General features: G+C 36.8%; 1 protein-coding gene across 2 annotated transcripts; it reads left to right on the plus strand.

Moving 5' to 3' along the window:
* Positions 1 to 10,404: 10,404 nt before the first annotated feature.
* ADAM7 (ADAM metallopeptidase domain 7) lies at positions 10,405 to 72,776 on the plus strand. Of its 2 annotated transcripts, XM_054498892.2 has the most exons (23): positions 10,488 to 10,539; positions 11,851 to 11,954; positions 16,529 to 16,605; positions 27,090 to 27,168; positions 28,724 to 28,800; positions 30,110 to 30,299; positions 32,104 to 32,157; positions 39,783 to 39,854; positions 45,466 to 45,635; positions 48,549 to 48,633; positions 50,457 to 50,587; positions 52,427 to 52,601; positions 54,068 to 54,157; positions 55,175 to 55,370; positions 55,768 to 55,870; positions 56,316 to 56,502; positions 62,520 to 62,600; positions 63,437 to 63,515; positions 64,049 to 64,154; positions 64,733 to 64,829; positions 69,314 to 69,379; positions 70,688 to 70,743; positions 71,755 to 72,720. In XM_054498892.2, coding segments are annotated over exons 1-23 (2,328 nt in total). In that variant the 3' UTR covers positions 71,756 to 72,720. The 2 variants fall into 2 exon arrangements, with proteins under 2 accessions (XP_054354868.2, XP_054354867.2); XM_054498893.2 differs by lacking the exon at positions 69,314 to 69,379 and having other exon boundaries at positions 10,405 to 10,539; positions 71,755 to 72,776.
* Positions 72,777 to 144,179: the final 71,403 nt, after the last annotated feature.

Here is a 144,179-nt window from a genome sequence, read left to right on the forward strand (position 1 = left end):
ATGATTTTAAAACATTTTCCAAACAGTGACTGGGCATGATAACCTATGCCTCCTAATACTTGAGCATTCATAAGAGTAGGAAATTCTCTTCAGAAAGCCAGAAGAATCTGGAGTCTTGGTTATTTATTAATAACACTCAGTTCTTAGAAAGAAAATGTAAGCTATTGTAAGAAATGCAAGAAAATGTAATATAAGGACAATATACTTAAAATGGTCAATTCACACTAAAAGTATTTCTTGAGAGGCTACTATATGTGAGGGACTATTCTAGATGTTAAGGGTGTAGCACTGAACAACAGATGAAATTCTATGTTGCATTCTAGTACAGAGGGATAGATGAAGAAATACACAAATAAAGTCTTCACTGAGTAGGTGCTGAGAACTGCTATGATAAGACAGCAAGTGGGGAGGGGGATGCATGTTTAGACGCATGTGTGTTGGGGGAGTGAAATCTAAAATAGAGTGGAAAGTACTGGTATTTTCTGAAAAGTGGGAAGGTCTTACTGCACAGGCGACATTTAAAGAAAGGACTAAAAGAGGTGAGGGATAGAGCCAGGAGGAAGGAGCCCTGGGATGACAACATGCTGGCATTTTACAGCAAGAACACAGCATGTTACATACAGCAAGAAGGGCAGAGAAGGTGAGCAGGGGATGGGTAAGGGACAAGGTCCATGTACAACAAGGCCCCAGAGCAAGTGGGGACTTGGAGATCACTGCAAGGAATTTAGCTTCTACTCACCTACTCACAGTGGAGTGGGAAGCTATTGGAGGATTTTCAACAAAGAATGACATAGTATTGTGTCCATTTGAAAAGGAATTATGGGAGAGAAGCAAGGACGAAAGAGATGACACTGCCAATAAAGAGGCTGTTGCAGAAATCCCAGTGAGAGATGATTATGGATTAGCTGAGTGGTGGCAGTGCAGATGAGAAATGGTTAGATTCAGAGTGTATTCTGGAGGATGAGACAACAGGATTTCCTGACAGATTACATATGAGGTGTGAGAGGAAGCAAGGTGTCAATGGTGCCTTCAGCATCTTTGGCTTGAGTAGCTTTATTGACGGCATTGCCATTTACCTGAGGTGAGAAAGACATATGGAGAAAGAACTTGGGGGATGAAGATCACGACATTGGTTTTTGTATATATTAAAGTTGAAATGCCTACTAGAGACCAAAATGAAGATGATAAATAGATAAATGAAGTCAAGGAAATATTTCTGGGTTCTATGAATTTGACAACCACACAGCTATAGTTTGAAAGACATGCAATTTATTGAGATTCTCCAAAAGAATAAGTGTAGACAGAAAGGAGAATAAGCAAAAAGAGTGAGCTTTGGGGCTCTTCCCATGTTTAAGTCTCTGGAGAATGGGGAGAAAGTGAGCAGCTAACGAGAAAGAAAACCTGAGCTGAAAGTCACATAAAGAATGTATGTCCAAACAGCAGATGATCAATAACAAATCAAACATGAATGAGAGGTCAAATGAAGTCAGGACTGCTGAGAACAGACAACTGAATGTAAAATCTGGGGATTCCTGGTGACCTTGATGAGTAGTTTCAGCAGAGCAATGAGGGCAAAAACCTGTGGGGTGGCCTAAAAAGCGAATGATGAGAAGAACTAGTGACAATGATTATAGATAACTCTTGGAGGGGATTTTGTTATAAAGAGATCAGAAAACTGTAGGTAGATGGACGGAGATGTGAGATCAAGAGAGTTACTGTAAGTTTTTAAAGATGAAGGAAATTGCAACTTGTTTATATGCTCGTGGAAATGCTCCAGGACAGAGATGGAAAAGGATGCAAGAGGGGGTGAGTTGCGGCTGTCAATTGAGAAAAATGATGAGACAAGTCTCGATCATTTCAGGAGGTTTATTTGCCAAAGTTAAGGGCACACACCCATGACACAGCCTCAGGAGGTCCTGCAGACATGTGCCCAACGTGGTTGGGGCACAGCTTGGTTTTATACATTTTAGGGAGACGTGAGACATCAATAAATATACGTAAGAAGTACCTTGGTTCCATCCAGAAAGGCGAGGACAACTCGAAGCAGGGAGGGGACTTCCAGATCACAGGTAGGTAAGAGAAAAATGTTTGCATTCTTTGCATTTCTGATAAGGCTTTCCAAAGGAGGCAATCAGAATATGCATCTGTCTCAATGAGCAGAGGGATGACTTTGAACAGAATGGAAGGCAGGTTTGTCCTGAGCAGTTCCCAGTTTGACTTTTCCCTTAGCTTCATATTTTGGGGCTCCAAGATTTTCATTTCATACTGCCATGATGTCTTTTTATAGGGAAGAAGAGTGAGAGTCTAGTGCAGAAGTGGATGTATCAGCCTTTGATAGAAGCATGGCCCATTCATTCTCAGTAACTGTAAGACAGAGGATCTGAGCGCAGACAGGTTGATAGATGTGGTAGTGCGGGTTGGTAGAAATGATTTTCTGGTTGTCTCTTTTTTTCAGTAAATTAGAAGCAAGGTCATTAGCTATTAGAGATGAAGGAAGAGCCATTGGAGGATTGAGGAGTGAGGCGAAGCTGTGACTCAGTTTTGGAAGAAGATGAAACTTATGAATAGAAGCATGAATGTCATCACCTTGGGCCCAGTTATTCAACAGGGAAAAAAATCTAATTATACTGCCTTTTATACCCTGTCACCACTTGGCTTTAAGCCTGTGTTATTTAAACCATTTTGACCTTACTGAAGTTAGTGAAATTCTTAAAGCTGTTATGAAACAGTCAGATTGAAAGTAAGAAAAACATCAACCCTTTCATAAAATTGAGAGTTATACATGTGTTACGCACTATTCATTAATTATTTTGTTTAATGTACACAGTGATTCTGTATAGAATGCTAGGATCAGTATGTACACTAAACAAGATCATTAATGGAAATACCAAGGAGTTTGTTCAATGTCACTAGCTAAATAATATGATTACCATAATTAAGAGGTGAAATTGTTATACACTCCGTTTACTCTGGGCCTGCCACTCCCTAGGGATAACCTTGACCCTTTGGGCAGCAGAGTGAGTTAAATTTTTTGACTCTTGTTGCATTTATTATTTGACATTTACTATATATAAATTGATAAATTTGTGTTTGGAAATGGAAAATAAGATAGTGATAAAATGACCCCAATTTTTTATTATTATGGTAAGTTAAAATCTATACTTACAATGAAGAAGGTCTAAGAGAAGAAAAAGATCAGCAAAGAGATGGAAACATTTGAACAATATAGTGATAGAAACATAGCATTTTGTTGTTAAAACAATCTAGGGGATCAAACATAACTATTCCAATTTATAAATAAGGTGCAGGGGCCGCCAGAAATAAGTGACTTGCTGAAGTTCACTGAATTAGAGAAGAATACAGGGCTTCTGATTTAGAATTTGGTATTCTTTTCAGAATACTCAAACATAATTACTGAGCTGAAAAGAGCTTCTGAATCTATGAAGAAAATTACAAATTCTCCTGGAATAATGTGTCTTTGGAGTACTTTCTGAGGATATTTATTGTAAAGTCAGATAGAAAATGCTGATTTTTATTCCAGTAATGCTATATGAACCTTTTTTTGCCATTACAATTATAATTTAAATAAGATACTTTTATTCATTCTCTTCAGTCTCTCCACTCATTTGAATGTATTGCAGCTTTTCTTCATGTTTCTTTTTACAAAGGTGGCACAAGGGTAAGCATTTTGGGTCCACAAAGTGGGCACCTTTCCATTTCCAACTCAGAATATATTCTTTATCAACTGCCATTCTTCCCAGGCCTGCATTATTGTGAATTCACTCTTTTAAGTCATTAGGAAGGTTGATGAGATTGCTCTCCAAGTTGCTAGCTGGGAGTGGGAGTGGGAATGAGGGAACTAGAGAGAGAAGGAGACTTTGGAGGGCAAGCCTGAAGGAGTATGTGGGTTGTGAGAGCAATCAAAAGGAGAAAAAGGCAAGCTGTGTGCAAAGCTGTGAGGCCTCCAAGACAAGTACTCCTGGTTGACTGTTTTGTAAAGAGCTGATGCCAGTGGCAATAAGAAATGAATACAAGAATCTACGACCTCAAAACTCAAAGAAACCTAGATGGGACTCAATCGGAGTACCTGCTGTGAGAGGTTGCTTCACTAATTTGCAGCAGAGAAATAAGAAGAGAACAGCGCATTCTCATACTTGTTTAATCTTCTCTAAAATCTGCTTTTGTTTGGCATTTGGACTCCACAGAGTTCCTTTGATACTGAAATGCTTCAGGGTTCATTGTTTTTTTTAAAAAAGCTTTGTATACTTTAATAATATCATTAATTTAAATATAGAAAGCTGTGATCTGAGATAAGAATCCATTATGGGCTAGTAATAAAATCTTCATTTTTTTTTCCTATCCCATACCAATGACCTGGTATAGTTTAGAACTGAGGGATCATATTCCTCAAATTGGAAAAAATTGATCATAGAGTGATTGTGAGAAGGAATAAAGCTTCTCCTCTCCCACATAAAAAAAAGAGAGGCCTCAGTGTATAATAAAAATAACACAGAGCTAGGCAGAAATTTTCTTTTCATCTCTGCTTTCCACTTATTATGTTGTTTGAATAAATTACAAAAACTTTTCTATGAATTTCCCTAACGTTCTTGGTTGTTTCGCCTGGGGTAACCATACATAAGGTCATAAGTAATATTTCAGATTCACTAGAAAGTTGGCTTGACCGTAAGTTGCTGAAAGACATCAGACAAATGCCTTAAAGCCTTATCTTTTAATATGACACTATAAATAACTCAGATTCCATGACTGGTATTTTAAAAATTGGTTTATTTCATTTTCCACAATCTTGACTGTAATAGAGGCAAGTTCAACATATTTCCCATCACCCAACATAAAATGTTCTTTTCAGTTGTCACTGTGAATAAAGCTGACAATTTCCACTTGATGCGTGAATGAATGTTTGTTTGCTGAAGGGTCAGATACACTCAGTAGGCCAATTGGCCTTCAACTATCTCTTCTACTGACCCGAAAGAGTATTAGAAATTCTACCAGTAAAGATGATAATTTGGGTTAAAGCTGTTTCAAGGACAAGTTCAAAATTTCTGGAAAGAAAATATGTAAGGTTCTAATCTGAAAATAATTATTTTGCAAATCAATTTAGTAATTCATTTAACAAATTTATATTGAATGCAATGTCTATATGCAAGACCTTGTTAGGTTTGTGGTACCAGAGCAAGCAAAGCAACTGCACTTTTTACTTTATGGAGCTTTGGTTTTCTGGAGGAGACAAATATTCAAATATTTAGATTAATAAGTGTAGGACACACCAACATAAATTTTCAGAAGTAAAAGAATCTTGTTTCACAGAGAAATGTGGCCTAGACTTAGGCATTAGGGAAGACTTTCTTGAGATAGTGAACATTGAACTGAGAACTGAAAAAGGAGAAATTAATTTGGCCACAAGGAGGAGAGGACAGGACTACAGGTAAAGAGGTAAATATGTCTAGAAGCCCTTTAACGGGAGAATTAAAGTATATTGGAGTAAAGAGGGAAAGCCAGAGAACCTGGAGCTCAGAGAGCAAAAGAGAGAAAAAAATAGTAGCAGATACAATTGGATCAACAAAGGTAATAATACCAAAAATCAACATTTATATAGCGCTTAGAAAATCAACACTTATCTAGCTATTGGCATATGGGACGCATTGCTTTTCAGTGATTTACACAAATCACTTCACTGAACCCTCACAACAATTGCTACAAGTTAGATAACATTGCTATTCTCATTTTGGGAAATGAAAAAACTGAAGCACAGAGAGATCAGATATTGTCCAAGGTTTACAGTAGGAAGTGTAAGGGCTGGAAATTGAACCCAGGTGGTGTGGTCCTTAGTGTGTACTTTTATTGACTGTACTCTACAACCTCCTCATCATTAGAAGCTAAAATAATCATAGCTTACCTTCTTTTTTTTGAAGCAAAAGTTTAATAGGCAAGAGAAAGAGAAAGGAATACAGCTCTCTCTCTCTAGTGAGAGAGAGGGGACTTCCAAGAGGAAAAGGCCCATAGTTTGCTTTTATTGAGTGTTTGCCATGTACCAGGTATCTTTCCAAGTTTGCAAATGTATTATATTATACATTCAATAAAAATCTATTGCCAGTTTACTGTTCTAGCCAATAAAGATATGGTGGTAAACAAAACAGACATAATTTTTATCCTCACAGAGCTACATTTTAAGGAGAGGAGCCAGCTTATGAAAAATAAGTAAACAAACAAGTCAATGTATAGCATTTTAGATGGTGACTAATACAAGGCACAAAAGGGCTTAGAGGTGCCAGGGCGGGAGTGGGCAGGTCTATTTTGCATAGGGTGCTTAGAGAAGATTCACAGAACGATGTATTTTAATAGAGACCTGAAGAGAGAAAAGGATAGATGTGTGACTGAGAGGGTTACATTCCAGGAAGAAGGAACACCGAGCAAAGACCCTTGAAGCAGAATGTGCTTGGCATGCTCAATAGATGCCAAGGACACTTAGCAATAGGCTCAGGGTGGGGAGGGGGAGGGGGAGGGTAGTGAGATATGAAGCCAGAGAACATCAGGCTAGATCATGTAGATCCTGGAGGCTATCAGAACTTTGCCTAATACTATGAAAATGGAAGTTATTGAAAAGTTTGGACAGAAGGAATCACATAAAGTGATACATGTTAATAAGACCATTCTAGGTGATGGGTGGATAATACATTGTGAGGGACCAAGAGAAAAACAGTAAGACTAATTAAGAGTTTAGCTTCAATAAACTAAGCTACAGATGATAACGTCTAAATTATCTAAGAATCAGCAAAATAGCAGTAAATGTGGTGAGATATGGTCAGAGCCTTGATGCCTTTTCAGGACAGTGGCAACTGGATTTGCTAAAGGATGGGATGCAAAGTGTGAAGAAAAGAGACGAATCAAGTATGACTCCTGAATAACTGAAAGAATGGAGTTGCAATATCCTAAGATAGGAAAGACTATGGAAACACCAGGTTTGGAGGGGGAGAGCAAGAATCTGGCTTTGTACTTGTGCTTGAGAAATCCATTAGTCTTTCAAGCGAAGATGTTGAAAAGAGAGTTGCTTCTATGAGTCTGAAATCCAGAAAAGATCAGGTTAGATAAATAAATTTGGCAGCCATCATATTATAGATAATATTGAAGATCAAAAGATTGAATGGGAAACACCTCATGAGTATACAGAAAAGAGGAAATTCTCAAGAATGAAGCCATGGGAACCTATAGCGTTTACACACTGGGGAGAGAAAGAGGACCAACAAAGGAGACTAAGAAGATGCAGTGAATAAGCATGGAGGAAATCCATGGTGCACCAGGGACTCAATTCCTTTCAAAAAATGAAAATAATCCACTGTGTCCAACGCTGCTAAAGGATCAAGTGAGTGTGGATTGAAAATTGACCACTGAATTAAGCAAGGTACAGATCATTTGAACGTCGCCTTGCTGAGCAAAGGGTAAAAAGTCTAACAGTACTAATCTCAAGAATAAGGAGAAAGGAACTGGAAACAAACTGCAGACTTTTTATTTTTTATTTTTTTAGAAATTTTACTGTTAGAATCCAAGAATGGGTGGTAGCTGTTTGAAAGAAGAGTGATGTAAAATAAGAAATATTTTTCAAAGGATAGAAAAAAATGATCATATGTATATATATGTATATATATATACACATATATATATATACATATATATACATATAATGAGATGATAGTAGAGATGGGGAACAATTGCTGGAGTGATGACATTGACGGGACAGGAAGGAATAGATTCCTGCATATTAATGGGGAATAGACACTAGAAGCATGAACAGTGCATGCATAAAAACAGGAAAGAATGAGTCTATATGGGCACACATTGTAAGGTAAATGTGATAATGAGAGAAAGTGAGAGTTCCTATGATGGTTTATTTTTTGCTAGTGAAATAGAAAAGCAAGATGGTCAGATGAGAGTGATGAAGAGGAGATTTAGAGATTTAGGGAAAGAAGAAAGGGTATACAATAATTAAGAGAAGTGGGGAGTGAATTAACTAGGGAATAAAAGATGGCTTGTGAGTACGGATTCATTTAATCTTCACATCATCCCTATCAGATTTATATTATTATGCCCATTTTATAGATGAGAAAACAGAAGTATAGAAATGTTTCATACCTTAACCAAAGCCACAGAGTTAATAAGTGTCAGGCAATTTAAGTCAAGTGAGTCTTTTGTCTAACACCAGTGAAAAACTATTGAAGTATTTTTTTTAAGAGGCACATGTCATGGCCCGGTTTACATATTAAAAATATCACACCTGTGGCCATGCACAGTGACTCACACCTGTAATCCCAGCATTTTGGGAGGCTGAGGCAGGTGGGTCACTTGAGATCAGGAGTTTGAGACCAGCCTGGCCAACATGGTGAAACCCTATCTTTACTAAAAATACAAAAATTAGCTCAGCATGGTGGCACACACTTGTAGTCTCAGCTACTCAGAAAGCAGAGACAGGAGAATTGCTTAAACCCGGGAGGCAGAGGTTGCAGTGAGCCGAGATTGCACCACTGTACTCCAGCCTAGGCGACAGTGACACTGCATCTCAAAAATAAAAAATAAATAAATAATCACACTTGTTGCAATGTAACCAAAGAATGTCTTGGACTAGAATGGAAGCAAAAAAAAAAAAAACAAAAAAACAAAAACTTAGTGGTGGACTGATTATAAGGGATGTCAATGATGACGCTGACTTTCAGAATTGCAATGCTAAAGGGATCAGGCACTGCTGGCCAAGACAGAGGACAAATTGGGGGGAAATGTATTTTAAGTCTTGTACATATTGATTTTACAAGGACTTTGATCCTTCCCAAGGAACACATTAAGTAGAAACTTCACTGTAAAGATCTGTTGCCCAAATGGCTAGAAATACAAAATGTGAGGCATAGCATAGCAATAATTAAACCATAACTGAAGATGAGATGGCTTTGGAACAAGCATAATTGGAGGAATAGAGGGTATTGAATAAATACCTCAAGGAACTCAAATATTTAAATGCTACATCGAAGAGGATATGCCTACAAGTTGCCACTGAACCAGGAAGAAGTTAAGAAGGCTATTGTGTCAAGGGAGCTAAATAGTATATTTCAAGGGGAAGGATGTGGTCAACCGTGCTAAAAATTGTTAACAGGGCAAATGAGATGAGGAAACAAAATATCTCTTGGATATAGAAATGGTAAAATCACTGGAGATATTGGCCATTTCAGTAGAATAATAAAGGCAGATGCTAGAACTGGGATGTGGTAGGATAAGCTGGAGGTAAGAAAATTGCAAGAAGTCCAGACAATACTGACTAAGAAATTTAGCTGTAAAGGAAATGGGAAAAAAAGTGATAGTAAGGGTATATGAGATATAGAATAGAGAGAATTTTTCTAAAAGGAGATACTTTTGACTTGACTTAAAATGGTACCCCCATTTTAAGCCAAGGGACTCTGATTTCTTTGCCTCCTTTCCAAGTTTGCTTATATTTTCCCAATTTGTAAATATCAGTGTCAATTTCCCCACCTGCAAAGTGGAGATTATATTTTATAATGTTGCTATACATGGCTGCTAACTGGGAGCAAGTGAACTGTATGAGGACAATTCTGTTTTTCAATCACAATGGATGAATGTTAATGTCAGATGGATTTTTCTCCTTATGTTTCCTTGTAGAAAAGGTCATCCCTGGAGCAGAGGGTCTAAATATCAAAAGGAAGCTTCCAATTGACATAGATTGGTTCAGTTTGTGGAAATATTAGAGAGATACAGATGCGGGTGAGAAATAGAATCCCAAATGAAGATAAAAGGATTCTATTGGCCGTGGGATAACTCTACTAACATAACAAGAGAACTCAGACATACGGATAGAATTGTCCAGGCCCTTTGCACATTTGTTCATTAGTATTCTTTTTTGTATTCATTTGAAAGGGTTCTACATTATATGGACACTTACTCCCACCTTTTATTTATTTATTGCATACATTTCTGTAGTGTGGATATTTTAATTTTAATATGTGATTTATGCCATATAAAGTTTCAATATTTCTCATTTAACAAATGTTCCTTTTAGTTTTTATATGGCATACTCTGCATAGAAAGAATTTAACTGTCTTCAACCAAAGCATATATAAATATTTTTCAACATTTTTTTCCTAAGACATTCTTGATTCTTTTTCCACTTTTGAAGTTTTCAGATATCTGGAATCAAATTTATATTAGACATGAGGTAGGAATCTATGTCCAGCCAACCTTCACCACCACCACCTCGGTAGTTGTCTTTAATTAGAACATGATGTTCAACCTCCAGGTTTTAGCCTCAAGCACCTAGCAAGTTGTGTAACTCCCTCAAGGAACACTTCCTTGTTCTGGATCAAAACTGCCCATCTATCTGTGAGGTGCTTCATCACTGCAGTGGAAGCGAGGAGGAAGAAAGGTGAACTCCTTTTCTCAAGCACTTGTGCTCTCCTCTACCAGAATCACCCAGAATGCTTCCCGGGTGTATATTCTTGATGATTTTACTCATTCCTCAGGTTAAAGGTATGTCTTGCTCTTTTTATCAGGACTTTCTTATTATGCTATGAGGTTGTGTCTGTTTAGTCACAAACTTTAAATTGTAAGTGATAAGAACATTAAATATTGATGATTTTTCTGAGAGCTTTGACTAGATTATAGCTAATCATGACAGTCCATGCATCTGTGTAATGCCATATCACTCTTGAACACTCTGACCCACAGTGAGGAGGAGAAAGGAGTGGACAAGTACTGCATACCTGCAGCATGGCAGGCACTGTGCTGGCCATTAGCTGCTTCGTATGTTAAAGTGTTTAAAATTTGAAATTAATATCTCTACTTTACAGATAAGGAAAATGAAACTATTTACAGATCAGAGAAATTAAATATGCTACTGCTGGCCACACAATAAATTGGTAAAGCCTTGATTCAAATCAGAGCATATTCCAAAAAGCCCATGCCCTCTCCTTTTTATTGCTCTTTAAGTACCACACCTTAATTAAGCAGGGCTTACCTCACAGATGACTATCAAGGTGATAGGACATGAATAGAAGATTTTGGTTAGCACTGATTCAGGGCTACCCAAAATTCTGTATCAGGTAAAGGCCTTATACTTAACTACGAAAGGTAAGACTTTAAATGCAAACATTCCTAGAAGACCAAATTCAGTAATTTACATTCAAACAGGCCAACAGTGCAGGCTTTGACAGGAGACAAAATCCAGAGGTTGGCATGAGGATAATAAAATGACAACCGCAGGCCAGACATGGTGGCTCACACCTGTAATCTCAGCAGTTTGGGAGGCTGAGGCGGGTGGATCACCTGAGGTCAGGAGTTTGAGACTAGCCTGGCCAACATGGTGAAACCCCGTCTCTACTAAAAATACAAAAATTAGCCAGACATGGTGGTGTGCACTTGTAATCTCAGCTACTTGGGGGGCTGAGGTGGAAGAATCACTTGAACCGGGGAGGCGGAGGTTGCAGTGAGCCGAGATCACGCCACTGCACTCCAGCCTGGGTGACAGAGCGAGACTCTGTCTCAAAAAAATAAATAAATAAAATAAAAAATAAAATTACAGCTGCGGAACATGGCGAAAATATGGAGGAAATGGAGGGACACTGATTTCTTTGGCTCCTTTCCAAGTTTCTTTATATTCTCCCGATTTGTAAATATCAGTGTCAATTTCCTTGCCAATAAAGTGGGAATAACATTTCATAGTGTTGCTGTCCATGACTGCTAACTGGGGGCAAATGAACTGTATTAGAACAACTCTGTTTCTCAGCCGCTGTAGACGAATGTTAATGTCAGACGGATTTTTCCCCTTATATTTCCTTGTAGAAAAGTTCATCCTTGGAGTAGAGGGTCAACAACTGGTTCATCCTAAAAAGCTTCCTCTGATACAGAAGCGAGATACTGGACACACCCATGATGATGACATACCGGTACAGGTTTTGATTTAGTAAATAAGATTTGTTGCTTTCACAGGCATGTAGACAGTTGTCTCTAGCTCTAAACAGAAGCAAATAAGGAGAGAGGAGTTTCAATTTTTCTGAGGACTCCCATTTGGCATACAGCATGTGCTTGGGAATAAGCAACCCCTCAATGGGTTAGAAAACAGAAAAGAGTAAAGCCTGGGTTTAGGGGATACCATTCTAAATTTTCCAGTTTATGGAGTTCCACCAACAGCTTTTCAGGCTGACTGATAACAACCTCATTTGTTCTGAGCCGGTGCCCGGTGAATGTCATCTTGAGCATGTTGCTTTCCCAGAGGTCTGGTATGCAGGTTTTTGTTTAGTCTGCAGCAAAGACGTACAACTTTCAGAGGAACTCAAAGGCCTGCTTGGTCTGTGGCTCAGACGGGTATTTATTCAGATGTTAAAAATTAAATAAAAACGTGAAATATTACTTTCAAAAGTAACGAATGCTTATTATAGAAAATAGATAATATATGTAAGAGGGAACAGGCTTGAAAATTAAGATGTTTTCAATTTCCACTGTTATAAAAGACATTAGATGAATGTCCTTAGGTATTTATCATTAGGCACTTGATTTTTAAGCCTTAGGTTTTAACTGGGCTCATGGAGAATACTGACAGGCACTTTGCCCAATCGTACTATGGAAGCCCAAACCCTTCCCAATGAATTTCTTCTGTCCACCATTAGAGCAGCCAGTTTTTCAAGTTCTCACTTGTTAGGTTTCTCAGTCATAAATCAGACACATTTCAGTTTTCTAAGTCCCATTGAGATCTGTTTCCTATGACTTGAGATGATTAAAATAAAAAGCAACTCTCCATCTCCTCCCCTTTGGAAGTAATATGTAACTATTTTGTTCAATGATTCTCTTTAATATCCAATTCTTTTCTCACTTTCTCAGACTTTGTCTTGGCTGGAGATTGGTACTCAGCTAAGGGGCCTTTCACCAGCTTTCTACCACCCACTGTGCATACACTGGTGGGGTCTTCTCACAACTACTGTCTTAAGACTTAATCAAGACTGATGTTAAAAATCTCATTATGGCCAGGTGCAGTGGCTCATGCCTGTAACCCCAGCACTTTGGGAGGCCGAGGCGGGGAGATCACTTGAGGCCAGGAGTTCAAGACCAGCCTGGCCAACATAGTGAAACCCCATCTCTACTAAAAATACAAAAACTAGCCAGGCATGGTGGTGTGCACCTGTAAGCCCAGCCACTCCGGAGGCTGAGGTGAGAGAATCGCTTGAACCCAGGAGGCAGAGGTTGCAGTGAGCCGAGATCATGCCACTGTGCTCCAGCCTGGGCAACAGAGCAAGACCCTCTCAAAAAATAAAAATAAAATAAAATAAAATAAAAATATCATTATGAATATGCCAGATAAGCTTGGATAAGGGCAAGAAATATAAACAATGAAACTAAAGCTTCTTGTAGTACCAGAATATGCTCAAACAGACAAAACAAAATTCAAACCACATTGAAGGGGTCTTGTCAAAAGAATTCAGAAGCCAACAGAAAGAGCTCCCGATGGCTGAAGCTGGGATAACGTGAAGAACAAAATAAATAACAGTTTTGTATTATGACATGAAGTGTAAATAAATATCATGAGCCCATACTGATATAAACAAATGACTGAATAAATTATATACAGTAAATAAATAAATGGAAAAAATGGACAATTCTCCTGGGAGAGGAATCAAATAATTTATGTAGATGATGTCCTCTCCAGGAGGTGGAACCTAAATCCCCACCCATTAAGTGTGGGCTGTAGGTTGTGACTTCCTTCCAGAGAGTACAGTATTGAAGGGGGGAAAGAGTAATTTTACAGAGAAAGATGAAAACACCATCTCAGCCACGTGATCAGGTTTAACACTTGCTAAGTCCTGTGGCTAGTAGGGTGTAATAAAATGGCATTTTCTATTGTGGTTCTTACCTCAAAATCCATAACATCAGTCTAAGCATGAGAAAAACATCAGAACAAAAACAAATTGTAAGACATCCTACAAAATGCTTGACAGATACTCCCCATAAAGGTCCAGATCGTAAAAAAATAAAAAAATAAAAAACCTGAGAAACTGTGAGACTTGAGGAGGCTAAGGAGACATGACAACTAAATGTAGTGTGGGATCTGGGATCAGATCCTGAAAGAGTTAAAGTACATCACGGAAAAACTGAATAACTATGAACTTGAATTAATAACAGTTTATGAATCTGGGCTCATTCGTTGTGACAAATATACTATAGTAATGTCAGATGCTAATAAACAGCGAAACCTGAGTACAGAGTATGTGGAAACTCTGTACTATCTTTCCAACTTTTCTTTAAATCTAAAGTGATTCCAAAAATTAAAAACCAAATTCTCTTATTAAAAACAATATTGACACAATTTAAAATATCATATTAACAATATTGACAATATTAACAATAATCTTTTAATATTTGTTAATATGAAATCCATATTTGAATTTCCAAAAAAGTTCCACGGCCACCATTACACCCATACATGCATGTACACATACACGCAGACACACACACACATACACACCTCTACATATACAACTCATCATGTTGTAAAATGTGACCAAACCCTTTCTATCTGATTAAGTAAGTAGCCTAGTTTCTTGACCTCCCACATGGGGATTCTGTGTCTTTATGATAAAGCCGTAATTTTATTGTTCAACTTACAGTCAAAACAGCTTTAACTAATGCACACTTAACATTGAACAAATACAAAACTCTCCTTCCTGACCTCATAGCTGCCCCTTTTCAGATCCTCCTTGCTATAATAGCACAGCTCCACAAGTTAAACAAATCAGAAATCTGGACTTAGTCTTGACTACTCTCTCTTACTCCATCTAACTATCACTGAGCCTTGTAGATTCTAGCATGTAAATGTCTTTTAAAGTTATCTACTCCTTACTCCTCTGCTCAAATCATCTGCATTCATCAACAGCCTTAAATGGTTTTCCTGGCTATAGTACTGAGTTTTGCTAATCCATTATCTGTAATAAGTAAAGTACTAAAACACCATGCTTGCTATGGCATGTTTCTGCCTAGATATTTTGCTTCTCTTTGTTCTTAGGATAAAGCCCAAATCTTTGACTTACTAGATTGAACATGATTTATTCCTTCCCACTTTGTCATTTCATTTCTATTCAACTTACACCTGATTTTCCAGTAATATTGAACCTCTCTCTGTTCTTCAAATGTGTCATGTTCTTTCCTGACTCAGGGCCTTGGCATGTGCTGTTCCCTGCCCCTGACTTCTCCTTGTAATATCCCTGGCACGGTCCTTGCATTTCTCCTATTATGGTGCTCATTACACTCCACTATGTGTGCTTGGTTATCCAGTGTTTTTCTCTGCCAAGCAGGGGCTTCCATGAGGGCAGAGACCTCCACCGTCTACACCGTTGTATTTTCCATATTATCTCTGTGCCTGAAATAGTAGTCATTGAATAAATGAATGAACAGTCATCTCAAAGTAATGTGCAACATGTATGACCAACAACTGTGAATCTTAAATTATAGAGAATTTTTATGAAGCATGAAGAAATAAAATACCACAAAAGAAACTGGTGAAAGGACATGAATCAGAATCCATATGAAAACTACAAATAACTAAATAAATAAAGGAAAAACATTGATGTGAATGATCATCCAGGAAAACAATTTATCACTATAAGTTATCATTTCATTGTTTGAAATATATGTATTAATCATAGTATCTGTTATTGGTAAGAAGGCAAGGAAACAGAAACTGCTATAAATTGATGGTGAGGCTCTAAATATGTCCACTTCCTTTCTTCATGATAGTTTGGCAATATTTATCAAAAACTTTACATTTTTTTTCATGTCATTGAAAATGCAGCTCTGTACAACCAGAGGGAATACCCCAAACCAAATTTCTCATAGTAAATATAGATTAAATAAATGAAGTTTCACTCACATTGTGCTTAGCTGCCTAAAGACACATACCATAAAAATTTATTAAAATAGGAAATAGTCATGATTTATCAATGAGTGGAAAGTAGACGAAAAAACAGTACGTATAAAAATTGTTTTAAAAATGCATGAACAGGATATCTGTGTATAGGGCTGCTACATGGACATATGGTAAATGGTGTATCCTTGGATGAGGAGAGAATCTGCATTTTCCATTGTATTGTATAACTAGAAACTATATATAATATGCTATATTATATTAATTATATTAAACTATATTATAACATACTATGTTATAATATAAATAGCTATAATATAAATATAACTAATAATATAAACTATAATATAAAAGAATAACTATATTTATATTTTATTCTAATATAACTAGAAGAAATCTAGTTCTAAAATATAACTAGAATGAGGTTTGTAAAATCTTCCTTCTAATATTAGTTCTCTTTCAATTCATCTTTATCAGTATTTTGCATTTTGGCTGAAAGGACGGCTGGGTGGATTGGAGATAGGGAACGTTCACCCAAAGCACTACTTGCTCGAGCACACACTAAATGAGCCCATGTTGAAGTCACGTGATATGCCTCTTCTTTTTTAGAAAATGTATGAAGAAGAATTGTTGTATGAAATAAAACTAAATAGAAAAACCTTAGTCCTTCATCTTCTAAGATCCAGGTAAGTTCTATTGTGATTCCAGTACCTTATCGATTTTAGTAATTATGGTAAGCCAATTTTTGTAAAAACTGCCAGTGAAGTGGATTCCTCAAGTAATTGTTATTTGTATGTAATCTGAAATTTTCCTCTTCAAATAAAAGCTCTTCATGTGTAAGCCAATCCCATCTCAAAAGCTGAAAGACAATCATAGGTGCCACTGTTCTCCCATTCCTAAATAACTCCCTACTTTGAATACTTGGAGTTTTTTGAGCCCCATATAGTCACTCTAAGAACAGGGTTAATACATTACTGTGTTGGGAATCAGTGGAACAAAAGATATTTGAAAAACATGGTTTTTAAAATGACTTCTAAGTTGTGTAACCTAGATATCAAACCAAGTTCCATTGCAGAGTAAACTAAGAACTGTAGAGCATTTGCTTCGTCAAGACATCTTGCGTAACCAAATACTGTAATTGCAATGCCTATAACTTTCTTCATTGGCTTTCTTCAAAAGAATGTCTATTGTTGCTGCTGTTTAAGTTTCATTGTTTTTCCGTTGGGCCATTTCTACACATAATAGCTCTTTCTCAGAGCCCCAAATATTAAAAGGATGAGGAAATGTCAAATGCTAAGCAGAAAGAAAAAGTGACACTACTGGGGAATTGAAACTTTGGTCTATTAGCTAAAAGTAAATAACAAAACACATACACACACACACACACGCACACACACATACACAACCCCAAACCCTCCCTCTATTCTGAATCCGTTACCGGACAAATGTGCCGAATAATAAACATAATCCCATAACCATATTGATAATACATTTAGACTCTGCATATTTTCACCTTCTCAGCATGAAAGAAGCAAACATTTATTGAGAGATTTCTATCTCTTTCCATTATTTTTTAATTCCTGAAAAATGTATATGAGACAGATACTGTTTAATTTACACTTTGCTGAGGAAGCATTATAGGTGCACTGAAAAGATAACTTGTCCAGGGCCACAATACTCATAAGCACATGATGATGCAGATGGTCTGACTGAAGAGTTCCAAGTTACTTTCACAATTACCCCAGGCTGCCTAGGCCTCTGAGTCAATTTCATTGTATTAGCCATTGCTTAATTCTGCTAATCAGCCTGGAGTGGCATGTTATTGAATTGTACACACAGAGAGCAGTTTAATCTAATTTCAACATCTGTAATAGGCAACACTGCCTCATTCCCTCAGTTCTACAAAGTAAGTGAATTTAGTGCATACCACAGAGCCTCTAAATCTGTGAATATTATGTGATTGGATGTTTTCGTAATACAGTAACAAACAGAAACTGATCTTATTAATTTAGATTTCTATTTGTCTTTCTCTCCATGACCACACTTTTCAACATTTCCCCTCTAAGTTTCATTCAGCTTGGTTTTAATAATAATAAATACTTATTTTATAAACTCATGTTGAGAAATAGTTATGAATCTTTCTAGGACAACAATGTTAAATCAGATTGTATATTCATTCTGTGGAAACATTGATTGGGTCAATTTTCTGTTCACTATAATAAATCTATGAATAGATGAAGAGTTTTATTTGTATGTGCATATGAGTCACCAGAAATATTAATTTAGAATCTACTATACAACCAAGCAGTTTATTATACATTTTATATATGCTATTTCAAAACAAACACAAAATAATTATATTCTATTTACCTGTTGCATCTAGTTAACGTTCCCAAAAATTTACTATGATAAAATTCTAACACACAAAGCAGAATTGAAAAAATCCATATACCCACTAACATATACATATACCCACAGACCCATTAAGATACACATACATACACATATTCGCTAATATTTTACTATTTCTATTTTATATCATCTTTCTTATCTATCCATTCATCCATCAATCCATTCATCCTCCATGTTATTTTTATGCATTTTAAATTATATTACAGACATCAGTTTACTTTCCCCTCAACACATGAACAAGCTTAGCATTAGAGTTCAGTATTTGTTTTTGTTTGTTTTAAGACACAGCCTCACTCTGTCACCCAGGCTAGAGTGCAGTGGCACAATCATGGCTCACTGTAGCCTTCATCTCAACCTCCTGGGCTCAGGTGATCCTCCCACCTCGGCCTCTCAAGTAGCTGGAACTACAGGCACATGCCACCACACCCAGCTAATTGTATTGTTTGCAGAGATGGTGTTTCACCATGTTATCCAGGCTGGTCTGAAACTCTTAGGTTCAAGCAATCCTCCTGCCTTGGCCTCCCAAAGTGCTAGGATTACAGGCATGCACCGCTGCACCCAGCCTAATATATGTTTACAATTAATTTTTTCTTTGTGTAACATTTTCATGAAATGAAATGCACAAATTTTAAATGTGCATCTACATATTTGTTAAATTTTATGTATGTATGTATGTATGCATGCATGCATGTATTCACTTATTGTAATTTGACAAACTATGATTGTATGTATTTATGGGGACAAAGTGATGTTATGATTCATGAATACAATGTGAAATAATTAAATCAAGCTAATTAACATATCTATCACCTCAACTACTTATTTTTTTTTTGTGGTGCAAACACTTGAAATTCACTCTCTAAGAGTATTTACTCTCACTGTTATTAAGTAAATTCACCATGCTGTGCAATAGATCCCAATAAAACACAAACTAACTTACTCATCCCATGTAACTTGGGCTTTGTACCCTTTGACCATCATCTCCACATTTTTCCTACAGCTCCAGTCACTGGTAACCACCATTTTACTCTCTGCTTCTATGAGTTCAATTTTTCTAGATTCCACATATAAATGAGATTATGCAGTATCTGTCTTCCAGTGCCTGGCTTTTTTCATTTGGCATAATGTTCTCCAATTCCACACATGTTGTCATAAATGACAGAATTTTCCTCTATTTTAAGGCTGAACATTTTTCCATTGTATATCTTTACCATATTCTCTTTATCTATTCATCTGTTGATGGACGTCTAGGTTGATTCCATAATTTGGCTATTGTGAATAGTGTTGCAATGAACATGGGGGAGGAGACATCTTTCCCACATAGTGATTCCAAATCTTTTACGTAAACACCCACAAGTGGAATTGCTGGGTCCATCCATTGAGCTCTGGCAAATGCACATACCTATAAAACTCCTATAAAAATACAGAACTGACACTCAGAAAAGTTCTTCATGCTTCTCCTGAGTCACCTCCTCGCAAAATCTGTCCTGGGAAGTTTTTTTTTTTGTTTTTTTATTTTTATTTTTTTTGCCATAGATTACATTTGTCCATTCTGGAAATTTTTAACACAAGAATCACACTACATGTACTCTTTTGTGTAAGACTTTTAAAATTTAGCATACTGATATTGAGATTCATTCCTGCTGCTGCATTTATCGGAAGTTTGCTTTCTTTATTTTCTTGCTGTATACTGTTGAATAAATATACTGCAGTTCGTTCATCCATTCTCCTATTGATAGACATGTGGGCTGTTTTCAGTGTTTGGCTATCATTAGTAAAGCTTCTATGAGCATTCATGTACAGCCTTTTTATAAACATATGTTTTCATTTCTCTTTGGTGAACACCAAGGAGTGATATTCCTGAGTCACAGGATATGTATATGTTTACATTTATAGAAATCTGACAGATTCTTTTCCGAGGTGTTTGTCAAATTTTAGTAACTACCAGCAATGTATGAGAATACTAGCTGCTGTATGTATTCATCATTTTATATTGTCACTTTAAAAAATTTTAGCTATACTAGTTGTAATATTTAATTTTTATTAAATGTTATGTTTCCTGTTGAAAATTTTTTATGTGCTTATTTGATCATTTGTGTATCTTTTTAATCTTTAAATATTTACCCATTTTTATTGGGTTATTTGTCCTGTTATTATTGAGTTCGAGGAGTTTTTTTTTTTCCTCACTCTGTCATCTAGGCTGGAGTAGAGTGGTGCGATCTTGGCTCACTGCAACCTCTGCCTCCTGGGCTCAATTGATTCTCGTGCCTCAGCCTCCCCAGTAGCTGGGACTACAGGCATCCACCACCATGACTGGCAAATTTTTTGTATTTTAGTAGAGATGGGGTTTCACCATGTTGGCCAGGCTGGTCTTGAACTCCTGAGCTCAGGCAATCCACCCACCTTGGCCTCCCATAGTGATAGGATTACAGGCATGAGCCACTGTATAATTTGGAGACCAGCCCTTAGTCAAATATAGTTCTTGTTATGTTTGTTCCTGTCTGTGACCTTTTAATTCATTTTTTAAAATTGTGTCTTTTAACGTAAAAATTCATAATTTTAAATAAATTATAATTTATCAATTTCTTTCTTTATGGTCATCATTTTCTAGGACCTAAGAAAAATTGCCTAACTGCAAATCACAAATATATTGTATGTTTGCTTCTAAGCTCTTCATAGTTTTAGCTTTTAGTTTTGGTCTGTTATGACCTTAAATTTGTGTATGTGCATATGCGTGTGAGTGTGTGTGTGTTTGTGTGTGTGTGTGTGTGTGATTTGCTGGAGAAGTCAATATTCTTGCTTTTCCATATTTATAGGCAATTATTCCAGTCCATTTTGATGAATTGTCTTTCTGGTGCTATTGGATTACTTTGGCACCTTTGGCCAAAATCAAATGACTATTTCTTGGCTCTCTATTCTATCTTATTCATCTATTTACAGTCTGTAAGCCATGGCCAAACTGCCTCGATTACTGAAGCTTTTTAGTATACTTTAAAGGCACAATGTGTAACTCTTCTAATCAGAATTGTTTATTTATTCTAGGTCCTTTGCATTTCTATGTAAAACTTAGAATCACCCTGGCAATTTCTATTAAAAGGCCCGCTGGAATTTTATTGAATTTCCTTTTAACTTATTGACTCTATAGATAAGTTTGGAGAGAACTGACATCTCAATAGTGTTGAGCATTCACATTACAACTCATCTTCTTTAATGTTTATCAACATCTTTTAAAGTTTTCAATGTGGAGCTCTCACCTGTCTTGTTAAATTTATTTCTTTATATTTACTATTTGTGGTGGTTATATAAGCTGAATTGCTTTTATTATTTCACTTTTCTATGATTTGTGTCTACAATATAAAAGCAAAATGGATTATTTTATTTAGGCTTTGGATTTGAGAAGCATTAGTAAGTGAATTTATTGATTGTTTTGTAGAGTACTTAGAAATCTTCTAGGAAATTTACCATCTTGTCATCTGAAAATACTGATAGTTTTGTCTTCCTCTCTGATTATTATTTCTTTTATTTTTATACTTTATTTTATGACAATGGCTGGGAGCTTCATTACAATTTTACCAGAATGAGTGAGGGCAGCCTTACACTTTTCCTGATCTTAAAGGGAAAGTGTTCGGTATTAAATGATAAATGTGACAGTAGCTGTAGATTTGTCATTGATATACTTTATCAAATTAAAGTTCCTTGAAAAATTTGCTGCAAGTATTCTGTCTGAATCCATTGAAATGTCCATATAGCAGTGTACACTGATTTTTGTTCATTATACGTTATATATTATTTTATAATAAATTACTGTATTTAATTTGCCAGTATCTTATTAAGGGTTTTTGAAATTATGTTACTGATGGCTATTCTGTGGTTTTAGTTTTTGCAATAGATTTGTGAAATTTTGATGATAGATTACGTTGGGCTTCTGAGTTGGGAAATATTCTCTCCTATATTTTCTTAAAAAAGTTATTTTCAAAGTGTTTGACAGAATTTACAAATGAAACTGCATGTGCCTTGAGTATATTTGTGTGTATGTGTAGGAAAGAGGTTTTATAACCAATTCAAGTTTATTGATAAGGGGTTATTCAAAGTTTCTATTTTATCATGCATCAGTTTTAAATTATAGTTTTCAAGAAAAATATCTATTTCACTTAAGTTGCCCCCTTTTTTGGCATAAAGCGTTTCATATTATCTTATAATTTTTAAAAATGTAATAATTTATTTAGTGATAACTCTTTTTTAATTTCTATTATTGGTAATTTGGGTTCTGCTTATATGGTCAATCTAAAAGGGACTATCAATTGTCGACCTTTTATTTATTTAGTTATTTTTATTTTTTGTTTTAGTTTTTGAGGCAGAGTCCTACTGTGTTTCCCAGGCTGGAGTGCAGTAGTGCAATCATGGCTATTGCAGCCTCAACCTCCCAGTCTCTACGCATCCTCCCACCTCATCCTCCTGAGTGTCTGAGACTGAAGCCATGCGCCACCATGCCTGGCTAGTTTTTTAAAAACCTTTTTGTAAAGATGGGTTTTCACCTTGTTGCCCAGGCTGGCCTCGAACTCCAGGCCTCAAGCGATTCTCCTGCCTTGGCCTCCCAAAGTGTCAGGATTACAAGAGTGAACCATCATGCCTGGCCTGATCTTTTCTTTAGCTTTGTGAATAATTGTAATTGGTTGTCTATTTATTTCGCTGATCTCTTTCATCGTTTGTATTATTTTCTTTATTATTCTTATTGAGTGCTTTTCTCTGGTTATAGAAATATTTAATATTTTCTAAGTATTTAAAATATTGAAGTCATAGCATTTCTCTCAAGTCTTCATTTAGATACATCTCAAAAGTCTTGATTTTTTTTATTATCATTCATTTCAAAATATTTTATTTCTTCTGGGATTTCTTCTTTGAGTCATGAATTATTTTAGAGCATGTTATTTAATTACTAATGTTTGGATTTGTTTGATTTTTAAAAACGTATCTTTGGGCCAATCATTTGTGTATTTTGCAGTTTGTTATTTGATATTAACACAGCTATTCCGGCCTTCTTATGTTTATTATATAAATACTATTCTTTTATTCATTTCCTTTCAACATATCTGTGTCTTTACATTTAAAATGTGTCTTTTGTAAGATGGAAATTAGTTTGGTCCTGATTTTTAATGCCTTCTAATAATCTCTGATTTTTAATAGGAATGTTAACATTAACATTGAATGTTAATGTTATTTTTAATAGGTTAACATTTAATGTTAATGTTACCATTCCTATTAACATTACATTAAATGTTATGATCGGTATGGTTGGAATTATTTCATTTATGTTTATCTCCTGTGTTACTATCCTTTTTCCTTTGATCTTTGGCTTACTTTATTTTTCACTTTCCCCACTGGCTTCTTATTAATCTCTTATCTTTGTAACAATGACTGTCTACATTAGATTTAATTTTCATTTTAGAGATTGCAGCATATATTTACAATTAATCATTAAGTTATAGTTAATGTCATGTGATTTTATGTGAAATGTAAAAACACTGCAATAAGTTCATTTACAGATACTACTTATTTGTGCAAAGTTGCCATATACATACATATATATACACATATATGTGTGTGCGTATATGTATATGTATGTATGTGTGTATATACATATATATAAAACACATGATGCATGACTGTAATTTTGGCTTTAAGCATTTATATGTATCGTGTGTGAAAATATGTTTTAGTTTATTCATTTATCATTTCTTATCTCTCCCTTTTTGTTACAGGTTCAGTTTTTTTCATGTGTTACAATTTCATTCAGACTAAAGAACTTTTACCAATTTTTGTAGTATAGATCTGTGGCAAAAATTCACTTCAGTTTTATTTTATCTTCAAGTCTTTATTTTGTCTTCCTTCTTGAAGGCTATTTTTGTTGCATGTAAAATTCTGGGTTCACCAATTTTCTGTAAGCTCCACCTTCCGGGTTTATGCCATTCTCCTGCCTCAGCCTCCTGAGTAGCTGGGACCACAGGCACCCGCCACCACGCCCAGCTAATTTTTGGTATTTTTAGTGGAGACAGGGTTTCGCCGTGTTAGCCAGGATGGTCTCGATCTCCTGATCTCGTGATCCACCCGCCTCGGCCTCCCAAAGTGCTCGGATTACAGGCTGAGCCACCACGCCCAGCCGATTTTCTGTATTTTTTTTAAGAAAAGACGATGACTGATGATGTTCTCCTCTCTTCTGGCTCACATAGTCTCTAATGGAATGTTAATAGTTGTATAAATTTCTGTTCCCCAGTATGTGTCATGTTGTCTTTCTCTTGCTGGTTTCGAGATTTTATCTTTATTTCTGATACTCTGCAATCCGACAGTGATGTGCAAAGGTGTGACTTTCTTCATATAAATGCTGTGTGATGTTTGCTGAACGTCTTGAAATTATAATTCATGTCTTTCTCCAAATTGGGTTCACTTTTTGCTACTACTTTTCCATTTTTTTTTCTGATACCCTTTCTCCACTTTCCAGCACTCCACTTATCAGTATGTTAGTCTTTTGATGTAATCTACATAGCTCTGAAGCTCTTTTTTTTTCTGTCTTTTTCAGGTTAGATAATTTCTATTGATCTCTCATTGAGTTTGTCAAGTCTTTTATCAGTTTTGTTCTTATTTTAAGGATATCAAGTAAATCTTTTATCTAGGTAGTTTTTAGCTATAACATTTTCAATTTGTTTTTAAAAAATATAATTCCATTTATCTGCCACAGTTCTACATTTTTGCATGCATTGCAAATAACTTTCTTTTACTTTGCTAAGCATAGTTACAGTAGCTGCTTTAAAAGTCTTATCTGTAATTTCAACTTCTAGATTACCTTGAGATAAGCCTCTGCTGATCATCTTTTCTCTTGACAATAGTTCAATGTTTTATGTTTCTTCATTGTGTAAATTTGAATTATGAACTGAACAATCTGAATGTTGTGTGAAATGGACTCCAAATTCTGTTACTTTCTGCTGAAGAGTTCTCATATTTTCATTTTATTTGGAGATTAACTTTGTTGGACTTAAACTGCAAATTCTGTCTTTTGGGTGGCATCAAATTTTAGTTCAGTTGTTTTATTCTTAGCATGGCTACTTTTAATCTATCCTTCACATGTCATAGTTCAGGGAAAATTCTGAATTTGAGACTGAGTTTGTTTATAGAACTGAGGATTCTCCCCGCTCTCTCATTTTTTTCCATGATTACTGTGTACATTCCTGTTACTATGATTACTCCAAACTCTGTTATATGGCTTTTCAGATAAGAACAACTGTGGTTTTCTAGCAGAGTTTTATCCATCCTCTATAAGGCAGACTTCAGCCTGACCTCAGGCTAAATGCTGTAAAACTGGAAACTTCATCTTATGCTGTGCCTTCTTCCCTGTTTCTCATGCTGTGCCTTCTCCCCTGAGCCTCCTTCCCTTTCCCACAGGATGCTGACATCCCTTCAGAGTCTGCCTGCTTTTGCTTAGTACCTAGATCCTTTAGGTACTTTCTTTTTATATATTATCCAGAACTAAATATTTATACATGGAATGTCTGTCTGATAGTAGCTTATTCAGCCATAGCAGGAATGAAATGCTATATTTAGTTCATTTTAAACATTAGTTCACCATTTATTTTTTTGACCACTCCTAATGTTACAAATACTATCTTAAAAACCGGAAGACACAAATAAATAAAAATGAAAAGCCCCTTTCCTATGGTAGTTCACAGGTAACCTTTGAATATTGACATGAAGTACATCGGGGTGAACAAATGATAATTGGTACACCAAATTGGGCATGTTTTCTACTAATGTATACCCCTTAATCTAAGAGTAATGTTCAAAATTTGGAATATTTGGAGTAAAAACAGCAGCAACAGTAACAAAAAATGAAACAAAGAACATGTAATAGCAGCCACATATATGGCCCATCTAGCCTCGAATGCTTATTGTCTTCACCGGTACAGAAAAGGTTTGCTACATTTTTATTATGTAACAAACATGAAAATGAACATCTTTGGAAGTGTGAAATACACCTTAGGAAGGGATCTCAAAATCTGCTTGATGGAGTCAGGATGTGTGTTTTGCACTGAGTTTTGAAGAACTTCTAGAAGTTTCTTATGTTCAGGTTGGGATCAAGAAGTGGCCATGGGTAGTCCAAAAAGATGTTCAAGAAAAAATTATTCAGTGACAGTTGTTAAAGCACCGGAAGGCAGGCTTTATTCAGGCCCATCACTATAGATATAGAGACCACTGCAATGGTGGGTCTTGCCATGGGGGAGAGAGATTGGGCTCAATTCCAAATACAGCATGGGTAGTGTGAATTTATTATAATTAATACATATTGCTTTTATCTAAATATGTAGCTGTTTATTAAGACTATATATATTAAGACATATTTGCCACATATATCTTATGATGTGATGAATATAAGATATATTCATCACATATATTAATGCATGTTTTTTGCATTAATTTTGGTCTCCGATTTTTGCTTAGATAACATTTTCTCCAAGCTATTTTAAAAATACTGCTTTGTTAAAACCGCCAGAATCTATTTTCTAGCTTCTCTACAGTCTTTATGAACCATGATATTTAGGTAGAAAGGCTCTTCATATGAGTGGGCTTGATTCTGCTTTACTATTTCTAGCAGAAGAGGATCTTGCTGAGATTTGGAAGCAAACTGGACACTTCTCCATCACATTATAGGTTTTATCTGTCAGGTTTTTAGAATGAACAAATCTCACCACCTGTCTGCCCTCTTTTTCAGGGAATTCTTAGGCTCAAATTACAGTGAAACATTCTACTCCATGAAAGGAGAAGCGTTCACCAGACATCCTCAGATCATGGTATCTTATGGAACTTTACTGTGTCTCTTCTCTAAAAGTAGTATTTCCTGATGTGATTTTGAAACCCTGTTTTAGCTGTACAAGCTTCTCCAGAAAGTACTACATCAGAAATAAGTTCTGAATTGATTACTCTCACTGAAAAAGTATAATATAAAAATACGATTGTGTGGACCCTAACCTTGTACTGCCTAACAAGCAAATCAATGACTGCTAATGTATCTTTGCTTCTCCTAAACTGATTTCTATACACTCAGTATGGTGTTAAGTCTGGGAGAGGATAAAGCAGGACACCAAAAATATAAGGCATCTTATGAGGCTGTGGTCAAGCTAAACGGATAAAATCTGAAGCTATGAAACAACTTTAAAATCTCCAATAATTGATCCTTATATGATTCTCATCCCCTTGCCCAGTTTTTCTGATGCACCAATGTTGAAGGTCTTTTCTTCAATCCTCAAATGAATTTTTGTTCATTTATTATTATTATTCCATTAATTTTAATAAAATCTAGATACAGATTTTATTTTTATATCCCCATTGCTTTTTTCCAAAACATGTCCTCTGTAACCTTCTACCAAGAACATTACTTTTACCAAATCTATACATTTAAAAAAGTATTTCCTCCATTTAAAGCAATGGTCAACTTTTTTGTGTGTGTTTTGTTTTGAAACGGTTTTGCTCTGTTGCAAGGCTGGAGCGCAGTGGCGCAATCTCAGCTCACTGCAACCTCCGCCTCCCAGGTTCAAGCAATTCTCCTGCCTCAGCCATCCAAGTAGCTGTGACTACAGGTGCACGCCACCATGTCCGGCTACTTTTTGTATTTTTAGCAGAGGCGGGGTTTCACCATGTTGTCCAGGATGGTCTCGATCTCTTGACCTTGTGATCCACCCGCCTTGGCCTCCCAAAGTGCTGAGATGACAGGCGTAATCTACCGCACCCAGCAGCAAATGTCAACTTCTATGAGAGCTAAGTCTTTATGCAATCTTCAAAATAGGACAAGAGGAAGACTGGGTAACATTCTTTTATGCAGGGGGTGGGTTATTTGTGAGGGTGTGAGGTCACTGGAAGACCACAGAAAGTGTCATCCGTAGGGAGGATTTTAACACATGGCAATGATGGGAAAAATAATTACCTGATTGGACTACCATGGGCAGAGCATCAAGTAGGGAGTGATAAAGACATCAACTTGATTGAAACAGAGAGGCCGGAGAGAAAGGCTAGTTTCGTAAAAATTTTAGGGTGGATTAAAAAGTAATATTTCTAAGGAAAAGGTCACAATTCTAAAACTACTGTCATCATTAACAGACTATTAAATCTGTAGAGGAAGAATCTATACTTTGCTTTACACAAAATAATCACATAATTAAGGTAAAATGTCTCTGAAGCAGGCTCAAATATTTCCAAATGAAAGAATTTAATGAGTGAATGCAGAACAAATATCAATGCAATTTGTCAAAATAAAACATTGATATATTCTGAACAGAAAATATTTAGATATTAGTATCTATATAAAATCAATATTTATACGTATAGTAATAGAGTCTTCTTCTATTTTAGGATCACTGTTTTTACCAAGGATCCATAGTACATGAATATGATTCAGCTGCCAGTATCAGTACGTGTAATGGTCTAAGGTGACGCAGAATATCTTTCTTTTTCCTTTATGAGTTTTCCTATGGATTTTCAAAGAAATTAACTTTGTTGATTTTGTTTTATCACTCCTGGTATATAGAAAAATCAATGAGAAAAAAGCTGCTGTGCATTTTTAGCAGTCTCAGCTGTAGCCTATGATTTACTTTTTGACAAAGAGATGTCTAATGCATAGTCCTGAACAAGACAAGCTTTGCAGTATATGAATAAGGGATTCATATTTGGCAGATTACTGAAAATCATTTAGTCTGGCCTCTCATCTTATAGATCAGGATACTGACTGAAATTAGAAATTTTCTCCTGAATATTCCATTTGCTAGTGGTAAAATTGAGTCCAAAACCCAGGTCTTTTGAATGCTAGTTTTGTGAACTCCCATTATGCCATAAGGCTTGACTCATTAAGCTTTTTTTTTTTTTTTTTGAGTGTGTGTGTATATATATATATATATATATAATTATTATACTTAAAGTTTTAGGGTACATGTGCACAATGTGCACGTTAGTTACATATGTATACATGTGCCATGCTGGTGTGCTGCACCCATTAACTCGTCATTTAGCATTAGGTATATCTCTTAATGCTATCCCTCCCCCCTCCCCCCACCCCACAACAGTCCCCAGAGTGTGATGTCCCCCTTCCTATGTCCATGTGTTCTCATTGTTCAATTCTCATCTATGAGTGAGAACATGCGGTGTTTGAAATCGAGCTGTGTTTGCAGCCTCTTGAAAGTAAAAATTCAGAAGTAAAGCCTGTAGTTCTCTATAGATCATAGGCTCATGGACAAACAAAGATGATGTGGAGAGGTAAAGAGGAGAAGAACAAAGAAGTTCTGTCTTTAATTACAGGAAATTTACTTAACTAGTTCTTAGTATTTTCAAGAATAAGAATCCTTTAATGACACAGTTACCACATATTAGTATTTTTACTTTCATATATTTACTTTCATATATATTCCATGTCATGATAGACATAGAAACTCCCATAATTTTTGCAATAACTCTTAAGACTTGACAGCAGTCCACAACCACCAGTGGGACTTGCTACTCTACCTGTACTCAAAGCAGATATAGGACTATGAAACTTCTGAAAATCTAGTAAGCTGACTCGTAGAAAAAAGTATTGATTCAGTCAAAGGCCACATATCATCACATTTCCTTACCACTGAAAGCACCCTCCTACATGTTCATGAAGCACTGGCTTTGTGGTTTCTCTTTCTTGAAAAGACAAAGTCAGTACAATGAAATAGAGTAATTATAGACCTTGAATACACATTGTGTTCCCAATTTCTACAGGGGATTCTTCAGAATAAATGACCAAAGATACCTCATTGAACCAGTGAAATACTCAGATGAGGGAGAACATTTGGTGTTCAAATATAACCTGAGGGTGCCGTATGTTGCCAATTATTCCTGTACAGAGCTTAATTTTACCAGGAAAACCGTTCCAGGGGATAATGAATCTGAAGAAGACTCCAAAATGAAAGTGAGTACTTTATTATTAAGTTATCTTTACCCCAAATGAAACACCTTTTATTTTCTTGATGATGTCTAGGGAGAAAGTATGAGTCCAGCTAGCGAAATACATGTGCTACTTTGAGTCTGGCACTTCATCTGATATTTGAAATTGGAAAACTTTTGTTTTTCTTGTCTATGTAAAAAGTGTTTGTTTCATAGAGTAAATCTCAGTTTGTTTCATCAGTTTCAAGAAAGGATGATTCTACAATTCTATGTATAGATTGATAACATTGGGGCTATGAGTAGCTGGAAATAATGAAATTTTCAATATCCTAAAACCTAGTCTAGAGATAGTGTCTTTCCTTGTCTTCCCTGCCATTTTTTTTTTTTTTTTGCAGAGTTATTGATGACAAGCTATGTTCTCCCCTTTTTATCATTCAAATGTTTTAATGGTTAAGGACAATTAAAGATAAAACAAGTTCAGTTTTTGGTGGGATGGTTGTATAAAAGTAGTCCTTGGAGCTTTAGGCTTTTTTATACTACGAATCCATATCCCCTTAAATTCCCAGTGGATGTTAGCCTGTAAGCCACACGGTTGTTTTTCTTCTTCATATGTCCATGATTTGTATAGTGTCTGACACATACTGTATGCCTAATGGAAGTTTCCTGATTGAATAAATCAACAAATAAATGATTACTTAGTCCATAGAAAAAGATTTAGCCAAATCTTTGAACAATTTACCTCTGGTTTGTCCTCAGAGAATATGTACATACCTCAGCGCATGCACACTGAAAGCTGAATACTTAGAAGAATTTCCTGGTATTGGTATTTTATAGACATAAAAGATTGGCCAGGCGTGGTGGCTCATGCCTGTAATCCCAGCACTTTGGGAGGCTGAGGCGGGCCGATCATCTGAGGTCAGAATTCAAGACCAGCCTGACCAACATGGTGAAACCCCGTCTCTACTAAAAATACAAAAAAATTGGCCAGGCAGTAGTGGTGTGCGCCTGTAATCCCAGCTACTTTGGAGGCTGAGGCAGAAGAATACCTTGAACCCAGGAGGTGGAGGTTGCGGTGAGCCAAGATTGCACCACTGCACTCCACTCTGGGTGACAGAGTGAGACTCTGTCTCAAAAGAAAAATAAATAAAAATAAATAAAAAAATAAAAGATCTATGATTAGCAAAATTTATACATGTTTGTTTGGAATTGAGACTACTGAAAATTAGAAAGTTGGGAGGCAGGGGAAGGAGTATAAGAAATGCAGTCAGTCTTATTGGTCCATCTTATGTTTTAACTCTCAGTTACAGATGGATGTTTTTCGCGTGAGCTTACTAATGAAGCACTTACTCAGTAAATGAAAAAAAAAAAAAGAAAAAACCTGAATGTTAAAGTATGTGTTTATGATTATTTACAACACTTATTTGACCTGAAAGCCTAAACAAAGCATTAGGAAAAAGCTAATGCATGCTGGGCTTAATACCTAGGTGATGGGTTGATAGGTGCAGCAAACCACCATGGCACGTGCTCACCCATGTAACAAACCCACCAATCCTGCACATGTACCCTGGAAATTAAAAAATTAAATTAAATTTAAAAAAGAAAAGAAAAAAAGAACAAATAGAAAATACTAAAATCCAATGTATAGGACCCCATGTTTAATCATATAGATCTCATTTAGATAAATTTGTATAATTTTTATATATTCATATGCCTCCCCATTTTGTATCAACATTTCTTACCTTGATAATACTAGGATATTTTTTCCAACTTAAAGGGTTAAGATAAAAAGTGTTAACTATACTTCAACTGAATTTTCCCTACATTTACAGGAAATCCATGATGAAAAGTATATTGAATTGTTCATTGTTGCTGATGATACTGTGGTAAGTTTTCAATAGAACATTTCTCTCTTTATTCTTCCTTGTGGAACTTGTAGTTATCATTCTAGCACAGAGAAGAAGGTATTCTAATCAGAGTTCTACTCTAGGCTCAAAGTCCTATTTTTAGCTTCCCAAAACAGACATACATAAGAGATTATGGGGTCCTTGCCACAATAGCAGACTGACCCAAAATAGAACACCCCTCCCCATTAAGATCATATGGAAATGCTGAATGACATACAAAAAGTTGAAAATATTTTAGCAACCTACTGTTAAGCTCAAAGGAAAAAGTGGAAAATCTCCAAGTACTAAAAATGAAGAAGAAAATCTCTATCAGAACAGTGAGTAAAATTTAAAGGTTTGGTGACCCCGCTATATAGAATACAAAAAGAGGCAATTGTAATGTGATTGAATGTAAACCCCTGAGAAGCAAAATACTGAAATTTGGAAATGAGACCTCTGCATCATTCTCAGAGCCATAAAGGGCTGCCCATCTCAGAAAAGGAACTAGAAATTCTCCACAGAAACTGCAAGAGATAAGGGAAATTTTCTGTCTGCCTGTAGCCATGAGTAGGTAAAATGTTACACATGGGAAAACAAATCTCCTGTTTGTGTTATGCACAGATGTGGGACATGAAATTATATATTTCTTCAGATGCAGCATTGCCAAGCAAATTTTTTAATATAAAAACTTATTAGAGAACTGCTAAACTGCTGGAAGTCAAGTCAAAAATGCCCTAACGTGACTCTTCAATAATCCAAGATAAAATGAACCACATGAGGAAGAGTCAATCAACTGAAAAAAAAGGAAAATAAGCTCACCAGGAACTGTAAACCATCCAATGATATTTCAGACTATGCTGTGACATTAAATTATATGTTTAAAGTTATTAAAGACGTAAAGATGAATTAAAATGACACTGAAGTAACTAGAAAAGACTGGACAAAACAGCAGGCATACTTGAAAAACTACCTGTTTTAACATTTATGAAAGGAAAATGTATATACCCTTGAAAAACTTCAACAGAAGATTAGACACATGTGAAGAAAGAATTAGTGAACTGGAGAATGGAGGATATACAGAAACTACCATTTCTCCAGAGAAATAAAAAGTTGGAAACTGTAAAAGAGAACATAAGAGACATTAATTCAGAATATAAAGTTTATAAAGAGTGAATGGGAATGATTGGATGACAGATGACAAATGAGAGACAATTCTTGAGAATTTTCCAGAAGGAAAGGAATAAGCAAATCAGATAACACTGTAGAAAAATTTCTGAATATCAAAGGCAAAGAAAAGATCTTTTAAAATCAACTGTAAGAAAGAGACAGATTGCCTATACGTAAATCACAAACAGAGCATACGTTTTAAACAACAGAAGATACAGTTTCTAGGACAGTAAGTTCAAACAGCTAATGCAAAATGTTAAAAAATTTAAAATGAGTACTAAAATATCAGGCAAGGATAATATATTGGGAGAGAGAAATCATACTTAAAATGTTCTATGGAATTTTAGATTAGGAATGTAAAGGTAGTCACAATTTTACACTTGGTAAGTAAAGTATGAGTGTTAAAACTGTAATTGTAATCACTATGAACCTAGCAATTAGAATGTAAATATCCCAAAAGAGTAGAGGGAAATAGATGGATGTGAAAATTTTTACAAAAAGACCAATCCAACAGAAAGCCTCAAAGAAAATACACACATGCACACATACACCTACAGTCATGTACCACATAACAATCTTTTGGTCAACAATAGACCACATATATGAAAGTGGTCCCATTAGATGATAACAAAGCAGAAAAATTCCTATAGCCTAGTGACATCGTAGCCATCATAACATTACAGCACAATGCTTCACTCATGTGTCTGTGGTGATGCTGGTGTCAACACACTTACTGCATTGCCAGTTGTATGAAAGTATAGCACATACAATTATGTACAGAACACAATACTTGATAATAATAAAAAACAACCATGTTACTGGTTTATGTATTCACTATATTATACTTTTTATTGTTATTTTATAGTGCACTCTTATTGATATATTTAAAAAGTTAACTGTAAAATAGCTTAGGAGAGTCTTTCAGGACGTATTCCAGAAGAAGGCACTGCTATCATAGGAGACGGCAGCTGTATGTATGTAATTTCCCCTAAAGACCTTCAGTGGGACAAGATATGGAGGTGAAGACAATGATAGTGATGATCCTGATTTTGTGTAGGTTTAGGCTAATGTGTGTGGTTTGTGTCTTAGCTTTTAACAAAAAAAGTTTGAAAAGTAAAAATAAATAAAAAAGAAAAAAAGCTTGCAGAATATAGATATAAAGAAAAAATATTTTTGTACAGCTATATAATGTGTTTGATTTTAAACTGTTGTCTAAAAAAATCAAAAGTTTAAAAATTTTTAAAGTTTATAAAGTAAAAGTGTTACAGTATGCTAAGGTTAATTTATTATTAAATAAATAAAAATATACTTGCATAAATACAATGTAGCCAAATATAGAGTGTTTACAAAGTCCACCGTAGGGTAAAGTAAGGTCCTAGGCCTTTACATTCACTCGCCATTCATTCATTGATTGGTCCAGAGAAACCTCCAGGCCTACAAACTCCATTCATGGTAAGCTCCCTAAGGAAGTGTACCAGGTTTTTTTTTTTTTTTTTTTTTTTTTTGTCATTTATACCATTTTTTATTGTACTTTTTCTATGTTTACATACACAAAAAGCATTATGTTACAATTGCCTACAATATTCAGTATAGTAACATGCTCTACAGGTTTGCAGCCTAGGAACAATAGGCTATACCATATGGTTTAACTGTGTTATAGGTTATAACATTTAGGTTTGTGTACGTATGCTTTATGATGTTTGCACAAAGATGAAATCAACTAAGAATTCATTTCTCAGAATATATTCCTACTGTCAAGCAATGTACAACTATATTACATATATACATACACACAGAATAGTAAATACAAAAACAGAAAAAAAATGTGAAAGTAATTCCAAATGTGTCAGAAATTAGAGTAAATATAGCAATTACATCTGCCTGTTAGAAGTTAGAAAGTCTCAGATTGAATATAGAAAAAGGACTTATAAGAAATACACCTAAACTTCTGAAGAGACTTAAAAAATCTCAAAACTAGTTTCTTCTCTCCAAAAATATATCTTATGATTTTAATAGTATATAAAAGAGAATTTATGATTTAAAAAGTTATTTGAGATAAATTGGGGAATTAATCAGAAAAAGAGCACCAAAAGGATACAAAATATGAAAACACCTAACAACAAAGTATAAAAAGATAACAAGAAAATAACAGGGTTGCCAGAGAAAGTAGGGTATTTTTTAGCTCTTCTCCATCAGAAAATGTTAGGTCAAGAGGAAAAGCTTCAGCAAAAATTGCCAAGATTTGAACCACAGAAATGTAAGTTTGATCTAACCAACTGATACACTACCTTGCATTTTAAAAAAAGAATATGTGTTTTTTTCATGTACAAATAACATATTTGAAAAAATTAAGTGGGTATCTGGCCACAAAGACAATACACAGAAATAGCAAAGAGATATCATAAGATCACTGTTTCCTTTTTTACCACAACCCAATTAAAAGTTATAACAGAAATTGTTAAATTAAACCACTAAAAGACTATTGATTTGGAAACTGAAAGTACAATATATTTCCAAATATTAATTGTCTAAAAAATCAAATCTGAAATTATGGACTACTTATAACTGACCATAAAAAATAGTAAAGTAAAATTTATTAGATACAGGCAGCATACAAGTATTTAGAAAGACATTTGTCAATTTAAACAGTTTTATTAAGAAAAAAGAAAGAAAATAAATGGACTAAGAGTCCAACTAGAGAGATTAGAAAACAAAACAGTATAAATCCAAAGAAGGTATAAAGAAGAAAGTAATTTTAGCAATGAGAAAAACCAATAAAACCACCAAGCAAAACAAAAAATACCACAATGGAGTAGTTCAACAGAGCCAAGTACTCGTTCTTTGAAAACGTTAATGAAATATACAAGCTTCTGATAATGCTGATTAAAAAAATATAGAAATATATGTAAAATTAGAAGATAAAACATAAATAAAATTAAGGTTACACCTTATTAAAAATATATGAAGAACTATGTGCCAATAAATTTATAAACAGAAGAATGTAGTAAAATGTTATGAAGCTGACTCAACAATAGGAAACGCCAAAAAGATTTACAGCAGATTTGAAAAATTACATAAGTAGTCCACAACCTATCAACAAATGAAGACACCAGGAGCCTCAGATTCGTTTAGTAACAAATTTTACCAAAGTATGTTACAAACAAACAACCTTTGTTTAACAAAGATAAATAACCTTATCTTTTACAAACTGTTCCACAGAATAGGAAAAGAGGAAAAAATCCCACATTGTATAAGGTTATTATAACCTTTGTATTATTTATCTACCACTGTGTAATCAACTACTCAAAACCTGGTGGGTAATCAACGACTCATGCGGCTGAAGTAATCTATTGGCTCCCATGGCTGGCTAGTCTAAGATGGCCTCAGTCATTTGCCTGGTACGTGATATTGGGTTTCAGCTGGCCATGTATCTCCAATAGGCTAGCTAGTTGTGCTTTCTTGCATCATAGCTGGGAAACAAAACACCAAAAGAGAGGTGAGGCTCCAATGTGCAAGAGCTTTTCAAGCTTCTGTTTGTACATGTTTTCATGCCTCAACCAAAGTAAGTCATATGTCCAAGCCTAGAATCAACGTTGGAGGAAACTTATAAAAAGATATAGATACCTGTAAGAGTGATTCCTTGAGTCATTACAATAACAATCTATGACAACTGATAATATTGGTAACAGATCTAGACATGATCTTATGAGAAAGTAAAATTATAAGCTAATTTCACTTATAAATGCAACTTCAAATGTCCAAAAAATATTTGCAAACCCGAGCCAAGATATATCCATAAAAATTTACACAAGAGTGATGGTTTCCTCCAGTAATGTGAATATTGCTTTGCTTTGACATGAATAGATTTTTAAAAAGTGATAATTTCAAATATCTCAAATTTATACATATAGTATATATTTGTGTATGTATACACATACATATAATTCAACACTCATTCATAATAAAACTCTTAGGATATAAAAAGTGGAAGAAAATAAAGTATATTTACCAAACTCCTACTCAGTATAAACATTAAACTTATTAATAAAATGTTGGCAGTTTTCCTCCAAAATTGGGAATAAGGTACATTTGTTCATTGTCACCAGATTTCTTTCAACATTTTTACTGAAATTCCCAGCCAATGTAATAAAAAAGGTAAGACCCATCTTAATTGAAAAGATGTAATATTTTTTACACATTAAAGATACAAGAAACTGTAATTAACCTATGAACAAAATTTTAAATCAAAATTAGTAAGTTCTAAGCACTAAACAGATAGGCTTACACTGGCATGTTGCTGAGAAATTTTATAAAGAATGCTAAGAGACTCTTTGCTCTTAATAATAATATATGTGTTATTAAAGACTAAGAACAGGTTATTAAAATTTTTATTCATATACTAGGTGAAAGGTTGCTTGGTGTGATTTTAGTTGCATTAAACTGGGCTTTAGTGTATAGCTCTTGCACATGCTGCTTTAATAGTATCTTAAAATATTTAAGGGTTTCTTTATTTAGAGAAGTTCATATAGTAAATCATCCATTTTCATTAGACAAATAGTTAATGAGCATTCAATATGCTAGGTTCTGAGTATTGATGATATATATGATAGCCAAATAAAAAGAGCAGCAGAGGTCAGGTGCAGTGGCTCACACCTGTAATCCCAGCACTTTGAGAAGCCAAGGTGGGAGGACTGCTTGAGACCAGGAGTTTGAGACCAGCCTGGACAACACAGCAAGACCCCATCATGACAAAAAGAAAATAAAAAAAAATAGCTGGGTGTGGTGGTGTACACCTGTGATCCCAACTACATGGGAGGCTGAGACAAGAGGATCACTTGAGCCCAGGAGGTCGAGGCTGCAATGAGCCATGTTCACGCCACCGCACTCCAGCCTGGGTGACAGAGCAAGACCTTGTCTCAAGGAACAACAACAACAAAAAGAGCAAGAAAGCAAGAGAAGGATAGAAAATTTGAGCACTGCAGTCAGATAAAATAAGGAAACCAAAGACAGTCTTTGGAAACCTGTTGAGAAGTTTATATATCTCCACGACAGTGAGGAATTCTCAGCAGGGAAGTGAAGTGAGGATATGGATGAAACACTGACAGCTAGCAAGTTGAAAAAGAAGAGCAGAACACAAATGTCTGAATCCTGGGAAACACCCATCATTAAATAAAGATTTGACAATAAAAGTGCAAAGCTCCTACCTAACCATTCCTCCTCCCTCCCCTCTGATTGAAACTCACTGATTGATAAAGCATCTAATCTTTGTGATCCCTAAAATAGCTTCAGAATATTCTCCACAGTGAATTTTAGGCAGTGAATTTTGGGTAATTTTTATCAATCAATCAATGGAAACCCTGTTGTGAAACAGATTTGTCATCCAGCATTTAAGGGATAATGGGAATGCACAATAAACTAGTAGGAGTGTACGGGGTAATAGAAACCAAGAAGAAATTTCTTGAAACAGAAAATAGTCAACATTAAACGTGGAGAAGATGACCAGAAAGGAAAATATGTTCACAATGTATTTGATAATTAAGGGAATATTTGTGGGTTATTAAGAATAGTTTCAATGGAATAGTGAAAGTTATAATCAGAGTGTAGTAGGTTGAATACGTGGAAGATGAAAATTGAAGATATTCTAATGCTATATCTTAGCAGTATTTTGATATTTAAGGTAACAGGAGAGCAATGGGATGGTAACAAGCAGATACTTGTGGGATTCAAGAAAGGCAGGTTAATTTCTTATTTTTATTATGAAAGAAGTTTGACCATTTGCATTTATCCCCACAGGACACCTTATGTTATTATTAAGTATATTTGATCAGGTCTAAATTGATAATTGATACAAGATCCCGATAGTACAAAAAGGGAATGCAGTTATAAGGAGACAACAAAAGTCAGAGTAGACTGGACATGAAAGTCTGGTTTGCCCTCGTAGCTATTTCCTGGAGGGAAGGGGTAGCCACAGTTTCCTGTCCCTCTTCAGCACTTCTCCAGCTCCAGTGGGTTTTTTAATTACATATTCCTTATTTTGTGAGCACCAAGGACACAGAAGGACTAATCAAGTTGCTGTTCTTTGCCATATATTGATTGCTTTGTAGCTTTAATAGTTTTGTTTCATCAATGTGATAAAAATGGACTCTAAAGAACACTAATCAGTTGGTTTAATAAATTAATGTAATGTAGTACAATGTAATGTGAAAGGGAAACAGAATTAGAAAGAAAAGCTTGAATTAATACTACACCTAAGAATGTCTTTAGGAGGGCTGTATTTAGTTATTTTATATCAAAAATGTATTTAAGTTGTCTAGTTTTTAGCTGAATGAAAGGAGTTCTCTTTCTTCATTAGGCCAATGATTTTTTTTCTTTGTAATAGCTGATGAATGAAGTATTTTGTTGAGCTTTTATGCAACTCCTATTATTAATGAATATTAATATGATATTTCTATTTCCAGTATCGCAGAAATGGTCATCCTCACAATAAACTAAGGAACCGAATTTGGGGAATGGTCAATTTTGTCAACATGGTAAGATTTGATACAGTTTTTGAATCAAGCCAATAATACGAATGCAAAGAACCTTTCAGCGCAGATCTCTGCTGGACTATTGTAGTCACCTGATATTAAGGGAATACAAAGCACAAAGACTAATAAGCAAAAATCCCCTGGAAAAAATAATAACAACAAACCACAGCTCTGAATTTTCAATTTTCGATGTAAATGACATTTAATATTGAAATAAGTTTCAAAACTTGGCCTCTAATCACAAAATTTATGAACCAATGTACAAAGAATATGAAAATCAATCACTGTAAACCAAATCACACTACTTTAAATCACTGCTCTGTGATGTTGTATAACAAAAAGTCTTTTAAGTTATAATTTGTTGTCCATGGTTTGGCATAGAAAGTGGAGTAACTGTTTCAGTAAAATATATTAAAATGCTTAATTTGTCTAAATTAGAATGAGGTATATAACCCTTTAAAAAAACAAATTGTGAATTGCAACACATTTTTTTGCTGACTCATTCTAAGACACCTCAGCCCTATTACTAGGATAAAGAGACCCCGTAGGAAAAAGCTGTAAGGAAGGCCCCTCTAGGCCAATGGTTACTAATTCACCAGTTGAGGGACATTTAATCTGTTTGTAGTTTTTGGCTATTGTAAATACAATGCCTTTAAACATTTGTATATAGTTGTATGTGCAATTATAGAATTTCATTTATTTTTGTAAATAACGAAGAAGTAGGAATACTGGGGCATATGGAAAGTGTATGCTTCCTCACAATAATATATTCTTTGAAAGAAAGTTACTATGCACGGCTCACACTTAAGTGGAAATTATGCTCTTCCTCCTTGACAATGGAGCATCTACATAAACTAGTTGAAATTTTTCTATGCAAGAGATTTCTCTCTTTTCTTCCATTAATATGTATTTAAGAATTTATTTATATCAGTATGAACTCATGGATATTTATTTTGTACTTTGAGTTACAACCTAACACTATTTTGTTGCTCAAATTGTTTCAGTTTTGTCCATTGGGCAATATTTTAGCTGGTCTATGTGTCCCTTGGGCATACCCTCATCAGTGTGTGAGAGAGAGTGTGTGTGTGTGTGTGTGTGTGTGTGTGTGTGTGTGATATTTATAGTGTTGGATTCTCTGAACTTCTGGGATCTGTGATTTGCTGTTTTATACTATTTTAAAAATTATTGATCATTCAAATATTTCAAAGAAATTCAAATATTTCTTCTGCCTTGTTATTTCTCTCTCTTTCTCATATTTCAATTATATGCGTATTAGATCATGTGATTTTCCCACAGCTTTGGACCTTCCCTTATGTGGTTTTCACTCTTAACTCTTTGTGTTTCCATTTGGCTAATTTTTGTTGGGCCAACAATATTCTTTCTTCACCCATGTCTAGCCTACTGATGTACTCATCAATGGTATTCTTTGTCGCTACTACCATATATGTACTCAGCTATTTTCATTCACTCTCTCTTACAGTTTCCACCTCTCTGCTGAAAGTCCCTCATCTTTTCAAGCTTGTTTTTCACTATATTCATTTTTTTTATTACTGCATAACAAGTTACCACAAACCTAGCATCTTAGAACAATACTCATTAACTATCTCACAATTTTTATAGGCAGGAAGTCTGGGTACAACATAACTGGATTCTCTGCTCAGGATCTCAGAATGAGGAAATCAGGCCTGGGGATCTCAGCTTGTTGTTGTTGGCAGAATTTAGTTCATGCAGTTACAGGATTGAAGTCCTCAAATCCTTGCTGGCCGTCTGCTGGGGCCATCTCAGTTACTGGGGGCCCTGACAATTTCTTGCCACACAGTGCTCTCTTGGACCCTTTCACAACATAGCAGGTTCCTTCTTAGGGCCAGCAGGAGAAATTCTGCTGCTTCAAATTACTAGATTTGTTTTAAAAAATTAAGTTAGGTCTACCCACAGTAAGTTCACTGTTATTCAACTCAGAATCCTCTGATTTGGGTACCTTAATTACATCTGAAAAGCTGTAAGCTCCCTTTATCTTTGTTCTGTATCATAACCTAAATATACTAGTGAAATTCATCATAGTCACAGTCCTGCCCACGTTGAAAGGGAGGTCATTCCACAGTGTGTTAGTGTCCAGGAACAGGAATCCTTGGGGGCCATCTTAAAATTCTGCAAACCACATCCATCTTTTCCATTAGAGCCTTCAACATATTATGGATAACTAATTTAAATTTCCTGTTAGACAATTTCAACATGTGGGTCATCTACGAGTTTAGTTTTGTCAACTCTTTTCGCTCTAACAGTGGGTTGTCTTTTCTTGCTCTTTTGTATGTTCTTTAATGTTTTATTGGATAGTAGACAATATGTATAGGAGAGTCTAAGAAAATAGTATTTATGCCTGAAATGGTACACTTCCTCTTTTGCTAGGTCATTAACATGCAGAATTGGATTAATCTGGTCAGAAATTGAGCTGATTTTGTTGCTGCTGCTACCTGCAGTGCACTATCAACTGCATATTCATCTAGTGTTACTTTGTGCTTAGGGTGGATCCTGAATTGTTGGGGAGTTTTTCTCCATATTTCTGTTCCTTTCTCAACTTTAGGCTTTTATTGAGAGCCAGCACCTCCCCTCACATTGTCACTGCTTCTTCAGTAGTGGCCTGTTGTTTGTTCCTCAGTGCCTTCTAGCTTAGTTATTGGATCCAGAGCATTTTCTATCATCCTGATTTAACCTCAGTCTTAGGGAAGCCCTGTCCATGGGTTGTTGGGTGAGTATTTCTCAGTGTTCATTTTCCTCTCCATTGGTAGGAGATCTTGAATGGTCTGGATTCAGGACAGTTTCCCACCGCTCCTCCAGGAGTAGAAGGCTATTTTTGTTTTGTTTTCCTTTTCTTCAGCTGTAATACATTTTAATTTGGGTTCTGGGGGAAAAATTTACTATAGCTCCCTTGGCAGTTTAAGGCTTTTGTTCCTTGAGGGAAAGAGTTCGGTAGATATTATAATTTTTCGCAAAGCAGCAATTCTCCCCGTCTTCAGGCCCACCCCACTGAGGGAGCCATCTTGAGTCTCCCTCTCTGTCCCCCACTGTGGTTGTTGGCATCCACAGAGGCCCATGGAGATCAATCTGTGTATGGGTCTGAGATCCCTGTGTCTGGATCTCCATAGGGCTCTGCATTCTCCTTCTCTCCCACACTTGGCCTGAAGCAATTCATTAACGATATTTGGTCAGTTCTTTCTACCGATTAAAAAGGTGCTCAACATCTTTCTTTCTCATTATCTGCCACAAGGGAGGTGCTCTGGCACCATCTCTCCTTGAAGGAGACTGTCTTTGCTTAGGGTTCAGGCACACTTGTTGGCCCTATTGCCTCAGTTCTCTGGTGGATTCAGAAAAAAATATATGATTTTCTAGATTCTCTGGCTTGTCCTTTTTGTCAGGGTAGAGGCAACATTCTTTCTAACTTTGTACATTGTAGGCAGAAGGAGAACTCCCAACTGTTTCAATTTACGTCTGTGGAAATTGAAAATTTTCCCCATACCTTTTTGTAAGAGGGAGGAAGGAACAGTGTGGAGTGCAATGATTACATCTCATAGTCACTTCTGTTTTCTTCCATTCCTTGTATCTTTCAATTATGTCTTTTATCACTTCCCTAGCATTGACCCCAACTCAAGACTCAAACTCTCTCGTTGGTTTCTCATCTTCAAGTAAGCATAGATACAAAATTGTTGCATATTGCTGAACTTTTACTGAAGATTTGTAGTTTACATTGGGAGGCTACATAGCACATTATAAAACAAACAATTTAAGCTAACAAAGTCTAAAAGCCCGTGTGCCTGGCCATTGTATCCCTTCTTACTGGCCCTTTATCCTTCACAGAGCCCATATTCACATTATTTCACTGGGTCCTTTCTTATTTTGACTTTTATTATGTCTTCACCCCTTTTAACTCAGAGATTCCTTAGTTATTTCCCTACTATAAAGAGCAGTTCAATTCTCCACAGCCTTCCAAATGTGTGTATCCAAAACTATCCAAGAATTTAGCAGATAAAGCATGGCTTTTATTTTATATGTTCTTATGAGAAGAAAATATCATCATAATGACAAATAATATTTCCGTTTGCACTTGTGTGTAGTTTTGTAAATGTAAAGCCCACTTGTGAATAGAGAGGGTCTGAAAATCCCAGGTTAAAATAATTATTGCTATGTAGTACTTGATTTCTAAAGTTTACCATACATTAAGATTAGGGTCAAGATCCCGGTGTGGTGGCTCATGCTTGTAATCCCAACACTTTGGAAGGTCAAGATAGGAGAATCACTGAGCCCAGGAGTTCAAGACTAGACTGGGCAACAAAGCGAGACATCATCCCAACAACAAAAACAACAACAAAAATAAATAAATAAATCAAATAGCCAGGCACAGTGGTGTGTGCCTGTAGTTCCAACTACTCAGGAAGCTGAGGTGGGAGGATCCTTTGAGCCCAGGAGTTCGACTTTGCAATGAGCTATGATTGCACCACTGCACTCTAGGCTGGGTGACAGAATGAGACCCTGTCTCAAAAACAAACAAAAAAACAAACAAACAAACAAAAAATTCAGGGCCAAGAGGAATAGGGATGCATATCACAGGCTCCAGTGTAGATTTGAAGTAAGAGTTTGACTACATGTCTAACTTCGGGAGAGTTTAAAAGGCACCTAATTCCCCTGATTATGAAATGACCTTTTTGGCCTCTACTGACACATGGAATTGAGTATATTCATATCATGTAGGTTAAGAAAACTAGAATATTAACAGAAGTTTATTGTTACAGGAATGATATAATTATTACACTTCTTATTGACTAGTTACATTGACTAGTAACATTGTATGAATGATCTTTCCATTTCTGTTCATTCAGTGTTGATAGTTTATCATTCACTTTCTTTCAACCTACTTGTACTGACTATTGTGGAATATAAAACTGATACAACACATAGTCCTTTCTCTCAAAATTCCCATAATAACTGCATAAACTCTAACTTCTTTTGTCCTGGCATAAAAGTACCTATCACCCAGGTGTTTAGAGAGCAGGTAGAAATAGGTGTGAGGTTTATAGGCTACAACTATTTCTGCCTGCTTAGAGAAATCCCTAATGAACATTTCTCAGATTAAAAAAAAAAAGGTAGTTACAAAATTCAAACATAAAGATCAAACGCAGCAGTTAAGTTATTGAGAACCAATGCCAACTTTCTAACCTGCCACAGAATGGACACTTGGCCTGAAGTATGAAGGTGCATAAGGAGCACTCACACCGCCTGCCACTGTTAGTAAATTTATGCTTTTAGGCCAGTTCTAAACTCAGAACTTTAATAAATTCTTCCAGCACATCCTGAGACAGTGCCTGTAAGACTTATGATAGTTCGAGGAGGCAGATCTTTCTGATCAAATTTCACCATTGCCCAGAAAATTCACCAGGTATTCTGGGCAATGCATTCTGTCCCATTTTGATATATCTGTTTGTAACATGAGGCTTGCACTGTTTACTTATGTACGTCACAAGTTCAAATTATTGTTTTTTGGGGAAATGTAAAGGAATATAGCAATATTGAAGAATCTTTCCAGCAACTTGACTTTGTGAAAAATGATTTCTTCTTTGAACAGATTTATAAAACCTTAAACATCCATGTGACGTTGGTTGGCATTGAAATATGGACACATGAAGATAAAATAGAACTATATTCAAATATAGAAACTACCTTATTGCGTTTTTCATTTTGGCAAGAAAAGATCCTTAAAACAAGGAAGGATTTTGATCATGTTGTATTACTCAGGTTGGTGATTGCTCTATTTTCTTGCATACCTTTGGTGGATTGTTACAAAAGAAAACAAAAAAAAATTAACAGAAAATAACACTTTTTAAGCAGTTGACTTTTGGGTAGTACGCAGGGGCAAAATGTTATCTGTAGCTATGCAGAAAATTTCCAAGCAAGGAACAGTAGCATATACCTTTAATCCTAACATTTTAGGAGACCAAAGTAGAAGGACTGTTTTAGCCTAGAAGTTCAAGACCAGCCCCAGGCAACATAGCAAGACCCCATCTGTACAAAAAATTTAAAAATTAGCGGAGCATGGGGGCATGCACCTGTGGTCCCAGCTACTTGGGAAGCTGAGGCTGGAGGATCTCTTGAATCCAGGTTAAGGATAACATGAGCTGTGAATGTGCCACTGCACTCCAGCCTGAGTGACAGAGTGAGACCCTGTCTCAATAAATAAATAAATAGAAAGTTTTCAAGTGGACTATTTAATAATCTTTCTTTCTAATATTAATACTAGAAAAGAAAAAATCTGATATATTCATATTCCTTGGTAGACTTAAAAATGCCATTAGGTAAGCAAAGTTCTTTTAGAATCCATTTACATTTTTTTATCAGCATCCAGTGCTAACTCCTCTCGCCCTCCATGTTGTACCATCCCAATAGTCTACCAAAATCTGTCTTTCTGGGAAAGCACCTCACTCTCTGAACATTTCCCCTCATCAAAATCTGCCTACCTGGTGAGCAGCCCTTCAATACCATCTTCTCTACTATACAATTGAACAAACAACTAATCTGATAAGTGAAACCTGTCAGAGCTTTAATATTCCTAAGTAAAAGTGTGATTTTGTCTAGACTACTCAATCTTTAATTTCTTTAAAAAGGGGACCATTTTTATCATTTTTGTTATTCAAGATACCTAGCACAGTACTTAGCCCAGAGGAAAGGGACAAGTAATTATGGAACTGAATGTAATACAACCTAATATTTAGTAGAGTCCTGTTATCCTAAAGAATGCTGAATTGTGGAAGAAGTCCTTTGGAGCGATGCCATCTTTTAGCATCTCTTCTGATGCGCTTAAAGCTACTGTATTAGAATAGTGCCCACTTTTCCTACTTTATATACCCATAATATCGGTATTTCTCCTAAGGTCTGCAAACCCAGCCTGCTAATAATCTTCTATTATTATTTAGACGTTGACTTTCAGTCTGAACTCAAAAACCTGAAGCTTCCAATACCTGCAGTAGAAAGTCGGGTTCAGTCCTCTGGCAGATTAATGAGAGTGCATCAGACCTCCAAAGTAACATAATTCCTGTGTTTTATATCTGGGATGGCCCATAGCATATATCTCCAGAGGCATAGTTGTGCCTGCTTTGTACTTGAATATTCATACATTAGCATGCCCCAAAATCATGGGGAATGGAGCGTAGTAAAACATGGCCATAAACTTCAGAGTGGGCAAGATTAACTCCTTTGCCCTCTCCTTATACATGTATTTTTTAATACTTAATAAATAAAACCAAAAGTATTTGAAAGGGTGCAAGTAGAAAACTTTTAACTTCTTTAGAACACCTCCTATTCTAACCAGTAGCTTCGCATATCAATAGGACGTCTGCAAGTAAGGAGATGGGGTGAAATGCTACTAAATAGCCCATTGAGCATCATATTTGGACTTCTTATATGTTAAGTTTCTTGGGTACCTGCCCTTCTGTATTCACTTAGATGTAGAAGTGGCAAGACAGTATATACAGCATTATCATGTGTTACTTGATTTCAAGCAACCATGAGCGGACACTCGAGATTATTCTTGTCCTGGTGCTTCCCCTCCATACATATGGTTTTCTCAATATCCCCAGAGTTTAAAAAGACCAGAATTTTGTCTCTCCAAGAAGCATAGTCAAATACTGATGCCTAATATGTAGGAAGAGAAACATTTCAATAATAAAGAGAAAAATGGAGTGTATCTTAATCAAAAAAGGTAAAGACTGAAAGGGGTCATCTAATCTGACCACCTTTCTTGGCTTTGAGTTCTATCACATTCCAGGTGTGACCCTTTAGCCCCAATGGCTCTTTTTAAAGTGGTTCAACTCTAAATAATATTCCTGAAATCAAATCAAATTTGGATTCCTATAATATAAATATCTACGTTTGTCTTTTCAAGTAATCCAAGAACAGTTCTCATTTTATCTGACAACTCATTTAAGTGTTTTATTATAGCTATCAAATCCTACCTGAGTTTCTATGGTTGATCAAAAGTCTTAACATTTTTCAATTGTTTGTTTTTCCTTCTAAACACTTTTACACTTCATTAATCAATTTCTGGTCTTGTAAATGGTTTTATCCAAAGCTGAGGGCAGAGTAGACTATAGTCAAGTAAAATGGGATTTCTATTGTATTTTTTGATTTGTATTTTTTGTTTTTTGTTTTATACCCTTCTGCAATTTCAGTGTAAGATTGCACTGGCTTTTTATTTTATTATTATTGAGGTGGAGCCTCGCTCTGTGTCCTGGAGAGCAGTGGTGCGATCTCAGTTCATTGCAACTGTCACCTCTCGGGTTCAGGTGATTCTCCTACCTCAGCCTCCCAAGTACCTGGGACTACAGGTGGGCACCACCATGCCCAGCTAATTTTTGTATTTTTAGTAGAGATGGGGTTTCACCATGATGGCCAGGATGGTCCCGATCTCTTGACCTCGTGATCCACCCACCTCGGCCTCCCAAATGCACTGGCTTTTTCAATGCCTCTAATATCCCACAGGTTAAAGATGAGCTCAATATCAACTAAGGTCAGCCTCAATTCCAAAACTCCAGAAATAAGAAGGCATTTTCACATGCAAAAGCATTGGTATTGTTGGGGTTCACTGCAATTTGATCTTTGTGTTAACTAAACTACTAACTCAGATTGAAGAGTATTTTTGCATCTTTTTCATAGTGGGAAGTGGCTCTACTCACATGTGCAAGGAATTTCTTATCCAGGGGGTATGTGCCTGCCCTATTATTCCACCAGTATCATTAAGGTGGGCTGTGTTTTATTTATATTACTTAATAATGTTTGAACAAAATCGTTGTAATGTCCTGGGTTCCATGGAAAGAGATTATGTGTGCATTTTGTCATATATACTCACTAAGATATGTCATGAACAGACTTATGTTTTCTTTATTAAATGAATAAAAATGTTTTATTAAAAAATTATAGATAAATATTGATGGTAAATCCATTTTGTTCAGAGTTTAAACAGATGGTATACCACAGATCAGCATGCAATGATTAGTAAAGCTCTTTTGCATATGAAATATAACTACTTATAAGGACAAATAATGCACACAAAAGTTGATGGCTCATTTAGCAAGTGAGGATAATTGTTCTTGTGCTGATAATAAGGCACATAAACCACTTCACATATCATATCAAAACAACCTTTCAATCCATTTTTAGAAAGCATAAGACCTAAAAACTGTTGACTCCCTTTTTTTTATGTGATCCTTTCCAAAGTCTCTAAGCTTCTAGTAAATGTTGTCCAAATAACCCCATCTGAGAGATTCTTGAGAACACGAAGGTTTCTATTTACTTCCTTTATGTCGCGCCTAGTTGTTGCTATGCCTTGTCTGGTATTAAGATAAAAAACTTCAAAGCTAGTACTTATTTAAATGACCACATGACTTACTTATTATATAGTTATTTTGGGCTTATAGCTTTTCCTATGGTATTTCAGTAACATAAGTTTTGGATCATAGAGTCAATTTCATCTGATATATGCTGTTAGATTATTGCTACTCATACTATGATACATGCTACTTAGATTATGATATTATAATCACTCCAGGACACATTTTAAACTTTATATGAGTAAGATGAGATGACCAAATTAGATATGTTTTATTAGCTTTATAGTAATCTGATAGCCCACCTCTTTTTGGAAATTAATTTTGTATTAACATAGAAATTAAAGCATATAATGGAACTATGAGTCAAGTTAACCAATTCTTCCATGGATTTGATATATCTGACATTTAAGTTTTTCTCATAATAGAAACTTCATCTTTAACATTGTATAGCATTGTTGTGCAATGTGAGACTATAAGCTGAAAACAAGAACCTCACGTTTTTATTTCTATAGAATTTGGATATGTAGTACAAAGAGGACAATCAATATTACTTATTATATTGTGTAGGATATTTATCTTAGTTCATTCTAGCTGCTGTAACAAAATATCAGAAATGAATGGGTAAGAAACAATAGAAAGTTGTTTCTCGGAGGCTAGGAAATCCAAGATGGAGTCCTTAGCAGATTCGGTGTCTGGTGAAGCCCTGTCTGGCTCATAGTTGACACCTTCTCGCTGTGTCCTGACCTGGTAGAAGGGGCACAGATCTCATTCCAGCCTCTTTTATAAGGGCATTAATCCCACTTATGAGGGCTCTGCCCCCATGACTTAATCACCTTCCAAAGACTTCACCTCCTAGTGTCATCACCTTGAAGTTAGTTTTATACCTTCAACATATGAATTTTGAAGAGGTAAAAATCATAATAACATTAGTTAATAGTTTTTAACTATTTATAAGAATGAGCTTCTATAAATTTAACAATGACTATCACCATGCCACAAAGAAAGAATTTCAAATGTTAGAGCTAGAGATACTTAAAAAGTCACTTTCTTGGGCTTCTTATATAATTAAGGAAACTGAGGTACAGGGGAGAGAGGTAACTGAGTTCATGCCTTTTTAAATAGATACCAGTTAACTAGGAGCTAGAAGCCAGGTCTTTCAACCACTAGTTTGAAGCACTATGTACTACAGTGTGCTATCTTTTGAAAATTTCTAATGCAATTTTGTTTTCATCAGGATCTTTTACCTGACACAAACATAATTGCAAACAGAATGGCACATCAACTGGGGCATAACCTTGGGATGCAGCATGACGAGTTCCCATGCACCTGTCCTTCAGGAAAATGTGTGATGGACAGTGATGGAAGGTGAGGTTCGAACAACGTACAGAATACACTTAAATAATTCAGAAGTGGGCTGGGCATAGTGGCTCATGCCTGTAATCCTAGCACTTTGGGAGGCCGAGGCGGGTGGATCACCTGAGGTTGGGAGTTCGAGACCAGCCTGGACAACATGGAGAAACCCCATCTCTACTAAAAATATAAAATTAGCCAGGCCGGTGGCACATGCCTGTAATCCCAGCTACTTGGGAGGAGAATTGCTTGAATTCGGGAGGCGGAGGTTGCCGTGAGCTGAGATCATGCCACTGCACTCCAGTTCGGGCGACAAGAGCAAAACTCCTTTTTAAAAAAAAAAAGAAAGAAAAAGAAAAGAAGAAACATGTTTCAAAAGTGGATTTTGAGTCAAAACCAATTATTGTAGGATATGTTGTAAAGTATAGAATTTCCTAAAAAGTCTATTCCATAACTAGGCATGGCAGTTTTCTTTCTGGGGCTAAATCTCACCAACTGGTAGTGTCTCTCTCTGGTGATACTGTGAGAGAAATCCCAAAACTCTTTCTGGGTACACTGCAAAAGTACACCATGACAATTAGTACCAATTGCTACCAAGGCAATTAGGGGAGAAATAGACTCTACATGCCTTGTTTTGTCATCTTTTCTATAAGCTGTAATGACTTCCTTCACATCTTTACTCAAATGTTATTCCCACCAATGTTTTCCCTGGCCACCTGATCTAGATCACACACATATCCTGGCATTTCAACTCCCACTCCTTTTGTTTTTTGTCTTCTCCTTAGTATTTATTACTATCTAGCATATTCTCTGTTTCACGTGTTCAGCTTATTTGTAACTTTACTCTTCTGCTGGAATATAAGCTAGTCCCACAAGGTCAGAGGGTTTTGTCTTTTTGGGTCTCTGTTATAACACCACCATACTAGAAAAGTCCCAAACACATATTAAACACTCCATAAACAGTTACAGAATAAATGAATATCCAGCCTTCCCTATTGTACTGTAAATTACCAGGCAGTCAGGTCCTAAGTTTTGCACGTCTTTGAATCCCTTCTGAGCAGGTATACATAAAGCATTGTATATAGTAAGAAAAGTTTCTTGGTGATCAATGCTTCCACACATTGATTAAATGAAGTAAAGTGGCTAACACAACTAAATGTGATGACTGGCACAGAATAAGAACTCAGTAATTAATATTTAGTTTTACATTGTTATTTACATAATTAGTAATATTTTACAGAGTCCTATTATCTCAGTCTAATGTAGTCAAGACTCTAAAGTCCTACTGTATTGAATTATTATGTCAATAATAATGTTAAGGAAGTCAAAAGAAAAGGAAGATGGAAGGGAGATAAATTTCAGGTTAAGAAGTATATCACATTCCTATGGATATGTATATTATTAAATAAATTGTTTGTCTTAACAAATTTATAGAGAACCACTCTGTGCCAGGCACTGTGTTAGCTAATGTTTATTTTTTTAAGTCACACATGATACAATTATTGCTTTGAGATGCTTGTAATCTAGTAGGGATGATAAACAAGTACATAGGTTATTTCAAGAGGACCAAATTAAAGAGGATGTGGAAGCAGTAAACACAGACAACCAGTCTATAATGTGGGCTTCAGGAAGGATTTGCTGGAGGATCTATAGCCAAGATATTTTCACTAAAATAGCATGTGTTCGCTGTGTTTTGAGAAGATATTTTCTATAATAAAGAACCCAGTTACTTCCCTGCTCTAACAGTAAACATTTACATTTGTTCTTTCTAAATGCTGCATAAAATGCTCACAGCCGCTGTACCACTATGCATTGATATGACTAATCTTTATTTTTACCTCATTCTATCTCTAGCATTCCTGCACTGAAATTCAGTAAATGCAGCCAAAATCAATACCACCAGTACTTGAAGGATTATAAGCCAACATGCATGCTCAACATTCCATTTCCTTACAATTTTGATGATTTCCAATTTTGTGGAAACAAGAAGTTGGATGAGGGTGAAGAGTGTGACTGCGGCCCTGCTCAGGTATTTGCAAATGATGCTATCTTTAAATTGCAAAATTTATGATCAGGTAGAACCTAGGCAGGGATGTGGCCATTAATCACACCAACCGTGGTGTTCCTTGTAAAGCTTTTAAAAATTTTGCTTTCCATTTTTATTTTGATTTTATAAAACAAATGATTGGTGTAGCCTCATTCCAGGGCTTCTTATCAAGTCATGAAACATGTGTAATGACCTTGCTGGAGATCAGCAGCATCACCTTTCCTTGTTTCTATATAATTGGTTCTGCTTGTGACAAGGGCCCATGAGTGTCCTTAAGTCTGATGTCTCATGCAGAGTCAGAATCTGCTCTACAAAATCTCTTACTCAATCAAGTTTTATTTATTAACTTACGAGGCTAGCCTGTATCACAGCTGGATAGTTCCTGTTAATAGAATACTCTGTCTTAATAGAGCAGAAACCTTCTAATGTTTCATGTATTTATTGTAGTTGTGGTCTCTGGAGCATTTAGGAAAAGCCCTTGAGGCAAATTTTAAAGTAATTCTTAATATGCTTTTCCCCAACACAGAAGCTATTTCTTTCAAGAGCTTATCACATAGGTATGTGTTCTAGACAACTGCCTCTGAAATTAATAAGTGCAGATGAATCACCAGGGGACATTGTTAAAATGTGAACTCAGATTCAGTAAGTATGGAGTGGTTCTGAGATTCTGTACACCTACCTAGCTGCAAGGTTACACTGATGTTGCTGGCCTGAGGACCACAATTTTAGTATCTACAGTCTAGATAATGCACAATACCAGGAGGTCTAGTAGGACAGCAGTTAGAGACTCCATAATCAGACCGGGGACAGTGACCTGTCCAAAGGTTATAAGAATGTCTTCAAATGTCTCAGGCTAAATGCAAAGAGGCTCTTAATTTTGGAAAATGATCCTCGTATCCATATGCATTCTTTGGAATGGTTCCATGGATTCATTCTAACACATGAGGTACCTTATCTGGCCACACTCCATTTTCTTTGAGGTTTTAATTTTGTTTGAGAAAATAGGGCATAAGTTAACATTTTGATGCTATTTAATGATACATTAAAAAATAAAGGTCAGCCTGAAATAATGGGCAGCTTGAGCAAAAGATAAAATCAGATCTTCAGCAGTTGAATAATCTCACATCACACTTCAGTACAGGGAAGCAGTAAGACCCTTCAATGAAATGGAGATCATTAGGATAATTGAAGATTATAAATGTTGGACTCTCTAATTCTGTCAATGAGAATCCATTACCTGTAGTGTACCAAACAGCACGAGAGAAGGAGAAATAGTAAAAGTCCCAAATACCAGTTCTAAACAGTAATCTTTATGTATGCACCACAGCCAACAATCATGCATTAGTATTTAACTCTAACAGAATCCGCAGGAGCACAACTAATTAATTCTTCAAATGGGAGTCAAAGTACATACCAATTTCTCATCTCTCTTTTGTGGTTATTGCCAGGAGTGTACTAATCCTTGCTGTGATGCACACACATGTGTACTGAAGCCAGGATTTACTTGTGCAGAAGGAGAATGCTGTGAATCTTGTCAGGTAAGGTCATGTGCCAGAAGAAGGTTTTTTTTTTTTTTTCAGTTTAAGAATATGTAGGATCCAAGAGTTATCTAACCACTGGACAGCCCTGAACCACTGACTCCAGAATGAAGCTAGGCTTGCAAGTACCCAGCAGAGATTCTTGTGAGATGCTCCAACATCTGAGCATTGGGCTGTGCTATGGCCTGGGTAGTGGAGAAACATCAAGTAGCAATTGGAGGTTTAGGAGGGAAGTCACATGACCAGCTCTATTCTTGCTCCTTTGTAAATAATCACCAATCTGTTTAACCTCATCTGGGAGGACAGTTGAAATCCCAAGGGTGAGCTAAAAGGGAAAGGGGTTATATTAGCACTGGAAAGTGGTAGTGGCTAGCAAGTGGAGAAACGTTCCTGAGGAAGACAACCAGAAACCCCAATGGCTCTGTCGAAGAGTTTATTGACACTTCTTTCAACCAACTTTATTGTGAATTCACAAAGAAAACAAACATATCTTATGCATCTTCAAATTCATCCAGAACCCAGCATAATTAAATTCATATTGAATGGCTGAATGAGAGAATATCTCTATGCAGTTCCCTCCAGCAGTGAAAGCAAGGGTATTTTTCTCCAGTTCATATGGAGGAATCTGATTTATTGGTACTGGAGATTTCCTCATTATAAGCAGGGGTTCCCAGTTTGAGGTGGGTAGCGGGTAGGCAGGGTATGTACTGGATCCCTTGGAACAAAGAAAAGACAAGATAAATGAGAACACCTGCCTGTTTCTTCATTTGATGTACATCCCACCTCTCCCTAAGGCTGTTCTAATACCAAATTTCAAAAACATCACTTTGTCATTCTTAAAATTACATGAGTGCCAACACATTTACAAATGATAATGATTCTTGGTGGAATGGAGAAGGAAGCTATGATCCATCCTTAAAACCTTTTTTAGATGAATGGGTCAACTTTCTGTCTACTTACGAAACCTTACCTACCTAAATGTATCCAGGATTTAGTCTCTTTGTTTTTCCTCAACAGATAAAAAAAGCAGGGTCCATATGTAGACCGGCAAAAGATGAATGTGATTTTCCTGAGATGTGCACTGGCCACTCGCCTGCCTGTCCTAAGGACCAGTTCAGGGTCAATGGATTTCCTTGCAAGAACTCAGAAGGCTACTGCTTCATGGGGAAATGTCCAACTCGTGAGGATCAGTGCTCTGAACTATTTGATGATGGTGAGAGATAATCACAGTGAAGTATTCACAAAGATGGTGGCCTCTATTTCTCTGTTATTGCCCTGTAGGAATTGGGTCAAGATCAGATATAATGTCATTTGTGGCATTATTCCAAGATATTGCTTAGCATTTCTCTGGATATTACCTGTCATATTAGTTGATCTTAAGTCTAATATTAACTATCTCAGTATATGAGCTATGTATATTTGTTGCTGTTTTATATCTCCAGCCTAAAATATTCTCTTGAGGCAATAGGATACTTTTTAAATAATTTATTCCATTCTACTTCACTATGACATGATTCTGAAAGTTTAATTACATTAGTAAAATAAGGTCTTTTATGATTCATGATAGTCATGCTTTTATTGTTTTACTTTTATACCATTTTTTACCCCAGAGGCAATAGAGAGTCATGATATCTGCTACAAGATGAATACAAAAGGAAATAAATTTGGATACTGCAAAAACGAGGAAAACGGATTTCTTCCCTGTGAGGAGAAGTAAGTGCCCTGTGGAAAAAAAGTAATTTGCCTTCTTACAGCACTTTGTCAAAATCAGAATGGCTCCTGTCCCCAGACCTGTTAACCTCTTTTTACTGAGACCGGGAGAAGAGGGAATTAAGAAGGAAATCTTGGTGTCCTGCTTACAATTATGCTAATTCAAATTACTAATAAAAAAATATTCCCCTGTAAACTTAAGCCAGTATTGACTTGTGAGGTTCACAGGGAAATCCAAAAGAAATACGATCATTTTACATTTTTTACGGTCTCATCTCAGTTCCCAGGGCCAAGACTTTGCTCAGTGGTTTTCTCTGCCCGTTCCAGCCTCCTCAACTTGGCGAGAAACCTGGATCTAGAAAAAGAGTGACCGGGAGGCTTCATTGCCAGCCTAGTCTCAAAAGTTGTATTTCTAGTTCCAAGTTTGAATATTCTCCCTTTCCTTCAGAGATGTCAGATGTGGAAAGATCTACTGCACTGGTGGGGAGCTTTCCTCTCTCCTTGGAGAAGACAAGACCTATCACCTTAAGGATCCCCAGCAGAATGCTACTGTCGAATGCAAAACCATTTTTTTATACTGTGATTCTACAGACATTGGCCTGGTGGCGTCAGGAACAAAATGTGGAGATGGAATGGTAAGACAAAAGCCCTTTGTTTTATTAAAACGTCTTAGTTCAATCCTTTAAAAACATTACTGGATACTATAATTGGTTCCAAAGAGGTCTAGATATGGAAAAGGAGAAAATATTGACAAGTATTTTTTTAATGAGGAGCAGAGTAGCAATAACACTGTAATAAACATCCATTTTGCCTAATTTTAGTCATGCCAAATGACACATAATCGTTACAAATGTGCTTAATTAGTAAAACTTACAGTGGATATCTAATGAAATTATAGACATGGATTTTTCTAATTAATGGGACTATAAAGTAGCCTTACATCTTCATTTATTTTATTCATTCACTCATATTTACTAGCCATATACTATGGTGCCACTGACTGTACACTAAAGGTAAGCATACATGAGAATTTCTTACAGTAAAAATTAAGTGATTACGGTTCAACAAATTGCTTTCTTAGTGGTGTGACCAATGTACATTGATGTCTAAAGGAAAAGTGGCGGACTTTGCTCAGAGAAGATGAAATGGCATCTTAAATGAGTAACATTTCAGCTTTGACTTGGACGTTTTAACACACAGGAAATGGGAGAAGACATTTTAGCAAAAAATGCCTGCACAATATGTAAAGGTACAGTGTATGGCATAATTCAGATAACCAGCAATTTCAGAGTGGCTTGACCTTTGGGTTAAATGGCAAAAGATGAAATTGAAGAGAAGACAGAATGGGGCCAAATTGGAAAGAATTTTTTATGGAAAGATGACAATATTAGAATGCATACTCTAAACAATAGCTGGCTCATGAAGAATATATGGAAAACACATGATATTTTACCCCTAAAATCAGCTATTTGAAACTGAGTAGTTTCTCTATGTGATATGTCTTCCCTTCTCTCTCTGCATTATCACCAAGAATATTACAGTGATATTTGTACAGTGTGATAGAGAAATACATTGGAAAACCAAAGTTCAGAATGTAAAAAAAAGAACTAGAACTAAATATTTAATAGAGACTTACGTTTTGAGTCTATATATTTAACTATCCTACTTCCCATTAAAATCATTAAATGAAAATCTACATGCTAAGAAATCTATGTTTGTGAAAATTAAGGTATGTATGCTAACCACAAGCTAAAAATTTCAAAGATATTCAACAAGACAAAGTGTGAAGCCTCAGGTTGAAGAAAATACCAAAAGATTTGCTATTCACCTCAGATATGAAAAACCAGCCTGAGATACAAAGTGCTTCCTTCTTTAAGAGTGGCAAGGACTGAAGAAAGGGGCTGTTAGAAAGGCAGTTGTGAAGGAATCCATCTCCATCTCCTAAGTACAATGTGACCATGTACTCTGCATAGAGAGCTTATTCCTTCAAAAGAAGGCTTAGGGCAGAAGTACATCCATCACAGTGGTGCCAGTTCTTCAGCAAAATTCTAATGAGGAAATTCATGCATACTTAATGCCAGTCTATGTAGGTATAACAATGATGTGAGTGAAAAAAAATCTTCTTTTTGGCATCGATATGCTATTTTTAGACTATGAGCTATGGGACCTTATTCAAATCTGTTGTTTTAGCAGGGCTTCTCTAAAACCAAAGGACAAGAAAAGGAGTAGGCTAACGAGACAGAAAACATTTTGGTAATAATTGCCCCACTCCAACCAAACAGCAGGGAAAAATTCTGTGGTCTGACTCCTGCTACATCAGCAAGGATCAAGCGGGAAGCCTAGACTTCCATTTTCTTCCAGCTGTAACAGATGCCCTGGCTCCAGACAGGGTTTCAGTGGAGGCTTATGGGGAGTCAGGACATTCACCACAGCTCAGTGGTGATGAATTCTTCCAACCCCAGTGTCATGAATGCCTTTAACAGCATTCATATGTGAGGAGGCTGGGTTTCCACCCCAGCTGGCATGAGTGAGGCAGTGATTCTCTTCCATAACAGGAACGGTTTTAGAGAAGGTCTGCTAAAACAACAGATTTGAATAAGATCCTATAGCTCATAGTCCCCAGAGTATCCAGAATACAAATGAGTCACTCTTCAAACAAAGAACCAGGGAAATCTCAATTGAAATGACAAAAGACAATCTCTAAATGCAACAACAAGGTGACACATATGTTGAATTACCTGAGAAGAAATTTAAAGCAGCCTTTATAAAAATGCTTCAGTGAACAATTATGTACACGCTTGAAATAAATGAAAAAAATAGAAGGTCTCAGTAAAATAACAAACTTCCAGAAAAGATGTATAAAATATAAGAGCCAAATGGAAATTTTAGAACTGAAAAATTACAATACTGGAATGAAAAAATTCAGTGAATGAGTTCAACAGAAGAATGGAGGGAACAGAAGAAAGAATCAATGAATGTAAAGAAAAAAATAAAAATTATTCAATCTCGATTGCCATTTCAAGTAAAGATGAATGTAAGGTGAAACAGGAGCAAAGATGACTCTTGTTATGTTTTAGCAAAGAGACTGGTAGCATTTTGCCCTTGCTCTAGAGATTTGTGGAACTGTGGACTGAAGAGAGATGATTTAGGGTATCAGGTGGAAGAAATTTCTAAGCAGCAAAGTATTCAATAGGTAACTTGGGTGCTGTTAAAGGCATTCAGTTTTATAAGGGAAGCAGAGCATAAGAGTTCAAAAAATTTGCAGCCTGACAATGTGATAGAAAAGAAAAACCCATTTTCTGAGGAGAAATTGAAGCTGGCTGCAGATGTCTGCCTAAGTAATGAGAAGCCAAATGTTAATCCCAAAGACAATGGGGAAAATGTCTCCAGAGTATGTCACAGGTCTTCATGGCAGCCCCTCCTACCACAGGCCCAGAGGCCTAAGAAAAAATGGTTTAGTGGGCCAGGCCCAGGGTCCCCGTGCTGTGTGCTCTGTGCAGTCTAGGGACTTCGTGCCCTCAGTCCCAGCCACTCCAGCTGGGACTAAAAGTCTCCAAGGTACAGCTTGGGCTGTTGCTTCAGAGGGTGGAAGCCCCAGGCCTTGGCAGCCTCCATGTGGTGTTGAGACTGCAGGTGCACAGAAGTCAAGAATTGAGGTTTGGGAACCTCAGCCTAGATTTCAGAAGATGTATGGAAATGCCTGGACGCCCAGGCAAAAGTTTGCTGCAGGGGCGGGGCCCTCATGGAGAATCTCTGCTAGGGCAGTGTAGATGGGAAATGGAGGGTCGGATCCCCCACACAGAGTCCTCGCTGAGGCACTGCCTAGTGGAGCTGTAAGAAGAGGGCCAATGTCCTCCAGACCCCGGAATGGTAGATCCACCCACAGCTTGCACTGTGCACCTGGAAAAGCTGCAAACACTCAATGCCAGCCCATGGAAGCAGCCAGAAGGGAAGCTGTACCCTGCAAAACCACAGAGGCAGAGCTGCTCAAGACTATGGGAACCCACCTCTTGCATCAGTGTGATCTGGATGCGAGACACGGAATCAAAGGAGATCATTTTGGAGTTTTAAGATTTGACTGCCCTGCTGGATTCAGACTTGCATGGGGCCTATTAGCCCCTTTGTTTTGGCCAATTTCTCCCATTTGGAGTGGCTGTATTTATCCAATGCCTGTACCCCCATTGTTTCCGGGAAGTAAGTAACTTGCTTTTTGATTTTACAGGATTTTAGGTGGAAGGGACTTGCCTTGTATTGAATGAGACTTTGGGCTGTGGACTTTCGAGTTAATGCTGAAATGAGTTAAGACTCTGGGGGACTGTTGGGAAGGCATGATTGGTTTTAAAATGTGAGGACATGAGATTTGGGAGGGGCCAGGGACGGAATGATGTGGTTTGGCTGTGTCTCCACCCAAATCTCATCTTGAATTCCCACACTTTGTGGGAGGGACCCACTGGGGAGGTAAGTGAATCATGAGAGCAGGTCTTTCCCATGCTGTTCTCCTGATAGTGAGTAAGTCTCATGAGATCTGATGGTTATTATAAGGGGGGATTTTCCTGCACAAGCTCTCTCTTTGCCTGCTGCCATCCATGTAAGACGTGACTTGCTCCTCCTTGCTTTCTGCCAAGATTATGAGACTTCCCCAGCCACGTGGAACTGTAAGTTCAATTAAACCTCTTTTTTTTTGTAAATTGCCCAGTCTCATGTATGTCTTTATCATCATCAGCATGAAAACGAACTAATACAATGTTGAAAGATTTCCTCATCAAGAAAAATTTTTTGAATGAAATTTTAAAAGATATTAAACCTATATAAAAAAGTATAATTTGAGATCAAAGAGCATTGCCTTCAAAGTACAAAACATGATTACTGATTTATATGTAATGTGGGCAGTAAACCAGTGAATGGATATTACAAAAAAAATCAGTAAGTTAGAAGTTAAACTTCTTAACACAATAACATAAAGGAATGTTAAAACTCAAAGAAAATAAATAAAACCAGGAAATAAAGTTCTAAAAAATTCATTACAGATTTAATATGAATTCTAAATTTAAAAAAAACAGAAGAGACGTGAAAATATAATTAATGAAATAATCATAATGTGTCCCTAATCTGAAGAATGTATGAAAAAATCCACTTAGTACCAGGAAAAATTTATAGAAAGAGATGAAGGCGTTTACTTACCCTCATGCCTTGAATGTCAAAAATACAGAATACATGCCATAAGCACAAAAGAGAAAAGGTCATTAATTTGCTACAGAAAGAAATATCAGGTTACCATAATACTTCTCTGCAACAAGTATCCAGAAGACAATGGAGCAACATCTACAGAGCTTTGGGGAACATAATTGCTGGGACCCTAAAACTATATTTACAGCCAAGTTTTTATTCAGACAGAAAAGCAATACAATGACACTCTCACACATATTACAACTAATAAAATATATTGTAATATATAGACTGCACCTATTTTTTGAAAAGAAAAATAGTCAAGAATGTATTCCAGCCAAGAGAGAAATAAATTTAAATTTAGAAGGTAAAATAAGGAGATACGATATTAAAGAAATGATTGCAAGCAACAAAATCCATAAGACTTTTGAGTAAATTCTAGTTATTAATTATAATATTTTTATTAGAATGATATAAAAAATCTCAGGAATAATAAATAATTTTGACAATGTAGTATCTGATTTACTCAATCAAAAACTTGAATTGAGAGAAAGAGGAAAGAAGTAAAAACATGATAAATTTCTTATCTTACAGAAGGAGGAGTTAATGTTGATTTTTTCTTGAAAATGATAGAATTATTTAGATTCAAATATATTAATGTAAACCAAATCAATCTTTAGAAATTAGCATATATAGCTTTCAAATCAGAGAAAACAATAGCTGAATAAAAGTGACAAATATAGTAAAAGGTAAGCTACAATGTCTAATGTTGGAAATCAAGTAAATAAAATGAAAGGAGTAAGAGTATATATATCACTTTTTCCAATAAATATAGATGTATTAAGTTCTCCCTACAGAAAATGTAAATATAATCTTTGAACTGGCGCAATAAATGAATGTTTAATTATAAATAAAATTTAAAATACCATTTAAAAATTAAATAAATGAGTAAGGATGAATCAGGCAAAGACCAAAAATAACAAAACCAATAATATTTTGGTGATCAAATTTACCAACAGAAAGGAAAATTTAAGGCAAAAAATCAAACACAAATAAGATAAATTGATATTAATAAAATGACCATCAATTGTGGTATAATAAACATACATTGCTAAACCAAATCAAAAGAAAAACTTCATTGAAACAAAAGAAACTGTTGCAATTACAGCTGTAGAATCTTTGACAGATTAACGCTGAAGTAATTACTCAGAACATAAACATTTTAATAACTAATGAGTTTAAAATATTTCTTTGCCTGTATAGTACACACCTCAATCATCTATAGAGGATTTCTCTATCCACAGAAGATACTACATGTGGAATTTTACAGTAGGAAAAATTACATAACATAATTAAATCATGTAAATTGAAAATTTTCATATGTAAATTACATGCAAAATTATGCACTTCACATGCATTACATGAAATTACAATTTCACATCAATTGTAAGTCATTTTAATTCATGCTTGATTACTTCATTTCTAGGTGTGCAACAATGGTGAATGTCTAAACATGGAAAAGGTCTATATCTCAACCAATTGCTCCTCTCAGTGCCATGAAAATCCTGTAAGATATGACTGCTTTTAAAATTAATGTCTTATCAGCCATATATTTATTTTATTCCCCAGCCTATATGTGCATGTATATGTATGTATATATGTATGTTTGCTGCTTTCTAAATCAAATGTATATTTGGGATTCATTTTTTCATGTGTTATCAACAAAATTTACCCAAGGAGCCAAACCACATATTATTATACACAGATATAGCCAGTATTACAGGTAATGCTTTCATTATTGTCCTGGTTATCTAGAAATTCAGTTATTCATGTATGTATAAAGTTTAAATCTGATGTTTAAAGTTGAATCTATTGCAACATATCTTATAGTTAAATTACACCAATGTCAAGTTTTTAAGAAAATCAGCAAACATTGTATATTTTTTATAAAATATTAATTAACACTAATACCAGCAATTACTAACAGTTTGTGCCTAACATCGCTTATAAGCTGGGTTAATCAGTAACACTTATATAGTAATACATACACACACACACACATCACGCACACACACACACACATATATATATCAGGTTACCATATTTATCATATATATCATATATTTATCTGGAAAGATAAATCATGCTGTCTTGTTCATCTGCCTTTGAATTTGTCAGTATCATTCTCTTATTCAAAGGCTGTTTTGAAAGATGGCTGCTTCTTGTATTTTGTTTACTTATTTTTATGCATCATTGATTTTGTTAGGCAGTTTAACGAATAAAAAGTTCGTGCTTGTGCTTGTGTGCATGTATGTTGGATGTAGAGGTAGCACTAAAGTAAGTGAGTTGCAGAACACAGCTTATATCAGTCATTTGAGAAAATATCCTTGACTGCTCTTCCAGGTGGATGGCCATGGACTCCAGTGCCACTGTGAGGAAGGACAGGTACCTGTAGCCTGTGAAGAAACCTTAAATGTTACCAGTGAGCATCCTAAAACAAAATCTTTCGTATATCAAAAGACTACCCAGCGAAAAAAGTTTTTCTTATTTTTCAAGTCTGCTACTTATTTGCTGGGTTTTGATATGGATTTGTATGGTCTTCATATTATTGTGCAAGAATACCCAAATTGATTTTACTGCAATTACCTTTTACAGCAATTCCCTTTTACAGCCAATGCAGTCTCTTCTAGCTAAATTAAATTTTCTTAGTTCTTCCACAAACCCTCAACACACAAGGGCTTTTCTATAGTTACTAACTGACAATCAAAACTCTTTCTGATGATTGTTGTTCCCTTAAATATAACGGAATATTGGGTGGAGTGTCAGTTGCAAATACAAATGATAATTTGTATAATGTTTGGGCTTTTTACTTTACATAAAAATAATTGAGAGGAAAGGAGAATCGAAGTCCTATAGAAAGGAATAAGGAGCATTGTAACAGCTCCATTAAATGTTAATATTCCACTGTTTTACAACTGATACCCGCGATGAAGCCCATGTTTCTTCATGTTGCAGATATCACCATCTTGGTTGTTGTGCTTGTCGTGGTTATTGTCGGTATTGGAGTTCTTATACTATTAGTTCGTTACCGAAAATGTATCAAGTTGAAGCAAGTTCAGAGGTACATTTACATTTTTCTATGTGTTGAAGGGAATTGTTACTGAGAATATATAAGCTTTGTAGTTATAGAGGATATTCGATGGGGGGAAGTATAAGCTTCTTACTGAAGATCAGGTAAGAATAGTAGTACCTCAAGCTTTTATGTACTTGCCCATATCCAGATGCTAACATCAATGATTCCCAAACTTTGTGCACATTGAAATCACCAACAGATCTTTCAAAAAATACTCATGTGGGTTGAAGACATTGTGATTTAATTGTTACTGGGTATAACTTGAGCATCAGTATTTTAAAAATCTTGTAGATGATTTAATTTTAGCCATAAATATATCCCATAGTTTGTTTATCCCATAATTTCTGATTCTTCCCACATCAAGAATCAGGTGACATCACTGAAGATGGTATAAGTATTAAGTTGATAATTAGACAATATAAAAAGCATTATTTCAATATATTTAACATTGTAATGAAATATAAATTTTTGAACTATAAAAATTACTAAAGCTTACTCATGAAGAAATAAATAACCTGAATAGCCCTATATCTAATAAATTAGTTGTTCAATTTCCTTCTTGACAGACCTATAGAAACCCTAGGAGTGGAGAACAAAGGCTACTTTGGTGATGAGCAGCAGATAAGGACTGAGCCAATCCTGCCAGAAATTCATTTCCTAAATGTAAGAAACTTCCATTTGCAACAGTTAATTTATTGATTTTTTTTAAGTAGCTGCATGTGTTTAAAGTAGAACCCATCCTAAGCTAAGTGACATGGGAAGTGCAGAGGAGCAATTTAACATGGTTCCACACACATGAAGCTTTGAATCTACATGTAGGGAAAGAAAAGAGGGCAGGATTCAAAACCAACATGGAACAATAACCAAGATACTATATCAGAGTACAATATATTGGTTGAATAAAATATTAATTTGTGCACTATTAGAAAAATTTACAAGCATAAGCCACATTATGGGCCACAAAGCAACTCTTAACAAACTTAAAAGAACTGAGCTGGGTGCAGTGGCTCACTCCTATAATCCTGGCACTTCTGGAGGCCGAGACGGGCAGATCACCTGAATTTGAGATGAGCCTGGCCAACATGGGAAACCCTGTCTCTACTAAAAGTATAAAGAACAAAAAACAAGAAAGAAAAGAATTGCAGCCACACAAAATATATTCTCAGAATTAAATTACAATAGAAGTAAGTAATGGAAAGATATTACTAATTAGAAAAATTCTCAGTTGAAAATTAGGTAACAAATTCTAAGGAACTCAACTTTCAAAGGAATAATCAAAAGGGAAATTAGAAAGTATTTTAACCTGAATGAAAATTAAATACGATGTGCCAAAACATGCGGGTGTAGTAAAATCAGTAGAGGAAAATTTATAGCGCTTATCTGCTTCTGTTTGAAAAGAATAAAAATAAAAGATCAATGACCTCAGCTTTTACTTTAAGAAACTAGAGAAAATAAAGAAAATGAAGCCCAATATACGCAGAGAAAAAGAAAAAGTAAATATCAGATTGGTCACTAATGAAATAGAAAACAGAAAAGTAACAGAGAAAATGTATTTTGAGAAGATTAATAAATTTTATAAGCTTCCAGCCAGTCTAACTAGTTAGTACGTATTATTAACATCAAGAATCAGAAAGGCAACATCAATGAAGATACTATAAATATTAAGTTGATAATTAGAAAATATTATGAAAAACCTTATTTTAATAGATTTGACAGTGCAATGAAATGGAAATTTTTGAAAGATAAAAATTACTAAAGCTTACTCATGAAAAACAGATAACCTGAATAGCTCAAGTTAAATTTGTAGTAAAAACCTTTCCACAAACAAAAAATATTTGACCCATATGGCTCTACTGGTGAATTCTATTTAAAAATTCATGAACGCATAACACCAATCCTACATAAACTTTTCCAGATAATTGGAAAGAGGGGGGAAATTCCCAATTTATTTTATGAGGCCAATATTTCTCTGACACCTACCTATAAAAGTCATTACAACAAGAAAGCATTACTAACTAATACACTAACAAATATAGGTGCATGAATTATTATTAGATTTTAGCCAATTGAATCTCATGATAAATGATAATGCATCATGATCATATATAGAGGATAATGAATCATGATCAAGTATGACTGCAATAATGCAAAGAAACTTTAACATTCAAAAAAGCAATGAGGCTAATTCACTGTATTATCAGTGAAAGTGTAAAATCATATGATCATATCAATAGATGCAGATAAATTATTTGAAAAAATTATATCTATTCTTGAGAAATTTCAGTAAACTAGGAACATAAGCAATATATGAAGATCTAAGAAAAATGTTGAAAATCCTGCAGAAGTCCCTGCAAATCACAGCTTGTTCAATAATTGTAGCAACAGCTATAATTTCCAATACATTCAGCTCACTTAAAACACTGTTAGAATGGTGATCATTAAAAAGTCAGGTAACAACAGATGCTAGAGAGGATGGAAAGAAATAGAAACACTTTTACATTGTTGGTGGGAGTGTAAATTAGTTCAACCATTGTGGAAGACAGTGTGGCAATTTCTCAAGGATCTAGAACTAGAAATACCATTTGACCCAGCAATCCCATTACTGGGTATATACCCAAAGGATTGTAAATCATTCTACTATAAAGACACATGCACACGTGAGTTTACTGCAGCACTATTCACAATAGCGAAGACTTGAAACCATCCCAATTGTCCATCAATGATAGACTGGATAAAGAAAATGTGGCATATGTATACCATGGAATACTATGCAGCCATAAAAAGGATGAGTTCATGTTCTCTGCAGGGACATGGATGAAGCTGGAAACCACCATTCCAGCAGCAAACTATCACAAGAACAGAAAACCAAACACCACATGTTCTCACTCATAAGTGGGAGTTCAACAATGAGAACACATGGACCCAGTGAGGGAAACATCACACACTGGGGCCTGTCGGGGGATGGGGGACAAGGGGAGGGATAGCATTAGAAGAAATACCTAATGTAGGTGACGGGTTGATGGGTGCAGCAAACCACCATGCCACGTGTATACCTATGTAATAAACCTGCACATTCTGCACATGTACCCCAGAACTTCAAGTATAAAAACGAAATAAAATAAAATAAATAAAAAAACTGAGTGGCCAGACACAGTGGCTCACAGCTATAATTCTAGCACTTTCAGAGGCCAAGGCAAGAGGGTAATTTGAGGCCAGGAGTTCTAGACCAGGCTGAGTAATATGTCAAGCCTTTGTCTATATAAAAAAAGAAAAATAGCCAAGCATAATGGTGCACACCTGTAGTCCCTAGCTACACAGGAGACTGAGGCACCAAGAACCTCTGGAGCCCAGGATTTCCAGACTGCAGTGAGCTATGATCATGCCACTGCATTCCAACCTGGGCTACATAGTGATACCCTGTCTCAAAAAACAACAATAACAACAACAATCAAGACAAAACCTGTAAGGAAAGATCAAGAAACTACAAAGGCATTAGCTTTTAAAAAAAAATTAGCTGATGAAGAAAGCATGATTTTTGAAAAGATTATCTCTTTAAAATGATGAAACTGCCCATTAGGATTTAAGTCATGAAGAAGGGATCAAAAGGCCCAAATTTTAAGGCTAATAATTAACTGACTGTTGCTAGATGCAAGTGCCAATAAAAATATAATATTGCCAATATTTTAAAATCAGGATATTTTTGGTTGGTGGGGTGGTCTGGTTACATAGTTCCAGAGGTTTTGAATGCTTTGCCATGGCTTTAGGCATGCCATAAGCCTTGTGATTTTTACTGCACGATATTGCAGAGCATGCCCCCACTCTATCCCCCAGAACACATATATGTCATTTTAGTGGAAATGCCTCCGATGAATTTCACTGGAGTATAGAGATAGTGAATCTTTATCTGGTTATATATGTTAGTTATCATTTTTATCCATTGATACTCTTTATTATGCCAGATGTGATTCCAAGAAGGTAAAACCAAGTCTTAATTGTCCATTAGAATGGACGAAATAACAACGTATGATTTTTTTTAAGTTTACACTGAGATTTTCAGGAAAGAAACTGCATGATACTAATCTAATTCTCATTCATTTGTCTTGAGGTTTAAATGAGAAATTGTATGTAAATATACCTAGCACAGTGATTGGTATATACTTAGCACTTAATATGTGTCATTTTAATCTACTATGCCTCATATGCTGTTGCGGTTACTTTCCTAATTACATTTTCCTTAAATTAATACGTTAAAATAGGTGGACTTCCAGAGAGATGAGTCAGAAAAGGTAGGCTGAGTACTGGTCAATGATGAATAACCATAGATCCTAGGACATATTTGTTACGATTATAGATTCTAAGCTTCCTTTAAGGGCTTTTGGTTTTTTGGTTAAATGAGGGGCACCTAGAAGGGAAGATGAATAAATATCTGTTGAATATGTGAATAAATTCAGTTTACTGCTGATGGCATATACACCATGATATTAACACAGATAGCAGAGTTGGATCCTCAAACATCACATTTAGGGTTTTTGTATTTTTTGGCATGAAATATTATAAACAATAATGATTTAACTGATGCTTATTTGACGCAGTTATCCATCAAAGACCAGTCCTCAGCAAAACTGGGGTTTGGGGGAGGTCTGTCTTTGGCGTCTTTTACCTGTTACGTTAATGATGCTTGTTTTTTGTTTGTTTGCTTTTTCTCTCCCTGCTCTGGCATCCAGGGCCTTTCACAGATCCTGCTTCCATTGGACCACGCTTTCTAGTTGTATTAATATTTACTGGGGAGTTAACAGAACACACTTTAAAGAGGAAAACTTAATTTAGGAATTTTTGTATTTTAATAGGAAATTGTGGAGTTTCTCAAAGACATTCAAGGCCCAAAGGAATGTGGCTGGTTAGGGAATTTCAGGCATACAGTCAATTAGCGATAGTAAGATTTGGTGGCTAGCAGACCTGCCTCATCATATTCACATCACAATGTATAAATTCCCACTCTTCTCATATGTAAATTTGTCTTATAGACAGGTCCTGAGATAGCCTCATGTGTTGTAGGATAACAATCTACACATGAATATTACGTCTGGGTCTTTCAGTATTGGTATATTTACTAGGAATTGCAGGTTAATAGTATCTCTTTTCACTAGCAGAGAACTCCAGAATCCTTGGAAAGCTTGCCCACCAGTTTTTCAAGTCCCCACTACATCACAATGGTACGTCCCCCTCCTCTTCCTCTTGGTGGTGGGCTATGTCCTTTCCAATAATAATTTTCATGAAACTTTCATTTGTTGGTTCCTTGAAAAGGACCAATAATATAACATCGATAGCTCTCTGATTGGAGGTAGAAATGGGACACTCTGACACTCTGGCATAGAGACCTACTTCTTACCAGGGTGGGGGTTAGGGTGAGGAGGGTGAAGTGAGCCAGGCAAGTCCTAGGGCAGACCCAGTTTTTGTTTAAAATGTTGGCATTTTGTTCATCATGATACATGCATTTTCTTGCAAATTAATTTTGGTATTTTAAACTAACATATTAGTACATAATTTATCCTAATTACTGAATTAGTTTTCTCCCCTTAAATTCTGCCCCTGAGACCAATGCCTCACTCACCTCACTCTAGTCCTGGCCCCTGTTCTGAAAGGTAAAACACAGCAATGGTTTTCAGTGGGTCCTTGATCAGCCAGAGGGCTCTGCCCTGGAACCCTCAGTTAGCCGAAGCTGTGTAATCCCTGCATCTTTATTTATAAGGGAGAAACAAAATATTAGCACATATTAGCACACACATGCATTAGAGGCTGAGTCAAAGCGCACACACACACACACACACACACACAATAGAACCACTACAGGATTTCTAGGAATTGCCCAAATGACTAGAATCTCTATCTCTACATCCTCAAGGTTACTCAGTAGAGCACTTCTTACTCAGAAGTGGGTGCTGAATACACACAGATTTTCAACTTTGTATTTTTAAAAGCAGCCATTCTCATTAAGCTTTCTTTACGGACGACTAAAACGCTGTGATTAGTTGATTAGTTTCTAATCTGTGGTTGCACAGAAATCCTCAGATCACACAAAAGGATTACAGAAAGTGGCAGACAGCTGGGGGACTTATATGAATTAATTCTTCCTTGAACCCGGGCATTCCATGTTTAAAATCAATTTTACTGAGATTCCAATAGAGATGTTATCAGAATGAAAGTGCTAATACTTAAAAAGTGTTTGAAAATCTCTTAACTAATATATTCTGGGAAGATTCACAAATTTTACAACCAAAAATGGTTTTTGATTCAACTTTGCTTAACCAGCACTATCTATCCTCCTCTCCCCCAATCCCACAGGAATTTACAAACTGTCTTAAGCAATTTACAAACTGTCTTGGATTTTTCATGGAGCAAGCAGAGGTAGTCTGGGTGTGTATGTGTTCACGTGTATGTGTGCACATGCACGTCTGTGTGTGGATGCCCACGTGTGTAACATCTGATGCGGCTCCTGATATAACCTAATTTATTTATTATAGAAACCTGCAAGTAAAGATTCAAGAGGAATCACAGATCCCAATCAAAGTGCCAAGTGGTAGGTTACCCTGACAGATAGTACCTCCCTTTTTTATTTTTCAAATGTTGGCACAGTTTTGTGTTCTTTACCTACTCATTGATTTACTGGGGACATCCTCTGTACTTATCAACAGATTAAGAAGGTTAGAATTTTTTTTTTGCTGATATGCTTACATTTCTAATATATAATTCTGCTAAGGATGTTTTAATCAAAACTTTCTAACCGGACCAAAGGGGCAATCTAGAATTCAACAGTGCCAGAGTGTCGATACAGGTTAGGAATAACGAAAGCAGCACTATTCTTTCAGACTTTTGTTGGTCAGAGTATACATACCCACAGGTTTTCTTCAAGTATATTAAAGGACTTCGTAATGTTGGGAATCACAGAAAAGGAAGAGTTTCCTTCATGATTCCTTTTTTAGATTTTTTCACTTATCAAATCAATAAATGGAAGGGTTGATTTCACATTCGACTTAGTATGTCTATATTAGAAAATTTATCCAAAAATTGTGATTTATGTCAAAGGGAAAGAAAATGACCATGGCTTGAGTACATTTTGAGTTTGTTTTCATTTCTTCCTCCTTTATTTTTGCTGAGTTTTTACAGTGCACTAGGCACTGGATTAGTATGAAGGTTCCTTCCACAAAGTGTTCTTATGAGGAATCTTGCTTAATAAGATATACCACCCACCTTCACTGAAAAGCAGGGCATTTTCTAATGATCCTTCCACTCCACAATAACAAACCTGTCCCACAGAGAGTAGAGAGTGAAGACACTCCTTAGTGCCAGCAAACTGTTTGGCATCCCATAATGGAAAACAAAATTATTTTCTTTCTTTCATAATAGGCCTATTTATTGTATAACTGCTTAATTAGCAATGGCTAGGGAGAGCTATAAAAGCATGAATAAATGTAGGACTACAGAATCCAGAAAGGTTATTCTAATTAGTAGATATAAATGAGTAATGGAAATACACGGTTCACAGATTTCATACAAAACAATTTATTTTTAACCATCTGTTTCTATTTAGAGCTTGAAGTTGGATATCCAAAATGGCTGTGCAAGCGTAGGCTGGGGATTCTGGATGCAACATCTTTACAACCTTACCTAGATATCTGCTACTCAAATTTTTGGTAGTTTTTCAAATGTTCTTTATCCAGACAGCAAATGCTTAAGAGAAACAACTTCTTTCTGTTAATATTTACCGGTAGAATTCACACCCTCTATCATAAACATATGCTGCAGAAAAAATTTTCTTGTGGTCTTTCAAATGCTCTTTAGTGCAATATAAAAATTTGTACCCTTGCTGTAGTATTTTCCTACAAAATGTTACTCTGCTTTCTTTTAAGAGTCCAAACTTTGAGGATAATAACTTACAGTCTAAGAAGAAGAGATTGCATATAAAAAGTCACTTCTTTGGAAACATAAAAGTACGTTTTAAAACTTGAACATGACATCATTAGCACTAATTCTGGTTTAAATGAAAGTCCTGCAGAAATGCCAAAGAAGGCAGGGCAGAGTGGCATGGATTCTACCAGGTAATTAAAAGTGAAAGAGGCAGAAGAATAGTGGACAGAACTGCAGGATAGTCCTTAAAATAATGGTGGTAGGAAAGGAAAACACAGAATGCTTCTGGCAATTCTAAATTCCTAGGTTTGCCTTTCTAGAATTCCTTAAGAAGCTGACAGAGAAATCAGAGGGTTACAAGAATTTCAGAAAATTTACTCCAAGTGAGAGGACATACTCACAACTCCTATGAAGGGTTTCTAAGTTCTTTATCCTGTGCAATTTGACAATGTGCCATTTCTGTGCTGTCTCTGCCCCCTCCCTGTCCATTTGTTATGGGATGGGGGGTTACCCTGGGAATGATTTCAGCTGCTTCTTACGCAGATGCCTCTCAAGGTGTTCTTTTGTGTCCTCTATTTTCTTCTTGTGAACTGTTAAAGCTACATGCAATATTTTTTTTCCATTTACTGAAATAAAGTTTTCAAGTGCTAAATAAAAATGTTCTGACTCGATGAAATAAATAAAGGCTACAAAGGAAGGAAGAAAGGCTGTTGTCCTTGTTGACATTTTTGTTGCTCTGCTGACTTGTTTTTCTCCTGGAGCGGAGCCTGCCTGCAGCACAGCACAGCAGTGACTCAGCACCCGATACCACAGGAGCTTTCCTTCGGCGTCTGCTGTTCTAATCAAAGCCACCACTTTAAGAAAGGGTGTTGACAAATGTGTACTCAAAGCCAAAAAAACTAATTTAAACGTTTTATGTAAATTTGAGGGAAAAAAAAAACCCCAGAAACTCCACATCTAATATATGCTGGCCTCATTAAAGCAAACAATAAGCCTCTGATGTCCAAAATTAAGGAACAACCACATCTTCATATTCTCCTGAACACTGCATATGTGGATGAACAAAGCACATTTTGATGATATCGTATTTCCTTTATAAAAAGGATCACCTTTCTGATTCATTATTTTTGTATTGTCTCCGTATCTCTTTCAGACAACATCACCTCCCCCCATTGCTTCTGTCTTGGGCTCCATATTTAACTAACTGCTACTTTCTGGTGAATTTTTTCTAAGTTTTTCTCTCTCCAATAATAAACATGTCTTGTACCCCCTCCATTTTCCCATCTCATTGCTTCCTGTTCAGATCTCTTTAGATTTCTAATTTGCTTCCCTTTCCTTCCAACAACCTCAGAAGCCTCTGACAGTTAAGCCCCTTTTCAATTTTAGGTCACGTTCTCCAAGTTTGTCCATATGTAGACCCCAGGCCTTAGGACTTCTACTCCTTTTAAATGCTGTTAGGAAGCCTCTCCTTCCAATGTCTACAGAGCAGAATCAAACGTCACAGCTCCCTTGTCAGCCCAGTTCTGCCATGACCGTGGAGCCAGTTACCGGCCGTGATTTCCCAGGAATGGACATCGGGAGTCCCTGCCCCATACACGGACGTAGCTGGCACTTGCCCAAACTCAACTTGAGTTTGTTGTGTTTGGAGATGCTGTGTTTTAGGGTATGGGGTTGTCCTTGCAGTTGGGTCATGCCCCTCTGCTCTGAACAGACACAGATTTATATGGAAGCAAATGATCTTGCTTCCATATAATGGAAGTACATAATATGTACTGCCCTTTTCAACACCATTTATCTCATTTTGTATTTACATTTTTAATGGCCTTCCATAGGCCAGATTTGGGTTGGGGAGGAGAAATCCAAAAGATTTGTAAGCAAAAATGCTAAAACCCATGGAAAACAAATAGGACAAAGATGTGTCTTGGCTATCCTGGGACTGGAGGCACAGCTGAGGTGAGGAGTGGACCAGCCAGGGATGGAATTAGGGTCACAATTGGGGGGTGTTCTGAGAATGAGAGAAGCATGGAAGGGTTGCCAAGCTCTCCCCTCACCCCTGCGACATGCACGGGAGTGGGTACCCGAGACAGCACCATGGAGAGTAAAATCCAAGAGAGGGCTGAAAGCTGATGGGCTTTGATTACACTCTCAACCCACACACAGATCAGTGGCCTGAGGGCTGAAGTTTTACAGGCCCCCGGGGTTTAAGCAAAACCTCTGTCCAAATTACCGACCACTATAACCTGCCAACCCCAGGGCAACCCATAGAAAAACAAGATAAAATATAAAAGTTAGAATTAAAACCTGAGCAGAGATGTCCGTGGCTATACGCTTCAAGCAGAGATGTCTGTGGCTGTACACTTCAGGAAGGGAGTTAAGGGAGAGTATGGGGGAAATCGATTGTGCAGTTTAAGTCCAGCCCAGCCACGTTTTAAAACACTCCAAACAATAAATCGGAATCCGTACTTGCTGTATTATCAAAATGCTGTTGTGCCATGGAATCTCATGCACATATTTACATCAGTTCTGCCAGGAATGCACCAATGACGACACAAAACAAAACCTTCACCGACGGATGACCTATCATCAGCATTCCCAATATACCAGCAATTATTCTGAAATACCATCCATCTCCCCATAGCTATTCCGCCTTTTTCTCAAAGTATCTGTCCTGCCAGGTGATTCTAGAATTCAGAAACTCACATTGTATGTGCTAAAATTAGGAAGTCATATTCCAAGAAAGATAATAACTTCTTTATTAGTGGGTAATTGTCTGTGTACCTGACAATCCATCAGTGACATTCATGGAAGAGCCACTAGGTGGCCACATAGCTAACAAAATTCTTGTTAGCTAGAAAACTGCTCCAGGCTGCTGCTGTCCCTTTTCCAGATAGCACTAGGCCGTCAAAATCATGACTTGAAGTAAATTTCTTAAGGAATTTAATCAATTCATTCTTGATGATTACAGATGGAAATCTGGGTGAATTGTTTCAAACACTTCTTTCGTCTCTGGCAGAGTTGTGGATGAAAATAGGCAAACAGGGACCATATCCCTAAAACAAAAGGGGAACTGGGTTCTCAGCTAGAAAGCTTTGAATGGAGATTTTAGACTGGAAGGATAAATCTTCTTTACTCTCAGTTATGAAGCCCAATCTTCTTGACATTGGCATTTGGATAAACCCCAAAAAACCCAGGGTCCTGAAAACTACTGCAAGTGGGTATCTAGTTTTTGTTGCTGTTTAATTATATATTATCTGTTCATTTTTTTTTGAAGGCCATCAGATTAGCTTGGCCGACTGCTGCCATGGAAACCTGAAGTACTCCCACCTCCTGGGGGATGTATAATGGATGGTGAATGTCAGAAGCCTGCATCCTGTGTTACTTATCTGACATTGTGGTGGACTGTTGATGACAACTGATGTCCTCTACTAATCATCACCATCATGTGAGAAATATTGATTAGATTCCTAGGCTTTTTGAGAAGCTTCCTGATCACTTTCTAACTGAAGGTCAGGCTTTTAGGAAACTCAAGAGCTGATGTATAGGGAAGTGAGGGTCTTGTGGGCTGGACAGAATCCATTAACATCTGTCTCCAGGAAAAGTTGTAATTGTGAGACATATGTAATGGGTATTGATTGCTAAGGAAAGAAGATACATATAACTTTAAACCTTAGAAGTCTCCAAGGACAAAAAAAAAATATGTAAAAGCAGGGGTCTTTGGGATTGCAGGAATGCTGGCTTGGAAGAAATTGTATCAGAGCTGTCTTAGAGGATCTTAGATAAGTAAATTCAAAAGCCAAAGTCTCTTGCCCAAGGATACCAGAGATAGGCTACTACAGCAGCTAGAACAAACAGCATTTCATGAGTGGACACTATTTGTCAGAGATTATTCTAAGCACTTTATATGTATTATTTCATTTAACTTAAAACAATGAGTTAAATACTATTACTATTTTCATTTTACAGCTTGGAAAACTGATATGAAAAAAGTCAAATAATTTGCCAAAAGAGACAGCTGATTAACTAGTATAGTCACAATTCTAAGCCAAGAAGTCTAACTCCAAAGAGTATGCTTTTAATCATTATTATGCTGCTGCTATAAATACAACTTTGACAGGAAGAATGCACAGCCCTCACCCCCAAAATTCAGAACTGTGTAAATATCTCACTCCCATTCTCGTCTTCCATCTACCATCCACCATACTTCCCAACCACAGTAATAATGGTGCGTGAGTTAACATATCAGGTAGGAAGAGCAAAGCTAGGCAGCTGTCACCTCCCAATTCAGCCAGAGCATGGCTGAGATGTTGTTGTCCAAGGAAGAACTGTATTTGGGGATGGACTAAAACTTAAACACCCTTTGCAGCTCTCATTGGCCACTTCCTAGGAGGCACTTTGTGATCCTTGAATCTTTCCCTTGTGTTATAGTGACCTCAATTTCTGGATGATCCTTTCTTAATAGAAAAGACCTCTACCTGGGTGGTGCTTTAAATCAGCTTAGTGTGTTTGGGCAAGCTGTCTGTTGCTGTCTCTGCCATCACTGTGCATAACAGGGAAGACAGTGGGTCAGGGGATGGCAGGGGCCAATCAAGAGATAGAGCTCTCTGCTAAAGCTTCCTTCCTTGCTTTAATCAAATGAAGAATGCACCAGATGGGGGTCACTTGGAACACATACAGAAAGGTAGAACACCTGCAAAGAATCTTCCAGACCCCATACTATTGCATTTCCATGAAGTGAACAAGGTCCATGGGAAGGATTATTTTACAAATGAGGAGGCTAGGGATTAAGAGGTCCTCAAACACACAGCCAAGAAATGGCAAAACAGGAATCATAGGCCTCAGATCAAAGCCGTCATCCAAACAGTAACTCACTCCAGTTTTAAGAGTGACAGCATCACAATTGGCCACTGGATGACCTCAGAGTTCAATCCTGCTAAAAGTAGCTTTGGATTGAGACCATCCTGGCCAACAAAGTGAAATCCCATCTCTACTAAAATACAAAAAATTAGCCAGGCGTGGTGGCATGCACCTGTAGTCCCAGATACTCAGGAGGCTGAGGCAGGGGAATCCCTTGAATCCAGGAGGCAGAGGCTGCAGTGAGCCGAGACTGCACCACAGCACTCCAGCCTGGCGACAGAGCCAGACTGTCTCAAAAACAAAACAAAACAAAACAAAACAAAACAAAAAAAGTAGCTTTGATGTTGAAAGGGGCTGGGTAGCAGAGATCAGTTAGTGGACCCTCCCCAATCCTAGCCAAAAGGAGCACAGTATCCATTTCATTTTCACATTTCAGGTTCTTCAAAGTCATGCCTAAAGGGGGGAAAGAATTAAAAGATCTACTGTCATTCAAACAGGATTCAAAGAGAGGAACCACTGGATGGAAAAATGTGAATTATTTTAGACAAAGCCTTTAGCATTTAAAATACTCCTCATCCGATAATTAATCTATTCCTTTCTCTCAGGTTATCAGTACCAGTGTCTTGATATCAAAGTGTATGTCAATAAGCACAGAAGGAGAAATAATAGTCGGAGTGACCTCCTGAGCTTCTAGGTTGTTCTACCCTCTCCCTTAAAGTCCTGGCTCAGGGGCATGCCTCCTCAGGTCCACCAGGGAAAGCAGCTATAGAGTAATCGGATCTTCTGTGAAATGTCCCTGACCCTGTCTCTGAACAGGGACATTTCCCAAGTTTAAGCTATCATTACGCACTGCAGTCTCCTGTCTGGCTGAAGGAAGGAAGAAATAATCTCCTAAGTAGCACATTGTGCAAATCTGACGCATCAATCTTCAGGCACTGCCAAGCAATTCAGAAGAGAAATAAATCAATTCATTCCATCTCGTTAATGTTGCCGTGTCTAACAGGTTTCTATGCTGAAAATATCACCAGCTGGACACTGTGACACTTAATATTGCACCTTCAGAAATGAATTATCAGGCACAAGCCCAGTCTGATGTCATTCTCCTGCCCTGGTTCACTTGAATCTTCAACAGAAAGAACACTCAGGCTCAGAAAGAACAATGATAAAATGGCAGAACCACATGACATCACCTCCGGCATCACAAAACAGGCAAAGTTATAACCCTCGTCACTAGGATCCCTCCGTGACTCCTCTAAATAGAAACAATAACAAAAAAGCAGAGGCAGAGATTAAGCACACTTACAGATTTCAGAGGGAAAAAAACTTATAAAAATAAACAATGAATGTGGACAGATGCCATGTAGGTTCTGTTTACTTATCAATTAATGTCTTTGTTCAACATGTATTCATTGCATACTGGCTGTGTTAGAGGTATTATTCTAGGGACATGAAGATATGCAGGTGTACACAGCCCTGCCCTGAGAAAACCAAGCTTCGTGAGCAAGCAAAACAGGCTTCTAAATGGATGGTCATAAATTATGGGATGTCTGCATCAAAACATCTCATGCATCCTCTGAATATATATACCTACTCTGTACCCACAACAATTAAAAATTAAAAGATTAAAAATAAAATACATTGCCACACATATATGAAAAATGAAATTCTGGAAAAAAAATTAGAAAAATAAACTAATGTGATACATGGCACCAAAGAGGAAGGCAGTAGGTGAAATTGCCCAGGGGAACAAAGGGGAGGCTTGTAATGCTTGTTGAAACGGAGAAGGAGTCAGAGAGGTAACTTTTAATCAAGGTCTTAACAAAGGTACAAAGGTTTGCCAAGCAGAGAATTAACATTCCAGGGAGAAGCAGCGAGTCTAAGCATACCTGAGTTTGGTAGGTCTGATCACAGAAAGTAGGTTAGTGTAGTTATATCATAAGGTATATAGGAAAGCATGGTATGAGAGTACATTAAAGATAGGCTACACTGGATATTCTATGCTGTGGTTATCTGTTGTTGTTGTTTGAGACAAGGTTTTGCTACATTGCCCAGGCTGAAGAGCAAGGGCACAATCTCGGCTCACTGCAACCTCTACCTCCTGGGTTCAAGTAATTCTCTCGCCTCAGCCTCCCGAGTAGCTGGGACTACAGACATGTGCCACCATGCCCAGGTAATTTTTAAATTTTTTGTAGAGACAGAGTCTCACCATGTTGGCCAGGCTAGTCTCAAACTCCTGGCCTCAAGTGATCTGCCTGCCTCAGCCTCCCAAAGTGCTGGGATTACAGGCATGAGCCACTGTGCCTGGCCTGCTGTGGATATCTTAAAGGCAACTGACTTGGTAAAATAACTTAAATGAAAGTAACAAGGTAAAATTTGTGTTTTAGGGGGGAAAAAGTCATGATTTTGAAGGTTGGATGAGAGAAGGCTACTGTACTGTCCAAGTTAGAAGATATGAAACCTCAGAGAGACAGGGGTAATAGAAACATAGATTAAAGGAGGGCTACAAGTTCTTTTTTGATTGGATAAGGGAATAGGGATGAGGTCAAGGGCAGAGTTGATGCTGTCTTCTGTTTCTGATTTGTGTAGATGAAGTTTTATTGGTTCCTTAACCAAGAAAAGAAAGTAAGAGAGAAGCAGGTCAGATTGGAGATGACAATGGAGCTTAAGTTTGATGCATTTTTAACTTCCTTATGTAAATAAATATAGTGAATTAATATAATGATAAAAGTATACTGGTAAGTTTATGTAATCAAATTGGAGTAACTGGGATACCTATCACCTTAAATATTTTCTTTTTTTTTATGCGTTGAAGACTCAAATTATTTTTTTCCAGCTACTTTGAAATGTACTATTGATGAATGTTAAGTGTAGACACACTACTCATGTATCCTGAAAATATGTACGCATATATCAACCAAAAAATCTAAAAAACAAGTATACTGAGAAATACTCAGATACGTTTTCCTAAAAAAATTACTTAAAAATATGCATTCAATTTTACTCAGTTATTGTGCTAACAGTTGACTATCTAGAACTTTGGACTAGGAGCAGAGGGTATATAGTGCAGGGTAGGTTTATCAAATATTGTTTTAGATTTAAAAGAAACTTGCTCCTTTTATAAGTTTTGAAAACAAAGCCCAATGAAGTTAAACAACTAGTGGAAAATAAACAAGATACGGATAATTGTGTAAACAGGACCCAACTCTCCTAGCTTCTTATGTAGTACATGGTCCCTGCTCACCTGCAGACTCATTGGTGAGATAAAGACTATTAGGCTATTCCAAAAATTCTCTACAAATCCCAAAGACTTTATAGCTCTCCTGAGTAAGCCCCTCTGTAACTTTCACTCTAAGCCCCAATAAACTCTTCTCAAGGGAGAAAGTTAAGGTCCCCTCAAGCAAAAAAGTCATTCTATTTGAAAAGACAGAATGACAATTTTATCCTATTCTACCCAACACAATCTTCCTTATTTCCTCATCTTGGAACACTAAGTCCACTGCAAATGTTTAATATCCTTTATATCTTCCGTGTCTCTACTTAAATTTTTGAACATATTGAATATTATTTTAATGAGTGTTCTGAGCCTAGTCTGCTAAATCAAACATCTGTGTCTGTTCTAGGTTAATTTTAAGTTTTCTTTTCATGTAAGACCCCCACTTTGGCTTTACCTTTTGCAATGAGTAAAAGCTCCCTGAGGCCTCGCCAGAAGCAGAAGCTGCCATACTTTCTGTAGAGCCTGTGGAACCGTGAGCCAGTTAAAACTCTTTTTTTTTTTTTTTTTTTTTTGAGAGGGAGTCTCGCTCTGTCGCCCAGGCTGGAGTGCAGTGGCACAACCACGGCTCACTGCAACCTCCATCTCCCAGGTTCAAGCGATTCTCCTCCCTCAGCCTCCCAAGTAGCTGGGATTACAGGTGCCTGCCACCACACTGGGCAAATTTTTGTATTTTTGGTAGAGATGTGGTTTCACCATGTTGGTCAGGCTGGTCTTGAACTCCTGACCTCAGGTGATCTGCCTGCCTCGGCCTCCCAAAGTGCTGGGATTATAAACCTCTCTTCTTTATAAATTATCCTGTCTCAGGTATTTCTTTATAGTAGTGTGAGAATGAACTAATACATCCTGTGAAATACAGCTGCATTACTCTACTTGGATCCATAGCTCCTTCTCCTCACCTCAGGGAATCCACTGGGCTCTGCCTGGGTTCCCCCTTCTTTGTGCTGCAGCCTGAAAACTCTGAAGGCAGTGAGTTTTGGAAACCAAATAGTTCAGGTCCTTCATTTCCAGTCTCTCAGGATTCATCATCCTTCATTGTTGGATGGCTTGTGCCTTAAACTGTTGTTTTCATACTGTTTGCCTTTAAGTTTTTGCAGTTGTTCCAAATAAGAGGGTAAATCTGGTCCCTGTTTCTCTAGTTAATGCCTGTTTGGATACAAGTAAAGAGTGAAGTTGAATTGTAGCTTCCCTAGCTGGCAAAATAGTGAACAAGAAAGCTAAAGAAATATACCTGTACAAAACACCGAAAAGTTCTGAAAAGTTCTGGAATTTTTTTTAACTTTTAAATGGATTGCTGTTTTGATAAGAAAGTAAAGGTTATCCTCAGAGTCCAGAAACAATGAGAAACATAAATCCAGAAATGTAAGCTAAATACAAACCACTTTAATCACAACCTCAATGTTTCATCTCACAATAAGTTTCCTGTGAACATGAGACTATGTTTTAGAAAATCACAGAGTGGAACTGGAACTAAGTCATCCAGAACAAGGGTCAGTAGAAAAAGTAAACAACAATGTTAAGACTCACAAATATGGCCGGGTGTGGTAGCTCACACCTATAATCCCAGCAGTTTGGGAGGCCGAGGCAGATGGATCATCTGAGATCAGGAGTTCAAGACAAGCACGGCCAACATGGTGAAACCCCGTCTCTACTAAAAATACAAAAATTAGTTCGGCGTGGTGGTGCTTGCCTATAGTCCCAGTTACTCGGGAGGTAGGAGGATTGCTTGAGCCTGGGGGTGGAGGTTGCAGTGAGCCAAGTTCGCTCCATTGCACTCTAGCCTGGGTGACAACAGTGAGACTCCACTAAAAAAGGAAAAAAAAAAAAAAAGATTCACAATCAATTTCGGAATAGACTCAAAATATAAAATAAGTACATTCATTATATTTAAAAAGTTATAGGATGACCAGAAAAATAGAAATATTAAATAAAAATAGTCTGTGTAATTTAAAACACACATAACATAGTTGAAATTTAAAATGCAATGGATGTATTGAACAGCATTTTGGACATAAACAAAGAGATAATTAGTGAGCTATATGGCAATTCTAAAGAAGGTATTACAAAATACAGCATATAGTTGAAAATAAATATAGTTGAAAAATAAAAGACTAGTTGAAAGATGTAAGAGAAAGTGAAAAGATGTAACATATCTAACTGAAGTGATGATAGAATGGGTTGACATTATTCAAATAATGATGGATATATTTGTTCCAGTAACGTGAAAAAGAAAGAGATGAAAAAGAAAAGAAAAAATATTTTCAAAACTAGAGCATTTTGGTTTCCAGGTAAAAAGTACTCTTCTTAAAAGTCATAGTAAAATTTCAAATCATACGATTTAAAGTGAAGAATCTAATACCTCCAAGAGAAAATACAGGTTATAAAAAAGGGATTAAGAATAGGATGGCATTATATTTCTTAATGCAGCTTGTGAAGTTAGAAGAAAATGGAGCAAAGCCTTCAAGAATTGAAGGAAAATGCTCATCAGACTGCACTTTCATAGTTGCAAGATGGCATATAATTCCTAAAACTGACAAAGGTACAAACGGAAGTAGAAGTAACTTACTTAGAAATATAGAGGTAGCTGGTAGTGGGAATAGAAAAGTATGGAATGTCTAGTATATACAAATGAGAATCAGAAGTGGTAACATATGGAGCAGAAGCTCCTATATTTCATTATAAATCTTTGGATATTATTTGATATTTTAAACTATGTGTACATTTTATGAAAAAAATATTTTTGAAGAAGATAAGGTAGCTGTCCATCACAAGACACAGTGAGCTAATTAAGAAATTCAACTTCTGGTTCATACAAATGAGTAAATAATTTAGACAATTTTGCTAAAAACTTTATTTTCTGGTTGAAATACCAAGAGATGCAATTTTTTTGGTTTTCAATGTATAAAGATCAAAATATTTAATATTATATCTCATATATATATCTCGGTGCTTATGGATGTGTAGATAGATAGATAGACAGATAGATAGATAGATAGATAGATAGATAGATAGATAGATAATATAAATATAGATTTTTTTTTTTTTAATTTCAAGTTGACTTCCCCATTGGAGAATTCATGCAGGGTAGGATGAGGGGGTATGCCCACAAGGTTGAGTCAGGGAGGACCAGGACTGTCCCTTTATCATCTCTACTTAGTGCCAGAAGGACAATATGAAATTGTGACTGAGAGAAAAGTTGAGGCTGAGCCAGAGAGGCATGTGCAAAATGGGCCCTTAAAATTGCAATAGAGGAAGCATCAAGAGTCCACATATTGAAATCAACTGGAATTGGAGAGCTAGGCAATTTGGTGAGAACTGGCTGAAATGAGGGAAGTAAATAAGAAGTGGCTTGGAATAATTCCAGACATGAGAGCCAATGTCTGCCACTGGGCTTGTACAAATTCTCCATATACGTTTGCATAAGTGAGTTCTTCCACTTAAAAAGGATGGGACAAAAAATGACCTTAGTCTGTCATATGATGGGAGGCCGCAAAATTAAAAGCAATACATATATACCAAAATACACAAAGGACTGAATTTTGAAATTCAATCCATGGCCTGTATGAGCCCTCCAAATAGATGAAACAGATGAGATTACCAGTCTACAAATGATAAGGACAAAGCTCTTTGTTGTGATGATGAGACAGCATCATTGGATGACAGCATCATTAGCATCTGACTCACTTGACAAAGTATCTGTATCCTGCCGTTTACTAAAAAGCCTAGCACTGAGGGCTCATTTATTCTAGGTAATGGGCACACTTCTTTGCTTTAAGGAGCACTGTTAATATAGGAGTGTTAAAATCAAGGCTTTCATGATAACACAAGGATTTTTAAAAGAGATTTACTACTTTAATTAGAACCAATGATTAGAATGTCTTGCATTACATTGCAGTACTTAGAATATGAGAATGCAATTTTCCTTTAGTCACTAAGATAATAATTTCTATGAGTGTATTCAGAGGATGTGCATATGTATAAGATAATTGGAAGATGGTTTTTGGAAGAATAGTTATGTCACAAGAAAATTTTAAAAATTCACTAAGCTACTGATATTAATACTTGCATTCATTTGTTAAAATCTTTCCCTTTTTCATAGTCAAATTTCCTACTTATGCATGTGAAGTGTATAGTTTTTCCCCCATTACAAGAGTTGCAAAGTTTTTCCTTAGGAAAGTTGCATTTTGGCAAGATACTCGAAATAAAAGAAACGCAATTGTTGTTTTAGTTTTAGCTTTAGTTTTTTTTTTTTTAAAGAAAGTCAATGATAGTCACAGAAATATTAGGATTTCTAATAGGTTCTCAGAGTATGATCGAAAAGGTCATGTCAAGACAGGGTCAGCAGTATACCTTGGCACTGAGTGAGTTTGAATTGGCTTAGGAGATGGGATCATATTTATCTGAAAGGAAGCAGAAAAGAGACTCTAAATCATTTTTGTTCTCAGAAACTTATATCAGCTTAGGAAGAAGGACTAATATGTACAAGAAAACAATCCCATGGTAAGTGGCACACATTAACCTTAAATAGACTAGGTGCACAGGGCGATCTATCCCTATATGTGAGTTTGTGGGTTTGAACCTGAAGGACATTGTGAAATACTATTTTTCAGGCTCTAAACATGGGTCATTGTGGGAAACAGAAAATGAAAGAGGCAGAGACGTTAAATTTCTCTTTATAAAGTTGCATGATTTACTAGTTAAAATCAATGGGGGCTACCTGTAGTAATCTACAAATAAATAATGATTTTTAAAACAGAAACATGAGAGATATCTGACTTGCCATCCTCGTTCTCAGAACAGCAAATGGCTCATCTGAGATCTTAGAACAGATGCAGAACAATAACACAGGCTCTTCTTCCATAACAAGGGCATCACATACTCTTCTTCTAACACAGAAGGTGGATCATGAAGGGTATTGCCAACCCCACTGCCCACCTCTCATCTAAGTAAAAAATCTACTTGGAGTTTCAAAACAGCTGTGTATTATTGGAGAGGAGGCCCTTAGGATGAAGATACCAATGATGCCTACTTAAATGTGCCTTCTGTATTGAATATTAAGTACAAGAGTAAAATCCTAGTTTAAAGAAAAGTTTGGAAGAACACTATTCTAAGTAGTAAGCTTTCTATATCCAATTGTGGGGAAATTTTTGGCTTGTTTTATTTTCTCAGTTTTTCGTCACTTGATTGTGAATGAGAATAGCCATTTCTCCTGCTATAACACTGTGCTATGCAATAAGCACTCATTTATAGAACACGGTACTAGATCTGCTGTATATATATCTCAAAGCATTGGTTCTTGATTTGGTGATCTTTCTCTTCAATTCACTTTACATAAAAAGTCTCAAAGTAATTGTAATTCCTTTTCATGACATTCTAACATCCTCACCAGTGAGATAATATATGCCAGATATAGAAAATGTAACAGTTGTTCTTCCCCAATGTTAAATGTATGAACACATGGGAATTGAGATACACAGAAAGCAGCTTCAAGCAAGGATACTCATTGTCATTGTCTGTGTCATTCATTAGAAGTTCTATGGGGATAAAATAGCCATAGCCAGATAGTTGTTTCTATTTATACTTAACCAAATTTTATAAAATTTAACTTTCAAAGGCTACTAAGACATCAACAAATATTTAATTGGCACCTACTATGTGTTCAGCCCTCAGAAATACTACTAAATATACACGATAACTATTGTTAATGTTAAAATAATTAGGTTTATCAATTTGGAAAAGAGAACTTTATTTCTCATAAAGGGTTGCAGCCCACAGGGTGACATTTCTGACAGACTGGGAAGCGTAGCCTCTGGTCAGAAACCAAAAATAGACATCTCAAGGGAGGGGCAAAGGGAATAGGAATTTATGCTGAGCTATATATATATATGTATATATACACACACACACACACACACACACACACACACATACATATAGTTGGTAAGCTGTGTTAGCCATGTATATTTATGAAAAGAGAAATATGTGCATGCACAGTTGAGTCTCATGTCCCTGCATGAGTATAAATTGCTGCAAGTGCGTGACCCCAACATGGAGTTTTCAGCTCTCTGATGGCAAAAGGTGAAGGAGAACATGAAAACCCTCATTACACATTCTTCGTAGACTGGCCAGAGCCACTCCATGGTTGGTGGACTCCGATCAGAAGGAACGTGGTTTGTTGTTTTGTTGAAACTGCAAAAGGGTGGACCAGTATCCAGCAGTTGGTTGACACCATTGGTAGAGTCTTTTGAAAGGGCTGGTTTCTGTTTTTCCCTTAGGGAAGAAAGCTTAACAGCAGTTTGCAAAGGAAGGGGTATAATGAGGCACATCTAAGCTTCCATCCCACCATGCCTGAGAACTCAGTTTTCAAGGTTTCTCTGAGGTCCCCTTGGCCCAGAAGGGGTTCGTTCAGTCAGCTGGGAGGCTTAGAATTTCATTGTTATTTCTCATGATAAAGAAGAAAAGCAGTTTTTATCCTTCTATTTAGATTGTGAAAATAAGATCTACCTATGAATAATACAAAGTATGTCATTCAAAGCTGGATGTTAGTGCACAGTATATAAAGTGTTATATAACATGAATATCCCAGGTCTCCCTACACTGTGACTTCAAAATAGAGATAGAGGAGTGAAATCATTAAAACTGCAGGCTCTGCAGTGAAACCACCCAAGTTAGACTTCTCAGCTCTGACACATACTAGTGGCACGTTCCTGGGCCATCACTAAACCTTTCACTGCTTCCCCATAAGCTTCACTGGTGGGTATTATTTTCTCCTTTAAATTTCCTCCATTTATAATAGTTCTGGGAGTCCTACAGGGATTATCACATGTATCCAACAAATCACAGAGTTGGCTGCAATCATGCAGGTTTATGCTGTTTGTACACCCAGGCTCATGCTTGCTCCTTTCTGCTGTCTCATCACAGCACTGTGCACACCCCTTCTCCAGATAATACAAAACTTTCAATCATCAGGATGCCTCTGCTGGATACTCTCTATGTGATTCTCAGATTCACTTTACACCCTTTTTTCTTCCCAAGGATGCTGTGGGTGACAGCAATGAACATTTCCTTTCTGTGATTTCCTTTGGAGTTTGTCCAATAGGAGGAACAATAGGCTGAAGTTTGGAAAGGGAAGACTGTGATTGAGCTTTGCATTCTCCCAACTCCTTTTGCACAGGGCTATAGCTTGGGAAGTTGCTGTGCTACTCTATTAAAGTCCACAGCACTTGTCAAGCAGCCCTGTCCCTAACTGCAACTCCCCCACACCTTTCTCTTCCAGCAACAGTTCACTCCCTTTGCCCTTTAGGGTAAGGGTGGTAAGGGCTAGTTGCTGTTGATAGCCTTGGGGTTCTTCATCATCCTTTTTGATTTTCCTGAAACCCTAAATATACCTTTTTTATTATACTTTAAGTTTTAGGGTACATGTGCACAACATGCGGGTTTGTTACATATGTATGCATGCGCCATGTTGGTGTGCTGCACCCATCAACTCGTCATTTAACATTAGGTATGTCTCCTAATGCTATCCCTCCCCCCTGCCCCCACCCCACAACAGGCCCTGGTGTGTGATGTTCCCCTTCCTGTGTCCACGTGTTCTCATTGTTCAATTTCCACCCATGAGTGAGAATATGCGGTGTTTGGTTTTTTGTGCCTGCGATAGTTGGCTGAGAATGATGGTTTCCAGCTTCATCCATGTCCCTAGAAAGGACATGAACTCATCCTTTTTTATGGCTGCATAGTATTCCATGGTGTATATGTGCCACATTTTCTTAATCCAGTCTATCATTGTTGGACATTTGGGTTGGTTCCAAGTCTTTGCTATTGTGAATAGTGCCGCAATAAACATATGTGTGCATGTGTCTTTATAGCAGCATGTTTTATAATCCTTTGGGTACATACCCAGTAGTGGGATGGCTGGGTCAGATGGTATTTCTAGTTCTAGATCCCTGAGGAATCGCCACACTGACTTCCACAATGGTTGAACTAGTTTACAGTCCCACCAACAGTGTAAAAGTGTTCCTATTTCTAAATATACCTTTTTGCAAAATGGCAAATCATCCTCTTCCTGCTACTCCTCTCATTCACACTTATCAATTATCCCCCATTCAAGTGCAGCACCTGTGACCTGCCTGGACTCTGTCACAGTGTCAAAATTCTGTCACAATGTCAAAATTCTGCTGAGTTTCATGCCAAGGGAGGGGAAGGAGAATATTCATCCTCTTTTCCCATTTGGTATCACATGCAATTATATGGGGCCCAAAGCAGATCAGCTTATATCCAGGTAAGTCAAATAGTTATACCAAATCTCATAAAACTCAATTCCCTACAATCTTAGAAAAGAGGAAAAAAAATAAAAATGATGAATCAAGTTATTCTTCCCATCCTCTATCCTCTTCATAAACCCTGCTTCTAATCACAATATTCCTCCCAGGCATAAAACAAAAATTGCATTGCCTGCCTCTGGATACAAAGAGGTTTGGCTGATGGGAGCAAGAGTTGGGAAGGCTTGGCTTACAGAGCATTAGCTTATCCAAGCAGAACGTTCTCAGTTCCAATAATAGAAGCCAGGAGGAGTAAGAAACTGATCATCACAAAGGTTGGACAAATCAGAAAAGGCTTTATGGACAAGATGAAATTGACTTGGGCTTGACAGATAAAAAGGATTAAGAAGTTTAAAGAGTATTTCAGGGAAAGGTAACATTTATGCAAAGATAATGAGGTAGGACATTAATACATTGAGGGGAGTGCGGTTTAGGGAGCAGTGGAAGATAAAGTCAGATGGGTACAGGAAGCCACTCGAAGGCAGATCTTGAAAGTTACGTAGAAGTATTTACATTAGATGTAATCAGCAATAGGAAAACATTGAAGGTATAAAATTAACCTGAAGAGACAAGTGACAGCCCACTGGAAGGAATTCTGTTCTAGTAGTTTTGGTTAATTTAATGAGATCTTGGAACTCTGGTAATGCTATCTTCAAAATGGCCCTTTTAAACTTTCTGGACAATGTAGAAACCAGTAGAAGCCAAGCCCATTCTTCCATAATGGCAGATGTGGAAATCTTTAAATCTTTAGTTAAGCAAGCCTTACAAAGAATTATGGCACTTTGTTAAATCTCCGCTCAGAAGACAGATGACAGATAAATAAGCCTTCAACACAGCTCTGCACTTGGAAATTGCAAAGCTGACAAAATGTTCAGAAACTCACCCGGAAGTAGTTTCTGTACAAGAAAGTTTCCTTAATTGCTATTTCTTGGAAAGTGAGTAGATAATAATTCTTTAGGCCCAGGATACCTCTGTGATGGCACACGCTTTGAAATGTAGTCTAAAAGAAGGAGTAATGTAGAAAAAGGGCAAAGAGATGAAAAGGATCAGAAATGGCTACAAAGTCCATATGACATGGACTCCAATAAGATTACAGGTCATAAAGTGGTCTACGCTTTCTGATTATCTAAATTTTCTGCATATGATGCTTCCTTTTTCCCTTATGGACAACTGTAAGAAATACAAAATCTTTGGAGGAAAATGGAAAGCTAGCATATTTAGAATATTTTTTAAAAGGTTAAGCTTCATGCACTATTCTGTGCATTTCCCTATCTAGTAACAACTTTATCAAGTCTATAGGTATTTAGTAGTTTGCTCAAAATCACACAAAAATATTTTAAATTAGGACACTCAGTCTTCATAATCAATACCTTTCACATGTTACTCATCTGGTATAACTAACAGAAATCATTTATCTGAATATATATATGGTCAGCCCAATTGATCTGAGTTTTCTTCTAAGAATTTTCAATAGTCATACTGTTGAGCTATGTCTCTCTGAATTAAATCAAGCCTATAGCTAAAGGATATCCCCTCTATAGTCCTTTCCTCTTTTCTAACTGGTTTTACTCATTGTTTTATTCATTCGCTGTGTGTGTTTGAAAGAAGTTAAGCTTTGATATCATTTATTAATTCATACTTTCATATATTTCAGCACGTTTTATATGGAAGGCATCAATGAGAACCAAAATAAAAACTGCAATCCCTCACTCAAGAAGTTTAAAATAAAGTGAATGGACAATTGTGACAAGAAATGCTATTGATTTTCTAAAGTTGTACATTCGATAGTGAATATTGTATGTTTAAAGTAACCTTGCAAAATGTGTCATGTCAAATGTAATAAATTGTATGTTCTGATGAAGGAATAGAAAGCCAGATTTAAGGAAATGAAATTTATCTGGGCACTGGACAGTCATTTTATATTTTTGAGGAGAAAAGCCATTTTAGTATTCCTTGAATATGTGTAGTTTCTAAATACAATATATATGCAGTATGAAAGTACTGAATTTAGAATGGAAAGGTACCTTTACATTTGCCTTGTTCTATCCTCTTATTTGACAAGGAGGACATGCAAGCTCAGATAAGTGAAAATTACTTACCTGGATTTGATAGGGCCTGAATTCTACATTTTCTAAATTTAAACTTCCTGGTAGATTGTCACTGAACTGAATGCCTATTAACTCCCAAATCAGTACTTCATCAGATCTTTGTGACTCAATATTGATTCATTATCTTATTTGCCAAATAAATAACAGTTTAAGCACAATGCTATGTGCTGGGTGTGAGGAGAAGAGTGACACACAGCCCCTGACCTAGAAAAACTTCCTTAATGTGGCAGAGGGTAAAATGCAAAGCAATACATGTGTAAATCCATTTGGATTCACAGGGTATTAGCAGAGAATAATAAATATATTGTGGCATCTTAATTATCCATTATGCTTATTAAAATGCATGAGTATTATATAAAACATTCCAAATGAAATGCTATCAAATTCGTATGACATTGTTAAAACCCTCAAGATATTGAATAGCTTCATTAATGACACTGTTAGAAAAATACTGCTGCATTGCAGGCAATATTCCCATTTGGAATAAACTCATTTGCACTTTTCTCCTCAGCGATGGAGCTACTGCTTTGCTATCAGCCAGTGCTCCAGAAACTCCTTAAGCTAAACCCACATTTAGGAAATAATAGAGATTGGTTTTTTGAGTCCTCTAAAACCTTCTAAATCTTCCATAGCAGTTGGTCCATTTGCTGAGCTGCAGAACTCACGCTGTCATGAATGAATTTTACTTCACAGATTCAAAGAGTGGTTCAGAGCTGTAATGGTCATTTAGCCATTTTTCTTATTTTTTCAGGTGAGGAAACTGACACTCAGAGAAACTGGATGACTTGCTAGCTAGCTGGCAGATGAAACTAGATCCCTAAATACCTAGCACCTGTCTGGTGTTGCTTCTGCTACAACATATTATCTGGACACCTGTCTTACTCTGTTTTGTGCTGCTATGATAGGATATCTGGGATTGAGTAATTTATTAACAGAAGAAATTTATTTGGATAACAGTTCTGGAGGTTGGGAATTCCAAATTCACGCAGCCCACCTGGTGAGGGTTTCTTGCTGCTTCAACTCATGGTAGAAAGAGGGGAAGGGGAAGAGAAGGGGAATGTGTAGAGACCAAACGTGAGAAAGAACCACCTGGTTTCTGCTAACTAATCCAATCCTGCAAGAGGGAGAACTTGCTTCCCCAGATGGTATTAATCTACTCATGAGGGATCCATTCCTGTGACCCAATCACCTCCCACTAAGCTCCACTTCCCAACACTGCCATATTGGGAATCAAATTCCAACATGAGCTTTGACAGGAAAAAGCCACATCCGAACCACAGCAATACATTCTCCAATATAATTTTTCCATTATCAATAAACTCACAGTGACCCATTATGGCATGAGGTTCAAAAAGTGTTCTATCTATTCATTAAACACTATTATGAGTCCACATGGATACTTATTCCAAGCAGGGAGCTTGAATGAGAAAGAATGACACAAACAGAGTTTTCTCTTTGTGGCACCTCTGCTGGGATGGGCCACCTTAGTCTGTTTCTTGTATTGAACATGATATCCTCTAGTTATATATATAGAAAACTTTATGGAAACTGCAAGACAGAAATTCTTCTGGGTACTTTGCCTAGGTTATCTCATTCAGCCCTCACAAATCGTGACGGGTGTGTATGTGGTATGTGTGTGTGTGTGATTATCTTTCTTTTGTAGATTAAAAAACTGAGGCTCTGAGAAATTATCTGTGCAGGTCACATTACTGGTAAATGGTAAATCTCAGAGAAACTTTGGTTTCTCTGAACCTAAATTCATGCTGCTTACACTGTACCAGGTTACTCATTGAAAGCACCAACTCTGCCCTGAAATTAAGCAAAAGCAATATTTGTTTTCATATAGTGTAATTATATGTGTATATTTCAGGGTTTCAAATTAACAGAACCACGTTGGAATTGATATGACATTTTGCACTTCCCAAATGTTTTATAATTTTTTTGTCTGATCAATGAGAAAATCTTTATAAGTGATTTTGCAAGTCATAGTGTTTGGTTTTCTGTTTTTTGTTTTGTTTGGTTTTTTTTGGCAAGAGGTAGGAGCCTGAACAGAACTGACTTTGTCATTCTATGGCCTCAGAAGCAGGGATGAGTTACAGCTTTTAAAGTTTCCTGGGTTTTGTCCATGTCCTAGGTTCATAAACCCATTTATCTCAGCTCCAGAATTGTAGACTCGTCAGGACCACTGGGAACTATTGTCTAAAATACCAGGTCTCGGCCAGGTATGGTGGCTCATGCCTATAATCCCAGCACTTTTGGAGGCTTGGGCAAGCAGATTGCTTGAGCCCAGGAGTTTTAGACCAGCCTGGGCAACATAGCAAACCTCGTATCTACAAAAAAATAAAAATAACTTAGTGGAGCATGGCGGCGCTTGCTTGTGGTCTCAGATACTCGGGAGACTGAGGTGGGAGGATCATTTGAAACTGGGAGGTTGAAGCTGCAGTGAGCTGAAATTGTGTCTCTGCCCTCCAGTCTGGGTGACAGAACAAGACCCTGTCTAAAAATTAAAATAAAAATAAATAAAGTACCAGGTGTCTCTTTTAAAGAGCAAAATGAAAAACATTACCAAGATTGATGTGAAAGTCACAGAAACTGATGTTTGTGATTTGTGGAAGACTCATTACCACATTGAAATGTCGATGCCTCCATGCAACCTAATGAACCCTTGGCCTTAAGTCACCCAGTATTATGTAATGTAATAACAATCTACTGGGGTTCAGCGGGGTAAGTGATAGTGTCATGGTGTTACAACACTTTTGTACAGTGGCCAACACAATGACTGCTTTCATATTCATTTCCTTCGGCTTCATTGATTATGTTGTGTGACTTTGCATAAACACAGCATAGATGTTGGTCTGATTTACATTGCAGTGACCTCTAGCAAGCAGCACCAATTTCCCTTCAACTCCAGTCTCGCAGCTCCCAAAACTCAATATTTGGGAATGCTATATTTAAACAAAGCCAAGGTGCTACAAGGTGGATCTAAAACCTAGGAGTTTTCTCATCTACCCCCAGCTACAGCAACAGATAGTCATTGGAAACCCAGTTAGACTATGAGCAGAATAAGAACAAGAAATGAAATCGTGACAAAGGAATTTTACCAGCAGATATGAAAGAGTTGCAGGAACAAGTTCTTCTGTAAAATATTGTGGTTAAAATCTATGAGGCTATGGTTAAAGTTTAAGCCAGGCGCTAAAAGAACCATGGATTTGCTCCTAGCTCTGCTCTGATTCTTTGAAAATATTGGACATAAAATTTGAACTCAGGTGCCTATTTTCACATCTGTAGTTTGAAGCATATATCTATCAATTCTAATGACAACATGTCTTGGTCATATTTACCACACTGAGATCACAGCAGTATCTAATTCATAGATGACACTAAAGTTAGGTCTATTGAATAAATTAGGGCTTGGTCTTCTTATTGCCTGTAGTGCTCACACATAATTAAAAGGCAGCATAGTATGGTGGTTAAGTGCATAGGTTGAGCCCAGTAAACCTGTGTCTGACTTTTCACTACTTATACATGTAAACCCGGTAAAGTTCCGTAATCATTCTGTACCGCACTTTCATCAAAGGTACGTTGTAATAATGGTACCTACATCATAAGATTGTTATAATAATTAGCTGAGTAAATATAAATAAAGCAATTAGGGCAGAGCCTGGCATATAGAAAACACAAGTACATGTTACTAAATTTGACCTTGTTAAAAAGATCTTTATTAACTCTATGATTTCCTGTTTATTCCCTTCATGACAATATTCTATTAAAACAATTAATGAATACTGAAATTGCCCAGTGAAGAGCAGGGGAAAGTGAAGGTAAATATTAACAATCAAGGAGTAAGAGTAAACATTTTATACATCCCCAGATATCCCAAGTTGCTCTCATGTCCTAGAATACAAACCAATCAATGCATTTCAAGGAGGCTCCTTTGTAAAACACAATGTATTGCTCATTAACTTAGGAATCTGGAAATAGAATGCATTTTCTCACAACTGCAAAAAGGAACAGAAGGGCAGGTATGCTACTTAATTCCCTTGTTTGAATTCAGTATTACAGTGTGCAGCATTTTTTACTAGAATACCCTGGGCATAACATGTTTATCATAAGCTTTCTCTTTGAGGCCTTTAATTTGCCCACATTCCCTCCCCTTGAGTTCCCATTGCAGTTCCACTAGGGAAGGAACTTTCTGATCCTACAGCCTACACATAGGTTAGAGGTTTGTCTGTCTTAATTTTACATTCCACTGAGAAAAGGAAATTGTTTCCAAAAGAATAAGGCAATAAAATTCCTAATTTTGCCTTTAAAATGCATAGGTAATCTATTTAGAATGATCTCTCTTTGAATACACAGGTTTGAAACATCTTAGGGGATCGTGATTATGAGCTAATTCCTGCTCCATTCTTCCAGGCTGGGCTATAGCTCTTGGCCCTATCCTGTAAAGACTCAGCCCTGAGCCAATTTAGATTAAACCAAAGGAGACCAAAAGAAAACTGGTAGCCACCCTGGGATAGGGTCAAGAACTGGTCATGCTTGAACCAGCCCATGGTTTGTTCTGCAGTGATTCATAGACATCTGCTTGTCAGTGAGTTGCAATCTTGCATTAACCTCTACCATGAGCTTCCAGATCACATACTTGGGCTTCTGCCTCTGTTTCCTGAGTTGCACTCCATTTGTAATCCAGTTTCCTGATGGCATTGAAAATTGGAGCCGAAACCTAGCTGAAATAGAGAGGACCCTGACATACAACTTTACCCCCATTGTTATTTGCTTTGGGGACTGGAACACTTTTCTCTATTTCATATGTTGGTCTTTATTTTGTTCAAAATAACATGGACTACCTGGAATCATGACATTGATTTCTAATTACCAGGCATATCTCCACTATATAGAAGTTCTTTATTTTGCACCACTCTTTAGATCAGACTCCTCTGTAAACAGACAGCTCAAATCAAGAAATAATTAATGCTACTTGTGGATACTCTCATTCTTATTTGTTTAAGCTGTCAGAGATAGCACCACATTTGGGTCTGTTAGTTCTGGCCTGGCTTATGTCTACTCACTCATGTCCTCGTTGAGCAGCTACAGATGGTTAGCTCATTATGACCCATGGAAGGGCCTAATGCAATCCTACTTCATTAAAAATTAGAATCACACACTCACAGACACACACACACACATGCACACACAAAAATAATATTCGCAGAGTTACTCACAATAGAAATACAGGTACACATGCACAAAAATGTCATAGCAGGATTATTTTTTATTTCAAATCATTTAACAATAATGTATAAATAAATCATGGGCTATTCATACAATAGAGTACTACACAATAATAAATATAATTTATTGGTACATACAAAATTATAGATAAATTTTATAGGCATAACTGAGCAGAAAAAACCAAACACAGAAAGATATATTCTCAGTGGTTGTGTCTGTATAAAGGGCAAAAACAGACAAAACTAAGTGTCTATAGTGATTACCTCTGGGAAACAGAAGAAAAGACACAGAGAACAAGAGTTAAGGAGTAAACATGAGTAAATCACAAACTCCATCTTCTAGAAGCTAGCAGCCCTGTAGAGAACAGAAAAACGTACATAGAGGTTTATGAAATTGGAAGTAGCACCTTAGGAGGCAGCAAGCAGAGAGCCTTTCCTTTGACTCCTAAGGCTCCCTAGAGATCTGGAAGGCTTTTATTTTATGATAGAGTTTATATTACAGTGAGTCCTGGAAATTGTCATCCATCTGCTATAACTTGACAAAAGAAGAACTTGAGGCATCCTAGGATGCAGATAATGTTTCATTGCAGTCTCTCAGTAAAAAGACAGACATTTTCACATTCAATATCTGTGCACTTTTCTGACTATGTATTCAAATTATAACATTATTAAAGATAAAAATATGGCCTCCTGCAATTAAGGTTCCTGCTGTTTAATTTTGGGGCTACAGATTTATAAATAGTACCTAATCTTCCCCTTGGCTATTTATCCATCCTCATTCTACCAATATTCTTCTGTGGGCAGATGATGCCAAAGTCTATAGCTGTAGCCCTGATATCCCTATCCTGCTGTCGAGCACACTTGCTACACGGGACCACTTGAACACTTCTTCACCTTTGACAGCTTGCCCACAATACTATTCTTTCTGCCTCTAAAATCTGTTTAGTCCATTCTCTCCTCCCCTACCTGATAATTATCACTCTTCTTGCCACCTCATGCCTTTTCCTGGACAATTGTAGCTACCTCCTAATCGGTCTTCACAACAACAATTTGTATCCATCATAACTGTGACTCCATCAAGACCATAAATACGTTGACGCCATTCTTTTGCTCAAAAGTGTTAAAGTCTCCCAAATGCTAATTGAATGAAATCAAAGCCCCTAGTCCTGGCCTTCATAGCTGGTTTCAAGCTATCTCACTTATGCCTTTTGCTGCTCTACTTCTCGTATCTGATTCTTGTAGCTAGACTGATTTTCTCAACATTTGCTATGTCTAGTCTTACTAATCATATTTTGTTTCTTTTATTCATAATTGGCCCTCTGCCATGGATTTTTATCCTCCTATCTTCAGAGACCTAATTCTATGTATCCCGCAATGTCTACTTCAAACGCTACCTTTTTGATAAAAGTTTTTCCTCATTCCTTCCAGGTGCAGTTTCTCCCTCCTTTCAACGACCATCACCACTTTATTTTTATATCTTTTATAGTATTTATCAATTTTCCCCTTTTATCAAGGGCCTAATTTGCAAAAAAAAAAAAAATACTCAATGTGTAATGAGTAAGAAGCAGTTTGAATCCTACCTTTGTTGCTTACTAAGTGTGTGATTTGAGGCAAGTCATTTAACTTGAGCTTCAATTTTTTTTTTTTTTTTTTTGAGACAGAGTCTTGCTCAACTGTTGCCCAGGCTGGAGTGCATTGGTGTGATCACGACTCACTGAAACCTCTGCCTCTCGGGTTCAAGCAATTCTTCTGCCTCAGCCTCCCGAGTAGCTGGGACTACAGGCATGTGCCACCATGCCCAGCTAATTTTTGTATTTTTAGTAGAGACAAGGTTTCACCATGCTGGCCAGGCTGGCCTCGAAATCCTGATCTTGTGATCCGCCCACCTTGGCCTCCCAAAGTACTAGGATTACAGGTGTGAGCCATCACGCCTGGCCTTTTTTGTCATGTCAAAATATGGAAGATGGCTGCAAATTTTCAGGACTCACTACAATATAAACTCTATCCTAAAATAAAAGCCTTCCAGATCACTACGGAGCCTTGGGAGTCAATGAAAAGACTTTCTGCTAGGTGCCCTTTAAGGCTACTCCCTGTTACATAAACCTCTGTGTACATTTTCCTATCCTCTGCAAGGCTACAAGCCCCTAGAGGATGGAGTTTATGATTTACTCACGTTTAGTCCCTTAACATAAGCACCATGCCTTCTACACTGTTAGTGCACTAGAAATATGTGTTCTTTAAGTAAATCATGGAAAAGAATCATATAATGAAAGGGTGGTATTTTACATAAAGAATTAGACAAGTCTAGAATTTATTGGGATTGACCAAAGAAGTTGTATTCATTGATAACATCAGGATCTAAACCCAAGTGTCATGTCTCAGAGGCTAAGACTCGAATAACTTGACAGTTCATCCAATCATAAATAAAACAGTGAAAGGAACTCCAGTGATCATCTAGTTCAAGCACGTCGTTTTATAGGGTGTCCCTCCAACTGCTGAAATGCTTTTCCCACTTAATATAGCCAGAAAAGGCTACAGGAAGCGGCCAGGTTTCCTCTTTTCTCTAGAGATCTCTTAAGCTTGTTACTCTGCTTACGTCTGGAAGCCCTGTTGCTAGGCAACCATGAGCTCTTTCTACCACTTAAGTTTTAAGTGCATTTTATGAAATTTCTCTCCTTGATATACTTGAATGATGGTGGAGTTTACTATGAGAAAGAACAAACCTGAAAACAGCCAGCTTGTGAGCTTAGGGAAGTTAACTCAGTCCGGTTCCTCTAACCAGACAATGGGATTGTTTTGCTTGATGTGAATAATGAATAGGGTATTGGCATTACAGCATTAAGCACCCCAAGTCCACACCAGCTCTGGGCATGTGGATGAAAGTGCTTGCATCTTTTTTAAGGGTGGTGAATATTAATCTCACTATGCCCTTTTAAGATACAGATTTTTCCATGAAAATTACATGTTTTGGTTATTTGCTTTAACAAGATTTTCACTTGGAAACTTCCACATTTAATCTGATTTTTATAGCAACTACATGTAGTACAGAGGCCTTTTTCTTGTACCTGATTTATGATCTTCCCCTGGAAATTGCCCTGGGGACCCCTCTGGCCCACTGCTGAACTCTGGTACTCTTGGTTTCTCTAGTTCCTTCAACAGGGGAGCAAATGGGAATTAAAACTGACTTCTTTAACTGGTTTCAGCCTTGCTATTCGTATTTCTCTGCAATGCAGCACAGCATTCTCTTCCAAGCACAGCCAGCTCTAACTCTGGCAGTGTTTTCATAATTTATAATATATTTTAATATTGGGACTCAGTTCACATATTTGGGAGGATTTGGTTAGTTTTTTCTCAAAGGCTTGGATATAATAGGACGTTTGTAGCCAGTTGCTCTTCCGGCCATTATTTTGTCTCATAAGCCAACTCTGAACCCAGTTTACTTCACAAAAACTGACAATGGTGGTTTTATTTTTAGCTCTTGAGCCAACTCTGCAATGATAATCAACCAGTTATTTCAAAGGTAATACAAGAGCTAGGAATTATTATTCCAAAATATTCGAAAGTTGCCAAGGGCCATACAAATTTTATTAAATCATTTATAACAAAACATGTTAGAATTACAAATTATAATAATTTACTTTTATATATCACTTTCCAGAATACAAAATACCTTATCTTGATGCTTACAATGACCTTGCGGGATAGGCAAAGCCCTCTGAAGGTAGGCATTAGCTCCAATTTACACACTTGAGAAGCTGAGACTCAGGGAAGTAACATGACTTGTCAGGAACATTCTGTGGAGGAGCTAGGACTTTAACCCAAGACTTTCAGTTCCAAACTCACCACTCTATTACTAATGATACTCTTTGCCAAATATCAGAAGATTACACTTATTGAGCTACTTATCCCATAACTTGCATGGTAGAAAGTAATGATAATTCTTATAAATGCTAATACTAAACGCTGTGAATACATTTGGAATTCAAGTCCTATGACATACATGCTATTATTTTCCACATTTTATTGATAAAGAAATTCAGGCAAAATCAAGTTACATAACTTGCCAAATGTCACACATTTAAGAGAAAGACTGAAGATTCAAATCGAGGCCAACTGCTGAGTCCTAAGCACCGCTATGACTGATGTAAGAAATATAAGGCAGCTAGCTGCAGAGAAAGGACTGTGGTGACCAAGCGAGTTCACAAGTTCATTTGAGGACCCATCTTGGGACCTCATGTTCATTAACACAGTATTCACTTGCTACATGCTTCAAGCAAATAACTGGTTGGTTTACAACTATGCAGCTAAAGAATATTAGACTCAAGTACTACGAGTCTAAGAACACAGCTGAATCGGGTGGGTTGGGGTCATAGAGATGACTCCTCCTCTAAGTTACTGATTGGGACACTTGCCTTTGATCCTGCTCTAAGTAATTCGTATATCTTTATTTTTTTTTCCCATGAGACATAACTTAAATAAAATCTGATAGGTAGGATGATCATATGTCCCCATTTTCCCAGGTCCTTATTGTTTTACTTCTGTTGTATCAAAGTAATTATTGACAATAGCCCCTTTCACTCTCAAAGGCTTCCCAGTTTGGGTAGTAGATATTATGGTAAGAAACCCATAGTTTCCAGACTATCAAAATTTCAATTGAGTGGAAAACCTCACATTTTGTTGTAAAATTGACTTGAATGTGGATAGTTAATAGCTATTTTGCCTTGATTAGATTGAACTTAGCTCAGTCTCCTGTCTTTCATCTGCAAGATGGATATACCAATATAAATCTTACATACTTATTATAAGGATTACATTATACACAAGCATTGGCTCCCCGTGAATTTGTTCCCATTCTTCACTTTCAGTATCCTTTATTTAATACTTAACCGAGGGCTGACAGTTGTTCTTTTCTATATATGCTGCTTGTCTCTTAAAATAGGTAAGCCCCTCAGTGGTCATGATCGAATGTTAAATCATTTGTAAGTCCCGGTCACTTGATATGCTTCCTTGTAATTGCTTTTTGTGTAATAAATGTTTGCAGATAGTGGATTTGTCTATGAGTAGATCTTATTGAAATATTTAAGCATCTCTAGTATACAATAGTTTCATGGAATCAATGTTAAGGTCAGAAAGTCATCCAGCCACAAATCTTACTCTCTTCAGTAAGCAAGTTCATCCTGGTGGTTACAATGCTTCTTTTATGCTACTAGGGTATTCCTTAGCAAATAACTGCAAGATAGCTTTACATGGCATGGTGCATTGCAGCTAGAAGTCTTCCCTTCTTTCTGATCCTTATATCAATATTTGTTTTCTTCATTTTGCACATGATAAAAGTTCATCCTTTATTAAGGAAGTAAATAGTATAGCAGTGGCTTTAAAGTGATTTAGTTGCTCTGTAAGAATTTCCAAGTTCCTTAAAGAAGCACTGCATTGTATCTTAAGAAGGCACCACATGGTTTGGCTACAGAGAAAGTTCCAAGTTAAAGTTTACGTGAAGATATGTTTGCAGGGGTCTCTGCAGCCTTCTGGACTGATCTGCATAGAATCTGTATAACATGCAGTTGAGAGGAAGAGTAAGACAGAATGGCTAGCCTGAAACACACACACCAGAGCCATTCTAGAAGAATCTGACCCTGCTAGAAAGGCCAGCAGCAGAGATGACCAGGCAGGTCCCAGCGCAGTGAAACTGGCCTCAGTTAAGGTATTCCAAGTGGTCAGTGTTGAGGAACAGAATGAGGTAGGGAGAGCCTTGTATGGAAAAATCCAAGGACGAGGGAGTAGGATTCTTGACAATCAGAGAAACTGTTGCTATGAGCCCAGGAAGTTTCCTCATTGAGAACTCTAAGCCTAGCCTCTTCAGGGATTAGGAATTATACTTCCTCCATAAATACTTATCACATTTTATAGCAATTTCTTGTTAATTATCTGTCACCTCACTAGACTGTAAACTATGTGAAGGTAAGGGAATCTCAGCCTTGTCCTGCTCTAATCCAGTACTCAGCAGGCACACTGTAATTGTTCAATAAATAATCGTTATGTAAATAAATGAACCAATAAGCTACATAAACAGCAGTATCTTAGCCATGAGTCTAGGTAGAACACTAAAGCAAAGCTTCATAAGGGAACTACTGAATCAGGCAAGTACCAGGTCGAAATTGTGGGTGTGATATGGACTCATCTCCATAGAAAATATCCAAGGTCAACCTAGCAGAGACTCTATGGGACCACTGAAATTCAGGGCAGAGCATATGGCTTAATCCCAAGTCTAACCAAAGAGAAGACACTACCATTGCTATCCTGTTCTTGTTTTGCTCAGAGAACACAAGTCTGACTGTTAATAGGTCAAGCCTTGAGGAGTCACGAAAGGCACTGGGGTATTTGTCCTTGCATTAGGTCATTTTAAGCAGACGCTTCTGGCAGATTCTGTAAAATCTACATATTGGCTTCATTTTTATTGTAATTTGATGGAAAGCTGGGTATTGATTTTTAGAGTAAAAGCAAAAAATACTTGGAAAGGTTTTGATTCTTTCCATTAACTTTATTAGAACTATAACAAATCAGTCATCTATTAAGACTACAGCATTTGTATAGAGAAGACAGATTCCTACACTAAAATTGTTTGGTCCCAATCTCTGTCTCTCCCTAAGCAAACACAGTGTGTTACTTAACCATTCTTCTAAAGATTTTTTTTCTCGGGCAGGGCATGGTGGCAGCTCCTGTGGTCTCAGCTACTCAAGAGACGGAGGTGGAAGGAACACTTAAGCCCAGAAGGTCGAGGCTGCAGTGAGCTACGCTCACACCACTGCACTCCAGCTTGAGCAACAGAGCGAGAACCTGTCTCAGATAAATAAACCAATAAAAATAAAGAGATTAACAAAATAATAATTTAGAAAGACAAAAAATATTTATTTTTTGAAACAGGGTCTCACTCTGTCACCTAGGCTGGAGTGCAGTGGCATGATCATGGCTCACTGCAGCCACGACCTCCTGGGCTCAAGCAATACTTCCAACTCAGCCTCCTGAATAGCTGAGACTATAGGTGTGCAGGACCATTCCAAGCTAATTTTTGCATTTTTAGTAGAGATGGGGTTTCACCATGTTGTTCACGTTTGTCTTGTGCCCCTGGGCTCAAACAATCCATCTACCTCAGCCTCCCAAAGTGCTGAGATTATAGACATGAGCCACCATACCTGGCCAATCTCTTCATTTTTTAATGTAAATAATTCCACTTTAGAAAGATCATTTGCTTATTTGCTTTGAGGTAAATTAAAGACTTAGGAAATATCAAAAACATTCAATATACATTTGATTCTAATAGCATATCTTCATTTTCTATTTGAAAAAAATTTTAAAAACACGATAAGGTAGCTTTTAAGGATACTTAAGGCTCAGCTATGAGTCACTCTGGGATAAGTACAGTTCAAGGTGACGCTGAGGCTTGGTCAGATCAAAACCAATGGGATGAACATTAGTATATTTAGCTCTGTATCCTAGGGCTTAGGCAAGAATTTGAAGTAGAGGATGTGCTCAGAAAGTCGATGAAACAATAGATGAAAAATTTAAAAATTGAATGAATTAAATAATCTTGAAGGATGTGTCTGTTAATCAGCTAACCAGTGATACCAAATAATGCCCAAATAGGTAGAGGCAATAGGCTTACTATTGGTAATGATAACATACAATCAGGTCAAACCTGTGGTTCCTGGCATGAGTTCCCATAGTTTGAATGGATGGCACAGCTCAAAAAAGACAAGTGACAGGAACGATGTCTAGATTCTAATAATGCTGAGCCACAGTTGAGGTTAAATCTCTTTTCTCACCATGGAAATGAAAAGTTGAGCAGGAAGACAAGATTAAGAGGAACAAAGAGGCCTACACCTCAGAGGCAAAGGTGAAGGCTGTAGCCTTGTGGCTTTCAGATGCTCATGGTTCATGAGAGGTGAGGCAGATCAATGACAACAAATCTAATTCACCACCTACGCTGTCACTGAATTTCTTTCTGTTCTGATGGGGATTGGCTACAAACTGGGAGGGAAGTTAGGGCGAAGTGAGGGTTTCAGTATCCCATGGCAGAAATAAGTGGGGAGTCACAAAATGCACTGGGGTATTTGTCCTTGCATTAAGTCATTTTAAACACACGCTTCTGGCAGATTCTGTAAAATCTACGTATTGGCTTTATTTTTATTGTAATTTGATGGATAGAGAGTGATACTAAAAAATTCCTGCTAAGTACAACATTTTCTTTCTCACCACCTAGGATGAATGAATCTTATCTAGAGTAAAGGAGAGATTCTAAAGAAGATGCCAGAGAGGGTGGGTCTATGTACCTGCCTGTCATCCCTACAACTGCTTTGTGATCTAGGTTTCATTTCTCCCAGTTTTACAGACGAGGAAACTAAAGCTCATGGAAATTAAATAATTTATAAAAATTTACAATACAGGAAGAGACAGAGATAGTTATCAAAGGTAGATCTTTTTCAATCTTATGGCACCTTCAGCTAACTTAAGACTCTGAGAATCTAAGCCTATGAACTTCAACAGAAACAAAAGACACTGCCTGCCCGTCTTTTTGGGACTGGGCTGTCCTCACCTGTTAGCTATTAAGAAGTGTGATCATTTTCAGCCCTTACTCCAGAGTCTGACTCCAATCATCATCCCTATTACCAATCTTCAGATGTGTATTCTGAGAGAGATTGAAAACTTATAACTGCTAAATCTTGACTTCACAGGACAGAAGAAAAAATGTAAGCAGTCAAAAATGTGAACTCAGACTAATAGGAACTGCTTTAACTAGAAGAGATGAGATATTATTATTACCTAAAGGATTCATGGGACTAGAAAGAGAGGTAATGGCAAAAGCATCCCTATACCAGAGAAGAACGAGTAACATGGGACTAGAAAGAGAGGTAATGGCAAAAGCATCCCTATACCAGAGAAGAACGAGTAACTGCTCATGGTTAACTATAGGAGATTTTTAATTCACAGGTCCTTCTAATGCTGCTCAAATCCTTAAGCTGTATTTATCCTTTTTGTTCCCACATGTGTAGACTTCTATTCCCCTCTCCAGCGCATAAATCCAACACTAACTCCCAGTTTACCAAAGACAGATGGTTAAGGAGGTGTAATTCATGGGAAATAGATGTTTCCGAAGCCACAAGGTTTAGTACATATAGTAGAGCATCAGTCTATGGTTCTCCTTGCTCTTTTGTTTTTTTCAAGAACTGGTATCTTTTTAGCATTCAAACAGAGGTGTTATGAGTCAGCAAAAAGAAAATAAAGTTTTTGTTATAAGTCAAATTGACTATTAGTATTGTTGTATGTTTTGAATGGAAATAAATGGCATTCAATTCTTTAATCTATCCATATGCTATATGTATATCACCGAAAATGTCTTTAGTATCAAGAGTTAGTGCCAACACTGCACTACATAGATTTATACACACAAGGGTTAAAGTATTAAAAACTATCTTAAAGCGACATGGAAAACGAACAGCCAATGAAAAGCTCTTTTGATGAGGTAATGCTATTTGCTTAAGTTTCATTGGTTGAGTCTAAAATTTCTGTTTCCAGGAGTTGGAGGACAAGTTTCTCTGCAACCAGAAAGAACTGGATAGTCTCCAATTGCTTATATAAGATATTTTATGATCACTTAGTAAAAGCAAGTCCCTCCTCAACTTGCCAATAGCCTAGAATTATTTCCCAACAAACTCATACATAAACTAGCCTGCAGGGATTTCTGCTTGTTCCAAAACAAAATCTACATGAGAGATTAAGAAATGCAGAGTTAAATTCTGAGTAATTATATTTGTGTACTATGTTGGAAAGAATATTAAACTGTAAGTTAACACACCTCGTTCCTCATCCAAGCTCTGATACAATCACCTTGGCAACCTTGTGCTGCTACTTACCACTTCTAGAATTTAGGTTCATCTTGTTTTTGTTTTTCAAAATTCTTATTTCTTGCTGAAAAATGACAATAATTGTGACAGTCCTATCTATTCCACAGACTTTTTGCATGCAAGGACAGCCAAAGAAATATTGAATATGCAAGAGCTCTGAAAGATATCATATCTACCTCAACTCACAGGGTTTCCTGTAATTTTAGGGAAAGATGACATTATGACTCCTTTTTGAGGTAACATTAGCACCCTTCATAAGCAAGCACAGAAATCCTCTTAGCTAGATATGATACGTCCATATGTTAAAAGAAAAAAAAAAAATCCAACAGAAACTGAGAAGGTAGTCTGCTTTAATGCTAGGGAGGAAGATACACATTTCATTGAGGTAGAGTTCTATCCAAGCCAAACTGTCTTGAGACTTAATTATCTAATTACAATAGTTCTCTTAGCTTTGTGAAATATAGATAGGCTGTTTGTCCCATTGGGAGTTTTAAATCCTATCTTCAAGCCCACTAGACTTTGAGGCAACTATCCCACTACTCATTGCAATGTCTAGCCATCTAAGTATACAACCCACTGCATAGGCACATCTGTAGCTTCAAGTCTATTGCTATCTTGGCAAGAAAAAAAAGGCAACAGATTTATTTTCTGGGAGAGAGTTCTAGTTATAGATCTTAACATATTTAAAAGCAAAACTCTTGATATTCTTACTACCCAACTCTAGCCTTCCCAAATCCCTACCTCTCTCATCTCAGTAAATGGCAATCCCATCCTTCATGTTGCTTAAGCAAAACACCTTGGAGTCATCTTTATTTCTTTTTTTCTCCACCCAGCCTTGACTCTAGCAGCAAATACTGCCCACCTACTTTCAAAATACACTCACAATCCAGCCTCTTCCACTCATAATCACCACTGTGATTATCACTCTGGTGGAAACTGCTGCCATTTTTTCCCCCTGGATTATTGCAAAAACCTCCTAGTTATTCTCCCTGCTTATGCCCATCCCATACGATCTACTGTTCAAAGAGCAACCTAAGTAATTCTCCTAAAAAGTTAATGAATAATGTCACCTCTCTGCTCCAGACCCTCAGAGGTCCCATCTCACTCAAAGTGAAAGTCAGAGGCCTTACACTGACCTGGCCCCAACACGACTTCCCTACTCCTCTTCTACTACTGCCCTCTTCTGTACCTGGATTACGGCAAGCATCCGCATCCGCCCTCCACACCTTTGCACTGGGTGTTTCTTCTGTCTGGGTTGACCATCTTCCAGCAAACTTTCTCTTGCTGTCTCTTCATCTTTATTCTCAATTAGAACCTTTTCAAATGCATTCTTAATCTACTCTCATTGCAATGGTTAATTTTGTGTGGCAAATTGACAGGGTTAAGGGATGCCCAGATAGTTGATGAAACATTATTTCTGCTTGTGTCTATTTCCAGAAGAGAGTAGCATTTGACTCAGCACACTGAGTAAAGAAGATCCCCCCTCACCAAGGTGGGTGAGCATCATGAAATTTACGGAGAGACAAGACGTAGCAAAAAGGTGGAGGAAGGGAAAATGCACTCTCTCTCTTCTTCTCCCTCCTTCCCTTCCTCCCTCCCTCCCTCCCTCTCTCTCACATACACACACATACACACACATCTTGAACTGGAGCATCTATCTTCTCCTGCCCTCAGAAATTTTAGTTCTTGGTCTCTGCATCTTCAGATTCCAGGACTTACACTAGCACAACACTAGCACCCCCTCCAAACACACACCCTGTTCTTAAGACTTTAGACTCAGGGTAGGAGTCACACCAGGGGCTCCCCTCATTGTCAGGCCTTCAGACTCAGGGTGGGAATCACACCATGGGCTCCCCTGGTTCTCAGGCCTTCAGATTTGGGCTGAATTACACCACCAGCTTTCCTTGTTCTCCAGCTTACAGATGGCATGTCATGGGTCATCATCTTCATAAATGCATGAACTGATTTCTGTAATTAATCTCCTCATATATATTAATTATGTTTTTCTACAGAACCTTGACTATTAAACCCATATAAAATTATGTCTTCTACACAAACCCTTTATTGTCTACATTGCTATGTTTTTCTCTACAGTTCTTGTTGCTATCTAGCAGATTTTAGGTTGTCTTGTTTATTGTCATCCTTTTGCACGACAACATAAGCTCCATGAGGACAAGGATTTGATAATTTTTCTTCTATATTCCCAGCGCCTAGCAGTAGGTGCTGAAAAGTATTTCATATAGTACGCAGGAAAGGTAGTGTATTCATATCTTACTTGAAGTAGTCATAAAATATTTAATACTTAAGGAAAAACCACAGTGTAATTATGAACTCTTAAAATTGATCCTAAAAATATTGTAATTTATGTGTTCCCAGAGGAGGCATTCAGTCAGTGTCAGTATCATTGCACTAAGTGTATAGATGCTCAAGGACATTCTACTGATTGGAGAAATAGGAAAAAGTAATGTATAAATGAATGCTTAGAATTACTCAGACACTGGGAGATTTTCTTTCTTTAGCATTTTGATCTAATTTCAGGAATCTTAGTGGTTGATAATCATTTAGATATACATATTCTTATGCATTCATTATAAAATCAGTCCTTTCTGTTGATGTATAAACACATGTGTAACAATAAGATACTGAAATATCATCTATTATCCTGACTACAGACAGTGAAATTCTGATAATATGAGTAAGTTACTCTCTAACACCAAGTTAACCAGTTATTCATGTAGGTTGAGAAGTGCATACTTAATTCATCTTAGATAGAAAGAATTTTTAAAATGATCTAGAAGAATCAGTATGTCTCTGAGAACCTTATTGATGTGCAGAGGGAGTACCTTCATAAGAAACAATATGGCATATATTAAAGAAAATATTATTCTGACACTTGTTAAAAGGATACAAAAGATTTTAATGAGGACTATTACCATAGGTATCAAGACCATTAGAGTCAGGGAGAGAGACGACCTCTGAATACAAAACAGACCTTCAAGGATTTATAGCCAAAGAGCAGAGTGAGAGAATCAGTGGATAGAAAATTACTGGCTGGGTGCAGTGGCTCATGCCTGTAATCACAGCACTTTGGGAGCCAAAGCGGTCAGATCGCTTGAGGCCAGGAGTTCAAGACCAGCCTGGCCAACATTGCAAAACCCCATCTCTACTAAATATAGAAAAATTAGCCAGGCGTGACTGTGCGCACCTGTAATCCCAGCTACTCGGAAGGCTGAGGCACAAGAATCACTTGAACTCAGGAGGCTGAGGTTGCGGCGAGCTGAGATAGCACTGTTGCACTACAGCGTGGGTGACACAGTGAAAATCTGTCTCAAAAAAAGAAAAGAAAAGAAAAGAAGATTACTAGGAGGTGACAGCTAGGATCCAGGGTAGTGGGATTCTTGCTAAACTGACTTAACAAGATTCTTACCAAAGGTAAGCCAAGTATATATGCACCAAATGCTGAGAATGAGAAATCTGATGAGTTATCGAGGATGATCGGATATCAAGGGTGGGAAGATTCTTGCTAAAGTGACTTAGCAGGATTCTGGCTAAAATTGCACTAAGCAGGCCTAAGATAAAACCCAAGAATGAGGCCTAGTCTTAAAGGTGGCTCAGAGGAGCCTGGCTAAGGTCTGGTCAAGGAGAGAATCTTTATTACACAAAAGGTCATATCAAGAGCCCATCTGAAGTTCATTTGTCTCCAAATATCATAAATAAGACTTGGCCACTATTTAAATCAACAATATGCATCCACTGACCTTGCTGTAGGCACTGTGCTCAATATAGAAGAAATAAATTCAAATATAATGCAATTTTGACCTGGGAACTCCCACTCCAGTGGAGAGACCAATGTGTAAATTAATCATCACAATGTAATACAGCATGTGCTTTGATAGAGGGTGAAGAACATATTATGAAACGCAAGGAGGAAAGGACATTGATGTTGAACAGAAGAGAAAAATACAGGGGTCATGGAAGTCTTCACAGCAGTCGATTCATTTGGTTTGGGTCTTGACTGAAGGGTAGGAGTTTACTGATCAGAAAAATAAAATTGAGGAATATCTTTCAAGGAAAAAGCAACAACACTTACATAGGTTCAGAAATACAAAACAAATATGATAGCTCACTGGGAGATGCAAGAAGAGGCTGGACCCAGCATGGGGTGCCTGAAGAGGAATGGAAATGAGTAAGGCAGGTAGTCACCTGGATCCAGATTGTGACAGACACTGTACTCTAATTGCGTCCTTGGGTTTGACCCTATAGGAGGAACAGAGGAGTGGAAGTCAGATTTATAGTTTAGAAAGATTTCTCTGACACAAGTGGAAGAGGGAGACTGACGTATAAACAGACCAAATAAAAAAGACTACTTTGGTGGTTTCTGGAGAGAAAATTAATAATGAGGGTTTCAAGGAAGGCTAATGAGGTTGGAAAGGAAATGACAAATTTAGAGGGGACAGATTTTCATTAGAAATCCAATGTTAATTATAAGGTAAGACTTCTGACTGCTTATGAAGATAGTGGTAGTATTATATTAATACATATAAAGAGTATAGAAAAGTGAAATAAAATAAAAACACGTCACCTGTGGGGTATATAGAGAGATTTGTTTCGAATATGTTGAATTTAAGGTGCTCAAGTGACCTTCAAGTCTAGATGTCTGGAATGCAGAACTGTGTGTGGGTTTGTGACGCAGGTGGAGGTAGGTGAGACAGGAACTTGCAAATCACTGTAACAGAAACAGGAGTTTGAACCACTAGAGATGGAGAGCGTACACAGGAAGAACACCGTGTGAGAAGACAATAAAAATGGAACCCAGGTGCACTCATGCATAAGAAAAACCACTGTGTGTTCAATTAAAAAGAAAAGGCTTATGTTATATAACCCCAACTGTTCCTAAGCAGGATGAATTATGTTAGTAAGAAAAGCCCTGTTTTGAGAGTACATTGATAGGTTTAGATAAGCAAATATGAGATATGCAAATCTGCTAAATTAATCTGCAAATGAGAACAAGAGAATTGAAGTTCTTTAGAGAAAAATACAGACAAAAGAACAAAAAAGGAAGGCTAGATGTTTAGGGAAATCAGAAAGCGAGATTCTGGCAGGAACTTTAGAAAAAATATGTTTCAAAAACAGATTTGAAATTCTATGTTGTGATTTACACTCTTCCCAAATGAAAACTTCCGTAAGTCCACAGTTCTCTAATGTCTTTACACCTGCGGATTCACTGGTCTGGAATTGTGTGGAGGGGGTCAGTTCTCTAAGGGCTATTGATTTCCACTTTTGGCTGCTTAGTGCAATTAAAAGACAATGTCTATAAGATAAGAGAGAGGAGGCCATGAGAGACTAGGCAGCAATAACTGACACACAAAAAAATTGTGAGAAGGACTTCCTACTTCCCCCAGGGGCTAGAAGTTTCCTGTTGACCTACGTGCTACAAAGTAGAGATATTCATAAATGATACATACCAATAAAACACATTTAACAAATTTAGCTAGCTAGCTAGCTATGTGATCTTAGGCAAGTTTCCAATATTTACCCATATACTGACTCACTTACATATGCCTCTGTATTCTTATATTAAATTCAAATTTAAAATGATAGCCTCATTGACATGCATAGCATGAACCATCATGTTTGTCTATATATTTAACCTCCTTTCTATTAATACATTCCCTACCATGTGCATATGCAAAATGTTGCTTCACTGTACATCCCCAAAAATACAGGAACAGTATATGTATTGTTTTTTGTTTGTTTGTTATTTTAAGCTACATATTCGCCAGGTGCGGTGGCTCACACCTGTAATCCCAGGACTTTGGGAGGCTGAGGTGGGTGGATTACTGGAGGTCAGGAGTTCGAGACCAGCCTGGCCAACATGGTGAAACCCCTTCTCTACTAAAAATACAAAAATTAGCCAGGAGTGGTGGCACATAATCCCAGCTACTCAGGAGGCTGAGGTAGAATTGCTTGATCCTGGGAGACGGAAGTTGCCCTGAGCTGAGATCGTGCCACGGCACTCCAGCCTGGCCAACAGAGCAAGACTCTGTCTCAAAAAAAAAAATAATAATAATAATGATAAGCTACATATTAATCTCTGGTTTTAGAAAAAGATAATTTTTTAATTTTATGAGGTTTTGTGTTAGGCAAATCATGCAAAGCAGATATAAGAAGCTTAAAAATATTTCCATAATGCAAAAACATAAATCGGAAGGCTTTTTTAGAAAAATCAATACAGCCAAGCAAACCTTATGTGCATTCTGCAGGCAGCTGCTGTCAAGTTTCCATGTTGCCCTATGGGTCTCAGAGGACGCCCTTATTCTTGCTGCAGATACTGCAGAGATGTGGGTGTGGTTTCCAATACAGAAGCTAACTGTCTATGAATATTCATAAACACACTCTAGCTAAAACCTTCTAAGGGTTTTCTGGGAACAGTTAAAATAGCAACAGTAAATTTTAATCTAACCAGATAAAATAGATAAGGAAGGATGCTGAGTTATTTGAAAATGAATATATACAGCACCCCACTCCCAAAGCCTGTTCAGCACAGAGCCAGTTTCCTCCAAATCAGTCCACTCTGAGTTATGAGGGCATGTTACTTGAAACAGATTGGTAAGGAACAAGAAGCACAATTCACAGAAGCTACAAAACAATAGGATCCAATGATTTCTTAAGACAGTGTCTATAATTGGTTATTTCTGAATCCCTAGGAAAAGTTCCAAAACTCAGCCTCAAACTTTCCTTACATAGTATTGATTTTTTACAAAATTGTGCACTTAAGCATTGTTTTCCCAATCATGAGCTGATCTTTGCACAGCATGTGAAAAATACAAAGTTGTATAAAGAAAGCCAAAATAAATTTAATTCCTCAATCTAAAAATTATAAATGCTATAAACATAGAGACAACTATTTTATCTCACAGAAATCTCTGTGTGCAAATTTATCTGTGTATCTACCATCTATCTAACCTATCTATACATATATACACATACCTATCACATAAATCTCTTTATACAAATTTATCCATATATCCATTTATCTACCACCCATCTAACCTATCTATACACATATACACATACACACAATATTTTTAAATGGATATTTTAAATATTTAAAGACAGTGGTAGTTTATCTATATACTGTTTGATATCTCTCTTTTCAGGTTATATCAAGGTCACTTTGCTAAATTTTTACAAATGATCTAAAATCCCATCTTATGGATATGCTATCATGCATGTGAATAAACTTTAATTGTTGGATGTTTAGTAATTCTTATTTTTTGCTATCATAAATAAGAGTATAATAAATATTACTGTACATAAGTCTTTATGGGCATTTCTGATTATTTCCTATAAATAAATTTCTTGATTAGAATTAGCCTGGTAAACTTTCACAAAATTTTAGAAAATGTATAGAAATTTTTGCTCATAAACGAACAATGCTTATTTTGCCCTATAGTCACAACTAAGATAATAAGTATGATCACGATAGCAAAAAAATCCTAATCTGCATTATTGGATTACTAACAAAGTGGAACATTCCCATACGATTATTTATTTCTTTTTCTATTATTTGGTAATGATCATATTATATCCTTGATCATGGTCTTTAATAGTGCAAAAATTAATTTTTATAGTATTTATTTCACTCTCTGCTTCTATCATTATCAAATGTAGTTTTAGCAAAATGTAAATTTTTGTTAAATGAATTGGAAAGCTTTTGATATTATTTTCTTTTAACCTGGCATAATTAGTTATGGACATTAAATCTTGGAAATTCAAAATATAGACCTGGAATTACTAGTTACGGCAACACTATTTTTCAGATGTAATTTTTTGGTCAAAAAAAAAAACTCATTTTTGCATATCCATGATCAATTCCTATCTTCTATTTATTCTTAAATGAAATGAAGTCATAACATTTTCTAGAAATTATGTTTATTCTGTCAAGATTTCAAATGAAATAAAATTTATTGGCAGAGTATTCTACATGTTATTTATTTAAAATATATTTTTTATTAGTCACATATTGTTTTTATTTATAACATTGTGGGGTTTTTTTCTCTATCTTTTCTTAAAATAGATAAAAGTTTAGTTAATTAGTACTTTATTTTCTGGGAAGTTATCATTTTAATTTATAAGTGATCTTTGTATTCCCACTTAAAGTTTTTGCCCTGGAACCCTCTAGCTGTAACTAATGTTATGTATACTTTGCTGTAGTATTTCATAAATTTTTCGTCCAAAATATTCTCTCCAACAAGTTACTGATAACAATTCCATTTCACCTTATTTTGGAAGAGTATTACTGAACAACAGAATTGTTCTTTACTTTTTGTCCAGTCTATAATCAGGCTATTTATCTTGGTTAAATGTTTTGTAAAAACTCATGTTGGGTCTTTTATTACATTTTGTTATACCTTTTTTTCTATTTGGCTCTTTGAGCTAAGATTTCTTATTGGCTTTTGCTTTTCTCCAATAATTTGGAGAACTTAAAACCATTTCGCATTTTATGTATGACTAACTCAAACTTTTAAAACTATATTGGAAATTTATGTTTCTAATAGTAAGTGTTAGAAATGGGAAAATATTAACTGACTTCTATTTTAAAAGATAAGGTGTTTTTTTTTTGTTTGTTTTTCTGTTTTGGTTTGTTTTGTTTTTTTGAGATGGAGTCTCGGTCTGTCGCCAGGCTGGAGTGCAGTGATGTGATCTCCTCTCACTGCAACCTCTGCCTCTAGGGTTCAAGTGATCCTTCTGCTTCAGCTTCCCGAGTAGCTGGGACTACAGGGACGCACCACCATAAACTTCGTATACTGTTATGCTTTGGGTGCTATTTTCCCAGATATACCTATGATATTTTTTAATTAGTTGTTTGTTTGACTTTCTTTTTGTCACTAGGTTTTAGTTTCCTAAACCTACCTGATAATCAAAATCACATTGGGCTTTGGTTGCAATTTTGAATTTTTTGGTTCCATCCAAACCTACCTAATCATACTCTCTAGGAGTAGGCCTGGGAATTAATATTTTCAGCATGTACTTGAGGTGTGCCTTTGAGCTTGTTTAAAAGGTGTGAGTTTACATTCAACATTTTTTAGAGTTTGCATTCAACTTTTTTTTTTTTTTTTTTTTTAACCCAGGGGATCTGACTGATCTGCAAACTAGAGTATCATTCAAGAGTCTTTTCTGTTATCTATATATGTGTTACTACTGTTCCATTTATGTTTTTTTCTTTTTTATTAAGAATGCCAATTATGTGTAAATTACCTCTGGTTTTTATATGAAAACTTTCACCTTTTAGCCATTTGAATGTTTTTGCTTTTAATGGTGTGAGTTTTTGTCTATCATGGTTCCATCTAATAATTTGTATTTCTGCCATTATGATATGTTCTCCTCAATATGATGCAGATTTTAATTCTTAGCTCCTTCTGTTCTTGTTGATTTACAAATTTTTACAAATAATTTTATGTCAATTTTACTGAGAAATGTTTTTATTTTATCTTGCTTTATTATATGTCCTGTTTGCTATGGTTATTCAATCTCAAAAATGTGTTCTTTCCTTAAGGGCACAGAATTATTGTAGAATCATTCAACTTTGAGGTTTTGTGGATCACTCCTATCTCTCATCAAAGCATTGATGATGATTTTTCCTCATTATATTTTGTTGATCACTTCATTAAGGTACTGTGAAGAGGGCGGAAAAAATGGGGAGGGAACCATTTAGAGAAATACATGAAGTTTTCTGCTCATGTTGCCATCTCACTCAGAAGTCTTACAAACTCCTGTTTGTAGTATTTGTATGTTTGTGTGTGTTTTCTGTTTCCCACATAAAAATAACCCTATTAACTTTATGGTTATATAAGTAATACTTCTTTATTGTATGTTTTTCAGATAGTACAAAAATGTATCATGATAAAGAGGAAGTAAAATTGCCCTTGCTATGGTCTATGTCTGTGTCCCTCCAAAACTCATATTGAAACAATCTCCAAGGCAACAATATTAAGAGATGGGACTTTTAGGAGCCGATTAATTAATGAGAAAGAAGCTCTCATGGATGGGTAGTAGGCCCTTATAAAAAGCCTTGAGGGAATGGGTTCCCCTTTTCTTCTTCTCTGCCATGTGAAGACACACGCATCCTGTTTTGCCTTCCACCTTCAGCCTGCACATGAAGCACTAAGCTAAATATATTATATGCCTTATCTCATCTTAACCTCAGCATAGCCCTGTGAGGTAGGGACTTCATTATTTCAGTTTTGCAAAGGAGAGAACTGAGGTGCAAAAAACACAGTGGATTGGCCAAGGTCATTGAGCATGGTCACTGGGCAAAGGCCAAGGAATGAAAGGCTGTATGTTCAAAGTCAGACGGAATTTCCTCCTGAAAGCCATGAGGAGATGCAGAAGGATTTTTACCAAGATAGTGACATGATCTTATCTGAATTGTATAAAGCTAGTCCTGGAGTTGGGGACTGGGGAAGAAAGGCGGAGCCACGGGCAGAGGAAAGTAAAACAGAGTCATTTAGAAAGTTTTAGGTGAGATCTAAGGGTGAATAATGAATCAGAACGTATGCATCTGGTGAGAAGGGAATTGATTTGAGAGAGAAGAACAAACTATAATGGACCATCAAAGGGCAATTCAGGAGTTAAAGTACTGAACCAAAACAGATCTTAAAGATGCTTTATTATTCTATAGTCCCCCAAACGATGATGGGAATCTGCACAATTATACAAAATTTACACTATGATAAATATCGAGTTGGCAATCTGGAAAATCTGATTAGTGATTAATAGCCCAAGTTATTTTAAACGCATGGGTCACAGTCATTAAGAAAGGAGAAAATTGCCTCTCTTGTTGCCTTCCACTTTAATTCCAACTAGGAAGAATCGTTTAGCAGCCTTTGTTATGCAGTTTATAAATATCTTTCGAAAAACGGGACAGCATCAACGCAGTATCATTCTGACCCTACATGACATCACATTCAGCTGGTACCAAACAGGACAGACAGAGTCCTACAGTCCCAAACCAGGACCCAGAGTTTCCAGGGATGAAAGCCCACTTTCTGTCTTCACTTCTTGGCTCATGCCTTTAAGAGGGTGGGTAGTGGGAAGATTACAAATAAAAATCACTTGCTTATCAGCTCCAGAACAAGTTTCCCTCAATTTCTCTCTTATATGTCCATGAAAATTGGTCAAGGACAATTCGCTAACATCATGGTTTTCCTCCTAAAAGGACAATAAAAGCAGTAGCTACTTTACAATTTTCTGGGGAAAATAGGACCAGAGAAGTGTGAGAACAATAGCCCAGTTTGCCTGTCTCTAGGGTACTTTTCCCTACACACACAAAATGAGCAACACTGTAGGGGCTCAGGACATGAAACAGAATGATTCAGTATTTTGCACAAAGGCCACTTGGAAATTAAGTTCCTGCTAAGTCCTGTTCTTTTTAATTATAACCTGTAAAAAATTATTGCATGTGTTAAATTTTCATAAATCATGTCCAAAATAAGGCTTCATATTTGGGAGCCTGGATGACATTTTAAGAAATACAAAATAAGCCTATTCCAAGGTAGGAAAAGTGATCAGAATTGATGCAGATTGCCTTGGCATATTTCCTAAGTCTAAAAAAAAGCAAGAAGTTATGAATTTATAATATATATAAAAAGACATCCTGTAGAGTTTTTAATTTTATATATTTTATTGATGTTTAGAGATGGGGTCTCACTATGTTGTCCAGGCTGGCCTCAAAATCCTGGGCTCTAGTGATCCTCCCACCACAACCTCTCAAGTACCTGGGACTACAGATGTGCACCACCTCACTCAGCTAGGGTGTTTTTTGTTTGTTTTTGTATTTGTTTTCTTTAGCACATACACCTAAATGTGCACAGACTGTAAGTGGACAAGTAATGTATTTTTAGTGTTCACATCCATGTAACCAGTGACCAGTTTCAAGAATCAGAACTTGGCTAACAGTATAGAAGCTTGCATTTACCCATTTCCAGTCATTATTTTTCTCTTGAAAATGGTATTAGGGATTGAATGCTTTTTTTCCCATCCTCAAATTTATATGTTGAAACCCTAATCTGCAATGTGATGGTATTTGGATACAATACTAATATTTAGTAGATGAGACCCTTATGATGGAATTAGTACTCTGATGAGAAGAAACAAAAGAGTACTTGCTGTCTTTCCCTCCACATACAGAGCAAGAAGAGGTTATGAGAGTGCACAGCAAGATGGCAGCCTCATGCAAGCCAAGAGCCTCAGGATGAAATCTTCCTTGCTGGCACCTCGATCTTGGACTACTCAGCCTCCAGAACTGTGAAAAATAAAGTTCTGCTGCTGAAACCACTCACTCTGGACAGCCCGAGCCAATAAAGACCAATGGTAACTACTTTTCTGAATTCTAACACTACAGATTACTTTTCCTTGGTTTAGAATTTTCTTTTTCATTATACTTTCAGTTTTAGGGTACATGGGCACAACGTGCAGGTTAGTTACATATGTATACATGTGCCATGTTGGTGTGCTGCACCCATTAACTCGTAATTTAACATTAGGTATATCTCCTAATGCTATCCATCTCCCCTCCCCCCACCCCACAACAGGCCCTGGTGTGTGATGTTCCCCTTCCTGTGACCATGTGTTCTCATTGTTTAATTCCCAGCTATGGGTGAGAACATGGGGTGTTTGGTTTTCTGTCCTTGCGATAGTTTGCTGAAAATGATGGTTTCCAGCTTCATCCATGTCCCTACAAAGGACATGAACTCATCATTTTTATGGCTGCATAGTATTCCATGGTGTATATGTGCCACATTTTCTTAATCCAGTCTATCACTGTTGGACATTTGGCTTGGTTCCAAGTCTTTGCTATTGTGAATAGTGCTGCAATAAACATACATGTGCATGTGTCTTTATAGCAGCATGATTTATAATCCCTTGGGTATATACCCAGTAATGGGATTGCTGGGTCAAATGGTATTTCTATAAGTCAACTTACACTGTTTATTCATTAGGTTTGGTTTATGTAAAAACATAATGAGAAATTCATTCATATTTACCAGAATAAGGAAATGCTTTTTCTTTTTCCTTGTTTCTTGAGAATTTATTTTCCTTGTGTGTTGTTGTTGTTGTTGCTGTCTCTTTGGCTTGTTATTGTTGTTGTTTTACTGTGAATAGTATTGACATTACTCAAATGTTTATCTCCAGATGAAGAAAATATCATTTGATCCCCACTGCCCACAAACAGTTTTTCTGCTAATATGAAAGAAAACATTGGTTGATTTTCAAACATATTCCTGGAATAAGACTAGTCTATTCAAGTTGTATTCTTTTTTAAAATATATTTTGCTGGATTCACTGAGCTAAAATTTTATTAGAATTATTGCATCTATATCCCTGAGAACTATTGGTTTATAACGTCCTTATCAAGTTTGGGGATGATGGTTATATTGGCCTCATAAAAAGAGTCGGGGAGTATTCTTTATGTTTCTATACTTTGAAAGAATTTTTTAATATTGGTATTATTCTTTTCCTTAAGTATTGAAAGAATACTGGCAAAGTTATATAAGTATGTTTTCGTTTATTGTTATTTTGTGTGTATGGAAGGTATTTAGCAACAGATTCAATTTCTTTACTAAATGTTAGGCTAGAGATTTTTTTCCTATTACTTTCAGTTTATGTTAGTTTTTTCTTAAGCAATTTATCTGTTTCATCCAAATTGTCAAATTTACTGGCAAAAAGTTGTTTCTAACATCCTGTTACCACTTTAAATGTGTATAGGAAATGTGGTAATACTCATTCTTACTGTTGGTAACTTACATTTCCTCTCTCCTTTCCTTTTTCCTTTTCTTTCTTCCTTTTTACCCGTTCTTCCTTTTTGTTAATTGCCCTTTCTAGGTATTTATCAATGTTATTAATTTTTAAAAGAGTCAATTTATAACTTTGTTGCTTTTTACTATTGTACTCTAATTTTCTTTATTTCTGCTTTTAACTTTACTATTTTTCTATTTTATTTAGTTTAGCTTTGTGAGTACTTTGCTTTCTTTCCTTCCTAATATAGATATGTAACACTAAAAATTTGCCTCTGAGCCTTAGTTGAGTTCCACAATGTGCTTTTTTAAAAAGGTTATATCTTTGCTGAAATTGAATTCAAAATATTCTATAATTTTTATTGTAACGTCTTTGGTCCACAAATTACTAAGAAATACATTGTTAAATTTCTAAGTTTGGAGATTTTATTTATTTTTCAATGTTTTCCTTCTTTGTTTTTCACAGTTTCCCTCTGTCACCCAGGCTGGAGTACAATGGCACAATCTTGGCTCACTGTAGCCTCTGCCTCCTGGGCTCAAGCAATTCTCCTGCCTCAGCCTCCTGAGTAGCAGAGATTATGGACATTCACCGCCATGCACAGCTAATTTTTGTATTTTTGGTAGAGACGGGGTTTCACCATGTTGGCCAGGCTGGTCTCGAATCCCTGGCCTCAAGTGATCCACCCACCTCGGCAATGTGCTGGGATTACAGGCATGAGCCACTATGCCTGGCCCAATTTTTATTTTATTTTTTATTTTTTTAGACACACCCTGTCACCCAGGCTGGAGTGCAGTGGTATAATCATGGCTTACTGCAGCCTCAGTCTCCTGTGCTCAAGCAATCCTCCCGCCGCAGCCTCACAAAGTCAAAGGATTTTAAGTTATTTTTAATTATTTATTTCTAGTTTGATTTCCCTGAAGATCAGACCTCATCCTCTGAATATTAATCTTTTGATATTTGTTAAAGCTTTCTTTATGGTTCAGCACATGATGGTTTTAGTAAATGTTTTATGTGTGCTTGAAAATAATGTGAATTTTGAATCAGTAGGATTTCTATACACCCATATCACCCAAGCTGATAGCAAAACCAAGAACACAACCCCATTCATAATAGCCACAAAAAGAATAAAATATCTAGGAACTCAGCTAACCAGAAAGGTGAAATATCTCCACAATGAGAAATACAAAACATTGCTGAAAGAAATCAGAGGTGACACCAACAAATTGGAAAAACTTTTCACACACCTGGAGAGGAAGAATCAATATTGTTATAATAGCTATACTATCCAAAGCAACTTACAGACTCAATGCTATTCCTATCAAAATATCCTTTTTGAGAATCAAATATTCTAAAATTTATGTGGAACCAAAAAAGAACCTGAATAACCAAAGCAATCATAAGCATAAACAACAAAGTTGGAGGCATCACACTACCCGACTTCAATGCATCCTGCAAGGCTACAGTAACCAACAGCATGATACTGGCACAAAAACAGACACATAGACCAATTGATACAGTCAAAGAATACAGAAATTAAGTGGCACACCTACAACTATCTGATCTTCAACAAAGTCGACAATAAGGAAAAGACCCCCTATTCAATACATAGTGCTGCGATAGCTGGCTAGCCATATGCAGAAGATTGAAAATGGGCCCCTTCTTTCATCATATAAAAAAATTAACTCAAGATGTATTAAGGATTTAAATGTAAACTATAAAAACACTAGGAGAAAACCTGGGTCACACTTTCTGAACACAGGCCTTGGCAGATAGTTGATGAAGTCTCCAAAATCAACAACAACAAAAAATAGACAAACATGTAGCAACAAAACTAAACAAAACGAAAGTTGCCACAAAAACAAAAATAGAAAGGTGGGATCTAATTAAACTAAGAGCTTCTGCACATCAAAAGAAACTGTCAAAAGAGTAAACAGCATACTGTTTGCAAAGTATGCATATATTTGCATAGTATGCATCCAACAAAAGTCTAATATCCAGAATTTATAAAGAACTTAAACAATGAACAAGCAAAAAGCAAACAACCCCTTTAAAAAAATGGGCAAAAAACATAAATGATGCTTTTCAAAAGAAGACATACACATGGCCAACAAACACGTGAAAAAATGCTCAACATCACTAATCATTAGAGAAATGCAAGTCAAAACTACAATGAGATACCATCTCATACCAGTCAGAATGGCTATCATTAAAATGTTAGAAAATAAGATGTTGACAAGGTTATACATAAAAGGAAACACTTACATGCCTCTAGTGGGAATGTAAATTATTTTAGCCACTATTGAAAGCAGTTTGGAGATTTCTCAAGGAATTTAAAATAGAACTACCATTTGACCCAGCAATCTCATTACTGGCTACATACTCAAAGAAATAATGTCATTCTAATAAAAAGATACATGTATGCATATGTTCATCACAGCACTATTCATAGTAGCAAATACATGGAATCAATCTAGATATTTATCTATGGTCAACTGGATAAAGAAAATGTAGTACATATACATGACAGAATACTTGCAGCCATAAAAATAAAATGAAATCATGTCCTTTGCAGCAACATGGATGCAGCTGGAGGCCATTATCCTAAGTGAATTAATGCAGAAACAACAACAAAAAAGAAATACCACATGTTTTCACTCATAAGTGAGAGCTAAACATTGAGTATACATGTACACAAAGAGGGGAACAATAGATACCAGGGCCTACTTGAGGGTAGAGGGTGGAAGGAGGGTGAGGGTTGAAAAACTGACTATTGGGTACTATGCTCATTATATGGATAACAAAATCATTTGTAAACTAAACCCCTGTGACATGTAATTTACTCATGTAACAAACCTGCACATGTACCTCTGAACCTAAAATAAAAGTTGAAAAACAAAAATGAAAAGAAAAGAATATGAATTCTATTGTGATTTTTATGGGGTATTCTTCATGTTAAATGCCTAGTGTTCCATTATTGGAATGCTAAGCTGGTGGAAGTTATTTATATCCTACTGCTCAAGGTCATCGCCCAGGTCTGATTGCAAAAACTCAAAAAATTGCAACCTCAGGCATAAATGGATAAATCAGAGCAAGTTTACTTAATGTGTTGTTAATTTCTTCTATATTCTCACTGAGTTTTGTCTACTTGTTCTATAAGCTATAATGTTTGTTAAAATATGTCTATCAGTTTGGTTTGTCTATTTCTCCCTTAAATTATGTTAATTTTTTTGCTTTACGTATCATAAAGATGCATCATTGAAGGTATACAAATTTAAAATATTGATATTGTTTTGACAGATTTACCCAGTTATTATTACGAAATATACCCCTTTATTTTTAGTAAGATTCCTTACTTTAAAGTCTATTTTGTTTGATATTAGCAAAGCTACTAGAGCTTTCTTTTATTACCTATTTGCATGGAATATAGTTATTTTAATCCATTTATTATCTTTATGTTTAATGTGTTTAAATGTAAGTCCTTAATCCATTAATACTCAATTTAATTACTTATTTACTTCTGCTTCTATCCACCACTTTACTGCTTGTTCTCTATTTGACCCAATTATTTTAATTTTATTTTTTCTCGTTTTATATTTTATATTAAATGTTATTTTCACTATTCCATTTTGCTCTTATTAACTTCTTAGTTATTTTCTGTTTCATTCTTTTTTAGTGGTTACTACATATACCATAGCAAGCATTGTGGTTACTACATATATTATAGCAGGCATTTCTGAGAGAGTGTAATGCAGTATAAATATTACTTTTATCACCTCCTAATAAATATGGAACTTACAATACTTTAACTCAAATTACCCCTTATGCATTTCATGTTATATTTATCACACCTTTTAATTCTGTATATTTTTAAAATTATATTTCAAGTTCTAGGATACATGTACACAACGTGCAGGTTTGTTACATAGGTATACATCTGCCATGTTGGTTTGCTTCACCCATTAACTCATCATTTACATTAGGTATTTCTCCCAATGCTATCCCTCCCCCTGGCCCCCACCCCATGACAGGCCCCAGGGTGTAATGTTCCCTGCCCTGTGTCCAAGGGTTTTCATTGTTCAGTTCCCACCTATGAGTGAGAACATGCAGTGTTTGGTTTTCTGTTCCTATGTTAGTTTGCTGAGAATGATGATTTCCAGCTTCATCCATGTCCCTGCAAAGGACATGAACTCATCCTTTTGTATGGCTGCATAGGATTCCATGGTGTATATGTGCCACATTTTCTTTATCCAGTCTATCACTGATGGACATTTGGGTTGGTTCCAAGTCTTTGCTATTATGAACAGTGCCGCAATAAACATACGTGTGCATGTGTCTTTATATTAGCATGATTTATAATCCTTTGGGTATATACCCAGTAATGGGATCACTGGATCAAATGATATTTCTAGTTCTAGATCCTCACAGACATCAGGAGTTTTCTTTTCTGCAGTCAATTTCCTCACATTTATTCACATATATACTCTAACAGGCTTCTCATTCTTTCCTGCTTTTCCATATTTCCATTGAAATCATTAATTATTCCTGTGGACCTCTCTTGTATTTTGTTTAATGTAGGTCTGCTGGTGACAAATTTACTTGGTTTTATTCTGAATATGTCTTTACTTTCACCTTCATCTTTGAAGGATATATTTGCTGGGTGTAAAATTCTAGGCAATTATTCTTGTTTCAGCACTTTTAGGATGTCATTGTATTTTTTTCTTACTTCTTTTACAGAAAAATCAACTGTCAGTTGATCCTTTAAAGTTAATGTGCTGTTTTTTCCTATGACTACTTTTAAGATTTTCTCTTTCTCTTTGTTTTTTAACAATTTGACTATCGTGTGCCTATTGTTTAATGCATATTTGCCAATGTGGCTTTCCCTAAGTTATCCGAAGACAAAGGCTGATGTTTTTTCATAAATTTTGAAAATTTTTCAACAATCATTTCCTTAAAAACTATTTGCTTTCCATTTTCTCTTCTTTCCCACCCAAATACCAAGTACGCATGTTACACTTTTTGAGCATGACTCATGTGCCTCTTCTACTGTGCTCTATTTTTTCAACCATATTCCTCTCTGCATTTTGGGTATTTTCTATCAGCTGTTCCTCTTGGTCATCACTCTGTCTTCTGGTATATTTAATTTGCTGTTAAACTCATCCATTCAGAAATTCTATTTTTCAGTTTAAGAATATCCACTTGATTTTCTATACAGATTCCAATTCTATGTCGAAATTCTGCACTCTTTCCATTTTTCTCTTTTCATTTTTTTGAACATCCTGATCAGTTAAAGAACTAGTGTGCTAACTTTGATATATGGATTCCTTGTTATATTGTTTCTATTGTCAATTTCATCTTAGAGTTTGGTCCTATGATCCTATCTCCTCACATATCTAGGAATTTTTTATTGAATGACATGTAAAGGGTTAAAAAAATATAGATACTTTAAATGGTTTTATCTTCCACACGAGAGGGTTCCCCTTTATTCCGTTAAATGGTTAAAAGGAGACTGATTATTTCAAAGCCATCTGTTTGAGGACTTTCACACCTCTAAATCTGTCCCTGCAACCCTTCATGACTGCTAAGATTGCCTCCGGTTCACAGCCTGGGCTGCACTTCGAGTCTTAGTTTCAACTCCATAGACAGAATCAGATAATGTCCACAAAGAATACTCCAGCTAATACCGTGTTGCAGTTTGTTAAGATGCAGCCAACTTCTTTTTTGTAGCTGTTTCTAGGATATAACCCTTCAGGGATTTCAATTGCAATCATTGTGAGTTTTTCTCCTCAGCAATGAGAAGCTGCAGGAATCTCTGCTCTGATTTTCACAAGGTTTTCAGCTTAGTGCTTTAGTCTCCCATCCCACATATTAGAATTTGACAATGGTCTTCAGTAGGAGACCAGCTGTGTTTAAAGGCCCTCATCTCTCCAATTTTATCACTCAAGTTCTGAGCAAATGTCAAACATCCCTCTGGCTTCTTTGTCTACAGCAATGGTCGGCTTCTAGAGGTCAAGCTTGGATTTTAAGATTGTAGCTATATGCAGATATTCAAGTACCTCTATGAACAAAGAAACAGGAGTTCTGTATCCATGTCAGTTTACCATCATGGGGGGCGGGGATTTTAGCTGTCCTCTCTTATTTTCAGTAAGTGTGTACTGTCCCTAGTATATATTCGTTTGCTGAGTAATGAGACTGAAAAATTCCACTCAGCGTTTCTGAGATCTGGGCTTAATTCTTTAGCGTCCTCTCGTATGCAGATTTGGAGTGCAGCAAATGTATTAAAAGGAAAACTAGCCATCTGTTTGAGGACTTTCACACCTCTAAATCTGTCCCTGAAACCCTTCATGGTTTCAGATTGCCTCTGGTTCACAGTCTGGGCTGCACTTCGAGTCTCACTTTCAACTCCGTGGACAGAATCAGATAATGTCCACAAAGAACTGAAAGTCCTAATTTCACCTTCTAAAAGTGTTTCTCTCCCTAGAACATTACTCTGTAGTCCTCACAGTTCTGTGGTTCTCTGACGTTATTAAATCTATAAAAATTGTATCTTATCTGACTTATCTAGTTTGTCTCAGTGGGAACATGGGTCTGCTATGAAATTCTCCATCCCATCCCTAAGAAGTCCTGACTTGGCTTTTTAGATAAATAAAATAAATGTCATTCTTCATTTTTTTACTTCTACTTGGAGTTTGCTTTCAGATCTTCTGAACTCATATCCAATGGCTCTTACTCACAACCTCTTTACACATAGATGAATACTGACAAAATAATTTTATTTCAAAGTAACCATAAACCATAATTCATGTCATCTTTTTCAAAAGTTGCTGGGTGTTTTTAGTCTACAACCACAAGAAAAAAAAAAAAAACCAAAACTAGTTTACTAGTTTTTCTATAAATGTTAGCTTTTAGACAATAGGATATTTATGATCATATTTATGACTTCTCAGTAGGAATTTCTTTATTCAAACAGTTTATGGAAATGTTTTCTAATTATCTGTCTAAAGATTGGTAAAATCAATCTATACCACTCCTGGCTTCTCTGTCCCTATTCCCCCCTTCACTGACAGTGGTTGCAGATTAACTTCACTCTTGCCCCACACTGTACCCAAACATCCCTTTCTTCTCCAGTGTTGTTAATAAGGTGTTTGGAGAGTTTTGTCTTCCATAATGTAATTTGTTTGGAAACATGTTTGTAGAGGGATCTGAGGCTTTTAAAATATACAGGCATTTGATACCAGCATTTGCATGTTATCGTGAGATCAAGAAGTTTTGACACCTCTTTCCTTCTGTAGAACAATTATGTTAACGTTAATATAACATTTTGTGCTTACAAAATGGCTTTATATAATCTCATATTTGCATCTCATTAAGTATATAACAAAGTTATTATCGGTATCTTCATTTGAGAACTGAAAAACTGATCATCTGAGGGATTAATTGATTTCCCCAAAGTAAGATAGCTAGAAGTGAACTGAACTTCAGCTCAACTCCAGGTCTTCCTATTATAAATTCCACGCTCTTTTTATTTCCTTCCTTGGTTTAATCTGGATTACTAGCATACGAGATAGTGTGCTAGAAACTGGGAAAATGTAATCATATGAGATCCTATCCTTGTGTTTGTGTAGTCCATGGGAAGACACACAGTAATGACCCACCATTTCCAGAGTGTAACAGGTATCATACCATGTAGGTCGTGGTATGTGAGCATAGAGGGCTTGCATTTAAATAAAAATAAGATGTCAGTAAAAGCTTATCTGAGAAATGACATATGTTGAGTTGTGAAGGTACAAAGATTGGGTAAAGAATAAAGGAGAACACTTGTCCGGAGGCAACAGCATATAGAAAGATACAGAGGTGTAAATCACAAATGTTCTAACATTCTAAATATAATTTACTTGGGGAATGGTTTAGAAGGTAATGATTAACCTATATTCTATTAAAGATTCTTGGAGCTAGAGGGATTCCCCAGAGTCTGCCTAGACTTGTTAGCTACCACATAGTATCCTAATGATACCAGCCAAGTGGGTCATCAGTTCATTAAATAAAACTTTACAGCCTCTCTAATAATGTTTTTCATCAGCTAACAACACTTGGTTAATTTTTTAATTATTATAAGAAATATTCTCCAGAACTTACATACTACCTGTTTCTGTCTTGGGTAAAATATTCCCTAGATCAAGTGAGAGTACAAAGAATCATGTGCAAATGCTTCAATTTGTTAAACTCATCCTATTTTTTCCCAACTATTCTTGAAAAAGGTCGCTGCAATTTTTGAAGACATCAATTTCTCTCTACAAGGTCATCATAAATTCTCAACTAAACTGTGTTTATGTTTAATGGGCCAACATTTAGAAGTTTTTATCTACTTCCATATACTTCCCTTTTATTTATTGACAGTTTTCTAATCTGAAAAAAAAAAGATACATGAAACAATACAATTAGCATTTCCGTATTATGGATTCTATTTCAAATTAGAATAATTCCTCAATCATAACTATTAATTTTTAATTGAAATGTATACTTTTCAATGATGAGGCAAATATTATGGTTTATTTTATTCTCATATTTTATGAAACATCCTGAGGCTCAGGCAGACAGTGTTGTCTTGCCCTTGGTTACAGTGCAGAACCAGAATTTAGTTTCTAATCCAGTGATTTTCCCATTACCCCATGCTGCCTGATCATGGGTCTCCTCCCTCCCTCTCTCTATTTTCTTCCTCTCACCTACTACATTCCAGAAATCTTATTACTTCTTGTTAGTTCTGCAATGAATAAGTGAGAGTTACCTTCCCTGGAGTTTATGCTGTTGATGAGAATTCCTGAATTCCATAACTAAATGACAAATGACTTAGACTTTAGGGAGCTCTCTCTTTGTGTCAATTACTGAATAACCCCTTTCTGAATCTTAGATTCATTTTTTATCCTTGACACAGAAGTAGGACCTGACCTACTTTCTAAATTTATATTACATTGCATTTTACCCCCACTTCTAACCATCCAGTTTATTTCACTGCTTTGAAGGAAAAATAAAATGACATGAACATATTTCTGGGTGAATTTTTAAGTTAAGCTCTTAGTAAGCCTATCAGTTCAAGATAAGATGTATGGAACTATTGAAGAGACAGAGAAAAAATTAATTGGAAAGTAAAGTATGTTAAAAATAGCCCCTGGGGTAAAGCTTATTCAAACCAACCCCTCAAAAGCTAGTTTGGGGAATAACTATCTAGTACATAATTTCTATCTCCTTAGTAAGGATATTGTAGAATGGAAATTAGGATTAAAATTGAAGAAAACTAAAAGTTTGTTCCAGAAGAATTTTAAAACAAAGAAAAAGAAGAGGGAAAACTCATAAAAGCAATAATATAGGAAAATTCCTAGAGTTGAGGAAATGAGTTTCCAGATGTAAAGGGTCTGCTGAGTTATAATACCTTAATATAGTATATAAAGAAAATATTGGAAACTTCTAAGAGAAAATGATAATATGCTAAATATCTGGAATCTGAATGTTTTCAGATTACTAATCAATAATTGTTTCACACAAATAAATGACATTTCTGATTTATAAATTTATAAAATGACTCTAGATGATATGTAAGTAATGGATTGGAGTGAAAGCAGCGAGACAAATTAGGAAGCTGTCACACTCTTCCACCCCCAGTGGGATGATGACAGTGGGGATGGAGAGCTGTCCAGAGGTGCGAGCTAGAATCAACAAAGGTGTGGAACTGAGAAATCCCAGGAGACAGAGACCTACCAGTTTCCCAAATCCCTTAGATACTCCCTACATAGTCTCTTTGTGACTATAAGCAGTACACAGATTGTATCTGCAGATAAGCATAGTCTGAAGATTTGGAATTCCTTCCCAGACACCAAGCAATCTTTACTTTTCTATCCTACATTCATACATACATACATACACCTGAAAATCTCCAGGTGGCTTCAGGTGGCTTTCTACTGTTTCCTTTTCTCCCCCAACATTACCCAACAAAATAAAAGAAGAGAAATTACAAATACAGTAATCTGAAAAAGCTCATAGTTCCTATCCTCAAATAACGTAAATTCTAAGTGACCATAGAAAGCTAACTAATATTATAAGGACACATATGGGTATATATGTTAAGTGGAAAACAGTCATAAGGTAACGATATTTCTTAAGCATTTGAAGGGAGGGGTTTGCTGTTTGAGGGGTCATAGAGGTGGTACTCAGGTAGAACTTGGAAGTTCGGGTGTCTAATAGGTGGAGGAGAAATGACAGACATCACAGAGAACACAGCATAAATAATAGGTGAGACTATGTTTGGGAGGTAGAGAGTAGAAGAGGCTGGTTGGAGAGATCCTTATGACCATGTACAACACATAAGAAGAGCATTTTTTTTCCTTAATAGTATCCTTCCCACTCACAATTTGAGTGCACATTCATGTAAGAGCCCAGTGCACTGGCTTGAATACAATAATATGACCAATATAGACATAATTTGGTCCCACCCATATTTGAACATTCATTATATTTTATATTCTTCTTATGTGATAGCTGTGGGATTGATCCACTCAGACCTCACTTCAAGAGAATCTGCTGTGGAGAGCACAGGTGACTGGCAACCTCCAGCTGCCGCACTTTGAGATATACCTTCAGATTCACACCGGGACGCACCTCCCCTGTTTCACTTCCAGCTGATAAGTGGGCCTAGCAGGGATATTAGCACTGGGCCAATCCTACATATTGACATGGCCAACATTTTCTTTCCAGAACTGGATTGAGATCTGAGGTTGTCCCTACCTAATCCTTCTCTTCCTCTTTCTTTGCACAGATATCTGACTAGCACCACAGTTTGAAAGCTTTCCCTTTCTTTCTCAGGCATTTCCTGTGAATCTATTGTATATCTAATTCTATCTTGCTGTCTTCTTCTTGGAGGACCAAACTGATATACTTGGACATGTATCCCTAAGAATACAAATAAACAATTATTGCTACCAGAGACATCGGAGGGTAAAAATCTTTCAGGAGACACTATTCTGAGACAAATATAACCATTAATTCCTTTCAAGTTCCATTAGTTTCCACTCTAGGGTAAAAAGGATCTTTTAAAGATCATCTAATTCAACTCTACATTCTGACGTGTGGTTACTGAAGTAGATTAATGACAAAAATGGCCTGTTTCTTCACCCCTCCCTGTATCCACATCCTTTCCAATGTAACCTTGCAGCTTCTCTCATCAAGTGAACACTAATTATTGCCCCACCCCTTGCATTTAGTCTGGCTTTGTGACTTGCTTTGGTTAATAGAAAGGGACGGAACACTGAGCCAAGCTCAGGACTTCGGTGACCTTGCACACTTCCACCGTTTCTCTTGGACCTCTGTCTCCAAGAGAACATGATCAAGATCACTGGGTGGAAAGCCAGAGACCACATTAACCAGAGTTGAGTTCAATCATCCCAGCCAAGGCATCAGGCCTGAGAAAAAGTCCAGCTGAGACAACCACAACTGCCCAGCTGACCTGCAACTGATCATAGACACATGAGGGGGCCCTACTGAGTCTAGAAAAACTGTCAAGCTGACCCATAGACTCCTGAGCAATAAAAAACATTTGCTTTAAGCCAGTGAGTTTGGGAATGGTTTGTCATATAACATCATTGTGTTAAATTTAACTAATACATATGTTTTCTAAGATCATCTTTATTACACAAGCACCCAGATTCTGCTAGGACTACACCAGGGGGAAGACAGAAATAACTGATCAGGACTTTTTGTCTTCATTTTCTTCTCTTTTCTTAGATTAAATGAGATCATGTGGTTATTTCAGTGGACCTCAATAAATACTTAGAGGCACAGATGTCACTATGCTGTATCCCTCCTGTCCACTCCCAATCCATTATTTTTCAGTTTCTTTCAATTCCATGACATGTCCAGTTACCAGGGCTGATTTTCCCTACTTCTGCTATATCCAGTTCACCTATACAGTTAGTACAAATGACGAATCTGAGCCATGAATTTGGGATATAGTTTATTGCATGTGTTCCTCAGGATCAGAGATTCTTTTTGAAGGGTGGGGATATTTTATTAGTGAATTTGGTTATTTTCATGGAATTTTTTATTGCAACTTTTAAAGTGATTATATGTTGTAACTAAAGCTCCGGGTGGGGATGGATATTAGGATAGCACAGAGCTGCCAATACCTGGAAACCTGATTATCATGACATCAACAAATGAGAACTTTTTAAAAAATTATCACCCAATGAAAAGTTTTAAGTAATTGAAACTGTCCTAGCAGCTTAACAATACAAGTGACAGGGTCCCTGGTGTTCTCATGAATGCGAGATGACAATTCCAACTTTAGGTATTTCAACAAAGCGAAAAGAAGAGAGGAAAATATAGTACCAAAGTTATTTGTTCTTTTTATCAGAAATGAGAAGCCCCCAGAAGATTTTGTTTTGTGTCATTGTCGAAAATTGTACCACATGGCCATCACTGCTGCAGGGAAGGTAGTGAACTATGCAGTTCCCATTCTCAGTGTGAAGGCAGCAAGGGCTAGCAGTGCTTGGAAATGGGTACCAGTTAGGCAACAACAGTGTCTGTCATAGTCTGTACACTAAAGCAAAGAGTAAAATTGGGGAAACAGACAATGCATGTTTAATTGATACAGGATTTATCTGTAGGCAGACAACATGCACTTCAAATTTCTTGAAAAATAATAAATATTCTGAGACTTTGCTCCTCAAATTAATTGTTGTAATTTTGGGAAATATTTATATTATGAATGAGTAACTTTATCTGAGAATACTGAGTCAAAGCAGGGCACCAGAATATGTCTACTTGAAAACTTCCACATGCATTTCTGTATATTCGAGCTGAATTTACATTCCAACCCCCTACTCCAGTTCACCTAGTCATCCTCTTCCTCACCTCTTAAATCTATCAATTTCCAAGTGCAAGCAACTCAGCCTCCCACATAGAACTCAATCCGCTCTTACTGCGCATTCTTGTTGATTACATCATAGAGCAGCTCATTACCCACCGGCATTACTACAACAGAGGCCTTACTACTTACTTCTGTTAGCATTTTTTCCTCAAATCACCACCCAACAATCCTGTCAGAGTGATATATCTAAATTTAAACTGATTTTTTTAACTAGCTACCTTAAATTTTATTTCCTTTGAAATAAAAGCAAGTATCCTTTTGGCAAGACTTAAAAGGTCCTTTATGAACTGGTCTTCACCATCCTCTCCTAGCTCTTTATCCTTTCCAAAGGACCCTTTGCCCTGAAATTCCTAGAGTTCCCTAGAAACGGCAGACATACCACGTGCCTTCTTCTCCCCACGTTTTCTCACATGTCCTTGCACTAGGAATAGCTCTAGGGTCCATTAATCACAAGGGCTCCTCCTTGTCATGCACTTCAATTCTCATCTCAATGATAACCTGCTCATGTGCCTGTCTCGTGAGTTCCTGAAGTGACTGTGTATTTGTCACACTTCCTTATCATCATCTCACTATTACTTATCACTGCAATTGTGTGTTCTTATGTTAGAAAGTAAAATTTAAAAGCTGTTGGAACCCCTAAAACACTTTCAGTCTTCAGAGACATGTGATTGTGTGATCTGAGTCATAGAGCATGTAGTTGTAACTACTTCTTCTTAGATTATAGATTTACTCTTTCTTAGTGTTCTTGTTTTGTGACTAGGAGAGACCAAAGGCCAAACATCCTCCCCTTCTAATTACTTACCTTTGTTACAGATTAACTGCTGTCCTTACTGTCCTGTACCTAACTCAGACCAGGTTACACAAAAGACTTCATGACTGTTACATCTTCAGTGTGGAATGTTAAACATACCTCTCCCAAGAGGGGGAAAAAAAAAAAAAAAAAAAAACACCTTGACCAATCAGATCATTATAACTAAGCAGTAAGCCTCTATAGAAAGATGTTGAAATTCTGCTAAGTTTCCCTAAACCCTGCCTACAAGGACAACCCCAAACTTCTACACTTCAGAACAGTGATGCCCAGTCTTTAGAGTCTGTGCTTCCTGGGCAGGTGTCTTCAAGCTTTTTGCATGAATAAACTGTACACATATTCTTAATCTCATTATTTAAGGTTGACACGTGTGTGTGTGTGTGTGTGTGTGTGTGTGTGTGTTCGGCCTTTTAACATTCATGACCATCTAAGGTAGCCAGGCAGAAGACTGAAATGCTACAGTGGCACCTACATACCATCACTACCCTTCCCTTTACCCTGCCACGGAAGTCAAGGGCACAAAAGGAACTGTACAATCAAGGCTGTGAGTTCAGGACTCTGTCTTTGTGTGTCTACTTTCTTCACTGGCAACAGTTAACACTCTTCCTGATACACGGTGGGTACATTTGTTGAATTGGTGAAAGGAGAAAAGGTTTTAAAGATTAACTTCTAACAAAATGTTTATCTCCCTGGAAAAAAGTAGAAACTACATTCCCTGAGCCTCATCTCAAAACGTATGGCTTTGGTTGACCTTCAAAATGTTAATTTCCAAGGGAGAGGCAACTTTTTACATCTCAATGGTAGAGAAAATCGTATATCTTAATGTGGGCTCTGAGTCTCTGAGGAGGATTGATGCGCCAGTGCGTGAGAGAGAGGGGGCTCCTTAGGTCCTGGACAACAGGAAATGACAGCTACCGGCTTGTTTCACTTTCCGCAGATTTTTCCTAAATCCTTTCAAATGATTCTCTGCACTTCTTTCTAAATTGAGTTAAATTTTTGCTCTCTGTAGGATTATAAAAATAGCAAACCCAATGGTCTTCAAGAGTGAAAAGGTAAACTTCAGCCTCAACCCATGTGATGAAAAATATCAAATTAGTGGCCTTTGGATTAATGAAGTTTTACTGAAGTCATATTCCTAATTGTAACTTTCTCATTGCTGATACTGACAGAACAAATTGAGAAAAAGCAATTTGGCTTTGCATTCTCATGCATCAAATTTCTTGAAGTCTAAATATAGATTCCTAGGATCTCTTGCAATTTGGGAGTAGCACTGTGCCAATCCAGATAAACAATTTTCCCTCAGGAAGCTCCTGAAAAGGTTCTGTTTCAGAGACCTCTAGTATATATTAAAAGCCAAAGCAGCAACACTTAAGATTTATATATATACCAAGTATTGGTGCTTCAGAAAGTTTTCCAGAAAATAAAAATGTAAATTAGTTTTCTTGCTGAATCAAGTCACAGGAGAGTACTTTATGTCAATTACAAAACCAATAAGTGAACAACAGCAACAAATGTGTATTTTATATCTTTCCTAAATATTGATTTTATATTTTGTTTTAGAAAGACAGAATAATTGCGGCTTGCCTATTAAGCAAAAAAACAAAACAACAACAACAACAAAAAACACCACCACTGCATAGTGTTGTTCATCATTCAAGCATTAGGATGACCTAATTCACTCACAAGTCACTTGGGCCCAGCCCCGAGTCACTCCTTAGGACATGCTTGAACTCTCCCAGATGGGGTCTCCCTTCCAATTTCCCAGGTATGTTAGAAACTGAGGCCACATCACTAATACCAGATACCCGATCTGGAGTAATTTTTCTAGGATTTTTAAGAGTTAAAAATTAGTGCCTGTTCATCATGCTATCTGACTTAAAACTATACTATAAGGCTACAGTAACCCCAACAGCATGGTACTGGTACCAAAACAGATACATAGACCAATGGAACAGAACAGAGGCCTTAGAAATAACACCACACATCTGCAACCATCTGATCTTTGACAAACCTGACAAAAGCAATGGGGAAAAGATTCCCTATTTGATAAATGATGTTGGGAAAACTGGCAGCCATATGCAGAAAACTGAAACTGGACCCCTTCATTACACCTTATACAAAAATTAACTCAAGATAGATTAAAGACTTAAACGTAAGACCTAAAACCATAAAAGTCCTAGAGGAAAACCTAGGCAATACCATTCAGGACTTAGGCATGGGCAAACACTTTGTGACTAAAACACCAAAAGCAACTGCAACAAAAGCCAAAATTGACAAATGGGATCTAATTAAACTAAAGAGCTTCTGCATAGCAAAATAAACTATCATCAGAGTGAACAAGCAACCTACAGAATGGGAGAAAATTTTTGCAATCTATCCATCTGACAAAGGGCTAATACCCAGAATCTACATGGAACTTAAACAAATTTACAAGAAAAAACAAACAAACCCATCCAAAAGTGAACGGTCACTTCTCAAAAGAAGACATTTATGCAGCCAACAAACATGAAAAAAAGCTCATTATTACTGGTCATTAGAGAAACGCAAATCAAAACCACAATGAGATACCATCTCATGCCAGTTAGAATGGCAATCATTAAAAAGTCAGGAAACAACAGATGCTGGAGAGGATGTGGAGAATTAGGAATACTTTTCACTGTTGGTAGGAGTGTAAATTAGTTCAACCATTGTGGAAGACAGTGTGACGATTCCTCAAGGATCTGGAACCAGAAATACCATTTGGCCCAGCAAATGGTATTTTGCTGGAATATTTGCATATACTGGGTATATAGCCAAAGGATTATAAATCATTCTACTATAAGATCACATGCACACATGTGTTTATTGCAGCACTATTCACAATAGCAAAGACTTGGAACCAACCCAAATGCCCATCAATGATAGACTGGATAAAGTAATGTGGCACGTATACACTGTGGAATACTATGCAGCCATAAAAAAGATGAGTTCATGTCCTTTACAGGGACCTGGATGAAGCTGGAAACCATCATTCTCAGCAAACTAACACAGGAACAGAAAACCAAACACAGCATGTTCTCATTCATAAGTGGGAGTTGAAGGCCGAGAGAGGTGGCTCACTCCTGTAATCCCAGCACTTTGGCAGGCCGAAGTGGGCAGATCACGAGGTCAAGAGATCGAGACCATCCTGGCCAATGTGGTGAAACCCCATCTCTACTAAAAATACAAAAAATTAGCCAGGGGTGGTGGCGGGCACCTGTAGTCCCAGCTACTCAGGAGGCTGAGGCAGGAGAATGGCGTGAACCCGGGAGGCGGAGCTTGCAGTGAGCCAAGATCACGCCACTGCACTCCAGCCTGGGTGAGAGAGTGAGACTCCATCTTAAAATAAATAAATAAATAAATAAATAAATAAATAAATAAATAGGAGTTGAACAATGAGAACGTATGGGCACAGGGAAGGGAACATCACACACCGGGACCTATCAGTGGGTGGGGGTGAAGGGGAGGGATAGCATTAGGAGAAATGTCTAATGTAGATGACAGGTTGATGGGTGCCAAAAACCACCATGGCACATACATACCTATGTAACAAACCTGCACATTCTGCGCATCATGTATCCCAGAATTTAAACTGTGTGTATATATGTGTGTGTGTGTGTCTGTAAAATAGTACCCGTTTCAGAGGCTGAGGAAATAGAAGGTGGTGCTCCATTCAGGCACTGCCACTGGACAAATCTTATAGCCTTGCATGCATCACTTAACTCATGAGAGCCTCAAATTCCCCATCCGTGAAATAAGAAATTTGAAACAGAAAACATCACCTTGTATTTGTACAATATTAAATAACTTGCAAAGCACTTCAGCTGTTTTCTCATGTAATCTTAAACAAAAATATGTGAAAGGCTGGGCTGGGTTGAAATTAATATCCTTACGTTGGTGAAGTGTTGAGGATTCCTAAGGGAAACTAACTTTTCTACACTTACATCAAGTAACTGGCTTAAGCAAATAACAGCAATCAGACAGGTGGAGGAAGAGTGCCAGGAGCTAAGGAACATGAACAGCCTATGGAAGCTAGAAAAGTCAACAAAACAGACTCTCCCCTAGAGCCTCCAGAAAAGAAAGCAGCCTGGGTGACAGCTGGGTTCTTAGTCTCCTGGCACTTGTATCAGACTTCTGGCATACAGAACTATAAGATAATAAATTTGATTTTGCTTTGGTTATTAGTTTTTTGGTACAGGTTGAGAGTCCCTAATCTGAAAATCCCAAATCCAAAATGCTTCAAAATTCAAAACTTGTTGATTGGCAACATGATACCACAAGTGGAAAATTCCACAACTGAACAACTGCCACCTTTGCTTTCTGATGGTCAATGTACATAGTTATTTTGTGTACAAAATTAAAAATATTATATGAAATTACATTTAGGGCATATGGATATGATGCCCATAAAGCACAAATAAATTTTGTGTTTAGACTTGGTTTCCATCCCCAAGATATCTCATTATGTATATGCAAATATTCCAAAATTAAAAAAAATCTGAAATCCAAAACACTTCTGGTCTCAAGCATTTTGGACCAGGGACACTCAACCTACACAAATTCTATAATTTGCTACTGGCAATAGAAAACTATTATGTGATACAAGCACTTTGGAAGACACTTTGATGTTTTCTTAGAGAGTTATGTATATCTATAACATGATTCTTCCATTCCACCCCATTTATTCATATCCTATTAACTCAAGAGAAATGAAAACACATATCTGTATAAAGACTTGTACGTTAAAGTTTATGGCAATTTTTTTGTTTTTAGAGACTGAGTCTCGCTTTGTCACCCAAGCTGGAGTGCAGTGTTATGTTTATAGGAACTTGTTTTGAAATGGCTAAAAACCGGAAACGATCAAAGTGCCTATCAACAGATGAATAGATTTTAAAAATCTGGTAAACCCATACAACCAGGTACTAGTTAACAATTTAAAAGAATATATCATTGATCTATATAACACTGGGGATGAATCTCAGATTACACTGAGTGAAAAAAGTCAGATAAAAAGAATACACAGTCTACGATTTCATTCATACATTTTCTAGAAAATACAAACTCATCTATAGGAACAAATCAGTGGTGGCGACAGGGAAGTGGCTGTGGGTCAAAGCAGGAGTGAGGGAACAAAAGCATGAGTAAAATTCTGCAGGTGATGGATATGTTCACTCTACTGATTGTGGTAATGGCTTCACTGGTATAGAATTGTCAAAATTTATCATTTAAACACTTTAATCTGTGTCAATTATATCTCAATAAAGTTGTTCAAAAATAATGTAAAATATCAGGGTTCCCAAGTTTATGTAATATGTTAATAGCAGAGATAAATACCATTTTTCACAAATTTATTATACTCCTAAAGGTCGTGACCTAGCTGCAAATATCAGCATAGTAACAATCAAGAATAAAATCAGTTTTATTCAAGGATCCAAAATTCTGGGAAAATATAAAGCTGTTTGGCATGATGGATTTCCAAGCTGGAGGCTGTGTTCACTGGCCACTTCTTCACCTCATTAAGCAACTAATTACTGGCACAAAGGGATGGATCAATGAGACGCCTGCAAGATGTCTCCTGGAGGCAAGGGGTACTGGGAAGAAAATGAGCACAGTCTCAGCAGGAACCCTGAATCCAAATGAATACCAAGGACCATTTAAGGGGCCAAAATGGGAAGACAGCCATCATTTGGAAGCCAGGTATGTGGCAAGAAGCCCCCACTTTTTTTTTTTTTTTTTAGACAGAGTCTCGCTCTATTGGCAAGCTGGAGTGCAGTGGTGCAATCTCAGCTCACTGCAATCTCTGCCTCCTGGATTCAAGCAATTCTCCTGCCTCAGCCTCCCGAGTAGCTGGGACTACAGGTGCGCGCCCCCATGCCTGGCTAATTTTTATATTTTTAGTAGAGACGGAGTTTCACCATGTTGGCCATGGTGGTCTCGATCTCTTGACCTCGTGATCGACGCAACTCGGCCTCCCAAAGTGCTGGGATTACAGGAGTGAGCCACCACGCCCGGCCTGAAGCCCCCACTCTTTAAGGAGGCTGGCATGCATGAAGGAAAAGAAAAGCTGTCACCATTGAGCTGTTATTTAGGGAAAAATATAATCTTTCTGGTTGGGCACCATCGTGTGTGCCTGTAGTCCCAGCTACTCAGGAGGCTGAGGCAGAAGGATAGCTTAAATCCAGGAGGTCAAGGCTGTAGTGAGCTATGACAGTGCCACTGCATTCCATCTCGGGAGATAGAGCGAGACCCTGTCACTTAAATAGCCCTTCTACCTGCCCCCAGTAAAAATGCAGGAAGGGAGAGTTTCAATTATAAATTGTTTTCTGTACACTCAACTAAGTGTGGTGTCATGGATGGATGATGTCTTCCTCATATATTGAACTCCTAATCCCTCAGTACTTCAGAACATGACTGCATTTAAAGATAGTGTCTTTAGGCCGGGCACAGTGGCTCACGCCTGTAATCCCAGCACTTTGGGAGGCTGAGGCGGGTGGATCATGAGGTCAGGAGATCGAGATCATCCTGGCTAACATGGTGAAACCCCGTCTCTACTAAAAATACAAAAAATTAGCCGGGCGTGGTGGCAGGTGCCTGTAGTCCCAGCTACTCAGGAGGCTGAGGCAGGAGAATGGCATGAACCTGGGAGGCAGAGCTTGCAGTGAGCCGAGAGCACACCACTGCACTCCAGCCTGGGTGACAGAGTGAGACTCCGTCTCAAAAAAAAAAAAAAAAATAGTGTCTTTAGAAAGCAATTAAGTTAAAACACATTACGGTGGGCCCTAATCCAATATGACTGATGTCCTTACAGGAAGAGAAAATTTGAACTCAGACATGGACAGAAGAAAGACCACGTGAAGACATAGGGAGAAGATGCTGTTGCAAGGCAAGGACAGAAGCCTCAGAAGGAATCTACCCTGCTGGTCCATTGATCTCAGATTTCCAGCTTCCACAATTGTAAGAAAATGAATTTTTATTGTAGAAGCCACCTAGGGTGTGGTACTTTGTTACGGCTGCCTGAGCAAATTAATATGGTTGGCCTGATCTGAGACAGGATGATTGCTGACTGACCAAAGCCAATGAGGTAATGATCTTTTGGGGAGATATTAGGGACAGTTCAGGTGGGTAAAGACTGTACATCACCCTATCATATTCTTACTATTAAGTTGTAAGAAAAGTTAACTACAGATCACTTGAACCCGCGAAGCAGAGGTTGCAGTGAGCCAAGATCTCACCACTGCACTCCACCCTGGGTGACAGAGTAAGACTCCATCTCAAAACAACAACAACAACAACAAAAACAAGAAAATAGCACAAAATAATTTTGCAACCTGTTCTGTAATCTTTCTGCCCTCTAGGAAATAAATCACTACTGGGTAGGGATGGGTCACTCAGGAAAGCAACACTCTAGAGACAGAATTCAGTTATCTTATAGTTCACATCAGAAGGCAGAATCCTCTGAACACAGGATATTTTAAAATCAAGCTCCATTCTAAGGAGCAATAGTAAAAAGCATCATGAAATCTTACAGTTTGTTCACTCAGAGCCAGAGAGTACTTCTACAATTTTTAGCCAAGATATTTGCATGTCTTTAAACGACTAAATTCTCCAATGACTATGCATTTCTAAAATAATTTTTAATTTAGAATTAAAAAATACTTTAGAAATAATTAGAAATGGTTTTAATGGATATCTGAATCTAATACCTTTTCTCTGTCAACATTCATTCTCCACTAAAAAAAAAAAATCTGAGTGGGCGTGGTGAGAAGGTCTTATTCAAAGATTCATAGAAAAATTTCTTTGTCTAACCACAGACACATTTCAACAATGGATTTAGAATCTGTAAAGTAAAAGCAATTGTAAAATGTCAATGACCTCTCTATTTCCCTGTCACCTATTTTTAATACATTGATTCTTTTATTGGTGTAATTTTACAGTCCATCAATATCAAAAGCATTATATGAAACCTAAATGTATATATTTTCTGACAGAGTTAATGCCATATACAGAAGTGCTAACATAAAATGTGTAAATCACTCCTTTTAGCATCTTCTTGTTTTTTTCCCCTTAGCATATTTTCAGAGGAAAATCTGGAGAAAATAAATCCATGTTGACTTGGATGTTGACTCTTCTTTAAATCCATCCTACCATTGGGTGTGGTTAGCTTTAAATTTCTTACCACCCTATGGGATAGGACACCTCCAAACGTTATGTGAATTTTATTTTTTCAATTTTATTTCTTAGTGTTACATTTGTGAAACTTACTTTTTGACAAATGGCAAAGTTGACCTGTTGTCACCTAATGACTGAAAAATCAAGGTTATTGTATTATGCTGCAGCCTTTCTGCCTGGTTGTACATGCTACCAACACAGCAGGTAGAAAAGTAGGTCATGCAGACACCCTATTGTCACCTGATGCCTTTCCTTCAACAGAGAAATATCCTAATAAGTGTTTCCATGCCTAGGTGATTACAGATACAGATATAGATATTTGATTTTAATTTTATTAGGAAGACCTCAGTTTTCCTACCAACTAACGTGAAAGATAGCATTTTTATTGACTTCAACGTTATATTTTGAGGCTCTACTCTTCTTAAATTTGGCTTATATTTCATAGTTTACCATATCTTAGTCTTGAGCCAGGGCACTTTAGAATAATATTAGGAAGCCAAATATTTCTTAGAAACTTTCTTATATAAAATCTACTGCCCAAGTGTTGTTAAGTCCTCTAAGAAAGCTTGAAATTGCCAGAATGCAAATCTTTCTAGAACAACATTAGTACAAGTAGAAATTATTAGTGATTCAAGATACAAATTGAGCCTAATTATTTCTTGATTGGGATACCTTTCCACCTTTTCACTATGTACCATGAACTTATTGTGTCTACTCAGACCCAAATCCAGGAAGGCCATCCACTCTCCATGAATGCCCTGGATTCTCTGCCCTGCTCCCCCAAGTGGAGCTGACAGCTCAGTTTTCCGAATTTCTACAATGTCTTGTCATGTCTCAGTTATATGCAAAGTGTACATACAAAATCTATCTATTCATCAGTACGTTGTGTGTCAGTAATGTATATATCCACTACTTATATGTCCATTAGTACCCTATGAATTACTTGAAGGCAGAAATTGCTTTATAAAAAATTTTTTTGACCAAAAAATGATCATTAACTGATTAATGGAAGAGTAACCAGCATGAAATGAACATGAATGTAGCACATGGAAAGTTAAATAATAATACCAGTGTTTAAAGAAGAACTTTAGACAATTAAATTTAACAGAGTTTCATTGAGCAAAGAATGATTCGTGAATCGGCCAGCCTCCTCTGCCATGGTAGGCTCAAAGAGACATCAGCACAACCACATGGTGTAAGAAGACTTAGGGACGGCAAAAGGAAAGCCATGCACAGAAAATGGGAGTGAGGTTAAGAAAAAAAATGGCTAGAATGATTACAGCTCGATCTTTGCCTTATTTGAACATGACTTGAACAGTTGGCCCTCTTTGATTGCCCAAAACTCTATGAGTGGCACAAGAGTAGGTTACAGTCCGTTTATGGATCCAGTTAGATTTCAGTTTACTACATACAGAGAAATCTTTAGGCTGAACTTAAAATGTGCAAGGAGGCAGGTTTGAGCTAAACTTGATTTAATACAAGAGAAATAAAAATACTTTATGGACAATGAATGACACCAAAAATACGTTCCACAAGCTCAAAGAGTTAGCTTAGAAAGATCAGGTAAGGGTTTAGGAAGAAATTGGGAATTGAAAAATGACTTGGAATTAGTGTAGCTACGGAAAAAGGAAAATAGTTCCAATCGGGGATTACTGAGGTTTTCATGGTAATAAATCACAAATTATTTACCAAATAAAAATATCTTTCCTGGGATGTTAAGTCAGAAATGACAGACTCCATCTTAAGTTTTACAAAACTGGTATACTATATCTTAATTATTGGGATGATATGAACTTTCAAAACCAGGAATTCACCCAAGGGGATGTTGAAAATGACAGCCCTAGGCTCACAGAGTTTTTGATATAGATTCTAAAAGTCTTTTGTTTCAGTTCGTCCTTTGAAGAATGGGATAAACACTTCTTTTTTCCCTTCCTGCAATAAGTCATCAATGTGGGGCTCTTTTGGGGAGAGGGCTTTTAGGCACTTAAGTTGTCCTCCATGCATTATATGTCAATAGAATAAATGCGAATTGTGTTCAGTCTGTCAGCTCTACAGTCTGTCAGCTCTGTACAGTCTGTCAGCTCTGGAGCTGTACAGTCTGTCAGCTCTGGCCCATGCCTCACCTGGTTCCATTAGATTTGATAAATCATTAATGACCTTTGCAAATCTTCCACTTTTTTCTTAAGAGCAGGTACATGCTGATCCATAACAGGCACAAACCAATGAGATAATTAAATGTGTTAAGTGTTAAATGTGAAGGAGAAAAAATGATTTGAAAAACAAAAAGGATATTGGTACATTGGTTAATTTTATGTGTTAGATTGACTGGGCTGAGGGATACTCAGATAGCAGGTACACATTGTTTTTGCGTGTGTTTCCACAAGAGATCCAGATCTGAATCTGCAGACTGAATAAAGAAGGTCACCCTCATCAATGTGAGTGTATTGCACATCATCAATATTGGCATCACTCTCATCAATGCAGATGGGCATCATCAATATTGGCATCACCCTCATTGATGCAGATGACCTTCATCAACATGGGCATCACCTTCATCAATGTGGCATCATTTGATCTGTTGAGAGACTGGTAGAACAATAAGATAGAGGAAAGGCAAATTTGCTCTCACAGCTTGAGCTGTGCCATCCATATTCTCCCGCCCTCAGACACCTGTGCTCTTAGTTCTTGGGCCTCTGGACTTGAAACAGGACTTACGCCATCA

The sequence above is a fragment of the Pongo pygmaeus genome, chromosome 7, assembly GCF_028885625.2.
Source record: "Pongo pygmaeus isolate AG05252 chromosome 7, NHGRI_mPonPyg2-v2.0_pri, whole genome shotgun sequence".
Classification (NCBI taxonomy): domain Eukaryota; kingdom Metazoa; phylum Chordata; class Mammalia; order Primates; family Hominidae; genus Pongo; species Pongo pygmaeus.

Excerpts from the sequence above, each read along its gene's own strand:
- ADAM7 (XM_054498892.2), top strand. The coding sequence starts at position 10,488 with ATGCTTCCCGGGTGTATATTCTTGATGATTTTACTCATTCCTCAGGTT. Across the intron at positions 62,601-63,436 it reads CTCAGTGCCATGAAAATCCT|GTGGATGGCCATGGACTCCA; the intron begins GTAAGATATGAC and ends CTGCTCTTCCAG. Across the intron at positions 64,155-64,732 it reads AAGTTGAAGCAAGTTCAGAG|ACCTATAGAAACCCTAGGAG; the intron begins GTACATTTACAT and ends CCTTCTTGACAG.